We start from the raw sequence: 121,834 nt of genomic DNA, 5'->3' as shown, positions 1-121,834 counted from the left end.
CAACCAAGTAAACACAGAGACTTCTATTGCTTACAAACTGTATGGCTGTGGCAGGCTTCTTGCTAACTGTTCTTATAGCTTAAATTAATCCATTTCCATAAATCTATACCTTGCCACATGGCTCATGACTTACCAGCATCTTCACATGCTGCTTGTCATTGCCATGTGAAGTCACGGCTGGCAGTGACTCCCTCTGCCTTCCTGTTCTCTCAATTCTCCTCTCTGTTAGTCCCGCCCATACTTCTTGCCTCACCACTGGCCAATCAGTGTTTTATTTATTGACCAATCAGAGCAATTTGACATACAGACCATCCCACAGCACTTCCCTTTTTCTTTCTTTTTTTTTTTTTTAAAGAAGAAGGTTTTAACTTTTACACATCTTCAAAGCCAGCTTGGTATATTTGGGAATTTGGGCGTAGCTTCTCTTACTACTTCCTGCTAAAGGGAGGTACTGTATCTTATGGGGCACAAAGAAAATTTTAGGATTATGGAGTAGTCCATGAGGGTGTATCTTCTGAGCCAGTTGCCTTGAAATGGTTCTGGATGTTGGATCATCTGAGGCTTGGTGTCATCGGAGACCTTTCAGGAGGTCTTGGCTGGTCAAACCTGATGTATCTTAATCTGGAACAAATCCATAGCCTCTGGCTTTCTGTGGAAACAAAAGCAGAGCCTCCTTTCCAAAGCAACATATCCTTACCTCCAAATTTTGAAGTCAAGGTACCTTTAAAATATACATTTTGTCATAACTCAACAGCTTTTGCAATCAAATGGTTTTCTTCAGTTATTAATATCAAAGAGAACATAATCCAGATTCTCTGTGTGGTAGCCATCTTTACGTGGCTTATTTTTTATATTACCTTGAGCCTATTGCTTTAAACTGCAGCATTCTAAGACTGAACCAGAGCTGTGGCTGCTGGCTCCGCCCACTTCAGCTTCACAACATGGCAGTGGTACATTTTCCGCCAGCTCTGGGAGCCATCAACTCACAGAAATAGTGGGTCTATGCTTCTATCAAAGCAGCATGTAGCCCAGAAACCTCTTTCTTTGTTTTGTAGTAGCAAAGGCTAAATCCACAACGCAGCTTAATGTGCCACTTGCAGAGGCCTCATTCCCGCCATACTGCAGGTCGAGTGCACACGCCAGGAACCCGCCATAGTAGCTCAAACACGCAGGCCACCACTAACTTAAGAGAAACAACTAGAAACTGTTTTTAGCTCCGTTTTAGAATTTTTTTTCTCAGGTTTTAGGTGGAAACTCTTGCCAACACGTTGGGTGCCATTTGTAGCTAGAGTTTTCCTGCCTTGCCCACAGTCAGGACAAATCTCTTTCATCTGTCAGTCCCACAGCCACTCAGACCCAACCAAGTAAACACAGAGACTTCTATTGCTTACAAACTGTATGGCTGTGGCAGGCTTCTTGCTAACTGTTCTTATATTTTAAATTAATCCATTTCCATAAATCTATACCTTGCCACATGGCTCATGACTTAACGGCATCTTCACATGCTGCTTGTCGTGGCAGCAGCTGGCAGTGTCTCCCTCTGCCTTCCTGTTCTCTCAATTCTCCTCTCTGTCAGTCCCACCTATACTTCTTGCCTGGCCACTGGCCAATCAGTGTTTTATTTATTGACCAATCAGAGCAATTTGACATACAGACCATCCCACAGCACCATGCAATGTTTACTTCTGCATGTACAAAATGTAAATTTCAGTGTTATATGCTGAAACACTTATTTAGGAAAAATTAAAGGTATGTATGAACTTGGAGTAGCATGAAGAGGATTCAGCACTTACTTTTGACCACAAAATATTCGACAATACCACTTGATACATCTTCAAAACACGCCCATCCTTAAGACTCAGAAAACATTGCACAAGAGGGGGTAAAAGATTGTAAGAGCCAGAATATAAGGGAGTTTGCTGTGAGATTGTGTCTCCTACTAATATCAGAAGCTACACCCACAGGGTCTCACCAACATGATCACCTAGACATGGTTTGAATTAGGATGACACCAGTGAACATGCCAAGCCGGACTGGGAAAAGTCCACAAGTTCACCCTGCACAGACAACTACAGGCCACCAAGGAGAGCTGGCAGTGGGAGAGGTGGTCTTCCTCAGGGAAGAGCACACTGACTGGTTATCATGGTCAGCCATGATAACATGCAAACAAGTAACATTATATGCATTAAACAGTGTATACTTCGGAATATATACATGTATATAGTAGGGCTTGAGGGAGTAATGGACAGAGAGAAATGTTACTCAACTATAACCTCAAATAGAAAAAAAGTCAAACCTCAGAAAAGAGACCATGCAGGATTTGGATGCTGAGCAGAGCATGTAGTCGACCCTTTGCTCAGGGTGCTTCTTGCATGGAGCAAGTTACGAGTAGAGCTTACTAACTCCCCGAGTCCTAGCAACAGAGCCAGAGGTAGTGAGCCTGAGGCTTCCATGACAAACACACAGTAGATCTGGAGAAGACAAATGGATGAAAAAAGGTTGACACTTCTGTAAACTGTCTTCCCATGTCTTTGAAGAATGTCAAAATCTCTGTGTGGAGAATACAATCCTATTATTTAATAATAGGGCAGTCAGGATATGTGGGATACTTTTCACAGAATGGTGAGAAACATTACAATTCTTATCCATCATCAAAATAGTACAGTTTATTTTTTCAATCAATTCAGTATACATCAACACTATATTGAAGATGAGAAGACAACACAATTTTGCAGAAGATTTAAAGATATACTGCAGGGAACTCACTCAGTTGTCCTAGTTGGGTTTTTTATTTGTTTGTTTGTTCATTGTTGGTGGTGGTTTTTGTTTGTTTTTTTTTATTTGTCAATTTGACACAATCTAGAGTTATCTGGGAAGATGAACCTCAATTGAGAAAATGACCCTGTCAGATTGGCCTATGGGTAAAATTGTGGAACATTTTATTTGAGGACTGATACTGAAGATTCCACTGTGGAGGGAGCCACCTGTGTGCAGTTCGATCTGGAATGTAATGGAAAGCATTCTGAGAAATCTAGTAAGCAGTACTCTTCCATGGCCTCTTTATAAGTTACTACCTCCAGATTCATGTCCTGATTTCGCTCAGTGAGGGACTGTGCCCTGAGAGTTGTATGAAGAAATAAACCCTCTCCTTACCAAGTTGCTTTTGGTCATGGTGTCTTCTCACAGCAATAGAAACCTAACTAGGATATCAGTGATGAAGCTAATTAAAACAGGTCACAAGGCACTTGAGTGATTGGCAAGCACAGACAGTTAGCACAGTTATAGGAGGAAATGAAAATCCTCAGTAGCCTCTTTCACAAATGAATGGATGTCAGGGTGTTAGATGGGAACACGGCATACCCCCTTTTAAATGCTGCTTGAGGATAGATCTTGTGCTTAGAGCTGTGGCTTTAACACTGTCAACTCTAATGACAAGCCAAAATCTGAATTGGCAACTTGTGAATAAATCCTAGACATAAGGACTGGTTGATACAGAGTTCACATCATGGACATATATGACAATTAAAATAGTGATTGAGTGGTTTGAAGAGAAATACAAAAGTAGAGAAAGATGATTTCAAATGAAATAATAGATGGAAAACTCCAAGGTAGTTTTAAAAAAACACACTACTATTTCCTCTTAATATCTTAATTCCAGAAATATAGCATAGAAAGAAAAATCAAAGATTTGAGAAAGATAGAAAATACTAGTTCAGCATTGTCACACTAGACTACTTCCTATACATAACAACAGTAGCACAGACACTGAAATAGACAATTAATAAATGGGAATTCCTGAAACTAAAAGGCTTATGTAAGGCAAAGGACACTGTCAATAAGACAAAATGGCAGCCTACAGAATTGGAAGAGATCTTCAACAATCCCACATCTGACAGAGGGCTGATCTCCAAAACATATAAAGAACTCAAGAAAGTAGACACCAAAATACCAAATAATCCAATTAAAAATAGGGTACAGTTCTAAATAGAGAATTCTCAACAGAAGAATCTCAAATGGCAGAAAGACTTTTAAGTAATTGCTCAGCATCCTTAGTCATCAGGGAAATGCAAATCAAAACAACTCTGAGATACCATCTTACACCTGTCAGAATGGCTAAGATAAAAAACACTGGTGACAAACTGGATTAGGCCCTCTGAGTGGGTGAGACAGTTGATTGGCCTGATCTGTTTGGGAGGCATCCAGGCAGTGGCACCAGGTCCTGTGCTCATTGCATGAGTCGGCTGTTTGAAACCTGGGGCCTATGCAGGGTCCCTTGGCTCGGCCTGGGAGGAGGGGACTGGACCTACCTGGACTGAGTACACCAGGTTGATCTCAGTCTGTGGGGAAGGCTTTGCCCTGGAGGAGATTGGAATGGGGGGCAGGCTGGGGGGAAGGTGAGGGGGGCGGGAGGGGGAAGAACAAGGGAATCTGTGCCTGTATGTAGAACTTAATTGTATTGCAAAATAAAAATTAAAAAAAAAATAAGAAAAAAAAACACTGGTGACAGCTTATATTTGATAGGATGTGGAGTAAGGAGAATACACCTCCTCTGCTAGTGGAAGTGCACTAGCACTTGTACAGCCACTGTGAAAATCAGTATGGGAATCAATCTACCTCAAGACCCAGCTATACCAATCTTGGGCTTATGTCGCGTCCGCCTCGACCAGCAAGGATGACGCGACGCCAGACTCTTCTCTAAGCAGTTTATTCAGGAACCTTGAACAATCTTCTGACCCCGGGGAAAGTCTTTTTCTTCTTCTCTCTCTCTCTCACTCTCACTCTCTCTCTCACTCTCTCCCACACACAGTCACACTCTCACAGTCACTCTCCCAGTCACTCTCACAATCACTCTCCTGGGAAAGTCAGCCCATGCCCTTTATAGCCACTGGGCAATCAACCCCGTGGTGCCACGTGGACAATGCCGCTAGGGTCAGACATATGCAAGCAAGCCAGATTAGGTCCAGGTGTGCAGAAGCAAGCCAGATCCTAGCCTTAGCCAAATAAGGAGCACCTGCCATCGGGAAGGCAGAAGCCAGACGCTGCGCCATCTTTGAGGCACGGCCGTGCACGGCTCTCTACAGGCATATATGCAGAGGATGCTCAATCATACCACAAGGACGTCATGGGGATAGGGAGAAACCTGGTGCTAAGGAAGTTGCCAAGAATATACAAGGATGACCCCATCTTAGACTACTAGCAATAGTAGAGAGTGCCTGAACTGCCTTACCCTGGTAATCAGACTAGTGAATATCCTGTCATCATAGAGCCTTCATCCAGTAACTGATGGAAGCAGATGCAGAGATCCACAGCCAAGCACCATGCCAAGCAACAGGAGTCAAGTTGAAGAGAGAGAAGAGGTATTCTATGAGCAAGGGGCATCAAGATCATGATGGGGAAACCTACAGAGACAACCAAACCAAACTAGTGGGAACTCATGACCTTTAGACCAACAGCTGTGGTACCTGCATGGGACTGGACTAGGCCCTCTGCATAAGCAAGACATTTGTGTAGCTTGCTCTGCTTAAAGGGCCCATGGCAGTAGGATCAGGATCTATCTCTGGTGTATGAGCTGGCATTTTGGAGCCCATTACCTATGGTGGGACACCTTGTATATAGTCTTGTTGCAGGGGGAAGTACTTGGACCTGCCTCAACTGAATGGACCAGGCTTTGCTGACTCCCGATGTGAAGCCTTACCTTTCTGGAGGAGGGGATGGAGGGTGGGCTTGGGGGGAAGCCTGGGGTGGGTCTGGATGAGGGAAGAGAGGGGGGTCTGTGGGTTGAATTTAAAAATTATATATTCTTTATATAGACAATTTTTTTTAGGGATTGAAAGGGTTTATTTGGTTTACAATTCCAAGTTCATCATTTTGTCAAAGTCAAGACATAAACTCAAGCAGCTAGTCATGCTATGTCTGCAGTTGAGAGCAAAAAGAGAATAAACATGCCCTTGCTTGCTCTTGCTAGCTTTCTCCTCTTTTAAATTTTTATTTAATTTTTAAATTTTTAAATTTTCTCCTCTTTTAAAATTTTATTTTATTTTATTTTACAATATAATTTAGTTCTACATATCAGCCACGAATTCCCTTGTTCTCCCCCCTTTTACCTCCCATTCCCATCTCCTCCAGGGCAAAGCCTCCCCTGAGGATTGAGATAAACCTGGTAGACTCAGTCCAGGCATGTCCAGTCCCTTCCTCCCAGGCTGAGCCAAGCATCCCTGCATAAGCCCCAGGTTTCAAACAGCCAACTCATGCACTGAGCACAGGACCCGGTCCCACTGCCTGGATGCCTCCCAAACAGGTCAAGCCAATCAACTGTCTCACCTATTCAGAGGGCCTGATCCAGTTGGGGGCCCCTCAGCCATTGGTTCATAGTTCATGTGTTTCCATTCATTTGGCTATTTGTCCCTGTGCTTTATCCAACCTTGGCCTCAACAATTCTAGCTCATATAAACCCTCCTCTATCAATATGGTGCTTTCTTAGAAAATTGGGAATCAATCTCCCCCAAGATCCAGCTATACCACTCTTGGGCATATACCCAAGGAATGCTCAACCACACCACAAGAGCACTTGTTCAGCTATGTTCATATCAGCATTGTTTGTAATAGCCAGAACATGGAAACAACCTAGATGCCCTTCAACTGAAGAATGGATAAATAAAATGTGGTACATATACAAAATGGAATACTACTCAGCAGAGAAAAACAATGACATCATGAGGTTTGCAGGTAAATGGATGGATCTAGAAAAAATCATCCTGAGTGAGGTAACCCAGACTCAGAAAGACAAACATGGTATGTACTCACTCATAGGAGGATACTAGATGTGGAACAAGGATGACTGGACTGCTACTCACATCACCAGGGAGGCTACCTGGAAAACAGGACCCCAAGAAAGACACAGGGATCGCCCAATGATGAAGAAATGGATGAGATCTACATGAACATCCTGGACATGAGTGGGGGTAATGAAGGGCGAGGGTCGAGGGAAAGAGAGCTTGGGGGAGCGGGAGATCCCAGCTGGATCAGAACAGAGAGGGAGAACAAGGAATAGGAGACCATGGTAAATGAAGACAAAAATATTTTTAAAAGGAAAACCAGAAAAAAAAGACGATCTCTAAGGTTTGCATGATTCAGCTACAGTGTCCTGTCTTCTAAGTGTTCTTTGTCTCTTCTGCCACTCACCTCATCTGATTCTCAAATTCCTCAGACTGTGAGCCATCAAGCCTTCTTATCCACCTATTCTATTTGGAGTCCAGTCTCACCTTTACTTTTGACCATGATTAAATCAACAGGGATGGGCACCTCCAGTAAAGGGAATAATCTTGAGACATTCTTTTCCACATTTTGAATTACTCCCAGGTTATTAAAGATAAAATGGTATGAGTGTTCAAAAAACAAAAAAATGCATAGTTCTCAAGACCTAGGAATTTATAATACAAATAACTCTCCAGTGTTCTCCAGGCATGTTAAAGTTTGTTCTTCCTGGTGGTTCCCATCTAGCTTATATCACAGACCTCCTTTCCTTTAGACAGTACTGAGACTTCCCAAGAAAAATGTCAGTGAAAATATCCTCATCTTGCAAATCCCCATCAAGCTAGATCCTACCCATCCTTCTCCAGGATCTCTCTTACCTGGTGGGTCTGTCTGACCCTCCCTTCCATGAACATTCACCAACATGCCAGACCTATAAAAGGTCTCACATGTGGTGTCCCAGACTAGAATAGCGATGCCTGCCAGAACCCCAACAAATGTCTATGTTTCAACAGGACCTGCCATGCCTTCTTCTGACACACAGGCCCTTCCCAACTACATCCAGCCTCTCCAACCAGCCATATGCTGCACATCATTTTCCAGGCTCTGTCTCAGTGAGTCTAACTGACACTGCCCTCCATGCACCTTTCTCAACCTGACAAACCTAGCATGAGTCTTACACACAGTGTCCCAGCCTAGTCTGGAAATGCCTGGTGGAACCTCAACCAATTTTCTAGGTTCCTACCAGAGACACACCTGCCAGCCACCAAAAGCAAAGGCCCCTTCAATATCACATCCAATCTCTCCTCCCAGCTAGAACTACCCTCACACACCAGTCTTTGACCAGGACACACATCCTGCCTACCAGCCCTATTTCCTCTACCTACCTGCTGCCATTCTACTAGAGTTATTTCTAATCTCTAGGCCCAAACTACCCACTCATTCTCTCTTCTCCTCTAATATGCTCTGTCCATAACTAAATCAGAACTATCATCAAAAGTCCACATGCCCAGATCTCATCACAAAAAATGCAAACAATATGAAATGTCCAGCCAGCAGCTCCTGTACAAAACCTACCAGCCCTGTGGAAATGTTTGCCAATGACAATTACCTAGATAACCCCAGGACACAAAATTAAAGAACAGTCATACGGTCATCAAAGAATTCATAGAATTGGAAAAGGAGACAGAGAAACAACTCAACAAAATGAAGGAGGAAGAACTTAAGAAGAATAAATGACAGAGTAATGCCAAAAAAAACCAAATCCATAAGGCTGATGGAAATGATCAAAACAACTCAGGACTTGAAAACAAAATCAGTAAACAGATAGAAATGGGGAAGAGGTCCCAAGCAGAGATGAAGATGGAATTTGAAAACTGATGTTCAAAACCAAATTAGAGAAACCAAAAGAAAGTCTTAGAGTAGAATAAACCAAGCAGAAGATAGACTATCAGGATTTTAAGATAAAGCAGGGAATTTAAATCAAATAAGCAAGGACTATGAAAAAACAAAAATCCACAACATACAAAGAAAAGAAACATGCACAGAATGTGGGAAACTACAGAAAAATTAAAGCTTTGAATAGGCATAGATGAAGGAGAAGAGAAGAATTACAAGTCAATGGCATAGACCCAGATCTTCAACAGGCTCATAGAAGAAAACTCCATAAACTAAGGAAAGACACAACTATATGGTATAAGAAATACACAGAACACCAAACAGAGAAAGCCGGAGGAGAGAATCCCAGAGCATATGACAACTAAAACACTAAGTTTGTAGAAAAAAGATTTGTTGAAAGCTACAAGAGATAAAACACAAGGTGTATATCTAGGAAAACCCATCAGAATAACAGCTGGTTTCTTAGTGGAAACTTGGAAAGACCTGATAGTGTGAAGCAGCATGTTCAATGTTCTAAAAGACAATGAGGGCCAACCTAGACTAAAATGGTAACAACTATCTGCTATAGTTAGAGAAGAAGAAAAAATACTATCCACTATATGAACAACCAAAAATGTTCAGAATCAACAGAGCAAACCTAAAGAAAATACAGGAAGCAGTATTTTGGGCTGAGGAGAGGAATGAGCATACCTGTGAGACTTTGGAAAGAAATAGAAAGCCATAATTACTATGGCACAAAGTACCACTGGGAACACAAACACATCCAAAGCAACAACACAGTGACCTCTGGTATGGGCAAAGAATTGAATTACTGGGTAAAATAGACCAAGTTGTGGAGAAGGGAAGAGTAACAGCTTTATTCATTCAGGATTGGAGAAGACCAGGAGTCTGTTAAACAGATGCTGGCTTGGGTACTTTACAGGGTCTCTGAGTGTCCCTTCTCTCCTATTGGTTCTGTCTTGATACCTGCCCCTACACCTTCTAGCTCTTTCCTCTTGAAGAGTTTTCGAGGAAAAAAAGTGACAGTCTCAGGAAAAAAATGATTTTACTTTTCTTGCCTAACCGGGTCCCTTTAACCTTGCTTCAATTCCTTCCCTGAGAGAAATAGAACCATCCCCAAATACTTGTCATGGACATTCTCATGCCCAGTAGGGGGCAGTGATGGGCTGATCTTGAGAGGACAGTGCTGTTGGCAAGACCAAGTCATTCAGAAATTGCTACTTCCTTCCACACACTTGCATGGGTAGTGATGACATTGAGGAGTATTACCCAAGAGCTACCCTGTGATTTGCTTCCTGCTCCTTAATCCCATGGGCCACATGAGTAGTGAACTCTGATTTATACTTTCTCATTTATCCTGAAAAGAGTCATTGTTTAGGAGAAATACTTCTACCAACAACAGAATTTCATAGACATTAACTACTTAGTATAGAAAGAATCTCAGAAATTAAACATTTTCAATTTTGACAAGCTAGTCTTAGCATACACAATTTGATACCTTCTTCTCTGTGGCTAGGTATTCCCTGTGCTCTAAATCCTTAACTGTTAAACATGAATTCCCTTAGAATGCAAATCAGAATCATGAAATTTGCAGGCAAATAGATGGAACTAGAAAATATCATCCTGAGTGAGGTAACCCAGACTCAAAAGGACAAACATGGTATGTACCCACTCATAAGTGGATACTAGATGTAAAGCAAAGGATAACTAGACAACAACCCACAACTCCAGAGAAGCTAGCTAACAAGGAGGACCCAAAGAGGGATGCATGGATCACCCTGAGAAGGGGAAATAGATGAGATCTCCATGAGTGAACTGGGGGTGAGGGGTGGGCAATGGAGGGTAGGGGATGGGAGATGAGAACATAAGGGAATGGGATGGTCAAGCTGGAACAGGGATGGAGTAGGAAAGCAATGAGAGAGATATCATGATAGAGGGAGATATCATAGGGATAGAGAGAAACTTGGTGCTAGGGAAGTTGCCAGGAATCCCCAAGGATGACCCCAGCTTGGACTACTAGAAATAGTGGAGAGGGTACCTGAACTGAACTGGCTTGCCACAGAGATCAGACCAGTGAATACCCTAAGTGTCATCATAGAACTTTTCTCCAATGACTGGTGGAGGCAGATGCAGATATCCACAGCCAAACACTGGGCAGAGCTCTAGGAGTCCAGTTGGAGAGAGAGAAGAGGGATTCTATGAGCAAGTGCATCAGGATCATGATGGGAAAAATCTACAGCATTCCCTCTGTTTGTGTTTTCTTCATTTTTTCTATTTCCCTTTTCAGGTCTTGGACTGTTTCCTTCATTTGTTTCATTGATTTTTCTTGATTTTCTTTCAGTATTTTATTGTTCTCTTCCAGGACTTTTTTGATTTCTTCTAATTTGTTTGCCCTTTCCTCTAGTTGTTTACAGCGTTCTTTACATTTTTTTGTCTTTTCCTCTACACGAGCCTCTAGCTTCTTCATGATGACATTCATAAGGCTATTTTCTTCTGCTTCTTCCAATTTCTGATGTTCAGGTCTAGGTGTTGGAGGAGGGCTAGGGCCTGGTGATGGTGTATTGCTATTCATTTTGTTGTATGTGTTTCTGCCTTGACGTCTGCCCATCTCCTTGTGGTTCGTTCTTGGCCTTATCCGCACACTTGGTTCAGACAGAGCTGACAGATTCAGGAAGTCTCTCTCTCTTGTCTAGATGGGAGCTCTCTTGTCCAAATTGGAAGTCCAGGGCAGGATGGGAGCTCTTGTTCAGAAGGGAAGTCCGGGGGAGGATGGGTGCTCTCCTCTCTCTCTCTCACTCTCTCTCTCTCTCCTCCAGATGGGAAATCCGGGGCAAGATGGGAGCTGGGGGCCAGCCTCTAAGTCTCAAGAAGAGGCTTGGGGCTCGGGCGGATGGGCATGGGGTCAGGGCGTGGAGACTGCAGGGTCTGCCAGGGGTCTTTGGAGAAGGGGATCCTTCCCGGTGGGGCTAGAAGGGAACCTGCCCGGGGTGACCAGAACCTGGGGCCAAGTTGGGCAGGTCTTCCCCGGAGTGGCTGGTGCCCAGGGATGGGGTCGGGGGCAAGCTAGGGCACTCACCTGTGCTTCAGAAGGGAAGTCCAGGGCAAGATGGGAGCTGGGGGCCGGCCTCTAAGTCTCAGGAAGAGGCTTGGGGCTCAGGCGGATGGGCGTGGGGGCAGGGCGTGGAGACTGCAGGGTCTGCCAGGGGTCTTGGAGAAGGGGATCCTTCCCGTTGGGGCTGTGCTTCAGAAGGGAAGTCCGGGGCAAGATGGGGGGGGGGAATCTACAGAGATGACCAAACCAAACTAGAGGGAACTTATGAAAGTTGGATCAATGGCTGTGGAGCCTGCATGGGACTGGACTAGGCCCTTTGCATGGCAAGACAATTGTGTAGCTTGATTTTGGGGGGGAGCGGCTCCCTGGCAGTAGGATCAGAATCCATCTCTGGTGCATAAGTGGGCTTTTTGGAACCTACTACCTATGATGGGACACCTCAGCCAGCCTTGAGGCAGGGGGAAGGGCTTGGACTTGCTTCTACTGGATGTGCCTCTACTGGATGGTGCTTTTGATGTGTCATAAATAGCCTGGGCGCTCCGGCCACCGGCCCCTCGGATCAGCCTGGGCGGTTCTCGCGCGCCCTCCTCCCGGAGCCGGGCCCTCCATTGCAGCGGCCGCGGTCCGGGTCGAGGACGCCGTTGATGTGTGGGCCGGGCCTGGAGGCCCCAAGCTGGGCGCCCTCGGGGAAGAAAGCCGGAGCCCCGGCTGGGAGTCGGCGCCGCAGAGCCGCCCGGTCCTGGGCCGCGGTCGCCGGACTCTGAGCCTCTGAGCCCCGTTCCGCCAGCCCACAGCTCCGGGACCGGGAGGCTGCGAGGCCCGAGACGGGAAAGGAAGGAGGAGGGCAGGCGGCCAAAGTTAGGTCAGTTAGTTGGTGGTCTTTTGAAATTGTGTTGGGTCCTCGCAAACTGTCGCCTGTGACTGCAGAGTCACACAGCGGACAAGTTCCAGCTCTAGGAAGGCGTGGGGTCGTCCCCCGTCGCAGCTAGGTTCTCCTTCCTATCCACCTCTTAGTCATCTGATCTCCTTCCCCTGATGAAGCAAAGTGACATTTTTGAGGTGGGGGTGGAGGTTGGCTTCTGTCGTTCGAATCAAAACCGGCCAAAGTTTACAAAAATAACTTGGTGTACGCACTTTGTATCTTGAATGTAGCGGAGTGTCATCTCACTAATTGGCTCCTTTGGTGAGACATCCAGGTGCTCAGTTGATTTCGGTTTTTCACTGTAGATTTGCCGACATCCTCTAAAGATAACCCCGCCAGTGTTTGAGTGCTACCTGGTAATGCGGTGGAGGTACCGCCTGACCGGAAATAGGAAAGGCCCCGGGAGCTGGCTCCTGAGAACAGATAGCTGGGCCTCATCCTGGCCCGAGTTGTATTTGGTTGATGGAGTCACTGGAAACAAAAAACCGTTTATTCACTGAAACCTAGAGAGAACATTTAACTAAAACTAGAGTGGAAATGGGCACAAAACAATTGCCATCAAGCTCCTTATCTGCTCTGCACTCCATCATTTTCCTAAATGAAAGGAATGCTAATCACTTCCGTGTTCAAATCCCCCAAAGTCGTCCTGCCTCTAGACTTGTAGATTTCAATTTTGGAAGATATGTGAATGCATGCTGTTTCTCCAGATTTTATTGAAATTACTTGAATTCATCCCCCTCTCTCAGGTACCCTTCTAAATACTTTTCCTTGACTACCCTTCATGAACTCGAGTTCTTTTCTCTAAAGCAAGTATTTAATCTTTTCCTTATGGCTAAAATCCTCTATGGTCTTTTCTGAAACAATTAATTCTAACTTTTAAAAATAATTTATTCATTTTTAACTTTATATGCATTGGTCTTTTACGTGCATGTACGTGTGTGTATGTCTGATCTGTGTGAGGGTATTGGATCCAACACCGTGAGTCAATGAGTGCTTAGAACTAGAGATCATCATGTTAGGTGAAACAAGCTAGATTTGTTTGTTTGCTTTTGTTTTTTCTATACAGGGTTTCTCTGTGTAGTTCTAGTTGTCCTGGAACTTGCTCTGTAGACCAGGGTGACCTCGAACGCAGAAATCTGCCTGCCTCTGCCTCCTGAGCACTGGGATTAAAGGCATGCACCACCACTGTCTTATGGAACAAACTACATTTAATAAGACCAATAACCCATATTTTCTTTCATATGTGCATATGCAGAAACTAGATTTTTAAAAACTATACAAAAGCAGAAGAACTATTTAGGAAATAAATGAGGACAGAGAAATGTGGAAGGGATATGACAATGTTTGGAGGTGAATGTGATCAAAGTTATGCCCTGAATAAAAGCATCTTTAAACCTTTTGCTTTTAAGACAGTCTCCTGTATCTCAGTCTGTCCTACAACTTGGTGTCTGGCTGAGGATAATTTTGAACATGTGATCATTCTGCTTCCACTTCCCAGGTGATTAAATTAAAATGTCCCACCATGCTAGGTGGTGGTGGTACATGCCCTGAATTCCAACATTCAGGAGACAGAGGCAGGTGGATCTCTGAGTTCGAGGCCAGCCTAGTCTACAAGAGTTCCAGGATAGCCAGAGCTGTTACACAAAGAAACCCTTTCTGGAAAAAACAAAACAGTAATAATAATAAATGTACATGCATATATATGTATATATACATACATTTTTTTTAATTTGAGACAGAGTTTTCTCTGTGTAGTCCTGGTAATCCTGGAACTTGTGCTATAGGCCATGCTAGCCTTATACTCAGAGATCTGCCTGCCTCTGCCTCCTGAGTGCTGGGATTAAAAGTATGTGCCACCACACCCAGCAGAGTAAGTAAATCTTTTAAAAATTGTCATTAATGCCAGGCAGTGGTGGTGCATGCTTTTAATTCTAGGAGGCAGAGGCAGGCAGATCTCTGTGAGTTTGAGGCCAGCCTGCTCTACAAAGTGAGTTCCAGGACAGCCAGAGCTGCTTCACAGAGGAACCCTGTCATGAAAAACCAAGCAAACAAAAAATTGTCCTTTATTGTGATGTTTTATATTGATTTTCACCTTGACAGGGTCTAGCACCACCTGAGAGACAAGTGATGCCTATAAAGGAACTATCTAGATCAGGTTAGTTATAATGGGAAACCATCTTAATAGTTTGCTGGGTTGAAGGAGAAAGCAAGTTAACACTAGGTAGCACTCATTACTCTCTGCCTCCTGACTGTGGATGTAATGTGAGCAGCTATGCCATGTTTCCGCCACCGTGACATCCCTCCTGTGGTGCCCAAATAAAGCCTTTTTCCCTAAAGTTGTTTGTGTCACAATATTTCATCACAGCGACATGTAAGATGAATTGCTAAATGGTCTTATTAATAAAAAACCTAGAGCCAGATATTGGGGTGAAAGCCAGGAGATCAGAGGAATAGGACAAGCCACAGCCAACCTCACCTCACCAAATCCTCAGCTTCCAGAGAGACCTACTTCCTGTATAGCCACACCTATATGCCTTTCTGTCTCTGCCCTCTTATTCCTCTCTCTGCCCAGCTACATCACTTCCTGTCTGTCTGTACAGACCTCTATGGTTAGTGCTGGGATTAAAGGTGTGTGCCACCACGCCTGGCTCTGTTCCTAGTGTGGCCTTAAACTCACAGAGCTCTGGATGGATTTCTGCCTCCCAAATGCTAGGACTAAAGGCATGTGCTGCCATTGCCTGACTTCTATGTTTACTATAGTGACTGGCTTTTTCCTCTGATCCTTAGATAAGCTTTATTGGGGTACACAGATAAAATATCACCACAGCAACAGGAAAAGTAACACATTCATATTAATTTAAAAAATTTGCTAGGCAGTATTGGCACATACCTTTAATCCCAGCACTTAGGAGACAGAGGTAAGTATATCTCTGTGAGTTGGAGGCCAGTCTGGTCTACATAGTTGGTTCCAGGACAACTAGAGTTATATAGTGAGACCTTATCTCAAATAAACAAAAGAAATTGTGAAGCTTCACATTAAATCTTACACTTTAGTTATCAAATATATTTTATGAATTTATCTACCGCCAGAACCAAAAAAAATCCATGACAGGATTAGAACTAGAAAAATATTAGCTTTATATCCTTTTGTAACTAGTGACCATCATGCTCGGCATTTGTTTTTCAAGACAGGGTTTCTCTGTGTAGTCCTAGCTGTACTGAAACTTGCTCTGTAGACCAGGCTGGCCTCAAAATTACTTAGATCTGCCTGCCTCTGGCGCCTGAGCTCTAGAACTAAAGGCATACACCACTGCACTGGGCAAAAAATTTTATTTTTCTTTAAAGCTGAACAAATTTCCATCATCTGTTAGGGCCTGCTGACAGTCAGCTGGGTAGCTGGGTAGAGGCGTGCAGATTGAGAGACAATGAAGAAGACAGAAAAGAGTCAAGAGGTCTGCCAGTCAATGCCGGACAGACCCGAGTTTATTTTACAGCTAGCTTATATACAGTTTTGAAGGACAGAGGTAGAACAATGCACAGCACAGGCATTCAACCACTATCTATCCTGCCTTGCATCAAGGAGCAGACAGTTTCATTTTTCATCTCGATGTACCTCTGCTGGCATCAGCATCCTGCGTCTAGCTAGTGTGTTCCTTCCTGTGAGCTAATCAGAGCTTTCTCACAACCCTTTAAAGAGGCTCTGTGGGCTAACCAGGATTTTCTCATAGCCCTTCAAGAAGACGCTGCAGGCTAATCAGGACTTTCTCACAGCCTTGGAGCAAACAAGCCTGAACTCCATTGACTCAGACTAGACTTCAGATTCAAAATGGGAAACTGTGTCAGTTATGGGCTCCCACAATTCCTCTCTTTATTTATTTTAAGACTCCATTGAGTCTCTCAGATGACCATGCCTGTCTTAGGTGGGGGTTTGTTTGTTTGTTTGTTTGTTTTGTTTTGTTTTGTTTTTACCATATTCCAATCTTAACTGTCATGGGAGCATGAATTCCATCATTTATGTACTGTCTTAGGTTGAAAGGAGGCAAAGAAAACTTACCTGTCTTTGGCTACCAGCCTCTGGTGTCAAGTCAGAGGAATGTGTGGAGTTTTACTTCGTGGAGTTCTGAGCCCAATCTCTGTAACAGGTTTAAAATCAGCTTGAAAATCATAGGCAAACAGATTGTGCCTATTAAGACATATGCTCCAATAACTACAACATTACTTAAGAGCGAAGTAAATGATGACCATGAAGGGATAGCCCTTTTGAGTTGTTTTAGAATATCTTTAGCTGTTTTATTGCATCAAAATTTAATTTAGCCTTTTTAGTTTTGTAATCTTTTGATGTAATTTAGACCAATCTGAGGATTCATTAGAATCATGCCAAATTCCTTTAAGATGTGCCTTAAGTCTTTCCCATCTAATAGCACTTTCATTATACACAGAAGATGTAGCACAAATCCATTTATCATTAGCATGACATTTTAAATGTACTCTAGTTTTCAGGCTTTGGAGTTCATCTCTCAAAAATTGTACCACATCACATAAAGCATTCAATTTATGTTCCATTTTTACATCAATATCTTCTTGAGTCTCTAATGTCATAGAGACATTCATTAATTGACAATTGATTAACAAACCCTGCTGTGTGAATGGATTAAGACAAAGCCACTGAAGCCACCGTAGTAGTAGCAAGCGTAGTAACAAGAGCTGCAGTTCCTGTTATAACTAATCCAGCGACACGTTTCTGTCTGTTTAAAGCTTTTTTAATTTCTCCAATCACTTGTAGCCCTTTAATCATCAAACTATGGATCATTCATATACTGGCAGTATAACAAAAGAAGGTTATTTTTACATTATTACACAAATGTGATTATCCATTTGGGAAATACAATTGGTCAAAATGCAATTAAGACATGATATATTAAACATAGAACCATTTATAGAAATATTTGCTTCATCAACTAAAAGAACATAGGGCATTTTAACACAAGCCAAAACAGTACCTTTCAAAGGACAGACAGGTTTCAAGTGACTGGAATGTCCTGTGACTGTTTCCATGGCAGCAGCAAGTTTCCAAACATAAATTTGTGGAGATCCAGTCCTGGAATACCAAATTTCAGCTGACATTCCTTGGTCTCAAGATTCTGTTGTAGACACAGGATAAGAGTCACTATAATCTTCCTGATTTTTGCACCAGTCAAGAATATACTGCTGTATCCTTGTGATGTTGTACCTTAAAGGGACAATGCCAGTACAACGTCTTCAAAACAAAGTTAAGTTAGACTCTCGTAGTTCTTTTGTGCATGGAGAAAATCATTGAAGGAGTGAAGTATTAGTTGTCCAATTACCTTGAGAAAGCAATAACTTTGTATAACTGGTACATTGTTTATCATTTCCCAATACTCATTTTGGAAACATTCCAAGACATCTCTCCAAAGTAATATTTTTTGCAAAACATACAGGGATCCCTTTACCATATCCAATATAAGAAAAATTGCAAGCAATCTGGAACTCTTGGGTGGCAGGTGGATCCAAAAGCCTGGTATCATTAACCGCAACCACAATTTTTTTTACTTCCCAAGTTGCAGGATGTAAAACTGGTGGATCAGGAACATAGGCCCAATAGGTTTCACTCTGGCATCTCTGGATGGTCATCAGCAACATCAGGATCAGCATCTCTCTGCTCCATATACTGCACCAATCTTTCAGGCAACCAATGAGTTTCATTTTCATCCTGTGAGAAAACATAAATATGCCTTCATCCCCATATTAAACAGGGTCGGGGGCCTTCCATAAACCAGTGTAGGGATCTTTTCATTAATTTGAGCAAATTTTATGGTGGTGTCTTCATGCCAAAATCGATCAGCTGCAGATTTTCCAGCAGCATCCACATTTAAAAAATTTAAAACAAATAAGGCATGATTTAAAGCATTATGTGATGACTGGGGGGTATAACTCCCCCTTCTTTAATTTTTGAAGATGTATTTTGAGGCTGCTGTGAGCTCTCTCTCAACAATACCTTGCCCTTGAGGATTATAAGGAATGTGTTTTATATTCAATTTGCCATTGAAAACAAAATTCATAAAAAGCTTTACTAACATATCCAGATCCATTATTCGTTTTAATAACTTTTGGTATCCCCATATAGGAGAAACATTTCAGGCAATGAGCAATTACATGCTTAGTAACCTCACCAGTTTAAGCAGTAGCCATTAAAAATCCTGAATAAGTATCAATTTTTACATGCACATATTTCAATTTTCCAAATTCTATAATATGAGTGACATCCATTTGCCATCAATGATTAGGAAGAAGACCTCGAGAATTTACTCCAAAGTGAGGTACAGTCAAATATTGAGGACATGCAGCACATATCTTAACAATTTGGTGAGCAGTTCTCTTGTTAAACCACATTGTTTTCTTAAGCTTTTACTATTCTGATGGTGCAAAGCATGTGATCACTGAGCAAGCTCAACTTCAGATAAAGTGATCAACTGAATAAATTTATCAGCTAAAGCGTTATCTTCAGCCAGCGGACCAGGAAGATTTGAATGTGCTCTAATATGTCTCACAAAATATGGCAATTTTCTTAAATGAATTGTATCTTGAATTTGTTGAAATAACATTCTTATTTGCTCATTAGTAGTTTTAACATAAACAGTTTCTATAACTTAAAGAACTCTATAAATATCTTGACTATCTGTATATAAATTAAATAAATTTTCTTTAAGAACTTGAAAAACCAACAGCTCAACTCAAAAACTTGAGCTGAATCAGGAGTAGTTTGAACTACATGTCCTTGACCATTAATCACATAAGCTGCTTTCCCATTAGAAGAACCATCAGTAAAAACCAAAGCAGCATCTTTCACTGGAGTATGTAGTAATACTTTAGGAAAAATAAAGGAATATCTGAGCAAACTGTAATAATTGATCAGCAGGATAATGATTATCAATTTGACCAAGAAATTGAGCAAAAGTAATTGCCCAACAATCATTTTGAAATAGCCAATCAATTTGTTGTTGAGTGAATGGCACACCAATAATTTTTAGCTCTTTGCCAAAATACCTTCTGGATTTAACTCGACTCTTTTGTACTAGACATGTTACAGTTTCATAATATGGATATAATACCTTAACAGGTGAAGCAGAAAGATGTAACCATAAAAGAGGACCATCTTGCCATAATACTGCTGTAGGAGTAAGTCTAGTGGGCAGGATATATGCTTGCCAAGGTTGATCATAATTAATATAATGTATCTGTTAGTATTAAATAGCATTCTCAACTGTGCAAGAACCTGTCTTCCTTCTTTAGTTAACTGTTAGGTGAATTAGGATCATTTTTTTTAAATATCATATTAAGGTTTTAAATCACCAGTAGGTAATTTTAAGTAAGATCATAACCATTGAATGTCTTTTAATAACTTTCGAAAATTTAATGTTTTTAACTAATCTTTTTTTATTTTTAATTTTTGAGGCTTTAATTTTTATATACTATATATTATATATAATATATATCCTAAATACTGAAAAGGTGGCTCTCTTTGAACCTTTTCAGGGGCTATAATTAATCCTGCTTGAGCCAAATCTTGTTGTATTTGGCCATAGGTATCTAATAAAATTCCCTCATCCTTATAAGCAAGTAAAATATCATCCATATAATGGATAATATAAACTTGTGGAAACTGAGTCCTAACTTGTATAACTTGAGCTACAGACTTTTGACATAGTGTTGGGCTATTAGCCATTCCTTGAGGTAAAACTTTCCAATGAAATCTTTTCATTGGTTCCTCAAGATTTACAGAGGGAATACTAAAAGTGAAACTTTGACAATCCTGAGGAGCCAAAGGAATAGTATGAAAACAATCTTTAAAATCTAATATAATTTTATATGTATTACTAGGTATTGTTATAATGGAGGGCAATCCAGGTTGCAAAGCATCCATCAATTGTAATAGTTTCATTTTTTTTTTTAAGATTTTGTACTGTAGTCTGGTGATCAGGTGGCCGAACACCCTAACTGTTGTGATAGAACTCTCATCCAGTGACTGATGGAAGCAGATGCAGAGATCCATGGCCAAGCCCAGGTGGAGCTCCAGGAGTCCAATCGGCAAGAGAGAGGAGGGATTATATGAGCAAGAGATATTGAAACCATGATTGGAAAAAGCACAGGGACAAATAGCCAAACTAGTGGAAACACATGAACTCTGAACCAATAGCTGAGGAGCCCCCATGGAACTGGATCAGGCCCTCTGGATAAGTGAGACAGTCGATTAGCTTGAACTATTTAGGAGGCCCCCAGGAAGTAGGACCAGGACCTGTCCTTAGTGCATGAGCTGGCTTTTTGGAACCTAGGGCCTATGCTGGGATACTTTGCTCAGCCTAGGTGAAGGGAGGAGAGGACTGGACCTGCCTCAACTGAATCTACCAGGCTGAGCTGAATCCCCAGGGGAGTCCTTGCCTTGGAGGAGGTGGAAGGGGGGGTGGAGTGGGGGGTGGGTGGGAAGAGGAAGGACAGGGGAATCCAAAATAAACCATAATTTAAAAAAAAAGATTTTGTAATCTTTATTTGATTTCTTTTATAACAAAAATAGAATTCCAGTGAGAATTAGAAGGCTCTATATGGCCATTGTCCAGCTGTTTTTATACTAATTGTTGGGCTGTTATTATCTTTTTTTTAGGAGCCATTATCCACCCATACAGGCTCATCAGATTTTTAAATCACAGGGTCTGCATCGGGTACAGACTGTCCAATGACCCCTGTAGCTAGAGTTTTCCTGCCTGGCCCACAGTAAGGACAAATCTCTGTCTACCGCCAGTCCCACAGCCGCTCAGACCCAACCAAGTAAACACAGAGACTTATATTGCTTACAAACTGTATGGCTGTACCAGGCTTCTTGCTAACTGTTCTTATATCTTAAATTAATCCATTTCTATAAATCTATACCTTGCCATGTGGCTCATGGCTTACCGGCATCTTCACATGCTGCTTGTCATGGCGGCGGCTGGCAGTGTCTCTCTCCTCAGCCTTCCACTTCCCAGAATTCTTCTCCTCCTTGTCCCACCTATACTTCCTCCTGCCTGACTACTGGCCAATCAGTGTTTTATTTACTAACCAATCAGAGCAAAACATTTGCCATACAGAACATCCCACAGCACTGACCCCTTCTAAAAATACCCTAATCCAGCTCTACCAGGCCTTCGCTGTAGAAGCAAAGGAGATACATGTCCATCATTCCTTTATTCTAAGCCTTGATCTGACAACAACCCTTGTTGAAACATTTGATCAGTGACTACTTTATTAGGACTATGCAAATAAACTCCCATCCAACTCATAACATCTCTTTTTCATAAATTTACAGGCAGTTGAGGAACAATGTAAGGTCAGAAGTTTCCTTCATGTCCCTCCTCATCTTTTCACATTAATTCATCATTACTTTGTTTAGGACTCTGAGACTGACCAATTCTTTGTAATTGTGTCATGGTCTATTGTTTAGACCAGGCAGATGGCCATTGATGAGCAGTAATTACAGACATACCTGCACCTGTGTCTAGAAGACCAGAAAACCTTTTTCTATTTATAAATAAAATTAGTTCTGGAGATTGTGGGCCTGTAGCTTGTAACCAATAAGCATCAGAAGAATCAAATCCTGGGTTTTTTTCTTTTGTTTTGTATAGCTTGAATTTTTTGTTTGTACTTGTGGGAGTAAAATCAATTGAGCAAGCCTCTATCCTGTCTTTATAACAGAAATTCTGTTGAGTGAATGAGTCATAACCTTAATCTCTCTTTTATAATTAGCATCTATGACACCTGGAGCAACAAAGATTCTCTGTATAGTTGTGCTACTTCTCCCAAGCAAAAGACCAATTGTGCCTTCTGGTGGAGGTCCATAAACACCGTAAACACCATAGGCAGGGCCTGAACTCCCATTTCAGGAGTTAATACTGTGTAGGAGGAGGAACTGAGGTCCAATCCTCTGCTGCCTGGGGTTGCTCTGTAGCCGTCTTGAATGGATTTGTTTGCTGAGGAACGAATGGTTGGAGTGCCGCACAACATTGTTTCAGGGCCTGAAGCTGGCCCCTTTGCTTGTTTCCAGACAGAGGGTTTCCACGTACATCTTTTATTGACTTACATTCATTTACCCAATGTCTCCCATTTTTACATCTAGGGCATAATCCAGGTTCCTTCGGCTTTTTCTTATTGGGGCATTGTCTAATTTGATGTCCCATTTGACCACACCCCAAATAACTTCCAGGTGGTCCGACAGTCCTCCTTTTATCTGGAACCTGTCATCTTTGCTGAAAAAGTACATCTTTAATTGTCTTTCCCTACATTGCAGTAGCCATAGTCAGCCCTTGAGTATAAGAAGGGCCAATATCAGAGCATAACCGAATATAATCAGAAATATCTCCTTTCTTTCTGAATGGTCTAATGGCAGCTTGACAAGCTGTATTAGCATTCTCATAAGCCAACTGTTTTACAAACAAAAGTCCAGCTTCATTATCCCCCAATATCCTTCCTGTTGCTGTCATTAGTCTGGAAACAAAATCTTGAAACAATTCGTTAGGTCCCTGTCTTATTTTTGATAAACCCTCTGTTTGTTTTTTAGTGCCAGGCAATTTATTTTAAGCATTTTTTTGTTGTGGAGCTAACTTGAGCATACATTGCCATATTAAAATTTAACTTATTATCCATATCTCTATAATCATCTTTATCTGTTAACATCTCAAAACTAATAGGAGTCTGTTGAGCTCTGTTAACATTAGCTGTACTTTTACATTGTTTATGGAATTTTTTTATAGTAAGTAATCTCCAGATAAGCAAGCTTTAGCTAATTGTTTTCAATCTTTAGGAGGCAAAGCTTTAATCACCATAGCTTTTAAGATAGCTTGAGTGAAGGGTGCTATTGGGCTATACTGAGAACAAGCAGACTTTAACTCCTTAAGTTGTTTAAAAGGAATAGGTATAGATACTCTGACTACATTTTTTGAACATCCTGTTGTTTTATAACTGGAAACTTCTTAAATTTATTAATATCCTCTCCTTTGTTAGCCATTTCCCTTAAGCTAGCTTGTAACAGACTAATAGTTAAAGTTTGCCAAGAGCCTGGAGGCTTCTGAACGGTTGTAATCATAGGAGGTTTTTTTACCTTAATAGTTGAGACTTTGGGAGGGTCTAAACCCACTATCATTGTAGGAAAAGGAGTGCTTCTTTTTAAGGTAGAAACTTGAAGTATTTTTAACTTCTTATTCAAAGGAGATTTCAATTTTTTCAGTTTTCCCTCCTGAAATTTTTTATTTGGTTGTTGTTTAACATTTATAGTCAGAACCAGAGAGGAAAATTTTGCAGCCTTTACTTTTAATTTTGTTTTATCATCAGAATCTGATTGATTATCCTCATCAGATGACTTCTTATAGGCATCTATTAAATGATTTTTCTGGTGGAGCAGAAGTTTTTTTTTTATTTAGGTAACATCTTCTCTCTGTCAGGATGGAGAGCTAGACTGTCCTGCTAGACTGTCCTGAATGAGTATCCAGAGACTAAAAATATCTATTGGAAATTTTTGGACCATGTTTATCATAATACTATTGTATTTTAACTCTAATACATCTCCAAATATCTGGGTCCAAAGTGCCTTGTTTAGGAAACCAAGGACAAAATTTTTTTTACAAATTTTAAAAATTTACATAATTGCTTACATTTTACTCTAGTGCCTCTAGCCTTTAAAGTATCTTTAAGTAAATATACAAAACTTTTTCCTATTTTCTTGACCCATATTTATTCTTTACTCTTATTCACAAAATTTTTTACCCCAGGTTTACTTTTTTATTTACACTTATCACTTTTACTCTCGAGTTAACTCACTACAGCTTCCTTTTTTTTTTCGAGTGCACTCCTTTTTCTTCTGTGATGTCTGTCACAGACCCCTCCATACACACCCCCTCGCTGGGCGCCACTTGTTGGGCCTGCCAACAGTCAACTGGGTAGCTGGGTAGAGGCGTGCAGATTGAAGAGACAATGAGGAAGACAGAAAAGAGTCAAGAGGTCTGCCAGTCAATGCCGGACAGACCCGAGTTTATTTCACAGCCAGCTTATATACAGTTTTGAAGGACAGAGGTAGAACAATGCACAGCACAAGCATTCAACCACTATCCTGTCCTTGTGTCAAGGAGCAGGCAGTTTCATTTTCTATGTCAATATACCTCTGGCTGGCATCAGCATCCTGCATCTAGCTAGATAGTGTGTTCCTTCCTGTGGGCTAATCAGGACTTTCTCATAGCCTTGGAGCAAACAAGCCTGAACTCCGTTGACTCAAAATAAAGATTCAAACTGGGAAACTGAGTCAGTTATGGGCTCCCACAATCATCCATGTATCTGTTGATGGACAGCAAGGTTGGTCCTAATACTTTTTCATAATGAAAAAAGGACTGATAAGCAGGGGTGCATGCATATATCTCTGTGGTAGGTCATGGAGTTCTCTATATATCCTGGAGTAAAATAGATGGTCATATGGTAGGTCTATTTTTATTTTTTTCTGAGAAATCCCCCAACTGATTTCCACCATGTCTATTAATTTTCATCCCCACCAGCAGTGAATAAGGATTCCTCTCTCCATATCCTTGCCAACATTCCTTGTCAGTGCTCTTGATGATAACCATTCTCACCAGGGCCAGACATCATCTCCAAGTAGTTTTAATTTGCATTTGCCTGATAGCTAGGGATATTGGACACAGAATAAAATAATAATTGGCCATTTGTCTTTCTTTTTTTCTTTCCTTTATTTCTTTCCTTCTTTAACTGTATTTTGAGTTCACTTGCCTATTTGTTGGTTGACAGTTTGCCTGGAGTCCAGAGGCTGACTGGTAGGAATTTTGTCTGATACTTGGAGGACACCAGCTGGTTCCCCAAGGGTAACTGAGTTCTCCTGCTGGGAAAGACAAACGGGAGGTTGTATGTCTCTGGAAGGCAGTGACAATGCATGTTCTTCAGACTTTGGCTTGAACTTGGACCTCCTGCTACCCCTGGCTTGGGACTCCGAAGCTTGGGTGGTCTCCAGTGTCTCCGGGGGGTGGCCAGGCTGACACTGCAAACCCTGCATCTCTTTCCCGGAAGCCTGGAGGTCACTCGGGGCTTTATTTTGGTAGTGCTGCAGCTGCCACCACCTGTCTTGCACATATCCCGCTTGTTGCAACAGCTGCTCAGCCAGCAGGCCATTGGCTTCGAGTTCCTGTCTCAGCCTCGCGTGGCTTTGCTGCCGGGGAACATTGCTGTTCTCATTTGCCATCTTCTTCACCCAGTTGGCCAGAGCCTGCAGCCTCATGTTCTCCTCTGACAGCCTGGCGCCCTTGTGCAGCGCAGCCTGCAGTTGTGCCTCTGTTTCCTCGTAGCGCCGCTCTGCGGCGGCTGCCTGAGCGCTCAGCTTCTCGCATTCCCGCCGCTGTGCACTCAGCTGCTGCTCCAGAGCCTGCACCTGGTGTCATGCTGTCTCAGAGGGTGAGCTGAGGCTGCCTGCGTCCGCCCGGGCGCCGCTGGCTTTACTCTGATGTAGATTCAACTGTCTTTGCAGATGCAGCACTTTCCGCTGAGTCTCACACTGCAGCCAGTCCAAGTCATTGACGGTGCACCATTGTGCGCAGGGGGCGCCCTCCCAGGAAGCGAGGAGCTGCCGAGGTCCGCAGAGATGTGCTTCTACAGCAGGTGGCATTCCCGCCTCAGTGCTTCGATCTACAGGTCCTTGGCTTGCAGCACGTCAGCCTGTTCTGACAGGTCCTGAGCACGATGACGGGCAAACACTTGGCCCAGGTCCAGGCCCTCGAGGCTCTCACCAGGTACAGGAGCGCTCATGGCCTGAAGGTTGGTCTCCTGCAGCTTGCAGGCTCTGTCTTCAAGGCGCTGAGCGAGGTCGGTCAGCTCTGCGTGCTTCACCTTGACCCACTTCACTTTCTCAACAGAGAAGCCTGTGTGCCCAGCTGCAAGTTCTCTTTGCACAGGCCACAGTGGTGGCGAGCCAGCACCTGCAATGCCTCAGCCCACTCCGAGTTCTGCCTCACCAGTTCGTGGTAGTCCTGACCGGGCTTGTTCTCAAAGCCTTCTTGTAGATCACTAGGTTTTCTATGTATTGATGGTAGCTGGGGCGGCGGATGGGGACTGGAGGTGTCTGAGATGGGGGCGCTGGTCGAAGAGGCTCCTATCTCGGACTCGGAAGCCCAGGGACAACTCAATGTGTTGTCGAGTGAGCAGGAATGTGCTTTCGCCAAGGATTGGTATGAGCTGGCACGCATGGGCAGCAGGTCGTTTGGAGAGCTAACCAGGATGCCAGTGCTCAGGTTTTCAAGGGATCCAAGTCGACAAGCATACTTTTGGGGGTGGCTCTTCCAAGGAATGGGGGCCTTGGGGTCCGCGGGTTCAGGCAAAGTGGGTTGCCAGCGGAAGTGCTCTAGGATAAATTTAATAGTTTTTGCTCCACTTTCAGCGCCGCCTGCAGGTGGCGGATGCGCAGGGCTTGCTCACCTTCAGTCTCCCAGTGCTGCAGTGTCAGCACTTCTGGCATGCTACAGTGGCATTTAACCTCGAAGACTTCGGATGCCCCCAAGCAGCCGCAGTAACCATGGTTTACTAGCTCCTGGGCCAGCTGACTGAAGCTCCCAAGTATGGCACACTACAATGTCGCCCTACTGGTGTAGCTGTTGCTTCAGCTGCCAAATCTCTGCCTTTTTCCAGGGAAGCAGCTTCCAAATTTCAGCCCCATGCTTGCACTGCACCTCCTTCTGCAGCTGTTGCAGCTCCTGGAGGCAACATGCCTCCCTCTTTGATCGCAGATGGTCAGCCAGCTTCTGCCGCCCCTACTAGGCCGACCCACAGCTGGCGTACCTGGTTCGCTAAACCCGACCTTCTGCCCAGCTGTGTACTTGCCCGGTCTCCAGCTCTGCCCGCAGTTTCTCTAGCTCTCGCCTCTGCTTCTCCAGCACTGCTGCCGCTGGGCCGGGGCTGCCTGGCTTCTTGGGTGATGGCCACCACCCAAGAGGGTGGGTGAATCTTTGGTCATTGTGGCCGAGGCCGGGCAAGATGCCAGAGCTAGCCTGGTAGTCCAGTTAGCCAAAGGCCCAGCACCCCATCCAGCACCCCTAGGGACCCTCCCCACACTCCTTCCGCCTTGGAGGTGGTGGTCTCTCTTACAACCTGCCGCCTCTCCCTAGGCAGGGCGTGACTCCTGAGACCCCTTTCAAACTGGCCTCTGAACTTCCCGGGAAACCTTGGGCATATTTCTGAGCTCACACTTCATCTGCTCCATGGCTTTTGTGACCCATTCCACTCTCTCCCAGACACTGTGCAATCCCTTTCAGACCTAGATCCCCTCTGGGGACCCTGGATGGTCGCTGTTCCTGGGCCTAGAGAAAGAAACGAAAGGTGTAGGTAGAAATGGGTTGTGCTCAGACTTCACCTAGCTCTAATAGGGTTCCTGGGAGCGTGTTTGAATTAGGTTACTGGGAACTTAACTACAAGGTATGCTTAAATTTGTGGTTAATTAGGTGAGGTTATCCAGTGTGACTGTAACATCTCTGTGCCTACTCTTCCAAGGACCCCGGCTTTCTAAGTGTTTTCCTACATCAACTGAAACTTTTATGTCATTTTACAAATGAGAAGTCACTGTGCTTGGGCTTAGTGTCATCTGAGGCACCTATCTTTCAAGGCCAGTTACTTGGGAACTGTACCTGCATACCAGTGAAGTATTCTATTACTGAGTTACAGCCTCAGCCCTTTGATGGCCTCGAACTTCTCATTCTCTTGCTCCTATTGCTCAAGAGTCAGAATTACAGGTGCATGGTGCTATCACCACTGGCTTCCTGTTTTTGTTTTTCTGAGACAAGGTTTCTTTGTGTAGTCCTGACTGTCCTAGAACTAGCTCTGTAGACCAGGCTGGCCTCAAACTCAAGAGATATGCCTGCCTCCACGTCCCTAGTACTGTAAAGGCCTGCGCCAGCACCGCCTGGCACCACTGGCTTCTTGATTCACCTTTACCTTCATCCAGTAAGGATGCTCAGAGATGAACTTTCCATGCCACACAGCTGGGAAGTAGCTAAGTGGGGATTCAACTTGCAAAATTCTACCTCCAAAGTCTATGAGTATCCTCTCTCTAATTGCTCCATCTCAGGGTCACTTGTGAGGACTCCCTCCCCAGTATTTTAGCCAGGCCATTTACAATTCTGTCTAATTGCTCCATCTCAGGGTCACTTGTGAGGACTCCCTCCCCAGTGTTCTAGCCAGGCCATTTACAATTCTGTCTCAGCCTCACTTGCTATTTGCACTGAATTTTTGAAGGCATTTTTTATGATTTAGTTTTATTTTATGTGCAGTGGTGTTTTGCCTACATGTCTGTGTGAGGGTGTTGAATCCCCTGGAACTGGATTTAGAGATAGTTGTGGGTAGATATGTGGGTGTTGGGAATTGAACCCTGGTCCTCTGGAAGAGCAGCTGCTGTGGGATGTCTTTCTGTACACTGTGAATATGTGTTGCCCTGATAAATAAAGCTGTATCGGCCTATGACAAGGCAGCTTAGAGGCAGGCAGGAAATGCAAGCCGATAGACAAGAAGAAGAGAGGAGAAGAGAGATGCCAGCTTGCCTCCCAAGGAGCAAAATGCCAGCAGACGGGTAAAGCCACAGAACATGTGGCAAAATATAGATTAATAGGTACGGGTTAACTTAAGTTATAAGAGGTAGCAAGAAGTTTGAGCCATAGGCCATCCAGTTCCTAATTAATATAATCCTCAGTGTGTAGCTTGAGTTTTCCTGCCTGGCCCACAGTCAGGACAAATCTCTCTCACCTGCCAGTCCCACAGCCACTCAGACCCGACCAAGTAAACACAGAGACTTATATTGGTTGCAAACTGTATGGCCATGGCAGGCTTCTTGCTAACTGTTCTTACAGCTTCAATTAATCCATTTCCATAAATCTATACCTTGCCACATGGCTCGTGGCTTACCGGCATCTTCACATGTTGTTTGTCATCGTGGCGGCTAGCAGTGTCTCTCTGACTCAGCCTTCCACTTCCCAGCTTTATTCTCCTCCTTGCCCCGCCTATACTTCCTGCCTAGCCAACGGCCAATCAGTGTTTTATTGATTAATCAGCAACACATTTGCCATACATCCCACAGCATCAGTGTGTTTCCTTGGGTCTGAGCAGTTGCAGGACTGGGCAGGACACAGGAAAACTTATAACTAATTTTGCGGCCAACGTGGGGCATTGATCCACATAGACCTAAGAAAGCTTAAAGATTCTGAATGCACAGAAATGGAACCACACTAGGTTTCCTAGTCTCATAGTCTCATGCCATTAGCAGCATAGAGACTCATCTCCTGCAGCCACTCAGACGAGTGCTGTGAATATGTGTTGCTCTGATTGGTTGATAAATAAAGCTGCATTGGCCTATAGCAGGGCAGGATGCAGCCAGGCAGGAAGATCCAAGAGATACTGGGAAAGGAGAAAGGAGAGGCAGAGAAGAGATGCCAGCTGCAGCCAGGAAAAGCAAGATGTGAAAGTACTAGTAAGCCAAAGCCACGTGGCAACTTATAGATTAGTGGAAATGGATGAAGTTATTGGAGATAGCTAGTGAGAACCCTGAGCCATCAGGCCATACAGTCTGTAAGTAATATAAGACTCTGTGTGTTTACTTGTCCAAGCCGCTGTGGGATGAGCAAGACACAGGAAAACTTCCAGCTACAAGCAGCCAGTGATCTTAACCACTAAGCCATCTGTGGAGCCAGCCTGGCACCACTGGCTTCTTGATTCACCTTTACCTTCATCCAGTAAGGATGCTCAGAGATGAACTTTCCATGCCACACAGCTGGGAAGTAGCTAAGTGGGGATTCAACTTGCAAAATTCTACCTCCAAAGTCCATGAGTATCCTCTCTCTAATTGCTCCATCTCAGGGTCACTTGTGAGGACTCCCTCCCCAGTATTTTAGCCAGGTCATTTACTGTTCTGTCTCAGCCTCACTTGCTATTTGCACTGAATTTTTAAAGTTTTTTTAATGATTTATTTTTATTTTATGTGCAGTGATGTTTTGCCTACATGTCTGTGTGAGGGTGTTGAATCCTCTAAACTGGAGTTAGAGATAGTTATGGGTGGACATGTGGATGTTGGGAATTGAACTGTGGTCCTCTGGAAGAGCAGCCAGTGCTTTTAACCACTAAGACATCTCTGCAGCCCCTGCACTGAATTTTTAGATTAACCAGTGCATTGGTGGAAGCTCAAAGCTTCTTAAGTCTCTTTTCAGCCTGTGTCCTGTCTTGGGCGTATATCTGAGGACTTTTGTTTGTTCCTATGTTATTATTTTGTTTATTATTTGTCTGTTGGTTTTGAAACACAGACTCTCTACATAGCCCTGGCTGTCCTGGAACTCACTAGTTAGACCAGACTGGCCTCCAGCTCACAGAGATCTGCCTGCCTCCACCTCTTGAGTGCTGGGATTGCAGGAGTTGACCACCACGTCTTATATCTGAGCCTTTTTGAATCAGAAAGGTGGCAATGACTGAGGCTTGATTGCACCCAGAACCTCAAGCATGCTAGACAAATGTTATACCACTGAGATACATATACTCAGCCTGTGTGTGTGTGTGTGTGTGTGTGTGTGTGTGTGTGTGTGTGTGTGTGTAGTACCAAAAATTGAGCCCAGGGCCTCATGCATGCTAATCAAGCACTTTACTATTGAGATACAGCTTCATTCCCCAGAACTTTTAAAAATTTAAGATGTTAAGGTGGGCAGTGGTAGTACACACCTTTAATCTCAGGACTCAGGAAGCAGAGGCAGGTGAGTCTCTGTGAGTTCAAGGCCAACCTGGTCTACAGAGTGAGTTCTAGGACAGTCAAGGCTATTAAACAGAGAAACCTTGTCTCAGAAAAAAAAATAAGATGTTCTACTGTTTTGTTCATTGATGTGTATGTGCCTGAGTTTATGTGCACCACATGCATGCATGCCTGATGCTCTTTGAGGTCAGAAGAGAGCATCAGATGCCCTGGAATTTAAGCTACAGGTGGCTTTTAGTCACCATGTGGTGCTGGTAGCTGGTATGCAAGAGTAGTAAGCACTCATAATCCCTGAGCCATGGCTCCAGCTTCCTACCATTTTTTTTAAAATATGGTCTTAATCTGTGTCTCTGGCTGGCCAGAACTTGCATTGTCTACCAGTCTGGCCTAGAACTCAGAGATCTTCTTCCCTCTGCCTTCTAAGTGCTGTAATAAAGGTGGGTGCCACCATGCTTGTATGTCTTTTTAAGATTTTATTGTTGGTGGTGGCATTTTGTGTGTCTGTGTCTGTGTGTTTCTTTTTATTTTGGAGACAGGATCATGCTATGTCCTGGCTGACCTGGAAACTGTTATGTAGACCAGACTATTTGACCAGGCTGGCCTCAAACTCACAGAGATCATACTGCCTGTGCCTCTCAAATGTTGAGATTAAGGGTGTGTGCCTGCCATCATACCCAGCTCATTATTATTTTTTTATTTATTATTATTTTTGAGACAGGGTTTCTCTGTGTATTCCTGGCTTTCCTGGAACTATGTAGACCAGACTGGGCCTCCACTCACAGAACTTTGCCTGCCTCTGCCTCCTGAGTGCTAGGAGTAAAGACGTGTGTCCCCACCTCCTGGCTCCCTTTAAAATCTTATTTAGAGCCAGGATCTTGTTAAATTGCCCAGGCTGGCTTTGCACTTATCTTCCTGCCTCAGCCCAGCTACCAAGTAGTTAACACTATAGGAGTGTGCCACCACACCTGGCTCAAACCCTGTTCTTGTCCTCTCATCTGGAAAACTGTGTCCTCATAAAATTAATTGAGCTATGTTCCTTTTGTTTCTATTTTGTGGAATAATTTACAGAGTATTAGCATTAACTCTTCTTTGAATATCTGGTGAATTTTGCACTCAAAACACCTGGCCCTAGGCTATTTTTAGTTGGAAGACTTGTAATAACTGTTTCTATTTCATTAGGAGTTATGCATCAGTTTAAATTGCTTGCCTGATCTTAATTTAACTTAATTTAAGTGATACCTATTCAGAAAATTATTCCTTTCTTTTAGATTTTTCAATTTAGTAGAGTACAAGTTTTTAAACTACACGCTCACGATTCTATGGATTTCCTCTGTCTGTTGTTATGTCCTCCCTTTCATTTCTGATTTTGTTACTTTGGACATTCTCTTTCTGACTTTTAGTTAATTTCATTGAGGGTTTATCTATCATACTGGATTTCTCAAAGAACCGATCTTTAATTGATTCTTTGTATTGTTCTCTTGTTTCTATTTTAATTGATTTCAACCTTGGCTTTGATTATTCCTTGCCATCTACTCCTTTGTGTGTGATTTCTTCTTTTTGTTTCAGGTGTTCTGTTATATTGCTATCATGAGAACTCTTCTGTGGAGTCCTGCCCCACTGGGAACCTAGGTCCCCTGAGAAGGGAGCCCTGGAACTGAGGAAAGGTAAATGCACTGCTCACCAGCCTCTTTTTTACCCGGGAGACAATCAGACGCAACAAGAAGCCAAGTCAGGTAGGGACTCATTTATTTAAAAACAACAAGCTCCTTTTAAAGCATAAAGAAAATGAGACCAGGGCAGGGGAGGGGCAAATGCCCCATTGTGCGGATCAGCTTAAAGGTTACCCAATAACGCACCTGCCTAGTCTACAGAATTTACAGTGTTGTCTATGAGGGAATTATGTACTAACATCATCTTTCTTGACCTGAAGCACCAATCATATTTTTTTGTAAATAACTTGGGTTCCACCCTCTACACTCTCCCTCAGGACCAGCTTTACTAGCACCTGGCTCCATAGGCCCTTCCCCCACATGCTTCAATTTTTTTTTAATTAATTTTTTTTATGTAGGTACTTGGTGCTATGTACTTGCCTCTTAAAACCTCTAGGTCTGCTCTTTTCTGAAGGGAAACAGAGGAGCAGTGGATCTAGGGGAAAGAGGAGGTGAGGGGATTATGAGGAGGGGATGGAGTGGAAGATAAAGACAGGATTATTATATGAGAGAATAACTTTCGTTGTATTCCATAATTTTGGGTATGTTGTGTATTTATTTTCATTTAATTCTGGAAATTTTTTGTGGTGGTTTGAATGAAAATGGCCTATGTAGGCTCGTAGTGAGTGACATTATATATTGATTTGGCCTGGTATGGCCCTTTTGGAAGAAGTATTCCACTGGGCTTTGAGGTTTCAGAAGTACAAGCCAAGCCCAGTGTCTGTCTCTCTTTCTGCTGCCTGCCAAACCACGTGTAGAACTGTTACCTCTCTAATACCATGTCTGCCTGTGTGCCACCATGCTTACTGCCATGATGATAATCAACTAAACCTCTGAACTGTAAACCATCCCCAATTAAATGTTTTTATTTAAAAAGAGTTGTCATGGTCATGGTGTCTCTTTACAGCAATAGAAACTCTAATATAGTCTTTAATTTCTTTATTTCTGTCTTGACCCATTTTTCATTTGGTAGAGTTGTTCGGTTTCCATGAGTTTGTAAGCTTTCTGTTGATATCAACCTCTATTCTGTGGTGGCTTAATAGGATGCAGTGAGTTATTTCAATTTTTGTGTATCTGTTGAGACTTGCTTTGTGTCCAAGCATGTGGTCAGTTTTGGAGAAAGTTCAATGAGGTGCAGAGAAAGTATATTCTTTTTAGTTTGGGTGAAGTATTCTATAAGCATGTTTGGTCTATTTAGTTTATAGCATTTGTTAGCTCAAGTATTTCCCTGTTTAGTTTTTGTTTGAATGACCTGCATATTGGTGAGAGTGGGGTATTGAAGTTACACACTGTCACCACATGAGGGTCAATATGTAATATAAAAGCTGTAGTAGTGTTGCTTTTTACAAACTTTGGTGCCCTTGTGTTTGGGGCATAGTTGTTAAGAACTGAAATGTTATCTTGGTGGAGTCTTCCTTTGATGGGTATGTAGTGTCCTTTCCCATCTCTTCTGATTAGTTTTGGTTTGAAGTCTGTTTTGTTAGATAGTAAAATGGCTGCACCACCTTGCTTCTTAGGTTCATTTGTTGGAATATCTTTTTTCAAATCTTTACTCAGAAGGAATGTCTGTTCTTGGTTTTGAGGTGTGTTTCTTGAATGCAACAGGATAGATCCTGTTTTCATATCCATTCTATTGATGTCTGTGTCCTTTATTGGGCAGTTGAGATCACAGCTATTGAGATATCATTGACCAATGATTGTTGATTCCTGTTGTGTTGTTGTTGTTATTGTGTTGTTGTTGGTGGTGGTGGTGGTGGTGTGTTTGTGTGTGTATGTGTGTTTTACCTTCTTTTCGTCTTGCTGGTATGAGATTATTCCCTATGTTTTCATGGTTGTAGTTAACCTCCTTAGGTTGCCATTTTCCTTCTAGCATCTTCTGTAGAGCTAAATTTGTAGATAAATACTGATTAAATTTGGCTTTTGTCTTATTTAGGGTTTCTATTGCTATGAAAAGACACCATGACCCAGAAACTCTTATAAAGGAAAACGTTTAATTGAGATGACTTGCTTACATTTTCAGAGGTTTAGTCCATTATCATCATGGCAGAATGCAGGCAGACATGGTACTGGAGAAGTAGCTGAGAATTTACATCTTGCAAGCAACAGAAAGTGATCTGAAACACTGGGTGATATCTTGAGCATATATGAGGCCTCAAACCCTGCCTCTACAGTGACATACTTCCTCCAACATGACCACACCTACTCCACCAAGGTCACATCTCCTTATAGTGCCAATCCCTTTGGGGCCATTCTCTTTCAAACCACCACAGCTTTATTATGGAATATCTTATTTTCTCCATCTATGGTGATTGAAAGTTTTGCTGGGTATAGTAGTCTGGGCTGGTATCTGTGGTCTCTCAGAGCCTGTAGAACATCTGTTCAGGCTCTTCTGGCTTTTATTAGAGTGTCCATGAAAAAGTCAGGTATAATTCTAATTGGTCTGCCTTTATGTTACTTCGTCTTTTTCCCTTGTAGCTTTTAACATTTTTTTTATTGTTCTATATATTTAGTATTCTGATTATTATGTGCTGAGAGGGACTTTCTTTTCTGGTTCCACCTGTTTAGTGCTCTGTATGCTTCTTGTACCTTTTATTCACATCTCCTTTTTTAGGTTAGGAAAATTTTATTCTATGGTTTGGTTGAAAATATTTTCTGGGCATTTGAGCTAGGTTTCTTCTCCTTCCTCTATTCCTATTATTCTTAGATTTAGTCTTTTCATAGTGTCCCATCTTTCCTGGATATTTTGTCAGCAGTTTTTTAGAATTACCATTTTCTTTGACTGATGTATCAATTTCTTCTATCATACCTTCAACACCTGATATTTTCTCATCCTCTCTTGTATTCTGTCAGTGAAGCCTGCCTCTGTGGTTTCTTTTCAAATTTCTAAGTTTTTCATTTACAAAATTCCCTGTTTGGTTTGTTGTTGTTGTTGTCGATTCTATTTTCATTTTCAGGTCTTGAATTGCCTTATTCATTTTCTTCCTCCACTTGTCTTTTCCTGTATTTAAGGAACTTATTCATTTCCTCCCACTGTTTGTTTTCCTGGACTTCAAGGGATTCATTAATTTCCTCTTTAAGGACCTCTATCATCTTCATACAGACTGTTTTAAGATCTTTTTTCTAGTGCTTTCAGCTAAATTGGAATATTCAGGGCCTGTTTTGGTATGCCATGGAATAATCTTTCTACACTGTAAATATGTATTGCTCTCGTGGTAAGTAAAAAGCTGATTGATCCATAGCGAGGCAGAATTTTCAGTGCAGAGAAAATGTTGGGAAGGAGAGCAGGGTCTGAGAGGTCTCCGGGAAATACAGAGGGAAGAAGACATACTGGAGGACAGGTAAAGTCATGAGCCATGTGGCAATACATAGATTAATAAAAATGGGTATATTTAAGTTTGTAAGAATTAGTTGGTAATAAGCCTGAGCTATCAACCAATCATGCATAATTTATATTAAGTCTCCATGTCAGGTATTTGGGATCTGGTGGGCAGGAAAGAAAAGTCTGTCTACAGTGGTATGGTTGCAGGGCTGTTTCCCTGGACTGTTCACCTGGACTGTTTTTCAAATGAATGCCTGCTGGTGGTACTGGAGCTTGAAATGATGGGATGAGTTGGGGGAAGGAAGGTTGTAGGAAAAGATCTTTGTGGCCCACTGGAGATGGGGTCAGAGAAGAAGGGGAGACTGTAGCAGGTGTTCTGCAACAGAGTTGGGGGTGAGACTGGGTGGACTGAATCTGGTGGAGCAGAAGTGAAGATTTGCCAATTCATATTTTTCAAACCACCTGACCAATATACTCCCATCCTTTTAGACAGACCTTTTAGACAATGGATTGGGGAAGAGGGATTGAGTCTGCTCCTTATCAGGCTCTGAAGATGATAAATATGATGTCCATGCCAAACACTCTTGGCTCTCTTCTGTGTAATCCAGATTGCTGACCTAGTAAAAAGCTTTACCTCCAAGGCCACCTTCCCAGAGGTTGATGATCAATGGCAAAGGCACCATGGTGTAGAAGATGCATGAGGAAAGTCTTACCTATGTCTCAAGTCTCTCACTCAGTGACATAGATGATGAGCTCAAAGTCATTCTGAGCCTTGCCAGTCATGAGATCTATGCACAAATCATCCCAGCCTCCCTAGTGTCAGTTCATGGGTCTTTGGGCCTGCTCTCTTCTTCTGGCTCTGAGAACAGAGTACATCCTGATTTACCTTCTTACCTGAACAGGTGTGGACAACTGTGTGAGCTTCCAGATCAGTCAGTATGTTGAGAGTTTTGTGATCTCTTGGGGCCAGGCTGCAATCTTAAGTTGAGCTTCTATAAGAAAAGACTTCTGTGAAGAAGACAACTTGCCCTAACAGCAGCATTTGACTATGCTGGAACTTGTAGTTTTCTAGGTATTGTAAAACTGGGCTAAACCTCTTCCTGGGTGGATTCTGGATGTCCAAATTCCAGGCCATGAACCTAAGCAGTCAGCTATGTACTCAGAATCTGCTTCCTTTAGCACACTGTGTGATGATGTTTTGTGTATGCTCTAACAAAGCTTGCCTAAAGATCAGAGGGCAAAGCCAGCCACTAGTTAGCCACAGAGGCCAGTCAGTGGTGACATACACCTTTGATGTCAGCTTTTGGGATCTCACGCCTTTAATCCTAGCACTAGGGAGGTGAAGACAGGAAGTGATATGGCTGGGTAGAGAGAAGAATGTAAGGTGGGAGGAGACAGGAACCCAGTCCCCTTTCAGTCTGATGATTTTGTAGAGGTAAGAACTCTAGTGGCTTGCTGCTCTGCTTCTCTTATCTTTCAGCTTTCACCATGACATCTGACTCTGGGTTATTATTATTATTATTATTATTATTATTATTATTATTATTATTAAGATCAATTAGAATTTGTGCTACAACACTGGGTTTCTTTGCTAATCCCTGGGCTTCTTTCAGAGGCATCATACAGGTAGCCCATGTGATCTTTGGCCCTAGACATGAGTTTCTCGAAGGCAACTGGATTAGCTCTCACCACACTTGCTTGGCTCAGCCAGTGAGGACGACCTCTCAGTGGGCACCCAACCCCACAGTGTCTAGGACCTGTTGAGGGTACACAGGACCCTTCAAGGAAGGGCTTTGGTCTGGTGGGCCATATTCAAAGCCTGAAGCCACTGAAGCAGGTCCCCTCAGTCATGTGGCAGGGGGAGGGCCTTTGTCACTTTTACCTAAGGACTGGAGATCTGGAGGGCACCCCAGGGAACAAGCCCAGCCTCTGAAGGAGCACCATTGAAATTTGCTATCTTAGGTTCCCCAGCTACCCAGTGAGGTTCTGAGGTGTCTCCAGAGGAACTTTGCCTATGTTGACCTCCAGGACCCGGGTGTACTACAAGGGGATGTTTAGGGATGATATACTTCTCTTGGAGACATCCACACCTCCTGTCTTAGGTGTTAGAGGTATTCTGAGGGAGTGCTTTTAAACCTATCTGTATCTGTGGATGGATACTATCAAAATATCAAATGTGCCTTCAAGATAGAGATTTGAGTACTAGAAAGATGGCTCAGTAGCTAAGTGTGCTTGCTACTCTTACAGAGAACTGGAGCTCAGTTCTAAGTAGCTACATAGGATGGATGGGTCACAACTGTCTATCACAACAGCTCCAGGGAATTTCACACCCTGGAGGGGTGACTCCAGTGGGCATACTCAGAGACATAGAAATAAAAACAAAAAAAAATTTATACATGATTATAGGCATTATATTTTTATAGGTAGTAGGTTTCCATCCCCTCCTCCTCCTCCTCCTCCTCCTCTTCTTCCTCTTTCTCTGCCTCTTCCCCTGCTGCCTTCAACTCTACCACCTCCTCCAACTCTTCTTCCTCTGCCTCTGCCTCCTCCTCCGCCGCTGCCGCCTCCTCCACCGTCTCCTCCTCCTCCTCCTCTTCTTCCTCCTTCTCTGCCTCTTCCCCTGGTGCCTCAAACTCTACCACCTCCTCCAATTCTTCTTCCTCTGCCTCCACCTCCTCCGCCATCGCCGCCTCCTCCACCGTCTCCTCCTCCTCCTCCTCCTCCTCCTCCTCTTCAAGCATATCTTCATCTGAAGATTGAGGTGGGCCTTGGTACAGTACATTTATGTCTAGGGATAGAGTAGGAATAGGTTCAAAATAGGGAAGGAGTCATGGCACAAAGTGTAGCAGGAATCTTAAAGAGTCTTATTAATAAAATCAAACCTGTGAGCCAGGTATTGGGGTGAAGCTGGAAGATCAGAGATACAGAACAGGCCACAGCTAACCTCACCTGGCCAACTTCTCAGCTGCCCTTGTGTCCTCATATCTGAATGGCTCTCAGCTGAATTGTGCTGCTCAAAACCTAAAAGCTTAACCAGCCAAATGCTTCTAGTTTCTGGTCCTCACGCCTTATATACCTTTCTGCTATCTTCCATCACTCCCTGGGATTAAAGGCTTGCTTTCTGGGATTAAAGGTGTGAGTCACCATGCTTGGCTGTATCCTTGAACAGATGGATTTCTGCCTCTGGAATGCTAGGATTAAAGGCGTGTGCTACCACTACCTATCCTAAGTGTCTAGTGGCTTTTTTGTTCTCCGACCCCAGATAAGTTTATTAGGGTACACGATATTTTGGGGAACACAATACCACCACAACAAAGCTCTGGGACATTGCTGGGTATTTCTTGCAGGGACCAAGTTGACCATCCTAGGTGAGTGACTGCTCCCACAGGTGCCACCATCCATGCTAACAACATTGTTTGGGACAATTTTCTATTGGCTGTTGTTCTGTTGTTTGTAACTTTTGGATGTTTCCCTTGGGTCTCCTTTCACATCAGAAACAAAGCTTTGCTTGCTAACTGTGCTGTGCTTAGCATCCCTGTTCCCACCCTGTTCAGCTCCCCTGCTTTCCTCAGCTAGGCAAGAACAGCACTTCACCTCTTTTCCACAAGTAATGGTGTGACCAGATGACCTGTTAAGACTCAATTGTATCTATCTGGGCATGTCCCTAAGCAATGTCCCATTGTATACACTTCCTATTGGGATTTTGGTTGTCCCATAAACTCTGTAAAGGACTCAGTTGAGGCCACATTTCAAGGGAAGGGGAAGACAACTGGGTACACATGCATAAAACAGGAATGAATCCAGGGATCCATGATGGATGGTTAGGTCCGATCAGGTGGGCCAATCAACTCAGTATGCAGAATCAGGAATAAGGCAGCAGGGACACAATTTCATGGATTACTAGGCATAAAGAGAAGAGTCCCCATTCCACTCAGGAAATAGGGAGGAGGGTGCAGAAGGCTCTGGGTAAAGGACAGAAGAGTGGTCAAATGATGTGGCCAGTGAAGTGGGCTCCTTTTTTGCTGTGGACACATTGATTAGAAAGAGGAGTCCCTGAGTTTACACAATGCAGAATCAATGCATCAGAAGTAGAAGAATACAGGGCAGGCAGACATACTTTGCAATGAAGAAAAACCCTCACCCTACTGCAGGGGTTCCATAAAAGACATTGGGGGAATATACTCTCCTTTGATTCATACTCTAGACCAGTGGAGACAGGTGAGAACTATACTAAGCATGAAGCTGTATCAGTTCCAGACTGCTTAGAGTACAGAACACACATGAAGACATGGCAAGGTGATCTGATGAGACAGGGCAGGAAACTGAGGTTCAGACATACAGAGGATAAGTCAGAGAGGACTCAAGAGATAAAATACAAGTGGCCATGCACTTTAATTCCTGGGATTTTGTGTATCCATGATGAACTAGTAATATCTGCTTAGCTTACACAACAGGCTTATATGTATGGCTATGCTCTCAAGGCTAGACCAAGTGGCTGCTGGAGCATCCTCATTGAAGACACTGAGTCAACGAGAAGCAGGGAAGAAATGGAAAATGGAACACTTGCAGTGTGCTGATGGGAATAGAAGACAGTAAGATCATCCTCCAATGGTACAAGCTTCCCATTACTCCTATCAATCACTTGAAGACCAGACGGATGGTCTTCTAAAACCAAGAAACAATGTGAGTTTTAATTTATGCTAAGTTGCCATCTAGTACACGCTCTCCAGGGTACCAAAAGGAATATGGTTTATGAAGTGGTATTGGTGAACAAGAGAAAATAAAGACCATGATAACGTGTCCCCTCTGCTGCACATCTGGGTACCTCAGAATGCTGGAAACAAAACAAGGCTCACAGCAATCCAGGAGATAATTCAATGAACCATGTAGCATTTTAACCTCTAGTGGCACCATGCTCCACTCCCTAGTTCAGTGCATGAACCACAAAGGGGCAGTCACATCCCAGGGACAGGAAAACCTTAAATGCTGTTGTGTTGGAGCAGCACAGCTTTTCTCTGGAATAGATACTATTTTTAGAGTAGACTAATAGAGCTATGTAATTTTTCTCTTTGGAGTAGAAAGCACTTTCCCAAATCATCTGCTAAAAGCATTGGCAGACCATGTTTTTCCAGTGGTTTCCTGTGGTAATAGGTATATTCTGGGGCAAACATTCCATAAAATGAAATCGCAATAAAATGAGTATCATGGAGATAATTTACACACTTCCTACATTCTTTTGGTTAATCCAAGATTCACACAAATGGAGGACAATGTACACACACACACACACACACACACACACACACACACACACACACACGTGGTTCTGAACAATCAAGACATGAGGCTTTATTTTCCCATTGACACTGAAGTTCTGTTCACATAGGAAGGTTAAACTAAGAATTCTGTACCCTCCAGTGTATTGAAGCTGTCTCCCACAGACCAGTAGAATCCCATGACAAAGACAGGATACTTGCTGGTTGTATGCAGTTAAAACTCACTCCAATCACTAATTCACTATTACAGAAAAACCCCAGAAACACATGAGGAAGAGAATAATCACTGTAAACAATTCATTCACAAAGTCACTAAAGAAACTGAAGATTTAAAACACACAGGAGCAATAATCAATTTCAAGGTAGTCAAAACCATTTTATAGCAATGTCTGATTAACAAAAAAAAACCATAAGGTATGTTTGAAAACATGAAATATATGGAAATGTGCTACTAAAACTCAAAGTTTCTAATTGGTAGCTTTAAAAGGACGTTATCATAATATTCATCTGATCGTAGTGTGAAACTTAAGATTTAGATACTAACTTGGAGAATCTATAGAGTTCAGGAGACTAGAAAGGGAACATTAATTGGTAAGGAGGAAGGAAGATATTAAGGGGGTCATGGGAGAACACAGGTGACATGAAGGGAAAGGGAGGAGTAAAGGGAGGGAGATCTGAGTGGGGAAAGGGATGGCAGAGTAGAACCAAGGAGGGACACACTGAGGATGTTTGAAAAGGCTAAATGGAAAATTATAAGATTAAATATATACACAAATAGTCAAACAAAAATGTATAATTGGAATTGCTTCAAACAGAGAATTATGCCAGATGCCATGGCTTGCCATGTAAACATTTGATAGCCTGAAAAGAAGGCTGAGGTAAAGATCATCTGTCTTTTTCAGAGGACATGTTGTGATTCTTTGATAGTTTGTATATATTTTATGGAATTATAAAATGGATCATTTGCTTCCGAAAGAGGAAAAGCACAGGAACCTCCCATTTTCCTTGTACTTACAGATCTCTTTCCTGCTCTCTCACACTCCCAAGCACAGGGTGTGACATGGCCACTACTGGGACCCTTTCCCATTGAACCTGGCCAAGAAGACTGTTACATATTTCAAATTTCACTTGTACTTTGGGGATTCTTTAGATCTAAAACATCTGTGTCACCCACATGTGGATTAAGTAGCAGATAGAGTGACTCACCTGTTCCTGCCCACATCAGGTGAAGCTTTATCAACTTATACATGTGCTCCAGCTTTCCTCTAGTTCATGTTATTCAGCGAGAGCCAAAGTGACTTTTATTTTTATTTAATTGTTTTAAATACATCTTAAAATTCTATGGTTGTATTTCTAGGGATGAGATGGATACACTGCTATATTTCAGATAGTGAAAGTTCCAGTAAATTTGTTCAGTTTTACATATGGCACAGAGGATAACTGACTACTACATATAATGGAAGCAAAGCCTCAATATGTACAGTACCTTTCCTTTGGGTTTGTAGTATTTCTTCAGATGTATGCACAACATCAGCTGGAGCAGCTGGAGCAGCTGGAGCAGCTGGAGCAGCTGGAGCAGCTGGAGGTTCTTCAATAACTTCAGGGATGACAGACTTCTTAAAAAATCTTTTAAAGATTGAAGTAACTGGGAATGTAGTCACAACGGAGAGTTATGTTAGTTTACGGCAGAAAACCAGAAAACTAATCGTGGCTGTGTGTTTATAAATATGGTCTAATTTCCCGTTCCAGCTAGTCATCAGTGTCAGAGTGTTGTTTGTGGAAAATCACCACATTTTGTGATTAAGCAGTATAAAGACACTATAAGTACTGTCTGCATTTACGTGGCTGGTGCAATAGAGAAGGAGCAGCAGGACTGAATGTGTTATATGGGTTTGGTGCCAGATGGGAGCTCTTCCTTCTGACAATCGCATGAATACACTGTTGTTCATACGATTCCCCTTTCTTCCATGCTTTTCTCCAAACACTGGAAGTTTCAGAAGGACTTCTCATGATACTTTCTAGTCTAAAAGGGAACTACAAACGGTAAATCATAAGGAAAGGCACATGTACAGCAGAAGTACTCTGATGAGGTTTGTTAAATACCAGAGGAATTCAGCTAGAAGCTAGTGACTGAATTTAGAGTGATCCATTGCATCCAACATGGAAAGGTGGCTGTTGCTGACTTTCACTCTTTATTTACCTATGGTACTTGTAGCTCACAGAGAACATATGGCATTGCCTTTGATGACTGAGAAGTAAAAACTGTGTGCACTCCCATCTTTTCACCTTCAGGTACCACATTAGTTACACTTCTGTCACTGTGACCACACCCGACAGAAGCAGCCTGAGAGAGATATTCTTTACCTTCCAATCCCTGACTCAAAACTGGAGTAGAGGGCACTGGCTTAGTACCAATATGTGACCCTTCTCCTGCATCTTCAACCTGTCATATCCCTCCCACTGACTAATTTTGATTGCCAGGGAACCACACTGAGAGATTATAGATTCGAGCATATTCCTTAGAAATACTCAGAGTCCAAATCATTCTATATCATGTTATTGCACGATGGTTTGACAAAAATGAAACTTCCCTTCAATTGGCCAAGCCTTCCTTGATGTCTTCAACATGACCAGGTAAGAAAAGCAGTCTGGTATTTGGGTGGTAAGTATGCACATGGCTTTCTAGATGACAAATATTCTCAGCCACTCTACGGACAACCCAGAAAAATGTAGCTAGAAGGGCAGAGTCTATATTAGCACCAAGTGTGCACCATACCTGCTCTGCTCGACTCATCAAAGTCTAATTTCTACACACTCTTCTATCCACAGACTCTAAGGGGGGAAATGAGTCAAGCTCACTCCCTAACCATTATTTTAAACCTATAGAAATACCTCTAATGAAAGATCAGGCTGAAAATCCCTATGTATAAAAGGATGAGTTTCAACTTATGGTTCTCCTCACTCTATCTCTGAAGAATTGGGTTTATAGAAGTGTGCCACAATGGGCACATATTATACAGTCATTGGGATCAAATCCAGGGCTTTGCACATGGTAGACGCACACTAAAGCGAACTGGTCTTTACATTCCTGCCCATTGACCTTCTTTGACAAATCTGGCTGTGAGGGTACTCTAACACAGCCAGCATCTTCAAAATGATGATACCCAGCCATACTCTGACTGTGTAACTCACTGCTGCTTATATCATTCCACTGAGTGCTCCGACATAGCAGGCAGCAGGGAGACTGACCACCAGTGATAGAAGCAATACTGGAACACAAACTGGAGCTCACCTTTAAAGACGGATATGTAGCCAAGAATGACCCAGTGCAGCTCAAAAATGAAGGGATGACTGGAGGTCTTAGTGGACATTGCCCATAAATTGTGTGGCTCTTTGGGCTCATGTTAATGTTGTCTAATCTGTTAAGCTTTTACAATAGTTCTTATTGGAATGAGCCATCTCTACCATAAATCCAGTTATCACACATATCCGACCTATTTTTCAGTGCAGTGTCTCCTATAGTCAAATGCTCTGATCTGACCAAACATATGGACTTTCCATCTATCATACTTATGAGTGTCTGCAGGCAGCTAAAGAGCACTGCCCGGCTTTCTGCCCACTTGGTGCTCATCATTGTCTGGTGTTTACCTAGGGCTGGGTTATTGCAGGCAGATGCTGGGAATCTGGGTCTCTCACATAGGTATTCCTGAGCCCTTGACAAAATAAAAAGTACTTCCTGAGCTCTATCACTGGAAAGACTGATGACCTATCCCTATCATTCTCCAGAGAGATGCACAAAAAAACCCAAAACAAAACCAAGTCTCACACATCTGTATGGTGAACTTTGAACACTTTTTTTTTAAGGTAAAATGTGTATCTTGTTTTTTGAATTGACAAATTTGTCACTGGAAAGTGGACTCTGTCATAGGGATAACTGTATTGGGAAAAAAATCTATTTAAACCCTGCCTGGTACACAAAATGCCAAAATAACTAGAGGCATCAGAACTGAAAGCAGTGACTGTAGACACATGGGTAGGACTCATTACTTAGGGCATTGCCTTTCCCCCCACTTAAACTCCCAATAGGAGTCTTATATCACATTGTTGTGTCAGAGAAAAGATGGCCAGCATTTAAACAATTCTAAAATGTGTTTTGAGAGATTCCATAATACATACAACAATTAAAACTTCTACTCTCCACCTGTAATTGAAAGGAAAGAAAACACTTTGAGATTCATGTCATACAGAGTCTGTTTGCATAGCTCTTTGGTTCACCCTATGACACAGCATAGTGTAAAGCAGGATAGGAAAAAGACATTAAAAAAAAAAGACTGTATTCATACATTATGTGATGATGTCACAGAAAACCAGGGCTACGTACTTTGTGACAAAAACTAATACATCACACACTAATGCTGACTCAAAGTGAGAGCAGAGCACCTCTTCTGTTTGGCCTTCATTGAGGGCTCCCTAAGCTACATCCCAGCATGGCAGACCAACTTAACAACCTGCCCTGGGAGATTAATTCCTTCTATGAGGGGGCCTCCAATTATTTGCATGAATGCACATATTTTAAATGTATTATACCCTAAATATTCAATTATTGGATGCATGAAGCTTCCCACCACATAGATTTTTGGGGAACAATCCAAACTCTATCTAGATGACAGGCTGGGAGAGGTCCCTTAAGGAAAAACACACATCTTAATAGACAATATGCCTGTTAATTTCTGAGTCAATATTACACACATTTATCTAAAGAGGAGCTTTTTTTCTCCAGAAGAAAAGGCCCCCTCATACAGACTGTGACACTTGACACTGGAAGATTTGATTCAGTCTGGACCAAGATGGTGCAATTCCACTTTGTCCTCTTCCTAAATTAACTCATGATGCCCTGCTCAGTTTCGTTGTTCAATGGGATATCCACTGAAACGTAAGATCACTAGAATAACCTTTCTATCTTAGAGAAAAGAAAGGTCCCCTTACCTTCTCCACCTTCACTTGTGTCTCTTCAGGTGACACTAAAGGGGACAGAAAGTGACTGTCAGCTCATGGTCCTGCTTACTACTTATGCAGCATTCTTGCTTGATGTGGCTAAAAGTGCATGGACTTAGTAAATGTGACTAGACCTACTGAACAGGATGGTTGGGCAGCTGCTGAACTGTCTTCCCTTGAAGGAAATTAAAACAGAAAAAGGCCTGGAGAGATATGAGTAACAGAATTGTTGTATTTCCAGACAGTGGGGGATCTAAAGCAACATAAAATAATCTATCCAATTGAAGATTAAGTACAAATCTTCACAAGTATTCTCTTTGGAGTGACCACTGGTGTGCTTTAGTTTGCATGTAGAGGTCAGAAGACAAATTGTGGGATCCCAAATTGTAGATGCATAAGATAACCCCTATACCTAAGGCTCAGGGAACATTTTGGTAGAGGATTGGAAAGACTATAAGAACCGGAGGGACAGGGACAGGACACATGCTGCTAGATAGTGTCTTCGAGACATGGCAGGGATGATATAGCCCATGAAATCTCAACAAAGTTCCCCAAATAGGACCTGCATCATGACAGCTCCTACTGATATGGTACCCTAGACCAGGAGCTACAGAGAGGTTGCAGAGAGATGAATTTTCTCCAGAGGTAAGCCTCCTCATAAGTTATCTAATCCTGAACTAACTGCACTAAACATACAAGAGCACACATAGGTATATATAAGAGCATCATTAAATGAACTCATCTGTTTACGTAAGTATAATAGTTATCAGAGAAGAACTCATATATTTGAAGGGGGGACTTGGGATGAGTTGGATTGAGGAGAAGGTGGAATAGAATGATGTAAACACAGTAGTCACATTAAATTCTCAAAGAATTAAAAATGTAAATTATAACAATCCTGGTCTTTCACTTTTGTCTTCCTTCCTTCAATCAAGGTTTTTCATTGAAGCTAAACCCAGACTAATAGTCAGCAAGACCCAGAATCCTCCTTCTCTGCCCCTGAATACGCTGGGGTTAGGGGTGTGCATAGAATTGTCTGACCTTTTTTATATGTGCACTGGAGATTAAATCATCCTGAGTGAGGTAACCCAGACTCAGAAAGACAAACATGGTATGTACTCACTCATAGGAAGATACTAGATGTAAAACAAAGATGACTAGACTGCTGCTCACAACTCCAGGGAGGCTACCTAGAAAACAGGACCCCAAGAAAGACACAGGGATCGCCCAATGACAGAGAAATGGATGAGATCTACATGAACAACCTGGACGTGAGTGGGGGTAATGAAGGGCAAGGGTCGAGGGAAAGAGAGCTTAGGGGAGTGGGAGACCTCAGCTAGATCAAGAACAGAGAGGGAGAACAAGGAATAAGAGACCATGATAAATGAAGACCACATGAGAATAGGAAGAAGCAAAGTGCTAGAGAGGCCCACAGAAATCCACAAAGATACCTCCACGATAGACTACTGGCAATGGTCGAGAGACAGCCTGAACTGACCTACTCTGGTGATCTGATGGCCAAACACCCTAATTGTTGTGCTAGAAACCTCATCCAATGACTGAGGGAAATGGATGCAGAGATCCACAGCCAGGCCCCAGGTGGAGCTCTAGGAGTCCAATTGGCGAGAAAGAGGAGGGTTTGTATGAGCGAGAATTGTTCAGACCAAGGTTGGAAAAAGCACAGGGACAAATAGCCAAATGAATGGAAACACAAGAACTATGAACCAATAGCTGAGGAGCCCCCAACTGGATCAGGCCCTCTGGATAAGTGAGACAGTTGATTAGCTTGATCTGTTTGGGAGGCATCCAGGCAGTGGGACCAGGACCTGTCCTCAGTGCATGAGCTGGCTGTCTGGAACCTGGGGCTTATGCAGGGACACTTAGCTCAGCCTGGGAGGAGATGGGAATGGAGGGGGGGGCTGGAGGGAAGGCGGGGGGGGGGCTGGCGGGGGGAGGACAAGGGAATCCGTGGCTGATATGCAAAATTAAATTAAATCATAAAATAAGATTTAAAAAAATTAAAAAACAAAACAGGGTACCGATGTGTGTGCACAGTCTAATCACCTTCTGAGCATCTGTACACCACGTATTTAACTTTAAACAACTATTTAAAAGTGAATGTTCATGTCCCATGACATTATCTCTCAAAGGTAAAAATGATGCAATCTTGGTAAGTATGAATAATGAGATAAATTGCAATAATTCATCATATGTGGTGCATATTTTATGGAAGAATAATGCACAATGGATAATCTACATGTGTTTATGAACATGGTTTTCTGGTCTTTATAACACTTCTGCTTTGTGAAATATATATATAAACATATATACATATATATCTGCAAGCCCTTTAAACTTACCAAAACTCCTAAATAATGATTAGAAGTTGTGCATTTTTGGCAAGGTGAAGACCAAAGACATGAGACTTCTCTTAGATAAGGCACAAAGGCTAGGAATTCTCAGAGGTGATCCTTTCCATGCAAAATGAGGGCCTGTGAACATGAGGCTGCCACCAGTATATAGATGCAGGTAAATTCGAGCAGATATTCCACTAATTGGAGTCACAGCTTCAGGTGTTTGGTCCAAATGACCATCACATGTCAGTGACTTTACTGTTGTCACTCTTCCTAAGATTTCAGACAATGCTCTTCCGTGTGTGTGTGTGTGTGTGTGTGTGTGTGTGTGTGTGTGTGTGTGTCCCTGGGTGTGTCTTGGTGTGTCTATGTGTGTGGTTTCACTTAGTTGGTTTTATTTTTGTTTTGTTGGGGGTTTTTTGTTTTTTTTTTTTTGAGACAGGGTTTCTCTGTGTAGCTTGGCGCCTTTCCTGGAACACACTCTGTAGACCAGGCTGGCCTCAAACTCACAAGATCTGCCTGCCTCTGCCTCCTGAGCGCTGGGATTAAAGGCATGTACCACCACTGCCTGGCTCACGTAGTTGCATGGATCGCTTAGTTGTTTTTTTTTTTGTTGTTGTTTTTTATTGTGTCTTGTGTCACTCTGCTTATGTGACTGCTCCAAGCTGACTCTGGTTAACTCCTCTGTCTTTACACGTTCAAGTGCCTCAGTTGCTCACCACCAGCCTTCCACCTATGCCCATCAGGTAAAGGGATGAGCCAGATGACTTAGTAAGATTCAAATGTCCTTCTGCAAATGTAGTCCACTAGAAGTTTTGTGTTCCAGACTCTTCTCTTGTGACTGATAAGTTTAGAGAAGGAGGGAGAGAAAATTATGGAATATAAAAGACACGACACATAGAGACTCATTCTGGGGATTCTTCTGAGAAATGTTTTATAATATGAAACATCACGAAAAAGATTCCTGGTATAAGGGAATTGTCACACATTGATGTATTACCAGGTACAGAGTACAGAGTCCACATGGCACTCCAGAAGCAGGAGAAAGTGGCTGGAGAAGACAGAAATGGAAGATTATGGGGGTGGAAACTGGTCCTGGATCTCTGTGGGACAACTTGCTATTCCCAGAAGAAATCCACAAATACACAGAACACTAAGGACAATCACAGAATGTGGCAAGATGTGTGTCGTTTAGCACAAAATGGACTAGCAAGTTATTTTTAAGGATAAAATTTGGGAAAATGTAAAAAGGGAGAGGATCTATGAACAGTAAGAGTCATGAGGTATGAATAAGATAAAATACAGTGCATAAACATATCAAAATTAATAAAATTATATTAATAATTAAAAAAATAAAATTTAAATGTATTGCTGGAATAATGATGCAGCACAGATCATTAAACGAATGATGACTGGAAATCCTAGTGCATACTGTCCTTAAATTTTGTGACTCTTTGTGCCCATGCCAATGTTGTATAATCTGTTAATGCTTTTCTCCAGAACTTACAGGAATACATCAGATCTAAGAGAAATCCATTTTGAACTATCCATCCCACTCTCCCATGTCCTTTATTTAATTTTGGGATTCTGTCATCTTAAAAGAAGCACTGTGCTTCTCTAACTTTCAAAGCAGTGACTGTCTGCTGCATGCTGAATGACACTTCCTAGGACTTCTAACCACTACAGCAGTCATTGCAGTGTTTGGGATCCCTATCGATTTGCCTTACTGCAGGCAGATGTAAGAAGGCAGAGCTCTCCAAGGGGATTATTGTGCCCTTGATGAGGTAAGAAGTGGCTCTTAAGATGCACAGCTAAGGACCCTCATCACTACCTCTTGAGTTCTGGTTTATTCGTCTATGAAGGAACGCAAGCATGTAACCCAACCATGCATGGCTGTGGTCAAGTTTGAATACATATTTGTAGATAAACTGTATTCTGATTTTTCAATTTACAAACTCATAACTAGAAATTGGGTTGGGTAGTTGGGATATTTTTCTTTGGAAAAAAATTTAGACACAACTTGGTGAACAAATCCTTCAAATAACTAAAGGAATCACAGTCGAACATGACAACCATAGACACCTGGTCATGATTTGTTACTTGGGATGTCATTTCCTTAAAAAAAAATAAAAACATATAATTTTCATTATCAGTTAGCAGCTTATATCACAGTGGTGTATCATATAAAAGACAACTAGTATTTACACAATTCTCATCTAAATTGTGTCTTAGAGAGTGTTCTACAGTACATACCACGTCTGCATTTATTAAATAGTACCTGTAATTGAAAGGAAAGAAAATATTTAACATTTAGATCATGTTGAATAATATTTGTAAAGATCTTTGATCCTTCCGTAGTTGACATAATGAGGATATAAAAGTGTAGTCAAGTGGAGACTATATTAATTGACTCCTTATTTGATGATGTAACAAAAGATCTGGGACTCTATACTTTGTGCTAAAGACTAGTACCTTTTACAATTTTTTCTGATTCAAGGGCTGATCAGGATAACCTGTCTGGCCTCTACTGAATGTTCCCTAATCTACATCACAAAACATCTATGAAAACTTGTATTTTCATTTATTTTTTTCATCTTTCAATGTTGTTGGGTTTTTTTGTTCACAGTTTTTTTCAGTTTACATACCAACCACAGTTCTCCCTCCCATCCCTCCTTCCACTCCCCTTTTCCTTTCTTTCCCCGACTCCCTCCACCCCCACCCTACCTCTCATCCACTCCTCCAAAAGGGTAAGGCCTTCCATGGGGAGTCAACAAAGCCTGGTACATTCAGTTGAGGCAGGACCAACACCCCCCCACACACCCTGCATCAAGGCTGAGCAAGGCATCCCACCATACAGACTGGGCTCCAAAAAGCCATCTCATGAAAACTTATATTTTTCACTAAGATATTTTTTGTTTCTAGGGACTATGGTAGAAATAATTTGAGCATATGACCCAAAGTTTGATGTGTCTGGAGCTTAGTGTGCCCAACAACATGAGGATCTTTAAAAACATGATGTACTGGGCTGGAAAGATGACTCAGATGTTAAGAGCACTGGCTGCTCTTCCAGAGGACCTGGGTTCAATTCCCAGTACCCACGTGGCAGCTCACACCTGTCTGCAACTCCAGTTCCAGGGCTTGTGATACCCTCACACAGACATACATGCTCATATTGGGATTTGATTTCCAGCACCTACATGGTGCTTCTGCCCTTCTTGGCACCAAGTACGCACGTGATACAAATATACACATGCAGGCAAAATACACTTTAAAAACAAACAACAACCCATGATGTACCTGATCAGTTTCTTAATTCAAATGTGATACCCATTGAAACATAAGGGGACCACCGAGGTAACCTTTCTACCTCAGAGAAAGAAAAGGCCCTTTTACCTCGACCATGCTCACTGTAGACTTTCGCTGGTTAACTGGTGAAACTGTATTATCAGGAGGTTCATGGGACACTAGGGGGACAGAAAGTGACTGTCAGTTCACGGGACTGCTTACTATTTACACTGGACTTTACTTGATGTGGGTGAAAGTGCACGGACTTAGCACATGTGACTAAACCTACTGAACAAGATGGTTCTGCTGCTGCTAGACTATCTTCCCATAAAGCAAACTAAGGCAGAGGGAAGACTTGGAGAAAAACGAAGATGTATTTTTATGTTGTATAATATTTTGTTTATTAGGCACTGAGATCCTATCTCCACCCACCTTATATTCCTGTCTCCACCTCCCTAGTGCTGGGATTAAAGGCATGTACCACCACCACCTGGCTCTGTTTCTCTTTTAGACTGGTAAATCTCCTGTAGCCCAGAGTGGCCTTGAACTCCTGATTTTCCTGCTTCCTCCTCCCAAGTGCTAGGATTAAAGGTGTGAACTATTACTGCCTGGCCTCTATGGTTAACTCATGGCTAGCTCCACCCTCTGATCTCCAGGCAAGCTTTATTTGTCAGAACACAAACAAAATATCATACAACACCTTTGTACATGTAGTGAAGATCTGAGCCCGATGACCTACTGAGATTCAACTGCCTTTCTAGGCATATTGTCCCCAAGAAGGGTTCTGTTCAGTTCTCTCCCAGTGACTTTGTTAGTCTCATGAGTTTTGTGAGGGAGGGACATATAATGAATACAAAAAGGCCCAGGACACCAAAAGCTGAGGCTGGGGACATGCTTGGGGGTTAGGCCACATTGCATGGGCAATGTGTTCTGGTATGTAGCATCAATAATAAAGTAACAGGTAGAAGGGATCACATAGGCCTCCATGGCTTGCCAGACCTATAGTCCTGAGTCAACATGACAATTATGAAAGAGGAGAAGTGGTTGGAGAAGGATAGGGGCAAGAGGAATAAGGGAGATTGAAAGGTGGGGACTAGAAGTGGAATCCCATGTCTCTGGCACACATGGCTCAGAAGCAGGAGTCTGAATTTACAATCAATAAACATGGTGCATTAACCCTACAGGGCTAGCCTATGATTGATACCAGACAACTTGTACAGTGAGAAAATCCAGGAGAAGCAGACATGTTTCTGATGAGCCTTGACTGTGAACCTACTCAAGTAGCTAAAATAAAGGCACTTTGAGGAAAATGATTCCTTAGATTATAAGTTCATGTTGCAGAAAAGATGTGACAGGACAGATCATGCAAAGAGTGAGAGACTCAAGTACTGAAAACACAGAGAACAGACATAGCCTATGGCCAGATGGGTACCAAGAGATAGCCAATCTCCATGAATCCATTCTATTATCCTGAGGAACACGGGCAGTCTTTTAGGAGAACTCTCAAACCCAGCCTCTGCCTTGGAGGATGAATCAAGAATGCTTTGGCACTAAGGACAAACCAGAGTGCAGACACTTTCTCATCCATTAAGTCAAAGGATCCAAAATAAACATCAGGCTTTAACCTTCCTTGACTCAAACATCTAACATGCATGCCAATATGAGGAACACAGATTAAAAAAATATAAAGCCATACATTATATCCTTAATTGTCAGGACATTGCTAGTGCTGCAAGGAAGCCAGACTAGAGAACCCTACCAGCTATCTAGAAGTTTGCCCTGCGGATGTCCTTTAAAGAGAGACAAAATGGTCAAGAAATGAACAAAGAGGTACTACTACAAATGTCCCAAGGAAACCAGGGACAGGAACTGCATCACCAGAACCACTTTGTAGGCCCTTTATTTATATGTACATTTGAATGCAAAGGAGAAGGTTGTCCACACCAGAGAGATTGGCTTTACCATAGGTTAAAACCCTAAAATGAATGTACCAGTCATTTTAACATCAGTAGTCAACTTCATAGAGTCCAGATCCCAGAGGATGCCTGTATGGCATTATCTTGACAAGGTTAACTGAGGTAGCAAATGGTTCAGCTGTTAGTGCATTATTCCTGGGACTGAGATCCATGACTGTAGAAGGAGACGGTGAGCTGAGCATAAAGAAACACTCCTTTTCTCTATTTCTGTTGCCCTCAGGCTCCTGTATCTATGGTTGCTCAGCAAATATGCACACCATACTCATGGTATCATGGGAAGACAAGCACTCCTCCTTGGGCATGTTTGGGTCATAGTATTTCATCACACAAACAGGGAAAGTACCTTATGCACAAATTCCATGGAGAGCTACTAAGCACAGTGACAGGCTTGGACACTTGGTAGTGATAAATGCTGATGAGCACTAAGTGTTGAAAGATTGCCTTCAAATGACAGAGATGAACGCAAGAATATTATACTGACAAGACTACCATGATGCCTTTGAAAAGGAAGAACACAGAAACCTCCTTCCATGACCTTGTCTCTGTTCTTTCCCATAAGCACAGGGTGTGACACACTACTCCAGGGACCGAATCCCCTTTGGTCACACCAGAAATGCTGTTAACTGTATGAAATTTTGTGCTAACTCTTGACAGTTTTGACAATAACCATGTCAATCTTGAGCTTGTTTACATTCAGTTCATCACACTGCAGGTGTCTGGGAGAAAGTAACAGAGACGTTGCCTCACCTATTCCTGCCTACACCAGGTGAAGGGACGGTGACAGAGACAAGATTGAGCTCACCTTTCCTCTGTTTCTTGTTACTCAATGTTTGCAAAAGGTGAATTTACATTTCACTCTTAAATCGTGTGGTTGAATTTCAACTGAGGAACTATACAAGTTAACATTATATACATAGGAAAGTAATGCTAAGGTCATCATCTTTCCCTCCTATCATACAATAATGATTTACAACTACCATATGTCACCCAATGAGATTAATGCATTTCAACAGTACCTTCTGCTTCAGTTGGTGGTAAAGTCCCACGCTGGACTTGAGGCACTTCAACATCCTTTGGAAAAGCATTGCCTCTCCTAAAGAGTTTCCTTTTAAATTTGGAAACTAGAATGCATTAACAGCAGAGACAGTTATGTCAGTTTCATGGCAGAATATAGAGGAAACCAGTCTGTTTTAGTACACTCCATGTCATGCCCTTTCTCCAGGCACCGTCATCAGAGTCACGGTGGTGTTTCAGGAGGATCACTGAGTGCACTGCACACTCCTGCATGCACTGCATTGGAGGTGTAGGCAAGTCCTAAGTTCATGGCAGTGTGACAGTGTTGTGTTTCCCTGCTGAATACATGTACCTAATGAGTGCTCACCTTCAAATCATGGGGACTGACCAACCCTGAGAGGAAAAACACATGGAGCAGAGTGTACCCAACCAATACATTTAAAGATGTATTCCCACTGGATATGGAGTGCACTACTTTCATAACGGTTCTCTGTAGGCAGAGAAGGTGAAGCTCTGTAGTTCTAGGCCAGTATGGTACATAAGTAGGTAGTTCCAGTATAGATAAGGACAAACTGTGAGTCCCTGCACTCCACCCCCAAAAGCAATGTATTCTCAGAGAATGAGGTAGTACACATCAACCTCCAGTTGGTGATTGCAGTTCTCAGTGCACATTGTCCTTAAATTGTGTTCCTCTTTGGGCCCATGCTTCTATTGTCTAATTTGTTCATGCATCTCTCCAGATCCAAAACCCATTTTAGAAATATCCATCCCACTGTCCCATGTCCTTTATTTAATTTTGGGAATCTGTCATCTTAAATGAAGCACAGTGCTTCTCTACCTTTCAAAGCAGTGACTGTCTGCTGCATGCTGAATGACACTTCCTAGGACTTCTAACCACTACAGCAGTCATTGCAGTGTTTGGGATCCCTATCGATTTGCCTTACTGCAGGCAGATGTAAGAAGGCAGACCTCTCCAAGGGGATTATTGTGCCCTTGATGAGGTAGGAAGTGGCTCTTAAGATGCACAGCTAAGGAGCCTCATCACTACCTCTTGAGTTCTGCTTAACTCGTTTATGAAGGAACACAAGCATGTAACTGACCCTGCATATCTGAGATGAGGTTTGAACACATTTTTGTAGTTTACCTGTATTCTGATTTTCAATTTACATATCTGTAACTGGAAATTGGGTTGTGAAAAAGCCATCCTACTTTTGGGGGAAAAACAGATTTAAACAAGAATTGAAGTACAATACCCTCAAATAACAAAGGATTACTGTTGAACACAAGGACCATAGATATATCCATGATTACTTACTTGGTGTGGCCCTTGCCTTTAAAAGAAACTAAGAAAAAAATCTAACACAGCAATTCTCATATCGTTCAGTATCTCACATCACAGTGGTGTATCACACAAAATACAACCAATGTTTTCACAATTCCCACCTAAGGTGTGTCTTAGGAAAGTGATCTTATAATACATACCACGTCTGTTTTTCTTAGTCATCATCTGCAATCAATAGGAAAGAAAATATTTAATGCCATGATCATGCTGAGTAATGTCTACAAAGCCTTTTTCACCTTAACATCGAGTGATTGAAATCAGGACAGAGAAGAGCAGTAACAAAGAGACTATATTAATGGGTACATTATTCGATGATGTCACAGAGATCTGGGACTCTGTCCTTTGTGATACAAACTAGTAGTGGGCATACTTTTTCTTATTCAGTGGCAGATCAGGTAAACCTATCTGGCCTATAGAGGGTTGCAAAACCTGTATCACATACCATCTATAAAAACTTTTATGTTTCACTAAGGTATTTTCTGTTTCTAGACTATGGTTTACAAAGAACTTGAGTATATAGTTGGAAGCTTAGTGTGTCCAGCTTGAGGATGTTCAGAGGATCTTTCAACCATGAGGACTGGTGTAAACTAGAGGCACCCACCTTGATGGGATCACTCATAAAGCAGGACACAAAGTTGTGCCACATTGTGATGTGTGCTGTCTTGATCAAGACCAAGTTGGTACAGTTCCATTCCCTCCTCTTCCTAAATAAACTCTCTAATGTCCGTGATGACTCAGATCAGTTTAATGAATGAAATGTGATACCCACTGAAACACAAGGGGACCACTGAGGTAACCTTTCTACCTCAGGCAAGGGAAGACCTCTTACCTTCACCAGCCGCTTTGGTAGTTTTTGTTTCATGCGTGGTGATTTGGCACTGGTAGAAGTTTCAGGATATACTAGGGGAAAGAAAGCGACTCTCAGCTCACAGGTCTTAGTATTATTTACAAGGGATCTTTGCTTGATGTGAGTAAAAGCAAATGGACTTGGTACATCTTACTAAAACTAATGAACAATATGGTTGGGTTGTTGCAGGACTGTCTTCCAGGAAGACAAATAAAGACAGAGAGTAGCTCTGGAGAGAAATGAGGAGCAGATTTTTTTTGTTTGCAGGGAATGGTAATCTAAAGCAGTGTAAAAGAATCTATTATATGGTGTAAAGATGAAATGAATCATTCAAAATTTTCTTTTTATACTTATTCTGTTTGGGAGGCTCAACAGCTGGCAGTGCTCTAGCAGATGTGAACCTCTGTACCTAGTTCTCTCAGTCAACCATGTAGGTTCCAGGCTCAAAGTATTGATCTCAGTCTTTACAGCAAGTGCCTTTACTGCTAAGTTCTCACTGGCCCCCTAAAACAAATCTTACGATAAAAACCACAGAGTACAATCAGCCCTGAGATGATTTTCAGTGTAGGGCAATGGCTACTCTCTTCAGCTTCAGGTGGCCACCTGCAGACTTTTACCTATGTACATGTAGTACAGATCTGATCCACACCTTTACTAGAGACTCAACTGCCTTTCCAGGCATTTTTTTCTTAAAAGGGTTCTTTTCTAATCTCTGCCAAGGAACTTTTCAGTCTCATGAGCTTTGTGAGAAACTGAAATTTAGTGATTACAGAAAGACCTAGAACACCCGGGACTGAGAATAAGGACATGTCTGGGACTTAGGACCCATTGCATGGACGATGTGTTGCCGTACAGAGAACCCACAATAAGGTAACACAAAGAAGGAACCACGTAAGCTTCTGTGGCAATTATGAAAGAGAAGTGGCTGGGGAAGGATAGGGGCAGGAGATCATAAGAAGAGAGACAGAAAGGTAGGGACTAGAAGAGGAATCCTGTTTCTCTGTCACACACAGCTCAGAAGCAGGCACTATACACTGAATCTACAGTTATAGTCTATGAGAGAGAGCAAAAATAATCTGCAGAATGAGAGAATCCTAGAGGAGCAGACATAGTTCTGATAAGCCTGGGCGGTGAGCCTACTGAAGAAGTGACAGGGAAGCCACTTAGAGAAGAGAGACTCCTTAGAGCATAAGCTCATGTCTGCAGGAAAGAAGAGACAAGTCAGCCCATGCCAAAGTGAGAGACTCGAGTACTGACAGCGTAAGGAACAGACACACATTATGGTGCATAGAAAGCTGATCCTCTCCTCTCCATACACTTTATTCTGAGGAACATGGGCAGTATTTTAGGGAAACTCACAAACTCAGTCTCTGCATATTGGAGGCTGAGGCAAGGGTGCCTCTAAAAGCATCAAAGATCACCCAGAGGGCAGATCCTTTCTCCCTATGTCATCCATTAATTTAAAGGATCAAAGAAGGACATCACCCTATAACCCTCCTTGACTCAAATTACACAGAATGCCAGATAAGTTAAGGAGCATAGACTGCTTAGAGCTAACAGCACACATGAGGCTTCTACTTTCAGGACATTGCTAAGGTAAGAAGGAGGCTAGTGTTGCTAGAGAAACCTGCTAACTACTTAGCAGTCTGCGATGTCCTACACGGAGTGACTAAATAGTCCACAGAGGACCTAGCAGGCACAACTACCAATGTCCCAAGGGAGCCAGGAACAGGATCTGCTCATTCTTTATCACCAGGACCATTTTGTAAGTGCTTCAAATGTATATTTGAATGCCCAGGCGCAGGTTGTCCCTCACCAGAGACTGCCTTTATCATAGATTGAAACCCCAAACTGATCACCACTGTTTGTGGGCGTTGTGATGGCAAATATCAGTAGTCAACTGATAAGGTCAGGGCTCTGGTGATGCCTGCATGGCATTATCTTGACAAGGTTAACTGAGGTAGCAAATGGTTCAGCTGTTAGTGCATTATTCCTGGGACTGAGATCCATGACTGTAGAAGGAGACGGTGAGCTGAGCATAAAGAAACACTCCTTTTCTCTATTTCTGTTGCCCTCAGGCTCCTGTATCTACGGTTGCTCAGCAAATATGCACACCATACTCATGGTATCATGGGAAGACAAGCACTCCTCCTTGGGCATGTTTGGGTCATAGTATTTCATCACACAAACAGGGAAAGTACCTTATGCACAAATTCCATGGAGAGCTACTAAGCACAGTGACAGGCTTGGACACTTGGTAGTGATAAATGCTGATGAGCACTAAGTGTTGAAAGACTGCCTTCAAATGACAGAGATGAACGCAAGAATATTATACCTGACAAGACTACCATGATGCCTTTGAAAAGGAAGAACACAGAAACATCCTTCCATGACCTTGTCTCTGTTCTTTCCCATAAGCACAGGGTGTGACACACTACTCCAGGGACCGAATCCCCTTTGGTCACACCAGAAATGCTGTTAACTGTATGAAATTTTGTGCTAACTCTTGACAGTTTTGACAATAACCGTGTCAATCTTGAGCTTGTTTACATTCAGTTCATCACACTGCAGGTGTCTGGGAGAAAGTAACAGAGATGTTGCCTCACCTATTCCTGCCTACACCAGGTGAAGGGACGGTGACAGAGACAAGATTGAGCTCACCTTTCCTCTGTTTCTTGTTACTCAATGTTTGCAAAAGGTGAATTTACATTTCATTCTTAAATCGTGTGGTTGCATTTCAACTGAGGAACTATACAAGTCAACATTATCTACATAGGAAACTAATGCTAAGGTCATCATCTTTCCCTCCTATCATACAATAATGACTTACAACTACCGTATGTCACCCAATGAGATTAATGCATTTCAACAGTACCTTCTGTTTCACTCAGTTCTATAGCTACAGCTGTGCCACGCTGGACTTGAGGTACTTCAACATCCATTGGAGAAATAGTGGTTCTCCTAAATAATCTCCTTTGAATTTTGGAAACTAGAATGCATTAACAGCAGAGACAGTTATGTCAGTTTCATGGCAGAATATAGAGGAAACCAGTCTGTTTTAGTACACTCCATGTCATGCCCTTTCTCCAGGCACCGTCATCAGAGTCACGGTGGTGTTTCAGGAGGATCACTGAGTGCACTGCACACTCCTGCATGCACTGCATTGGAGGTGTAGGCAAGTCCTAAGTTCATGGCAGTGTGACAGTGTTGTGTTTCCCTGCTGAATACATGTACCTAATGAGTGCTCACCTTCAAATCATGGGGACTGACCAACCCTGAGAGGAAAAACACATGGAGCAGAGTGTACCCAACCAATACATTTAAAGATGTATTCCCACTGGATATGGAGTGCACTACTTTCATAACAGTTCTCTGTAGGCAGAGGAGGTGAAGCTCTGTGAGTTCTAGGCCAGTATGATACATAAGTAGGTAGTTCCAGTATAGATAAAGACAAACTGTGAGTCCCTGCACTCCGCCCCCAAAAGCAATGTATTCTCAGAGAATGAGGAATTACACATTAGCCTCCAGTTGGTGATTGGAGTTCACAGTGCACATTGTCCTTAAATTGTGCTCCTCTTTGGGCCCATGCTTCTGTTGTCCAATTTGTTCATGCTTCTCTCCAGATCCAAAACCCATTTTAGAATATCCATCCCACTGTCCCATGTCCTTTATTTAATTTTGGGAATCTGTCATCTTAAAAGAAGCACTGTGCTTCTCTACCTTTCAAAGCAGTGACTGTCTGCTGCATGCTGAATGACACTTCCTAGGACTTCTAACCACTACAGCAGTCATTGCAGTGTTTGGGATCCCTATTTATTGGCCTTACTGCAGGCAGATGTAAGAAGGCAGACCTCTCCAAGGGGATTATTGTGCCCTTGATGAGGTAGGAAGTGGCTCTTAAGATGCACAGCTAAGGAGCCTCATCACTACCTCTTGAGTTCTGCTTAACTCGTTTATGAAGGAACACAAGCATGTAACTGACCCTGCATATCTCAGATAAGGTTTGAATACATTTTTGTAGTTTACCTGTATTCTGATTTTCAATTTACATATCTGTAACTGGAAATTGGGTTGTGAAAAAGCCATCCTACTTTTGGGGGAAAAACAGATTTAAACAAGAATTGAAGTACAATACCCTCAAATAACAAAGGATTACTGTTGAACACAAGGACCATAGACATATCCATGATTACTTACTTGGTGTGGCCCTTGCCTTTAAAAGAAACTAAGAAAAAAAATCTAACACAGCAATTCTCATATCGTTCGGTATCTCACATCACAGTGGTGTATCACACAAAATACAACCAATGTTTTCACAATTCCCACCTAAGGTGTGTCTTAGGAAAGTGATCCCATAATACATACCACATCTGGGCTTTTTAGATGACGCCTGCAATCAATAGGAAAGAAAATATTTAATGCCATGATCATGCTGAGTAATGTCTACAAAGCCTTTTTTCCCTTAACATCAGGTGATTGAAATCAGGACAGAGAAGAGCAGTAACAAAGAGACTATATTAATGGGTACATTATTTGATGATGTCACAGAGATCTGGGACTCTGTCCTTTGTGATACAAACTAGTAGTGGGCATACTTTTTCTTATTCAATGGCAGATCAGGTAAACCTATCTGGCCTATAGAGGGTTGCAAAACCTATATCACATACCATCTATAAAAACTTTTATGTTTCACTAAGGTATTTTCTGTTTCTAGACTATGGTTTACAAAGAACTTGAGTAAATGGTTGGAAGCTTAGTGTGTCCAGCTTGAGGATGTTCAGAGGATCTTTCAACCATGAGGACTGGTGTAAACTAGAGGCACCCACCTTGATGGGATCACTCATAAAGCAGGACACAAAGTTGTGCCACATTGTGATGTGTGCTGTCTTGATCAAGACCAAGTTGGTACAGTTCCATTCCCTCCTCTTCCTAAATAAACTCTCTAATGTCCGTGATGACTCAGATCAGTTTAATGAATGAAATGTGATACCCACTGAAACACAAGGGGACCACTGAGGTAACCTTTCTACCTCAGGCAAGGGAAGGCCTCTTACCTTCACCGTCTTCGTTGGTAGGTTTTGATTGCTGTGTGGTGAATTGGCACTGGTAGAAGTTTCAGGGTACACTAGGGGAAAGAAAGCGACTCTCAGCTCACAGGACTTAGTATTATTTACAGGGGATCTTTGCTTGATGTGAGTAAAAGCAAATGGACTTGGTACATCTTACTAAAACTAATGAACAATATGGTTGGGTTGTTGCAGGACTGTCTTCCAGGAAGACAAATAAAGACAGAGAGTAGCTCTGGAGAGAAATGAGGAGCAGATTTTTTTTGTTTGCAGGGAATGGTAATCTAAAGCAGTGTAAAAGAATCTATTATATGGTGTAAAGATGAAATGAATCATTCAAAATTTTCTTTTTATACTTATTCTGTTTGGGAGGCTCAACAGCTGGCAGTGCTCTAGCAGATGTGAACCTCTGTACCTAGTTCTCTCAGTCAACCATGTAGGTTCCAGGCTCAAAGTATTGATCTCAGTCTTTACAGCAAGTGCCTTTACTGCTAAGTTCTCACTGGCCCCCTAAAACAAATCTTACGATAAAAACCACAGAGTACAATCAGCCCTGAGATGATTTTCAGTGTAGGGCAATGGCTACTCTCTTCAGCTTCAGGTGGCCACCTGCAGACTTTTACCTATGTACATGTAGTACAGATCTGATCCACACCTTTACTAGAATCAACTGCCTTTCCAGGCATTTTTTTCTTAAAAGGGTTCTTTTCTAATCTCTGCCAAGGAACTTTTCAGTCTCATGAGCTTTGTGAGAAACTGAAATTTAGTGATTACAGAAAGACCTAGAAAACCCGGGACTGAGAACAAGGACATGTCTGGGACTTAGGACCCATTGCATGGACGATGTGTTGCTGTACAGAGAACCCACAATAAGGTAACACAAAGAAGGAACCACGTAAGCTTCTGTGGCAATTATGAAAGAGAAGTGGCTGGGGAAGGATAGGGGCAGAAGGTCATAAGAAGAGAGACAGAAAGTTAGGGACTAGAAGAGGAATCCTGTTTCTCTGTCACACACAGCTCAGAAGCAGGCACTATACACTGAATCTACAGTTATAGTCTATGAGAGAGAGCAAAAATAATCTGCAGAATGAGAGAATCCTAGGGGAGCAGACATAGTTCTGATAAGCCTGGGCGGTGAGCCTACTGAAGAAGTGACAGGGAAGCCACTTAGAGAAGAGAGACTCCTTAGAGCATAAGCTCATGTCTGCAGGAAAGAAGAGACAAGTCAGCCCATGCCAAAGTGAGAGACTCGAGTACTGACAGCGTAAGGAACAGACACACATTATGGTGCATAGAGAGCTGATACTCTCCTCTCCATACACTTTATTCTGAGGAACATGGGCAGTATTTTAGGGAAACTCACAAACTCAGTCTCTGCATATTGGAGGCTGAGGCAAGCGTGCCTCTAAAAGCATCAAAGATCACCCAGAGGGCAGATCCTTTCTCCCTATGTCATCCATTAATTTAAAGGATCAAAGAAGGACATCACCCTATAACCCTCCTTGACTCAAATTACACAGAATGCCAGATAAGTTAAGGAGCATAGACTGCTTAGAGCTAACAGCACACATGAGGCTTCTACTTTCAGGACATTGCTAAGGTAAGAAGGAGGCTAGTGTTGCTAGAGAAACCTGCTAACTACTTAGCAGTCTGCGATGTCCTACACGGAGTGACTAAATAGTCCACAGAGGACCTAGCAGGCACTACTACCAATGTCCCAAGGGAGCCGGGAACAGGATCTGCTCATTCTTTATCACCAGGACCATTTTGTAAGTGCTTCAAATGTATATTTGAATGCCCAGGCACAGGTTGTCCCTCACCAGAGACTGGCTTTATCATAGATTGAAACCCCAAACTGATCACCACTGTTTGTGGGCATTGTGATGGCAAATATCAGTAGTCAACTGATAAGGTCAAGGCTCTGGTGATGCCTGCATGGCATTATCTTGACAAGGTTAACTGAGGTAGCAAATGGATCAGCTGATAGTGCATTATTCCTGGGACTGATCCATGACTATAGAAGGAGAAGGTGAGCTGAACATAAAGAAACACTCCTTTTCTCTATTTCTGTTGCCCTCAGGCTCCTGTATCTATGGTTGCTCAGCAAATATGCACACCATACTCATGGTATCATGGGAAGACAAGCACTTCTCCTTTGGCATGTTTGGGTCATAGTATTTCATCACACAAACAGGGAAAGTACCTTATGCACAAATTCCATGGAGAACTACTAAGCACAGTGACAGGCTTGGACACTTGGTAGTGATAAATGCTGATGAGCACTAAGTGTTGAAAGATTGCCTTCAAATGACAGAGATGAACGCAAGAATATTATACCTGACAAGACTACCATGATGCCTTTGAAAAGGAAGAACACAGAAACATCCTTCCATGACCTTGTCTCTGTTCTTTCCCATAAGCACAGGGTGTGACACACTACTCCAGGGACCGAATCCCCTTTGGTCACACCAGAAATGCTGTTAACTGTATGAAATTTTGTGCTAACTCTTGACAGTTTTGACAATAACCATGTCAATCTTGAGCTTGTTTACATTCAGTTCATCACACTGCAGGTGTCTGGGAGAAAGTAACAGAGACGTTGCCTCACCTATTCCTGCCTACACCAGGTGAAGGGACGGTGACAGAGACAAGATTGAGCTCACCTTTCCTCTGTTTCTTGTTACTCAATGTTTGCAAAAGGTGAATTTACATTTCATTCTTAAATCGTGTGGTTGAATTTCAACTGAGGAACTATACAAGTCAACATTATCTACATAGGAAACTAATGCTAAGGTCATCATCTTTCCCTCCTATCATGCAATAATGATTTACAACTACCGTATATCACCCAATGAGATTAATGCATTTCAACAGTACCTTCTGCTTCACTCTGTGTCATATGTGCACAAGTGCCATGCTGGACTTGAGGTACTTCAACATCCGTTGAAGAAACATTCCCTCTGCAAAGCAGTCTCCTTTGAATTTTGGAAACTAGAATGCATTAACAGCAGAGATAGTTATGTCATTTTCATGGCAGAATATAGAGGAAACCAGTCTGTTTTAGTACACTCCATGTCATGCCCTTTCTCCAGGCACCATCATCAGAGTCACGGTGGTGTTTCAGGAGGATCACTGAGTGCACTGCACACTCCTGCATGCACTGCATTGGTGGTGTAGGCAAGTCCTAAGTTCATGGCAGTGTGACAGTGTTGTGTTTCCATGCTGAATACATGTACCTAATGAGTACACCATCAAATCACGGGGACTGACCAACCCTGAGAGGAAAAACACATGGAGCAGAGTGTACCCAATCAATACATTTAAAGATGTATTCCCACTGGATATGGAGTGCACTACTTTCATAACAGTTCTCTGTAGGCAGAGAAGGTGAAACTCTGTGAGTTCTAGGCCAGTATGGTAGGTACATAAGTAGGTAGTTCCAGTATAGATAAGGACAAACTGTGAGTCCCTGCACCCCGCCCCTAAAAGCACTGTGTTCTCAGAGAATGAGGTAGTACACATAAAACTCCAGTTGGTGATTGCAGTTCTCAGTGCACATTGTCCTTAAATTGTGCTCCTCCTGGGCCCATGCTTCTGTTGTCTAATTTGTTCATGCATCTCTCCAGATCCAAAACCCATTTTAGAAATATCCATCCCACTGTCCCATGTCCTTTATTTAATTTTGGGAATCTGTCATCTTAAAAGAAGCACTGTGCTTCTCTACCTTTCAAAGCAGTGACTGTCTGCTGCATGCTGAATGACACTTCCTAGGACTTCTAACCACTACAGCAGTCATTGCAGTGTTTGGGATCCCTATCGATTTGCCTTACTGCAGGCAGATGTAAGAAGGCAGACCTCTCCAAGGGGATTATTGTGCCCTTGATGAGGTAGGAAGTGGCTCTTAGGATGCACAGCTAAGGAGCCTCATCACTACCTCTTGAGTTCTGCTTAACTCATTTATGAAGGAACACAAGCATGTAACTGACCCTGCATATCTGAGATGAGGTTTGAACACATTTTTGTAGTTTACCTGCATTCTGATTTTCAATTTACATATCTGTAACTGGAAATTGGGTTGTGAAAAAGCCATCCTACTTTTGGGGGAAAAACAGATTTAAACAAGAATTGAAGTACAATACCCTCAAATAACAAAGGATTACTGTTGAACACAAGGACCATAGACATATCCATGATTACTTACTTGGTGTGGCCCTTGCCTTTAAAAGAAACTAAGAAAAAAAAAATCTAACACAGCAATTCTCATATCGTTCGGTATCTCACATCACAGTGGTGTATCACACAAAATACAACCAATGTTTTCACAATTCCCACCTAAGGTGTGTCTTAGGAAAGTGATCCCATAATACATACCACGTCTGCGTTTCTTAGACTTCACCTGCAATCAATAGGAAAGAAAATATTTAATGCCATGATCATGCTGAGTAATGTCTACAAAGCCTTTTTTCCCTTAACATCGAGTGATTGAAATCAGGACAGAGAAGAGCAGTAACAAAGAGACTATATTAATGGGTACATTATTTGATGATGTCACAGAGATCTGGGACTCTGTCCTTTGTGATACAAACTAGTAGTGGGCATACTTTTTCTTATTCAGTGGCAGATCAGGTAAACCTATCTGGCCTATAGAGGGTTGCAAAACCTGTATCACATACCATCTATAAAAACTTTTATGTTTCACTAAGGTATTTTCTGTTTCTAGACTATGGTTTACAAAGAACTTGAGTATATGGTTGGAAGCTTAGTGTGTCCAGCTTGAGGATGTTCAGAGGATCTTTCAACCATGAGGACTGGTGTAAACTAGAGGCACCCACCTTGATGGGATCACTCATAAAGCAGGACACAAAGTTGTGCCACATTGTGATGTGTGCTGTCTTGATCAAGACCAAGTTGGTACAGTTCCATTCCCTCCTCTTCCTAAATAAACTCTCTAATGTCCGTGATGACTCAGATCAGTTTAATGAATGAAATGTGATACCCACTGAAACACAAGGGGACCACTGAGGTAACCTTTCTACCTCAGGCAAGGGAAGGCCTCTTACCTTCACCGTCTTCGTTGGTAGGTTTTGATTGCTGTGTGGTGAATTGGCACTGGTAGATGTTTCAGGGTACACTAGGGGAAAGAAAGCGACTCTCAGCTCACAGGACTTAGTATTATTTACAGGGAATTTTTGATTGATGTGGATAAAACTGCATGGACTTAGTACATGGGATTAATTGTAATCAGACTTTTCTATTCCATCGGCAACACCGAAATATTCAGCAGTTGTTTTTGAAATAATTGACTCAGAGGCTTAATATTATTTACAAATGCTTGGCTGGTAGCTTAGGCTTATTAATAACTTGCTCTTTCACTTTTATTAACCCATAATTCTTATCTATAGGCAGCCACGTGGCTTGGTACCTTTCTCCATACAGCATTCTCATCTTGCTTCCTCTGGGTCTCGCTTGGGACTCCTGACTTTGCCCTTGCTCTTTGCAGCAATCTTAGTTTGGTCACCCTGCCTGGCTACTGGCCAATTATCCTTTTATTAAATCAATTCAAGTGACAAATCTTTACAGTGTACAAGAGGATTCTTCCATGGCAACTAAATCTAATGGAAAATATGGTTGGGTTGTTGCTGGACTGTCTTCCAGGAAGACAAATTAAGGCCCTGTGCATGTCTGGAGAGAAATGAGGAACAGATATATTTTTCTTTCTAGGGAATCTGAATCTAAAGCAGTGTAAAAGAATAGTTATATCATGTAAAGATTAAATAAATGTTTCAAAAATTTATTTTTACATTTATTATATTTGGGAGGCTCAACAGCTGGCAGTGCTCTAGCAGAAGTGAACCTTCTGTACCTGGTTCTCTCAGTCAAACATGTAGGTTCCAGGTTCAAAGTATTGATCTCAGTCTTTACAACAAGTGCTTTTACTGCTATGCACCAACCACAGAAAGCTAACCTTATGATAATAATCACAGAGTTCAATCAGTCTCTGAGATGATTTAAGCACAGGATAACTGCTACTCTCATCAACCTCAGCTGGCCACCAGACTTTTACCTATGTACATGTAATAAAGGTCTGATCCATACCCTTTCTAGAGAGTCAACTGACTTTCCAGACATATATTTCTGAAAAGGGTTCTTTTCTGTTTTCTCCACTGATCTTTTCACTCTCATGAGCTTTGTGAGACAATAAATGATTACAGAAAGACCTAGAACACCCAGGACAAGATGAGAACAGTGTGGGAATTAGTCCACATTGCCTGAAAAATGTGTTCCAGTATACAAAATAACCAATAAAGTAACTGGAAAAATGGACCATATAGGCCTCCAAGGTTTTCCAGACCAAGAAACATGCCAATAATGAAAGAGAAGTGGCTGGAGAGAGAGGGAGAGGTCAGCAAGGCGTAACACGAATGGAAATTGAAAGTTGGGGGGCTAGAAGTAGAATCCTGTCTCTCTGCCACACACAGGTCAGAAGAGGACAGTATGCATTGAACCTACAGATATAGTGCACAGTAGGAAGTTTAAAAAAAAAAGCTGCAGAATGAGAGAATCCAAGAGAAGCAGATGTAGTTCGGATGGGCCTGGGCTGTGAGTCTACTGAAGTAGAAAAAGTAAGGCCACTTAGAGAAGAGAGACTCCTTAGAGCATAGGCTCATGTCCCCAGGAAAGAAGAGACAAGTCAGACCAAGCCAAGAGTGAGAGATTCGAGTACTGACAGCATAGGGGACAGACACCTCCTATAGGTGTCTGGAGAGCTGATCCCCTTGGGTCTATATCCTATATTATGAGGAACATGGGCAGTATTTTAGGGAAACTCACAAACTCAGTCTCTGCATATTAGAGGCTGAAGCAAGGATGCCTCTAAAAGCAAGAAAGATCACCCAAAGGGCAGACCCTTTCTAATCCATTAAGTCAAAGGTTCCATGATAGATATCAACCTGAAACCTCCCTTGACTGAAATCACCTAGCATGACACTTAAAGTCAAGGAACATAGACTGGTAAAAGCTAAAGACACATATGAGGTCTTTACTTGTCAGGACATAGCCAGTGTTGCAATGAGGCCGTACTGGAGAAGCCTGCTAGCTATTTGGCTGTCTAACCTTTGGTTGTCCTTTAAAGATGGCCTAAATGATCAACAGAAGACCAAGAAGGCACTACTACAAATGTCCCAGGGGAACCAGGGACAGGATCTGCTTATTCTGTATCACCAGGACCACTTGGTAAGAAATTTATACATACATTTGAATGCACAGGAGCAAGTTGTCCCTCACCAGAGAGACTGGCTTTATCATAGACTGAAACTCCAAACTGTTTGTGGGCATTGTGATGGCAAATATCAGTAGTCATCTGATAAGGTCAGGGCTCTGGTGATGCCTGCATGGCATTATCTTGACAAGGTTAACTGAGGTAGCAAATGGTTCAGCTGTTAGTGCATTATTCCTGGGACTGAGATCCATGACTGTAGAAGGAGAAGGTGAGCTGAGCATAAAGAAACACTCCTTTTCTCTATTTCTGTTGCCCTCAGGCTCCTGTATCTACGGTTGCTCAGCAAATATGCACACCATACTCATGGTATCATGGGAAGACAAGCACTCCTCCTTGGGCATGTTTGGGTCATAGTATTTCATCACACAAACAGGGAAAGTACCTTATGCACAAATTCCATGGAGAGCTACTAAGCACAGTGACAGGCTTGGACACTTGGTAGTGATAAATGCTGATGAGCACTAAGTGTTGAAAGATTGCCTTCAAATGACAGAGATGAACGCAAGAATATTATACCTGACAAGACTACCATGATGCCTTTGAAAAGGAAGAACACAGAAACATCCTTCCATGACCTTGTCTCTGTTCTTTCCCATAAGCACAGGGTGTGACACACTACTCCAGGGACCGAATCCCCTTTGGTCACACCAGAAATGCTGTTAACTGTATGAAATTTTGTGCTAACTCTTGACAGTTTTGACAATAACCATGTCAATCTTGAGCTTGTTTACATTCAGTTCATCACACTGCAGGTGTCTGGGAGAAAGTAACAGAGACGTTGCCTCACCTATTCCTGTCTACACCAGGTGAAGGGACGGTGACAGAGAAAAGATTGAGCTCACCTTTCCTCTGTTTCTTGTTACTCAATGTTTGCAAAAGGTGAATTTACATTTCATTCTTTTTTTTTTTTTTTTTTTTTTGGTTTTTCGAGACAGGGTTTCTCTGTGTAGCTTTGCGCCTTTCCTGGAACTCACTTGGTAGTCCAGGCTGGCCTCAAACTCACAGAGATCCGCCTGGCTCTGCCTCCCGAGTGCTGGGATTAAAGGCATGCGCCACCACCGCCCGGCACATTTCATTCTTAAATCGTGTGGTTGAATTTCAACTGAGGAACTATACAAGTCAACATTATCTACATAGGAAACTAATGTTAAGGTCATCATCTTTCCCTCCTATCATACAATAATGATTCACAACTACCGTATGTCACCCAATGAGATTAATGCATTTCAACAGTACCTTCTGCTTCACTTTCTGATACATCTACAGAAGTGTCTGCCTGGACTTGCAGTATTTCAGCATTCTCAGGAGCAACCATGTGCTGTTGATGGTTCTCTTCTAAGACATTGGAATCTGGAAAGTCTTTAACAGCAGAGACAGTTATGTCAGTTTCATGGTAGAAAATAGAGGAAACCAGTCTGTTTTAGTACACCCCATGTCATGCCCATTCTCCAGGCACAGTCATCAGAGTCACGGTGGTGTTTCAGGGGGATCACTGAGTGCACTGCACACTCCTGCATGAATTGCATTGGTGGTGTAGGCAAGTCCTAAACTCATGTCAATGTGATGTTGTTAAAAGAAGAGCAACATGACTGTGTTAAGTTTGCTTTTACCTGATAAACAGTGTCCATGTCTCTCTTGGAGTCCCATAAATATGGTAAACTTTATAAACTCCCTCCTTTCTCAGTAGTGTTTACTAGGATGCTATATACTGTGAAACTTCTCAGTGCAAAACATATGAATATACATATATATATACATACATATACATGTATATCCATCCAAATACACATACATGCATGCATACATGCATGTACACACACACACACACGCGCACACACACACACACACACACACACACACACAAACTTGCCCTCAAATAAATGTACATATAATAACAAATTACTCTGTGGTATCTGTTATTGGCAGAACAGTTAGCTACATTTAAATGAATCCAGGTAGCATGAGATTGTGTTGGTTACTCTTGCAACCAACAGTAGAGAATGTATTTATTTTCACTGTTTACCTTCACTGTTTACATGAGAAACTATAGAAGGGCCCTAGCTTAGCAGAAATATATGATCTTCCTCCAATATTTTCAATCTGCCTAGTGCCTCTCAGTTAGTGATTCTCTCGTTAGTGGACCACACTGAGAGGTGAAAAGGCTTCCATATTTTCTAGAGATGCTCAGATTCAAAGTCACTCAGAGCCAAGTTGTCAGATGATGGTTGGGATGAATAGGAACTTCCCTTCCACTAGACAGGCCTGGATATGTCCTCATCATGAATTGACAAGAACATTGGTAATATAATAAACAGTGCCTGTACACATCATTTTCTAGGTGACATCCTCATTGACCATCTGTACAGCCTTTATTAATTCTGGCTAAGATAGAGGTAATGACTACAGGAGCATCGAGAACGTACTATACCTGTTCATGCCTTTCTCACCAAAGTCCTATCTTCTCTATATTGCAGTTTTCTTTTTCCAGAACAGATCTGTATTCTAGTCTAGCCTGAAATTTCTACAGCAAATAATGAACTTATGTCTCTCCTTCTTTCACTTTTCAAGGACAAGGACTAATAAGATTGAGACATCCTGGACACATTTTGAGCAGAATTAGGAGTCAAACTCTGCGTTTAATTAGCAAACTCCGTGGTTATGCTAATCATACACTGAGGCAACTGGGCCACAAGCTCCAGCCCATATTAGCATACTAGCTTTTCTTAATACAAACTACCATATAACAAAGTACTGAAAGTATAAACACATTGTGCATAAAATACTTTTGAAATGATGTTACTTAGCCATATGCCGTTCACTGCTGAATATGTAGATATAGATATCTGAGTGGTCACACTGAAAACATAAGGACCAATCACCACTGAGAAGAAAACTCCTGGAGCATAATGGAGTGCACCCCATTTTTAAATATATAGTCTCACTGAGTGTGGTAGTGAACTCCTTTTATAACAGTTCTCTGTAGGCACAGGCAGGCAGAACTGTGTGATATCCAAGTCAGAAGGGTATATATGTAGCTAGTTCCAGGAGAGCCATGGATACATAATGAGATCCTGTCTCAAAAAAAAAAAAAAAAGCAAAAAACAAAACAAAACAAAACAAAAAACCACTATATTGTCCAAAAAGCCAGACATCACAGATCAACATCCAGGTGGAGACTGGAGTTCTTAGTGGACACTGTGCCTAGATTGTGTTGCTTTTTGTGTCCATACTAATATTGTTAAACACCTTAAAGCTTTTCAGGTTTTACTAGAAGGAGCCAACCAAGTCTAGCACACACCCAGTTCACACACATCCATCCTGTCTCAATGTAGTGGTAAGCACAGAATCTGTGATCTACACCACAACATGGGCTGTTTTCTTCCATACTTGCTAATGTGTGCAGGCAGGGTATTAAATGCACTTGTTGCACTGCATATGTAAAGATCCTCATCACTTATTCTGGGCATTGGTTTATTCATCTGTTTAGGAAAACACAAATCAACCCACTACATATGGCTGTGGTGAGCTTTAAACACATTGTTATAGATAAATTATGAATACTATTTTTTCTCAAGAAATTTACAATTTTAATAGAAACCAGCTGACATTCATCCCCAAAGGCTCATTTCCAGTTACAACTTTTTTTAAATTTTATTTTTCTTTATTAAGAAATTTTCTACTCACTCCTCATGCTATCCACAGACCCCCACTCCTCCCTCCTCCCATCCCCAGCCCTCTTTCCCAAGCCACTCCACATTCCCACATTCCCCAAATCAAGGTCTCCCATGGGGAGTCAGCAGAGCCCAGCTCACTGAGCCTAGGCAGGTCCAAGCCCCTTCCCACTGCACCAAGGCTGTGCAAGGTGTCACACCACAGGCCCTGGATTCCCAGAAGCCTGCCCATAGACCAGGGACAGATCCCGATCCCTCTGCCTGGGTGCCCCCCAAACAGTTCAAGCCAAACAACCGTCTTCCATGTCCAGAGGGCCTAGACCAGTCCCATGGAGGCTCCACAGCCACCAGTCCACAGTTCATGAGCTTCCACTAGTGTGGCCGGTCATCTCTGAACGTCCTCCCATCATGATCTCGACGTCCCTCACCTGCAGTATCTCTGCTTTCTCTCATCAATTGGATTCCCAGAACTTAGCCTGGTACCTGGCCATGGATCTCTGTATCTGCCTCCATCTCTCACTGGACAAAGGCTCTATGATGACAGCTAGGTTATTTGCTAGGCTGGTCACCAGAGTAGACCGGTCCAGGCACCCTCTGGACCACTGCCAGCAGACCAAGGTGGGGTCAACCTTGTGGATTCCTGAGAGCCTCCCCAGCCCTCTGCCTCTTCCTATTCCCATGATGTCCTCATCTATCATGGTATCTTCCTCCCTGCCCTCCCACTCTGTCCCTGTTCCAGCTTGACCCTCCCATTTCCCTATGTTCTCCTCCCCCACTCCTAAAAAAAAAATATTTTGTTTACTCAATCAACATAGATGGAGTAAACAAAATACAATTTAAAAAAAGTTTTTAAAAAAAAGTCTTCCAGAACAAGAATGGAGCCTGTGCTAGATCCTCCATGGTTGACTCATGGCCAGCTGACACAGTGGCTCAAGTCCTTAATTTTTTTTTCACAACAGTTTCCCTAAAAATTGGGTTCAGTGACATGGACATCTGTCTAGATAAAAGAAGTTTAAACATAGCCTGGTGCACAAAATCCCAAACTAAAGAGGTCACAGCTAGATGTAGCCACTGTAGACACATGAGTATGGTTTCTTACTTGAGGTATCACTTTTTTTTTGAAATCGAACTCCCAACTGTCAATTGATGAATGTGTTTTTGCTTACTGTGGTACACTAGACAAAAGACAACCAGTATTCACACAATTCACATCTAAAACATGTCTTCAGTGACTCCAGAATACATACCATCTCTGTGTATTCCAGGTTCCACCTGCAACATACAGTAAAGAAAACACTTTGAGACTCAGATTATGGTGAGTTCTGTTTGCACAACACTTTGGTTCACCTGTTTGCTGGGCATTATTACGCCAAGGATTGCCAAGCCCTTGGGTGGAAGATTCTGGATTAGTATGTTATATGATACTGACAGAATATCTCAGTACGTCTCCTTTGTGACAAACACTAGTCTGTTTTTCACTTTTGCTGACTAGAGGCCACATCAGAGAAATATTGTTGACCCCCAAATGGCCCCGTGGCTGGTGTGTTAGGCTGGGGGGGGGGGGCGGGGTGTTGGAGGAGGACGTAAATTCTGACTGGAAAATGTCCCCCTCTCTTCAAGGAGGGCCCCAAACAGGCCCTGTCCGGCCTCCTCTTGAGGCCAAGATCTGAGGGAGGGTGTGTCCGTGAGTTGGGTAGGACCCCCTTACCCACGTGCACACACACACACACACACACACACACACACACACACACGCACGCACGCACACGCACCCCAGTCCAGGCCGAGGGTTTAGTGGTCCCCGAGGATAACGTGCACTTCCACGTGTTTGTTTGAGTCAGGCATACTGGTCTATACCTGTAGCTCCTGCACTAGGGTGGTAGACACTCAGGAGACCAGTAGTTTGAGGCAAGTCTGGGTTGTAGGAGACCCAGTCCTACATGCCATAGTTTTAGGATATTTAAGGTATTCCGAATTGTAATAGCCCTTATAAGACCTCATAGGCTTAGGATGAGTTGGTGTTTCTGTGTTGAGAAAAAAAAATGGCCCCATCTCTCTTGTGATTTCTAGAGTGGTACAAAAATATCTAAGTTTCCTGTATTCTACTGATTATTATGATTACTATATTACTACTATGCCCTTTTATGAGGCACTCTAATAATGTACGTGCATCCCATGACTTAGAGTTCTGAGCACCTGGACACCCTATACTGGGGCATATGAAGCTTCCACAACATTGATCTTTGGAAACAATCAAATTCAACCTAAACCAGAGGCTCTAGAAGTCATAAAAAAAAAAGGAGGGGACCCTTACGTGAATATTCAAGTCTACATGGATGATATGCCTATCAACTTCCAAGTGAAATTTACATACTTTTGTCAAAAGCAAAACACCATTCTCCCAAAGACATCCTGTCCCCTTGACTCAGAATCAATACCTGACATAAGCATGTGTGAATGTTCTATCCAATCACTAATCTGGTCTAATTCTGTTTCCCCCTCTTCCTAAATATACTATTTAACACTCATGATAACCTAACCAACTTTATTTTTCAAATGTGATAGCCACTAAAACATAAGGGAATAATCATTAAAGCAGCTTTTCACTCTTTCATAAAGGAAAGAAACTGTTTACCTTCGCCAAGGAATTCGGGAACTTTTGTACATCGGTTGGGGAAGGTGTGACAGTTGGATATTCCGGTTCAACTAGAGGGACAGAAAAATAACTGTCAGTTCATGGTACCATTTACCCACCCAAGCATCTTTACTTGACATGGATAAAAGTGTATGGCGTCAGTACATGTGATTAGACTTAGTTAAGCGACTACTAGACTTTTTCCTAATGGCAAATATAGGCAAAGATTAAAAAAATAATAATAAACAGAGGGTTTTTTTCTGCTTTCTAGAGAATAGGAATCTAAAGCAACGTGAGAGTCTATGTTTCAATATGTAACTATGGAATACATGTTTTGAAAAACTTTTATACATTTATTCAGTTTGGGAGGGAGCACATCAGAGGACAACCTTTGGTGTCCAAGTCTCTCCTTCCATTAGGTGGATTCTGGGGATAGAATCAAAACATCAGGTCTGGTGACAAGCACTGATACTTACTGAGTCATCTCACTCTCTCCATTAAAATAAATCTCACAATTAAACAACACATCACCATCGATTCCTAAGATCGTTTTGAAACCCAGAGAACTAACAATCCCTTCAGCATATCTCACAAACATATTTCAACCTCCATCAATTGATACATTCTGATTCTGCATTCACCACAAAGAACATAGAATTTTAGCCTTGATAACATATACATTTTACTGGGGAAGTGAATTTAGTATGAGGCATATGGTGTAACTGTATTGATCCTTCATCCTTTGACATAAACAATAATTTATTGAAGAGTGGAAAGCAATAATAAGCATATTGTGTCTTGTTTCTCCTTCTAGTCTTTTCTTACTATTCTTTGAACCTTTATATTCATGCGTTTTGTGGCATCCAATTTAAAACCAGCAGTGATGGGGAAGAATGACTGTCTGGATCCTGTTGACCATTCAAGTCCTTTAACACAGTTCTACATGAGAGTTGCTTCAAGGTTGATGCGTACTCTTAAAACTGGGTAGATATTCTTGGTACTTATGTGTCACTATTTCAGGGTGTATAGCTCACAAGGTCTCTGTACTTGTAAGAGCCACATTTGTATTGCCATTAGACATCAATCAAAGATCTCCCCATTTGTAATTGTCTTTAGGCCAGGTGTGAAGGTGAGTGTCCCAACCCTAAGTATCTGTGAACTGATGAGAAGTACTGGTACTTCCTTATAATGACTAGGATGAAATGTGACACTGATGTAACAATACCTATCCTGGGCTATGTCATAAAGTAGATAGTACCTAGGACTTCTACAGACTTGCAGATATCCTGACATGTACTTAGATGATAGAACATCTTGTTTGGTGAATAAAGTAACATTTTAGAGACTCAGGATAGTGGGCAATATGTCTGGGTTCACATCTTGGCTCTTCTACCTAAGAGCATATTCTCTCTCTCTCTCTCTCTCTCTCTCTCTCTCTCTCTCTCTCTCTCTCTCTCTCTCTCTGTGTGTGTGTGTGTGTGTGTGTGTGTGTGTGTGTGTGTGTGTGTGTTTTTATTCCACCCTGGGAATTCACATAGTCAATAAAGAAGAACATGTGTCTATGCTGTTGCTGAGTCATTTAATGAATATAATCCAAGCAGTGTCAACACTTGGGAAGGTTAGTTATTGTAAAATATCCTGCTATCCAAAGTCCTGAATTTTAAATTGGTCACTGTTCTTCAATGGCATATGACTGCTAGTCTTAAAGACCTACATTTCAAATTTACCAATCTCTATTGAAAAGAGGTGTAGATTTTTAAATGATTCCTATGTTGTCCTAAGTATACAATCAATCAAATGTTCATGCCTAAAAATAGCCAGCATTGTTCACTAGAGTATTCTAGCTGCTTTACCATGGTCAGTGTATACCTGTTTAATGAAATGAGCCCCAGAATTCTTGATGGATTAACATTACATATTAAAATGTCTAGTATTATAAGATCATTGAAAACATACAACCTTAATTAACAGTTCTTCACAAATATGAACATCTCTATATTTAGGTTTTGAACAATTCATGAAGACAGCTATAGCTCTGAAAGAGGTCTTCTATTCACAACCCTGGAGCAGTTCTGGGGAGCTAGCCTCCTCTGGACTGCATTACAAAGTATTTCATAGAGAATAGAACATACATTATACATGATAAAAATAATTCTAACAACACAGAAGTTATAAATATTTAAAGATATTTTGAGAAACATTAACCAGTCTAATTGAAGAAGTATTCAATGGTTAGTAATGTCATACCTGGACTGTAACAGCAGTTCCCCATTTTACCAACTCCAAACAATTATCGCTGTATTTAGAAACGTTTACAATGAGCCAATCCTCAGAGTATACTGGCACTCTGCACTGAGGCATGAACACATCTAAGTACATGTCAGCAGCGTGTCATAGAACGTTCATTGTGAACTCATCATACTGTGACATCCAACAGCTGCTGTCTAGGCAAGTCAACTCATCTAAGTCCAAGACTAGAGTCTGAGTTATTTTAAATGCCACTGTACTGTACTTCATGATGGCCAACTACAAAGTAAATGTTTTCCCTACACACACACACACACACACACATACACACACACACACACACACACACACACACACACACACAACTTGCATTACAGAATTTCTCTGTGGTGTCTGTTAAATGGCAGAAGAGTGAGCAACATGAGTGAACTCAGGTAGCATGAGATTGTGTTGGTTACTCGTGTAACTAACAGTAGAGAATGTATTTATTTTCACTGTTTACCTTCACTGTTTACATAAGAAGCTATAGAAGGGCCCTAGCTTAGCAGAAATATATGGTCTCCCTCCAATAGTTTCAACCTGCCTAGTGCCTCTCAGTTAGTGATTCTCTGGTTAGAGGACCACACTGAGAGGTGAACAAGGCTTCCATATTTTCTAGAGATGCTCAGATTCAAAGTCATTCAAAGCCAAGTTGTCACATGATGGTTGGGATGAATAGGAACTTCCCTTCCACTAGCCAGGCCTGGATATGTCCTCATCACAAACAGACAAGAACAGTAGCCAGGTGCATTGGTAATATAATAAACAGTGCCTGTACACATCATTTTCTAGGTGACATCCTCATTGACCATCTGTACAACCTTTATTAATTCTGGCTAAGATAGGGGTAATGACTACAGGAGCTATGGTGATATTTGTACTGAAATGTGATTTTATTTGTATGTTAATAAACAAAATTACCTGGGGGTCAGAGCTCATAGCAAGCCATAGCAGAAGCTGGGTGGTGGTGGCACACACCTTTAATCCTGATCACATGACAGGCAGACCTCTGTGTGTTCAAGGATACAACCAGCATGGAGACACATGCCTTTAATCTCAATTCCAACCATAGAGACCTAGAGGTCTGTATAGACAGGCAGTGACGAGGAGGTCATGTGGTTGGGTTTACAACCAATAAGAAGGCAGAACAGAAAGTCAATAAAAAGACAGACACACAGGAAGTAGACCTCTTTCTGAGGGGAAGGACGGCAGCGGCAGGAAGATTAAGAAGGCGGTTTTAAGTCTCAGCTCTTAGCCACTGCTCTGACCTCTTGGGCTTTTAACTCTGCATTTGGCTCTGTGTTTCTTATTTAATAAGACTGTTACATCTACAACAGTGTCTGTACACATCATTTTCTAGGTGACATCCTCATTGACCATCTGTACAGCCTTTATTAATTCTGGCTAAGATAGGGGTAATGACTACAGGAGCATTGAGAACGCACTATACCTGTTCATGCCTTTCTCGCCAAAGTCCTATATTGCTATGCTTTCTTTTTTTTCCAGAAAAGATCTCTGTAGTTTCTTTTGTTTTTTTACTCTTGCTTTTTGGGGGCCCACCATCCAGCTCCTAAATAAATCACATAGAGGCATATTCTTTCTCATGAATGCCTGGCCTTAGCTTTGCTTGCTTCTAATCAGCTTTTTTAACTTAAATTATACCATCTACCTTTGCCTCTGAGCTTTTATCTTTCTCTATTTCTATATACCTTTCTTTACTTCTTACTCCACAGCTTACTGTGTAGCTGAGTGCCTGGCCCCTGGAGTTCTCCTCTCCTTTTCTTGCTCCTTGATATTTCTTCTCAGATTTCTCCTCCAATGCATTCTCTCTGCCTTCCAGCCCTGCCTATCCTTTCTCCTGCCTAGCTGTTGGACATTCAGCTCTTTATTAGACCAATAAGGTGTTTTAGGGAGACAAAGTAACACAGCTTCACAGAGTTAAACAAATACAATATAAAGGAATGCAACACATCTTTGCATCATTAAATAAATATTACACAGCATAAACAAATGTAACACATCCACAACACATCAGGTCTTTGGTATTTCCTTCAGTCTGCAAAGATAGTCCTGCTGTAGAGTAACCATTCTGTACACTATGAAGATTTGTCACTGTGACTGGTTTAATAAAGAAGATGACTGGCCAATAGCTGAACAGGATAAGCTTAGGTAGGAGAGCCAAACTGAGAATGCTGGGAAGAGAAAGGGTGGAGTCAGAGGAGTTGCCAGCCAGATGCAGAGGGAGCAGGAGATGTATGTGACATGCTAATAAAAGTACCACCACATGCAGAGCATGAATAAGGTATATGGGTTAACTTAAAATGTAAGAGCTAGTTAGTAATAAGCCTGAGCTATTGGCTGACATTTATAAGCAATCTTAAGTCTCCATGTTGATTATCTGGGATCGGGGGGTCAGGAGAGGAAAACTCTGCCTTATAAATGGCACCCAACTTCCAGGGCCGTGTTCATCCACACAAAGCCTGAGCAAGCTTTAAAAAAAGGTTCTAAACATATAGAAATGGAGCCAGACATGATTTCCTAGTCTTGTATCTCTCATACCTGCTGCAGTACAGTGACAAATCTCCTGGCAACTGCCAGCACACTATGAGCTAAGCCACGTGGTACGTTCCCATCACATGGGGCATGGTACAGAGAGATATCTCCCAGAGCCATACTGCATGGCAGGTTTAGGGTTTTTGCAGACAGAAAAGGTTACAGATACACAGTAAAGACAGATTCAGATGAAGAAGACTTCTAAATGGATAATAGCATGTTTTAAAATATGCATAAGCTTGGGATAGGAAAGATAAAGTGTAGAGAAAGTCCTGTAAAAAGGAATAGAGTAATTTAAAAAATATAAAAAGTCAATAAAGATAGGAAATACACAGAGAGTATGGATCCTATATGCTATTGTGTTGTGTTTTAATTTTTTGGCTGCTAAGAGACATTGGATTATGGAAACTGCTAGATTCAACCAACTTATATATTTTAAAAATATCTTGACTTCAAATTTTAAGTCACAAGATATGTTACTTTGGGGGGGAAGTTATGCTTTTATTTCCACAGGAAATGAGAGGCTGTGGATTCATTCCAGGTTAAAGACAATCAGGTTTGATTGAGGAAGACCCCCTGAAATCCTGACTGCAGACATGAAGAAATAAACCTAAAAGAACAAGACACATGATGTATATTTTACCTGCTCAAATGCATAACAAAAAATCATCTTTGGCCGACTTGTGTACAATGCACAATCTATATTTATATTGATACAGATATGAATGTTACCCTTAAAAGTCTATATATTTTCAGAACAAGGGGAACAGACACCAATAAAAATGGATGGACCAAGGTGATCTAGCATGCAAAACAGCTTCAAGGCTGCTGACTAAGATGATCCAGCCTCACAGACTACTCCAGCCAAGACTTAACAATTATCCTGATTTTCTCAAGGTTCTCCCAAAGATTAACAGTGCCCCCAGAAAACAGGAAGCAGTCTAGAGAAAACAACATCCACATTCCAAAAGTATTGGCTATGGATGTTTGTTATAATTTTAGGGGGGTTGATTACAAGTTGTTATTGATAATGGTCAGGAAAAATAAGCTGAACAAAGGAGATTACATTCAAGATTCCATTCTGAAAAGAAAAAGGGAGGATATAAAAATAATAGAATAAAAGGATAGATTATTGAATCTATTTTTAAACCAAATACAACTACCAGTCTTAAATATTTTACATTAGTATGAATTTTTATACATTGATACAAATTTAAAGTTAATTTTGTAATACTGCATGTATGTTTCTACTCTTGTTTTGGTTATTATGCTTATGCATCTCATTTTAAAATGTAATGTATAATTAAAAATACAGATTAAGCCAGGTGGTGGTGGTACACACCTTTAATCCCAGCTAGAATTACATAGTGACCCTCACACAACAATAGTGGGTGACTTCAATACACTTTCTTCAATATACAGGTCATCTAGATAAAAACTAAACAGAGACATGCTGGTGTTAAATAATGCCATACACCATATGTATCTAGTAGATATCTAGGAAATATTTCATCCAAACACAAAAGAATATACTTTCTTCTCAGCAGCTCATGGAACTTTCTCCAAAATTGACCGTACAACTGGACATGAAGTAAGTCTCAATAGATATAAGAAAATGGAAATAACATTCTGTATCTTATCTGAACACCATGGATTAAACCTAGATATGAACAACAGCAGAAACATCAGAAAGTGAACCAAGACATGGAAACTAAATAACTAACTACTGATGAAAACTGAGTCAAAACAGAAATCAAGAAAGAAATTTTTCAAATTGAATGAAAATGAAAACACAGCAAGCCCAAAGCTGTGAGACATAAAAAAGGCATTCTAAGATGCAAGTTCATAACACTAAGTGCCCACACATAAATCAAACGTACAAAACAAAAACAAAGAGATCTAATGTTGGCAACTCAATAGTAAACCTGGAAGCTCTAAAACAGAAGGAGAAGGAGAATATTGTGAGATACTTGATTACACTGTATGAAAATATGTCACTGTGATTAGTTTAATAAAAAGCTAAATGGCCAATAGCTAGGCAGGATTTGGGGGGGCACAGAGAATGCTGAAAAGAAGGGCAAAGATGCTGAGAGATGAGAATAAACAAGACATGCAGTAGGAGAAGTAACAGACATGACTCATAGCAGGACATAGATTAATACAAATAGGTTCATTTAAGTTATAAGAACTAGTTAGAAACAAGCCTAAGCTATAGGCCAATTATTCTTATTAATAATTAATAAGAAATCCCTGTGTCATTATTGGGGAGCTGATGGTCCCAACAAAAAAATCTGTCTATAAATGGCGTCTAATGTGGGGGTATGAATATCCAAACATAGGGCCTGAGAAAACAAAAAATAAAATTATGGGCAAAGAACTAGCCCTGTAGTCTCTCAGGCAGGCTGGTTCTTGGCAGTGTACAAAGACATGGCTACAGGCTGCTGCCTGTGGGATGGAGCCAGTTGCCATCCACTAGTACCATGTGCCAGTGCCATAGGCTAAGCTGAGCTGTATGTTATGTGATCAGAGAATGTTGCAGATGCTTAGTAAAGCCAGGTCCAAATACAAGAAACCTCTAAACAGGTTATAGTGTGTTTAACAATGTGCGAAGGCTTAAGGGAAAGAAAGGATATAGACAGTTGTAAAAAAGCAATGGTTTAAAAATAATAAAATAAAGTCTTTAAAGAGAGAAGTAAAGTTAAAAAACAAAAAAAGAATAAGCCACATAGAGATGGGAAATATACAGAAAGTCTGGATCCTGTATAGTGTTGTATTGACTTTAAATTTTGTGATTGCTGATGAGCAAACAATAGCTGCTGAGAGACACTGGATTATAAAAACTACTACATTAAACTAGTCTGTATATTTTTTAAATGTCTTAAATTGAAGTAAAAAAAAATATGTTACCTTGGGGAAGAGGTTATGCTTTTGTTTCCAAAGGAAATAAAAGGCTGTGGATTCATTCAAGATAACTGGGATCAGATTTGATCAGGGGAAACCCCATAAAAATCCTGGCTACAGACATAAAGAAATAAGCCTATAAAAACTACAAGACAGCCAGGCGGTGGTGGCACACGCGTTTAATCCCAGCACTCGGGAGGCAGAGGCAGGCAGATCTCTGTGAATTCGAGGCCAGCCTGGACTACCAAGTGAGTCCCAGGAAAGGTGCAAAGCTACAAAGAGAAACCCTGCCTCGAAAAACCAAAAAAAAAAAAAAAAACAAGACAAGTGATGTATATTTTACCTGCTCAATCAGAAAACTGTTGTTGTTGGTTGTTTTTGTTCTTTTGGGGGTCCCGCTACCCAGCTCTCAAATAAATACACACAGAGAGTTAGTCTTAATTATAAATTCCTGGCCTTAGCTTGGCTTGTTTCTAGTCAGCTTTCCTTAACAGAAATTATCCTGTCTACCTTTTGCCTCTGGGCTTTTACATTTCTCTTACTTTTGTATAGCTTACTTTTACTCTTACTCCATGGCTGGCTGTGTGGCTGGGTGGCTGGCCCCTGAAGTCCTCTTAGCCTTCTCTGGTTCCATCTTTCTTTTCCTCCCAGATTTCTCCTTCTATTTATTCTGCCAGCCCTTTCTTTCCTTTCTCCTGGCCTGCCACCAGCCATCAGCCCTTCATCAGAATATTAAGTACTCTAGACAGGCAAAGCAACACAACTTCACAAAGCCAAACAAACACAATATAAAAGAATGCAACACATCTTTGCATCATTAAACCAATGTTCCACAGAACAAACCAATGTAACACATTTTAAAATAATATTCTACAACATAAAACAAAAAAATCATCTTTAACTGACTTTTGCACACCACAGAGGCCATACTTGTGTTAATTTAGATATGTATGTTACCTTTGAAAGCATATGTGTTTTCAGAGCAAGGGGACCAGACACCAAGGAAAATGGATGGTCCAGGTGATCCAGCTTCTCAAAATGCCTCTGTTGCAGTTTCCTCAGAATTCTGCATCCAGAACAGCTTCAAGGCTACTGGCTGAGATGGTCTTACCTTACAGACTATTCTAGCCAGCACTTGACCATTATTCTAATTTTCTTAAGGTCCCTCAAAGATGTCAGTGCCCCCAGACAACAGGAAGAAGTTAAGAGAGCATAACACTCACATTCCCAAGAGGTGGAGTGAGTAGTTTATGGTAATCCAGTGGGTTATGGATGTTTGTCATAATTTAGTGGGGATATAGGAATATAGGTGAAAAAAGACAACTATTAACCTCAAATATTTTACATTGGTATGGATTTTGGTACGTAGATACAAACTTAAAGTTATTTTTGTTATACTGAAGGTATGTTTCTACTCTTATTTAAGATATTGTACCTATGGAGCTCATTTAAAAATGTAATGTAAAGTTCTTGTCCTTGAAAGCTATTTAGGATAATAAAGAAATACAGGTTAGTAGTTAGTCTTCTATTACAATCAAAATTACAGTCAAGTTAGGTATATTTTCAGGGTCAATCAGAGACATATTTTAAATAGATAGTGGTCTTCCAACATTTCAGAGACCTACAGAATATGGTATTTTAATGTTTTAATAACATAGGGCTTCTCATGACAGTGAGACACATCTGTTCCTGGCAGTACCAATCTACTTCAGAGAAGATGATGGTCATCGAAGAAACTCCATATGGAATTTTCTTTCTATGTGACAAAAAAAAGAAATTGCCTTTGCCTCTACTGTTGTCACTACACTATCTAAACTAGACAAGCAGGACATACAAAAAAGCAACTACTGAACTTTGCCAAGACAGGATAGGACAGTCCTTCAAAAATTCCTGATTCATAGAAAAGTCTGACAGATAGACTGTAGGCAGAAGATGGATGACCCAATATTGTAGAGGCATGTTGGGTGACAGTCCAGGCAGCCAGATGTCTGTTATTTCTACAGGTTTGGAAGTGGCTTGCACTGCACTTCCTGTTTACTTGGGTAATAGTATATCCTTCTGGGGTCTTTGATGAAGTTGAAGACTACATAGTTTTAGTTATATTTTTCATTAGTTATGAAAGAAAATAAATTAGGTACAAAACTTTGGAGTCACCAAGACAGGATAAATAATGGAGTATTTTCTTTGAATCTGCCAAATACAAATGGACTGGGTATTGTAAATGTAATCCTTACTTGATAATTGTTCTTATTGTATATAGTTTTACTATGTTAGAGTTAAAAACTCTTTTTTATTTCCCAAGAAGAGGGAAATGTTGCAAGATATTTGATTACACTGTGTGAAGATATGTCACTGTGAATGGTTTAATAATAAGCTAAAATGGCCAATAGCTAGGCAGAATTTGGGGAGCACAGAGGACAATGGGAGGAAGGGCAGAGGTGCTGAGAGACAGGAAACAAACAAGACATGCAGAAGGACAGGTAAGAGATACGAGCCACATGGCAGGATGTAGACTAATAGAAACTGGTTAATTTAAATTATAAGAACTAGTTTGAAACAAGCCTAAGCTATAGGCTGAGCTTTCATAATTAAATAAGTTTCTGTGTCATTATTGGGGAGCTAACAGTCCTGATGAAAAAGACCAACAGAAGAAGGAGAAGGAAAAAGAGAAAGAGAAAGAGAAGAAGGAGGGAGGAGGAAGAGGAGAAGGAGGAGGAAGAGAAGAAGAGATAACACCCAAAAGGAATAGACAGCAAAAAATAATCAACTCATGGCTGAAATGAAGAGATAGAAGCACACACACACACACACACACACACACACACACACACACACACACACAAAATCAATGAAATGAAGTTGTTCTTTGAGACAATAAAATTAACAAACCCTTAGCCGAATGAACTAAAATATAGAGAAGGGGATCAAAATTTATAAAATTAGAGACAAAAGAGGGAACATTACAACAGACACCAAGGAAACATAGAGAATCATAAGGACATACCTTAAAAATTCTGTACTCTACCAAACTGGAAAACCTAAGAAACAGATGAATTTCTTGATATATATAACCTACTAAAGTAAAATCAAGATCAAATAAGCAATTTAAATAGCCCTCCTAGTGAAATAACACCTAGTGAAATAAAGCATTAAAAGTCTCCTACTCCAAAAAAAGTTCATGGACAGATGAATTCAGCACAGAATTCTATCAGGCCTTAAAGAAGAATTAACTCCATTATTTCTCAAATTATTACAAAAAAATAGAAACTGAAGGAATAATTCTGCATAATTCTTTTTATAAAGCCAATATTATCCTGAAAACTAAACCACACAAAGACTCAACAATAAAGGAAATTATAGACCAGCAAGCCTTATGAAGATAGCTGGAACAATTCTCAACAAATACTTAAAAAACCAAATTCAAGAGCACATAAAAAAGATTATCCATCATGACCAAGTTAGCATTATTCTAGAGACATGGGGATGGTTCAACATGGGTAAATCAATCAATGTAATGAACCATATATACAAACTGAAAGACCAGAACCATATGGTCACCTCATTAGATGCAGAAAAGACCCTTTGCAAAATCCAACACTCCTTCCTGAAGAGTTGGGACACCAAGGACATACATTGACATAATAAAGGTGACTTACAGAAAGCCCACAGCCAACAGCAACCTAAATGCAGAGAAACCCAAAGCATTTCCACCAAAATCAAGAACAGGACAAAAATGTCCACTCTCTGCATACCTATTCAATATACTACTTGAAGTCCTAGCAAGAACAATAAGACAACTGAAGGAGACCAAGGGGATATGAACAGGAAAAGAGTCAAAGTATCTCTACTTGCAGATGATATGATTAAATACATAAATTACCCTAAAAACTCCTCCAGGAAACTTCTACAGTCGATAAACATGTTCAGAAAAGTGGCAGGATTAAAAATTAACACACAAAAATTGGTAGCCTTCCTATATACAAATCACAAACAGGCTGAGAAAGAAATCAGGAAAATAACACCTCTCAGAGACCTTGCCTTGGAGGAGGTGAGAATGGGGGGTTGGTTGGGGGAAGGCTGGGGGGAGGGAGAAGAGAGGACAGAAGAATCTGCGGTTGGTATGTAAAATGAATAGAAAAATCTCTTTAATAATAATAATAATAATAATAAATGAAAAAAACCTTGGGATAACCCTAACCAAGTGGAAGACATATAATAAAAACTTTAAGACACTGAATAGACAAATTGAAGAAGACATTGGACAATGGAAAGATCTCCCATGCTCATGGATAGGTAGAATTAATATTGTAAAAAATGGCCATTCTACCAAAAGCAATCTACAGATTCAATGCAAGTCTTATAAAAATTTCAACACGATTCTTCACAGAAATTGAAGATAATTTTCAGCTTCATGTGGAAACAGAGAGAGAGAGAGAGAGAGAGAGAGAGAGAGAGAGAGAGAGAGAGAGAGAGAAATCTCAGGATAGCTAACACCATCCTGAATAATAAAAGAACTGCTGGAGATATCACCATCCCCAACCTCAAATTGTACTACAGAGTATGTACAGTATTGGCATAAAAACTGACACATTGATCAATGGAATTATATTGAAGATTCAGAAATAAGTACACATACCTATGGGCACCTGATTTTGATTAAAAAAAAAAAGCCAGAAATACACAATTGAAAAAAAGAAAGCATCTCCAACAAATACTGCTGTTCAAACTGGATAGCTACATGTAAAAGAATTCAAATAGATCCATACTTATTGTAGGGAAAGGGGGCCAGCCAAAGAAACCCACTCCGGCCCTGAACCCAGAGCCAGTGAAAGAAACACACCCTCAATCTGAGACCTGACCCAGTGAAAGAAACACTTTATCTCTGAACCCAGAACCTAAGAAACATGCCCTGACTCTGAAACCAGTGCCAAAGAAACATACTTTGTCCCTCGAATCAGAGCCAGTGAAATAAATATGCCCTAGTCTTAGAATTAGAGCCAAAAAGCTGAAAAGGGCCAGTAAAAGAAACAGAGTTTGACCCTGAAACCAAAGCCATCTCTGCCTCTGATCAAGGAAACCAACCAATCCCTGAGCAGGAAAACTAACCAATCTCTAAGCAGAAAATCTTCTCCATCAAGAAACTCCACCCCTAAGAAGCCCTATATAAACATCTCTGCATGTTCAGTTGTGGGCTGTTCCTTCCCACCCTGGCAGAAGCAGCCACTCACCTGGACTCCTCCTTCCTAATATATCTCTTTCTTTTTTTTCTTTTTTTTTTAATTAAGAGATTTTCTATTCATTTTACATACCAACCACAGATTCCCCTGTCCTCCCTCCTCCCACCCCCCATTCCCACCTCCTCCAAGGCAAGGTCTCCCATAGGGAGTCAGCAGAGTTAAGGCAAGTCCAGGCCCCTCCTCCCTGCACCAAGGCTGCACATAGTGTCTCACCATAGGCACTAGGCTCCAAAAAGCCAGCTCATGCACTAGGGACAGGTCCCAATCCTGGGGGCCCCCTAAACATTTCAAGCTAAACAATTGTCTTGCTTATCCAGAGGGCCTAGTCCAGTACCATGGGGGCTCCTCAGCTATTGGTCCACAGTTCATATGTTTCCACTAGTTTGGCTAGTTGTCTCTGTACTTTTTCCAATCACGGTCTTGATATCTCTTGCTCATAGAATCCCCCCCCCTCTCTCTCCTCTCTCTCTCTCTCTCTCTCTCTCTCTCTCTCTCTCTCTCTCTCTCTCTCTCATTGATTGGACTCCTGGAGCTCCACCTAGGACCTGGCTGTGGATCTCTGCATCTGCTTCCATCAGTCACTGGATGAGAGCTCTGTGATGACAGTTAGGGTATTCAGCCATCTGATCACCAGAGTAGGTCAGCTCATTACCAGTAGTCTATGGTGGAGTCATCCTTGTGGATTCCTGGGGACGTCCCTAGCACTCTGCTTCTCCCTATTCTCACAGTGCCTTCATTTATCATGGGATCTCTTTCTTTGTTCTCCCAAGATTCAATACTCTTGTCTCTTCTAACTCCAGTCCTGTCAGCTGTCTGCTAGTGCAGCTGGTAGAGTTGTATACTGGACTTAAAGGAATAGCATTTTCTTTTTTCTCAATTTGTACTTCAATAAAGGAACCAATTGCCTACCTCAAAACATTAAAAACAAAAACTTATAATTGACAAAAAATGTTAGAAACCAAACTTACCTGTGTGCCTCTGAGCAGTGGCGTTACAGAGATGAAATCAGAAAGGGCCACCAGCAGGGTTTCAGTGTGAACTTTGGTGCTGGGCTGTTTGCAACTTCCAGAGTGATAAAGCTCTTTCTTAAAAGAGTGTTAGGTGAAGATCTTCATTTGCAGGTGCAGAACAGAAGAACCTTGCTGAGACATCCCTTAGGGGACTGAGCAGGGTGGAGCAGAAAAAATGTAACAGATTTCCACCAGAGCCTGAGGAGATTGCTACATTTCTGCAGGGGTTTCCCATTTAGCAGAGTGAAGCAGAAGCAACATCTTGGGCCAGAGAGGAGAAGCAGCAGCAGCAGCAGCAGCAGCAGCAGCAGCAGCGCTCTTCTGGGAAGTCCCCCTAAACGTGGGGGTGGGGAGGCAGAACAAAGCTCAACTGTGATGGCTTTCTCCAAGAGAGGAGCAGGATTGCTATATACTGCAGGGAGACCATCCCCTACTGCATCCCAGCTTCAGGTATAGCCTGACTTTGCAAACAGGATACCTTTCTCTCCGGAGCTGAGCTGTCCTATTGCAGCTCCAGGTATAGCTTGACTTCCTGAACAGTCAGAATACCTTTCCCTCCAGAGCTGTAAAACAGAAAGCATCTCCAACAAATGCGGCTGGTCAAACTGGACAGCTACATGTAGAAGAATTCAAATAGATGCATACATATGATCCTGCACAAAACTTAATTCCAAATGGACTGAAGACCTCAATATAAGGCCAGATACACCAAATCTGATAGAAGTGAAAGTGGGGAATAGTCTTGAACCCATTGGCAAATGAAAATGCTCCCTGAGCAGAATACCAGTAGCACAGGCACTAGGACCCACAGTTACTAATTGGGACCTCATGAAGTTGAAAAGCTTCTGTATGGCGAAGGATGCCATCATTCAGACAAAGTATCAGGCTATAGAATGGGAAAAGATCTTTTCCAATTATGTATTGAATAGTGGCTTAGTATCTAAAATACATAAAAAACTAAAACAACTGAACATCAAGAAAATAACCCAATTCAAAATGGGGTATAGAACTAAGCATAGAATTCTCAAGAGATGAAACACAAATAGCTCAGAAGCATTTAAAGAAATCTTGAACATCATTAGCCATCAGGGAAATGCAAATTAAAACTACTTTCATTTTATACCAGTCAACCAAAATCTATCAATAAAACATTGGCCGGGCGGTGGTGGCGCACGCCTTTAATCCCAGCACTTGGGAGGCAGAGCCAGGCGGATCTCTGTAAGTTCGAGGCCGGCCTGGGCTACCAAGTGAGTTCCAGGAAAGGCGCAAAGCTACACAGAGAAACCCTGTCTCGAAAAAAAAAAAATGGCAGCTCATGCTGGCAAGGATGTTCTAGTCTAATTATACAATGGAATTTCATTCAGCTTAAAAAAAACACAAAATTCCTTTGTGTAAATGTACCACATTTTCAATATCTTCTCAATCAGTCAATGGACATCATCTAGACTAGAACGGCAATGAATGTGGATGAAAAAGTCTCTCTGTAGGAGGAGGTAGAATCCTTTGGGTACATGCCCAAGAGTGGCATATTTAGATCTTCAGGTAGATCTATTCCCAGATTCCTGAGGAACCACCACACTGACTGCCATAGTGGCTGTACAAATTTGCACTCCCACCACCAAAGAAAATGTTTTCTCCTTTCCCCACATCCTTGCCACAAAAAGACCAGTCCAAGTTTTACCCAATTTTTCTCCCCTTTTGTGTTCTAAGAAAAAAATACATGAAAAACTTCACCCTGGCTCTGCCTCTTCTCCCTGGTCCTTGTTATCTCTATGGAGAGAATTCTGATGAGACATTTTAGAGTATAGTACAGGAGGTAGACAGTCCTTACTACAGAGTAAAGTCTGGCACTCTCAACAGGGGTAAGTTAACAGTGACCAAAGATACTATTATGTCAATTTATGTTTTAAGCAAGCTTTATTCCAAAGCCCCCTGATGGGTGTTATCCTGTGTGGGTGATTGACAAGACCATTCGGATTGACTCTTATGGGAAGTGAATATGGTATCCCTTGCTCACTATCAGAAGCCTCTTGCTAGATAGTAATTTTATAAGATTTTTGTAGCAGGCTGAGTGTTCAGCCACTACAGTAGTAGGGAAGGCATAAGTGTAGAGTTAACAAATTCACTCTTTAGCCCAGAACAGGAATAATAGTTTATAGAGTAGACTACAAGAGGGAAGCAGGCTGGGAAGTAACTACAGTATCACCTAGAGCACAGGGCAGTGGGCGGGAGACAGGTGTGGGGGATGTCTCCATTTGAGCAAACTACTTTTATAGTAAGGGGGACTTTCCTTGTGTACTTTCCTGGCATGTAGTTCATCCTATGCAAAGAAATGCAGTTCAGATTACCTAGTCTGGGAGGTCAGCATAAACTGTAGTGCACACAATCCTCAATTATGCATTCCTGGCCATGTGAATAGGGCCTGTGCAAATCAGAGTCATACAAATAAGAGCAGTTCTGGTTGACTAAAGTTTGGTTCAGGTTAAAGTGTGGGTCACAGGGCAATAGGCTGCAGCTCTGTGATGCCAAGTTGCAGCAATCTGTGGCTAGCAGTTTGAGATTTCAAGACCATGCTTTTCAAGATTCCCTAACGGAGATCAGATCTTTTTTTTTTTTTAACTAAGGTCATTTTCTCAATAATCAGGTATTGGCAGTTACCAGGTTTCTCCAGAACCAGGTTTTGACAGTTATCAATTAAAGTTTTCTTAGCCATTCAAGATGTCATGTTCCCTTCCAGGGTCAGAGATATGACTCAGGTCCCATTCTTCTTGACCATTGATTAGTTGACTGTAGTTGTAGTCCTGGGTTTTAAACTATTAATTATGATGTCCTTCAAGCCTACTAATATTGTAGTAGCTATGTAACACTTAGGCCCGAGTAACTCAGCTTTCTCTACCACTTCACAAAGGCCTTGGAAGTTAGAGTGTGGGGAAGGTGCCAATACACACTGTACTCATTCATCATCATCTAATTGGAAGTTTATTTACTTCACCGCTGCTAGGTGATGGCCGTGGAGCTGAGTGATACAGAAAGGCAAGTCTGTACACCAGGAGGTCACACCAGAATGAGCAACAAGCTCTGTGCAGAAGCTTTTATAATGCACAGAACAGTAAGCAGTGTGGTCAGTGAAGTCTATCATCAACATGAGGGCTTAGGCCAAGAACTCTGCAAATGCCATCTATTTGACATTGTAGAAAACTTATTTTTCCTTTGCCCATAGGTATTGGTTGCAAATAGCTTCTGGGTTAGGAATCCTGTTCACTTCACCCTCTCAGAGTTGGGACCCTGTGTGGCTCGCCCCTGTGAAGGTGCCATGTGTGCTGCCATGGGCTCTACGAGTTCACATGTGCATCAATCCTGCTACATCTGGAGGACAGTGTTTCCTTGGAGTGGTTCGTCACCTCTGGCTCTTGAAATCTTTCCACCTCCTCTTCTGCATAGGTCCCTGAGCCACGAGGGGCAGACTTGATGAAGACATATCATTTAGGACTGAGTGTTCCAAAATTCCCCTCTCTGTACATTGTCCAGTTGTGGGTCTTTTTGTCCTCCCCAACATCATAGGTTCGTTTGACTGCATGATGGCTTTAAATGCAACCATCCTGGAAAGAGTACAGATATTCTAAAATGTGGTCATATGGTTACAAGGGCTAGCCTCTTGATTAGATTGTCTATGTGTCTATTGGAGCTCAGCCCCTCTTGTTCTTAGGAGAACAAGCCTGGGATTGCCTCAAGAGGCTTTTCATAAGCTTGGGGTGATCAGCATAGCTCTTTAGAATTGCTAACCCACCCAGCTTGTAACAGAGGGGTAGAATAGGTTAGAGGAAGATCTCTTTAGGCATCCTCAGCTGTACAGTTCCTATACTTGGTGTGTAAGTGGTACCCATGTTAGGGTCCAAACCGTGACTCTGAATCCCACTATGGTGGTTCAAATAAGAATGGCTTCCATAGGCTCATATATTTGAACACTTGGTCTACAGTTGTTGGAACTGTTTGGGAAGGATTAAGAGGTGTGGCCTTAAAAGACCTTTTGCCATTCCGTGTGTGTGTGTGTGTGTGTGTGTGTGTGTGTGTGTGTGTGTGTGTGTGTTTTCCTCCTACTTGTGGATCAAAATGCAAGTTCTCAACTACTGTTCCAGTGCCATTTCTGCCTCCCAGATGCCATGCTTCCTGCCATGATGGTCATAGACTCTAACCTTCTGAAACTTTAAGCCCCAAATTAAATATTTTCTTTTATAAGTTGCCTTGGCCATGATGTTTTATTGCAGAAATATAAAAGTAACTAAGACACTCCCTAATCAATTAAAGACACAATTAGTACTGGAAAGCAGAAATGAAAGACTGATAAATTAACTCTTTTCTTTGCTTCAGCCCCACCGGACCACTTCCCATGAATGCTGCCCTGACTGCTCTACCATAGTCCCACTGAACAACACAAGATGGCACCCTAAGAAGGCCTGTTGATGTTGGCTATGATAGTACATTGTGAAGAGGAACGAAGAGGTTTATTGACTCCTCCATCAAGACCATCCTCAGGATCCTATCAGAGGTTTAGTTTTAAACAAAGTCAAGAGGTATCCATAGCTCAGCAGTGCTGGTCAAGGTATTCCCTCCCTCCTGACCCCCTTTACCATTGTCTGAGCTTCAGTCTCCTGAAAAGTGATATGATACATTTTAAGTTTCTTTTCAGAAAATAAGTCCTCCTGGCTTCCTCAAGGGTCCTAGCTTGTTCCTTCTCTCAGTATGAGATTCTTGGCATCAATGGTATCAGTGTCCTAATACCAAAGGGAGGACCAAAAGTATATCTCTACATTATTTCATGCCTGCCAGGATGGTTATAGAAGCAGATGCTTTGTGACTTGGAATCACTGCTTTGAGCCCTTACACTCCCTTCTTCCTCTACAGTTTCCAGGTATGGCAGAGTAGAATATACAGAATGAAATGACAGAATTTACCACTCATCATTAATTCTTCTGCATCTAAACTAAGATCTACAAGGGGGACTGAGCTCTAAGGATGGGACTTTGCCCTCAGTGGGAAACTTGGCCAAGTGCTTTATGTCTAACCTCCCTGCTTAAAAAATATATGAGAGCTAAAGTGGCTTGAGAAATAGGAAATGGGAAGAAAAGATTCTGGAAACCCCCCAAGACTTTCTAATGGTGGAGACATATGGCTGTTAAAGCTATCTGCAGCTAGGGTTGGTGCCTGAGATGTCAAGAATGACAAAGGAAGGAAGTTTCCTTTGGAGCTTACATTTCACTAGATAGATAGAAGTCCCCCAAGTGTATTAGAAAGCAAAGGCTTTATAGGTAACCCTACTTGCAAGAGTAAAAATATTCTAAATAGAACAACTGTTTTCTTCCCTTTGGCTATCAGAACATCAAAACAATGGTCCCCTATAAACTGGATTTCCTCTGGAGTATCATGGCAGGAAGAAATGGCTGAGTCCCTCATTCCTGTGGGAATGTTTTCCTGTGACACATACTTCTCTCTACTATTTTCCCAAGGCCAAGCTTTGGGCATGTGGTTAACAGGGAAGAAAGGCAAATGTTCTAAATATCTTGGATGCAATGGAGGATGATGCTTTTCATAAGATAAGGAACACTGTGGGAACAGACAGGAGGGAAGTCAAATTTCCTTTGGAGATTTTAAAGCCTGAGATGCCTGTTACACTTTTAAGTAGAAAAGCCAGGTAGCCAACTGGATATATGAATCTAGAGTCTGTGGGAAAGAAATACTAGAGAAACGGTGAGGATAGGAAGCCCTAGAATTGAGCACATTTTGGACCAACCTCACCATTCTACACCTGTTACATCTGCATTGCTAGAATCCAAGAATTTCCTTTGGTGCATCTCACTTCACGGTTGGCCAGCCACACCATCCTGAGTACAGTTTTGATGAGCAAGTGGATATAAAGTGCTTCAAAGTATGAATTCAAAGAAGCAGTGACTGTGAGGAAATGGGGGCATATGGATTAAATGATACAGAAAATTATTGTGACAAATTGAAAATGTAGTAAAGCTGTAGGAGGTTACAAATTAAGGAAGATTTATTTCTTTTTAACATGAGATGAATTATAAAATGTTTATCTTGCTAATGAAGATGTCTCAGTAGTGAGGGTTCAATTCAGTAAATTATGGAAATTACCCAAGTCATGGGCAAAAAAGAAAGGATCCAATGTCTTTACTTTGTGAGCAAGGGAAGTCCCACCTAGGCCATATGGAATTGAAGCTCTAGGTACAGCTCAGTCCTGTCACCAATAGAAGAGAGCAGGGTGATTAGGATGGAGAAGACAGTGGCAACTTGCTTACTGAAAACCTAACACATGACATCTGCTTGTCATGATGCTCCATAGTGAGCAGTGTCTGGTTTTTTCTTCATCTTTCAAGACTTTTCTCAGTAGAGCCAATGCCTATTCCACCAATAGCACTGAGTTTGGACCTGTTCTATTTGATTTGAACTGCTTAGTCACAAGTGGCAAATAATTTATTGGAAGGACTCTGAGATGTTCCGCTTCCTAAATATGGGATGGAACAATTTCAACCTAGGACCCGTAGACCTCTAGGGCTCTCCCCAGCAATCTCTTCTCCTTTCTACATATGGGCTTCATTCAATTTTTGTTTTGTTTTTTTTTTTTTTGGTTTTTCGAGACAGGGTTTCTCTGTGTAGCTTTGCGCCTTTCCTGGGACTCACTTGGTAGCCCAGGCTGGCCTCGAACTCAAAGAGATCCGCCTGGCTCTGCCTCCCGAGTGCTGGGATTAAAGGCGTGCGCCACCACCGCCCAGCCATTCAATTTTTAAAGACTCTTCATTTATTTGTTTTTTGTATGAATGGTTTGCCTGCAAATATATATGCACTGTGTGTGTGTGTTGTACCTTGTACCTGTGGAGGCCAGAAGAGGGTGCCATGTCACTCAGAATGAAGTTAAGGATGGCTGTAAGCCACCATGTGGGTACTGGGAACAAAAACAGGGTTCTCTTCAAGAATAGAAAGTGACTTTTAACCACTGAGCCATCTCCCCAGCTCTGGACTTCCTTCACTTTTACCAGCTTCACAAATTGAGAAACACAGGCACTAACAGGTCTTGATTACCACTTTAGTACTTATATGATGAAAAAGACTGAATTATCTCTGTTATATCTCTTAGTATACTCTCTGTCAGGACAACAAAACTGATGTTGGACAATATAGGAAAAAAATGTTATTTGACTCATGATTCTAGTAGCTAGAAAGTCTACATAGTATAGTGCTGTCTGATATCCTAGGAAGAGTCCTCTGACTGTGTTGCACAGTCACAGAAAATCAGAAAGGGTACCAGACATGTGTAAAAGGTGTATGAGTTAAGGGCAGGCATGTCTATTTCTAACTACATGATCCACCAGGAATTAACTCCTGACAGATCCAGCCCACTCTCTGTATACAGCATTAATCCATTCCTGAGGTGGGGCCTGCCATGTTCTAATTTGTTGGGGGATATTTGATCACACTGTGAGCCCTGAGTTTGCATTGTGTTGATTAAATAAAATTAACCTTGGATCAGGAGGCTGAGTTAGCAATTAGTTGACAGAAAGTGATCACACAGCATCAGAGGGCATCCAGGAGAGATAGAGAGACACAGGAAGTAGGAGGGAGGGATTTGGAGTGGAACAGGTTTTTCTGGTTTGGCAAGCAGAAGCAAGGAGAGAAGGTTAGCTTTTTGGCTACTCAGCCTCTCTAAGCTCACAGGTTTTCATCCCAGCCTTTGAATTTCAAGTCTTATTTATAAATAGAACGATAGAGATTTAGTTAAAGCTACCTCCAATGGCAGTGACAGAGCTGGTGCCTGCGGGAACAGAATTCCCACCAGGCTGTGGCCTGAGCAGCCAAGGCCACTGCTGGAGAAGCAGGCCCATAACTGCAGAGTTGCAATTGCCGGCTGAAATAGCAGTACATGAGGGCTCAGCCACTGTGCCTAAATTAAAACATCACTAATTACTTTCCATTAGGCTCTCGACACTGCCATACTGGAGACCAAGCTCCCAGCCCATAAATCCTGAGAAACAACTTACATAAAAATCTTGAAGGGAGATTCTCATTGGGTAATATCCTACATATATGGTCTGGTCAAATAACAACAGGAGTGCCGGGTGGTGGTGGCTCACGCCTTTAATCCCAGCACCCGGGAGGCAGAGACAAGTGGATCTCTGTGAGTTAGAGGCCAGCCTGGTCTACAGAGCAAGATCCAGGACAGGTACAAAAACTACACAGAGAAACCCTGTGTTGAAAAAAAAAACAAAAAATAATAATAACAACAGGAAATTGTGGGGTTGTTATAGCAAAGCTAGTATTTTCAGGACAGAGGTGGCAGGAGGTTGGTGTAAATGGAGGCTTTTTTCTGTCCCACCCCATCCCATGGCTGCTTCTAAAGTAATCACTCAGAGGCTTAATATTAATTACAAACTGCTTGGCTGAACATCTCAGGCTTATTACTAACTAGCTCTTACTATTTAAATTAACCCATTTCTATTAATCTATGTATTGCCAGCCACACCATCCTGAGTACAGTTTTGATGAGCAGGTGGATATAAAGTGCTTCAAAGTGTGAATTCAAAGAAGCAGTGACTGTGAGGAAATGGGGGCATATGGATTAAATGATACAGAAAATTATTGTGACAAATTTGAAAATGTAGTAAAGCTGTAGGAGGTTACAAATTAAGGAAGATTTATTTCTTTTTAACATGAGATGAATTATAAAATGTTTATCTTGCTAATGAAGATGTCTCAGTAGTGAGGGTTCAATTCAGTAAATTATGGAAATTACCCAAGTCATGGGCAAAAAAGAAAGGATCCAACATCTTTACTTTGTGAGCAAGGGAAAGCCTTAGAGTCACAGTCATATCATTTTGGAAAAGCTGTCCAAAATATAGATTGGAGACCAAATAGCCTCCTTTACAAATAGTTCTGAGGAAATGATTAACATGTAAAAGGACACAATTAGATCTCTATTTCTCACCCTCCACAGAATCAATTCAAAATGGATCAAAGATATTAAAGTGAGACAAGAAACTTTACCACTATTCCAAGAAAATCTAAGAAAAACACCTGAAGATACAGGAATAGGCAAGCAGTTTTGGAAAAGGACTCTAATACATCGGAAATAATTCTAAGAATTGACAAATGAGCCAGGCGGTGGTGGCGCACGCCTTTAATCCCAGCACTCAGGAGGCAGAGCCAGGCGGATCTCTGTGAGTTCGAGGCCAGCCTGGGCTACCAAGTGAGTTCCAGGAAAGGCGCAAAGCTACACAGAGAAACCCTGTCTCAAAAAAAAAAATTGACAAATGAGAGATTACATGAAATTAAAACATCTTTGGCACAGCAAAAGAAACAACACTAGAATGAAGAGTCAACCTACTGAATGGGGAAAAAAAATCTGCCTATTACTCATAAAACAAGTCATTGTGCCGGCGGTGGTGGCACACGCCTTTAATCCCAGCATTCGGGAGGCAGAGCCAGGCGGATCTCTGTGAGTTCGAGGCCAGCCTGGGCTACCAAGTGAGCTCAAGGAAAGGCGCAAAGCTACACAGAGAAACCCTGTCTCGAAAAACCAAAAAAAAAAACAAAAAACAAAAAACAAAAAACAAGTCATTGCTTTCTAGGATATATATAAGGAACTGCAAAAATGGAACAGATGAAAACAAAGCACCTAAAACGGTAAATGGACCAATGAACTGAACAGACCATTCTTAAATGAAATACAAATGGGCAATAAATACTTGGAAAAGTGTTCCAAGTCATGAAGGAGACACAAGAGTATTTTGAAATTCCATTTCAACCCAGTCAGATGGCCATGATCATGAAAACAAATAACATCAAATTCAAGAGAGAAGGGCGTGTGAGGAGAACCCTTATCATTGCTGGTGGGAAACCAAACCTGTGCAGCCACTACGGAAATAAGTATGGAGGCGCCTCAACAAATTAAACATTGAATGACCATTTCAGGCTCCTATGTCACTCTTATGTATATATTTGAAGGGTGCTAAGTTAACATAGACAGAAATACCTTACCTACATACCTACATTTATTGCTGTACTATTTATAATTGCCTGAAATAGAACCAGCCTAGATGCCCATCAACAAGAAATGGATAAAGGAAGCATGATACATATTCGCAGTAGAATTTTGTGATCCTGTAAATAAAAATAAAATCATGACATTTGTTAGGAAAAGAGGTACAACTGAAATCTTTTTTAAGTGAAATAAGTTAAACTCAGCCTCATACCACACTTTCTCTCATGTGCAGGACTTATATAAATTCATTTCTCATGACACCAATTTCCCAAGACCCAGTTGCTGTGGGAAGATCCTTCTGTATGCTGAATGTGTGCTGCTCTCACTGGTTGATGATAAAAGCTGATTTGGCCTATAGGCAGGCAGAATAAGGCTGCACGGGAAAGCAAAATGGAGATACAGGGAGAAGGAAGGGAGGAGTTGGCAGACTTGATCCAGTCATCCAAAGAACAAGGTGTCAGAGAACAGGTAAGCCACAGGCTACATGACAATGCATAGATTAATAGAAATGGGTTAATCTAAATATAAGAGCTAGTCAGTAGTTAGCCTGAGCTAATGGCCAAGCAGTTTTAATTAATATAAGCCTCTGTGTGTTTACTTAGGTCTTAGCTGCTACAGACTGGGCAGGACACAGGAAATCTTCAGCTACAAATGGTGCCCACTGTGGAGCAAGTGTTTCCACCTAAAACCTGAGAAAGCTTGAAAAAAAAAAAAAAGATTCTAAAACAGAGCTAAAAACAGCTTCCTAGTTGTGTCTCTCAGGCAAGCTGTGAGCTACAGTATGGCGGGTTTGCAGCAGTGTGTGGGCTTGACCTGCAGCATGATGCATTCCCGTGGTACACAGAGGCCTCTCCAAGCCAAACATTATGCTACGTGGTGGATTTAACCTTTGCTAGTACAGACAAAAAAAGAGAGAAAGAGAGAGAGAGGTTTCTGGGCTACATGCTGCTCGATGGAAGCATAGACCCACTGCTTATCAGAGTTGGTGGTAAGCATAGTTCCCAGAGCTGGCTGTAAACATAGTTCTGCCATATTGGAAAGCTGAGGTGGGTGGAGCCAGCAGCCAAAGCTGCCATTTCAGTCCTAGTAATACTGCAATTTAAAGCAATAGGTTCACAATAAGACAGGTTCAGATGGAATAGTTTACAATGTGTGTAAAAATGTACATAGGCTTGGAAAAGAGAGAAAAAGGAATATATGCAGTTATATAAAGGAATAGATAGTTTTAAAAAAGAAAATCTTTAAAGAGACAGTAAAGGTAGTATAAAAAATAACCCATGTAAAGATGGATAACACACAGAGAGTCTGGATTATGTTGTCTTTGGGATTTTTAACTGCAGAGAGACATTTGATTGTAAAAATTGCTGAGTTAAATCAATATGTATATATTAAAGGTATCTCGATTTCAAATTGTATGTCTAAGGATATGTTGCTTTGGGAAAGAGGTTCTGCTTTTGTTTCCAAAGAAGATGAAAACCTGTGGACTGCTTCCAGGCTAATATGGTTTGATCAGTCAAGACCCCCTGAAAGGTCTCTGATGACACCATGGCCCAGATGATCCAACATCCAGAACTGTTTCAAGGCAACTGGCTCAGACAATGCAGTCTCACAGACTACTCCAGTCAGGACTTGACCATTATCTCAAATTTTTTCAGGATCCCCGTAAGACTACCAGTGCCCCCTATCAGCAGGAAGTAGCCTAGAACACTATGCCCACATTCCCAAATAATGGATTATGGATGTTTGTCTTTGTTTAGGTTGTTGGTTACAAATTGTTATTGGTCATAGTCAGTATCTTTCTAAAAGAAGAAAGGAGGATATGATATGAAAATATAGGATATAGATATGATAGGATAAAAGGGTGAATTGTTGAACCTACTTTTAAAGAGCAACTTGTTTAAAATGTTTTACATTGCTATGGATTTTAGTTTATTGATACAAATTTAAAGTTAATTTTGTTATACTGTATGTATATTTCTACTCTTATTTAAAGTATTTTGTTTGTGCAACTCATTTGAAATTGTAGTGTATAGTTGAGAAATACAGATTAATAATTAATAATCCATGATAATCAAACTTATAGTCATGTTAGTTAAGTTTTCTAGATATATATAGATACATTTCAATTAGGTAGGTAATCTTCAAACACTTCAAAGACCCACAGAATATGCATTTAAATGTTTTAAAAACTTAGACTTTCCTGGACAATGAGACATGTCTGCTCCTGGCAGCACTGATTTACTTCAAAGAAAGATGAGCGTCAAAGACACTCCATATGTAATTTATCTTCTTCTTGGCAAAAATAGCCATTTGGGCAAGAAACTGTTCTTGCCTGGACCGCTTGACAAAATGTTGTATTGACTGAACATACAAGACCCATAGGAAGGTGACCACTGAACTTTGCAAGGTGAGATGGTCCTTCAGGTTCCTGCTTCACAGAGGAAACTGCCAGACATTCTACAGGACACAGAGAAAAGTGACTGAAAGACTCTAGACCCATAGGCTAAAGATGGATGCCCCAACATTGCAGAACTTTGGGTGACTGTCCAGGCAACTATCTTTGATATTCTAGATTTTTGGAAGTTGCTTACAATGTTCTTCCTGTTTACTTAGGTAATATTATATCCTTCTGAAGTCTTTGATGTAGTTGAAGACTAAATAGTTATAATTATGGTTTTCCTTGGTTATGATAAGAGATAAGGTAGATATGAAACTTTAGACTCACAAATATAAGATAGATATTTTCTTTAATTTTACAAAATACAAATAGACTAGATATTGTAACTGTAATTCTTTTTTAAATTTATTTATTATTATTTCACATGCATTCATGTTTTGCCTGCATGTATGTGTGTGTGAAGGTGTCAGATCCCCTGGAACTAGAGTTACAGGCAGTTATGAGTTGCCATGTAGTTGCTGGGAATTGAACCTGGTTCCTCTGGAAGAGTAGCCAGCGCTCTTAACCACTGAGCCATCTCTCCAACCCGTAACTGTAATTCTTGTTTGTTATATGTAATTTTACTATGTTAAAGTTAAAACCTTCAGAGCCTGCAACTAATTGACAGGAGTTAGCCATAGTGAGTATGAGGGAGCCAGGAAGACAGATAGACAGACAGACAGGAAGTAGTAGGGAGATTTGGAGTACTGGCAGTCTTTTGGGTTTGGAACAGCTGGAGAGATAATCTTGCTGGGTCACTAGCCAAAGAGGAAGGTCAGTCAGTTGGTTGCTTTTAGGCATCTCTGAGCTAGCAGGTTTTCACCCCATCATTTGACTCCCAAGTCTTTATTGGTAAATAGAACGATAGAGACTTAGTTAAAACCTACATTTGGTGGCAGTGGCAGAACCGATGTCAGAAGGACGGGAAGTCCCACCAGCCGCAGCCTGAGTAGAGGAGCACTGACTGCAGAGCTGTAGACAGCAGCTAAAGTAGCCTTAGATTCAGATGCATCTGCCAAGCTGACAGTAAAACAACAGGGGTTTCCTGACTGTATCCTTAAAGATAACCTCTCCCCTGGCTTCCCATTCCCAGCTTCACTTCCCCCATCCTTTCCCCTTTCATTTCCTTGTGCCTCTGTATCCTTAGATAACATTCCACCCCAGGTTGTACGATGCTTTTCTGTTTTCTCAGGTATCAATCCACTCATTGAGTTCACAACTAGTTGGGTCTCTCCAGAACCCTCTTGAACCTTCCTCTGGAACACAAGAAGAAAATTAGGGGAACTCTTGCTTACATTTGTGCTCATAGGATAGCCTGGAGCTCAGTCTCCATAGTGAGAAATGCAGCTTCTACCCTCAACCTTGTCACTCTGAGCCTCTTTTTCTTTTTCTTTTTTTAGACCAAAGCAAACCAAACAAGCAAACAAACAAAAAAACAAGAACAAAAACAAAATAACCCAAGGAACTGGGGGGATGGGTTTGTCTCCAATGGATTTTTCTGACCATGAAGGCCTGACCCCACAGGACTGAAGGAGGTCATGAAAGACACACAGGTGGATTCTTGTGCTTATTTCTCTCATTCTTTTGTGCTTCAACTGTGTTATTAGTGTGTCAGGTCCAAAAGAAACTGGGGACAAATGGCTGACTGGTACCTATTAACACACCAAAGAACATGCTGGCCTCTAGACTCTCTCAGCATTGCGAATACCTGTTATAGAGTCCATGACTCCTCTCAGCTCTTCTTACCCCAACCCCTACCCTAAACTTCTTCAGCTCATGGGTTTCCCTTTCCCCAGCTTCTCATCCCTGTAGGGCCTTGCCGTTTTGGACATGTGCCCTCTTTTTGTTGTCTTGATTCTCTCTCCCTTTTTTCAGATTTATTTATTTATTATTATGTATACAGTGTTCTACCTGCATGTATACCTGCGTGCTAGAAGAGGGCACCAGATCTCATTACAGATGGTTTGTGAGTGGCTATATGTTTGCTGGGAATTGAACTCAGGACTTCTGGGAGAACAGCCAGTGCTCTTAACCACTGAGCCATCTCTCCAGCCCCTGTCTTGGTTCTCTTCTCTCTTGGTTCTTGGACCCCTCTCTTGGTGCTCCCCCCATGGCCCAGTTCAGTATACTGGTCATGTTTAGTCTACTATTTTCTCTCCCTTCTCTGGACTCTTCCAGACACTTCTGGCTGTACTCTCCCTCATATATTCAATAAAAAACTTTTCCTTGCCAGGAGGTGGTGGCACATGCCTTTAATCCCAGCACTCGGGAGGCAGAGCCAGGCAAACCTCTGTGAGTTCAAGGCCAGCCTGGTCTACAGAGTGAGATCCAGGAAACCCTGTCAAAAAAACAAAAATAAAAACAAAAACAAAAACTTTTCCTCAATCATACCTTGAAAAGATCATCTCTTTATTCTGTATATGTGAAGACCACCTTTCTTGACAGAGAATTTGCCTTGGTCTGGGCTTCAGAATAGGGAAGTAGTTATGCTAAATTCAGAGACATGAAAGAGCCAAGCAGAGTCAGAACTCCCCCATGTCACTTCCAAGGAAGCAGCAAAAAGCCCAGCAAATTCTCAGGTTCCTCCTTTGGGGGAAGAAATTGACCTCAGTACTTTCTTTTGAAACTTACTTACCTTGTCTTGCAGCTTGCATCATCCTGGCTCTTCATCAGCTGGGATGGTCTGGGGTTCTGTCCTCTTGTTTCCTATCACAACTGTTGCATCTTCTTGGTCAGAATAGAAAAGAGTCCCAACTGTTTTAAGTCATTTCAGCCAAATCCTAGACATTAAGGAATGAATACCAGTTAGCCCTATTGGGTCCTGACAAATGTCAGGGTCTTGAGAAACACACACACACACACACACACACACACACACACACACACACACACACACACATGATTACTACTTTAAACCGTGAGTAGTGAGAGGCTGGCTTATTACAAGCACAGATAGTTGGACATAGGAGTACTTTTACAAGTTCAATGAAAATACACAAGGATGTACACACTAATAATCACAACACTGATGACAAAAAAAATTATACAAAAGGATGAAGTTCTTAATTCATTATTAAGATGACACATACTCTTCTTGTTCTCAAGGTAGTCACTAGTAGTTCATTCAGTCCTGGCTGGGCTATCAAGCTTCTTCAATAGAAACTTCTGGATAAAATAAGCACAAAGAAAGGCCTAGTCAGGCCATAGATGTTTTTCTTTCACATTTGTGTTGCTGGGGATTGAACCTGGGCAAGCTGCTAACCAGCTGCCCTACAGATATTTTAAATACCAGACCCTGAGCCTAAGGACTTTTTAAATACGGAAATATTGGCAAATCTCTTTCCATAATCTCTCTCTTTCCAATCAGTCTGCCCCACTTAATTCACAATAGATAAAGTTCAGAGCTTCAGAACTACTGCATGGCCTCACACTACAACTGCCTTAGTTTGTAATTTGGGAAATATCTCTATATTTGGACCTACTAGAGTTCTAATCATTCCATTCAATAGATCCTTGTACTATGCACTGTAGCTAGAGTTTTCCTGCCTGGCCTACAGTCAGGACAAATCTTTCTCACCTGCCAGTCCCACAGCCTCTTAGACCTGACCAAGTAAACACAGAGACTTATATTGGTTACAAACTGTATGGCCATGGCAGGCTTCTTGCTAACTGTTCTTACAGCTTAAATTAATCCATTTCTATTAATCTATACCTTGCCACGTGGCTCGTGGCTTACCGGCATCTTCACATGCTGTTTGTCATCGTGGCGGCTGGCAGTGTCTCTCAGACTCAGCCTTCCACTTCCCAGCTTTATTCTCCTCCTTGTCCTGCCTATACTTCCTGCCTAGCCAATGACCAATCAGTGTTTTATGTATTGACCAATCAGCAACACATTTGCCATACAGAACATCCCACAGCAATACACCTCATGCTATAGTTTTTCCTGGACTGAAATCTCTTTGTAGGCTGGAAAGGTTTTTTTTTTTCTTTTAAGCCTAGTACACAACAGTCCGAATACATTGTTCCTTAGTCTACATTTATGGAGTAATATAATGAATGTATGGTTTTCAGTTTCCACCTAGTATGGTTGACCTGCTCAGAGTGTATTGGGGTAGGCTCTATTCTACAAAATTCTACACATACATGCAGTGGTAGTGGCTGATACTTTCCATGTCCTTGTATGTGCTTCTTGGTCAGCTACATGCCTCTTACCTTCACTTCCCTCTGTGTACTACTCGGCCCCTAGACCTTTTATGCTTTATTTGATATATAAAATTCCGTTTTTATTTTCTTCTTTTTTTTCAGTGGTGATGGTGAAAATTTTTCTTTTTCTCTTTCATCTAGCCTTAAAATGTAATTAATTGGGAACTCTCCAAAGTAAGTTAAATAAAACAACAAAATTCTTTTTTAAAAAACTTAAAAACATCTCATTTTTGGACTAATATTTCAGAAATATAAAATCTAAATATAGTTGGACCCCTATTTTGAAGTAAGTATTTCACTTACAACTAAGATCAACTACTTGCTTTTCCTGGGTACAGACTTAGGAAATAGGTAGAGAAGTAAGCAATAAGAGATGCAGAAGGTATCCTTAACCACAAAAGACATCAATATTATTATACACAGTTATAATTCCTACAAACCTACATTTAAAAGCAATATTCTCAATATAACCATTAACACTTTAAAAACTTTAGCAAAACATCCAAAAGCAATTCCTTAATAAAACTCTTTACACTTTAAAGTAATCTCTTAGTATAACCATTTGAATTTCTTACTAACAAAACATAACATTAATCCACTCAACAAGAAAATACTTTTATAAATTAAATAGACTAAGGAATATTAATTCCCCGGTTTCTTTATAATTTTTTAAGCTAAATCTCAAGCCTAGTTAGAAAAAAAACCCAACTTCTCCATTTAAACACTTCCATTTGTAACACAAAACCAATTCTATAAACAGTTCCATTTTTATATAAACAGTTCTATAAAACAGTTCCATTTTTAACACAAAACAGTTCATGAATCACCACAGTTAATAAAGCATATATGCATACACAAAACTATATCGTGAGCCTAGGTAGAAAAAAATAAATTTTTGCATTTCAACAGTTCCATTTTTAACACAAATAATTCCATAAAACAGTTCCTAAGTCATCACCATTGATAGAGTCTATATACATAAGTAAACTCAAAGTTGTCCCATTGCAATGAAATCACCCCTGTGCAATTCATTTCTTAAATCCAAAAATTCAAATAAATTCTTGAACCATAACCAAAACCTTTTTGTAGTTGTATCTCTTTTTTTTTTAAGTTCAAAAAGTTCAAAAAAATAAATTCTGGTTCTAGACTTCTACTTCCAAAAAGGAAGAAGCATTTCTCACAACCAAAAACTTTTTGCAGTTAACAATTTTAGTTCAAACAAGTGTCTCTGCAACTTTCATTCTCACAGACAGAGGTACTTTCAATTACAACAGCATTTTATAGTAGTTTTCCCTCATAGCAAAAGCTAATAGCTCCACAAGAGCTAGTTGGTGAAAAGTCCTCTTAAAAGAGATTTTCTTCTAGCCGTCAAACAGAAACTGCAAAGCTTTTGCTGCTAGCTCAGTTTTACAGCTTTTACAGTTCCAGTATGTCTGTGCCTCCCAAAACCAGGCCATTCCCAGGACCTCTGTGTCCCGAGGCTAGAAAGCTTTCAATCACCTCACAGCCACACAGGCTCAAAATTGTCTCCTTCAGCTGCTATGAGCCATTGCTTTCCTACAGCAACCCTGGTTCTGGGAGGAAATCCAGCCACTACTACAGCTTCCTTGGGTCCCATTACCTGCTTCCAGCACTCTGGGTCCTGGAAACCTCTATATGCTTTCTTGTTGCATGACGAATGTAACCCCAGGTGACTCCATAGCTCCAACCACACCCTACTGCTGGGAGCTCAAGCTGTGTCTCAGCAGTTCCTGCAGAGCCCTGATCTGGCTGTTCAGCCTGGAGCATGGCTCTAGCTCCCTGGGCTCCAGCACTCCAGCTGCCCACTTGGCACTTAGCCTCTCCCGTGTCACTTCTGCTGTGTCACCTGCTCAGCTCTCCACCTTTCCCATGCTGTCTCGGGGCTCCAACCACCAGGGACTGTGGTTTCAAGAGACAGGCCTGCACCAGCCACTAGGGTCTAATGAAGCCTTGGCTGCACTTCAAGCTGCTACCTGCCCTAGAGTCTCCACTCCTCTCCTCACTGCTGCTTTCTTTCTGCAGAAAGCTTGCAGGCCCTGGGGCATCTGCCACCTGCGCTGTACTGATGTTCCTCGGGTCTCAGCTGCAGATGCCTGGCTGTGACTGTTTTGCTGCCTCTGGTGTCCACCGTTCTCAGTGACTTCTGGAGTTCCTGAAGCCAGCCCCTCAGACTGCCAAACTCGCAGTCTGCCAGGGACACTACTCTCTGCGTCCCAGGCTGGGAAAACCTGCTCCACTCTAAATTCACCTAAGCCTTCACAATGTATATACCTAAAGCTTATTCTACCCTAATATCTCAAACTAAACTTATGACTTACTTCACTAAAGAGAGAGAAAAACATAGACAGAGAAACATAGACAAAGACAAACATTTGTTGCAGCACTTGGGCATCCTTTCATCCCGTTTTTTCTTTTTCTCCTGAGGATAAAACCCCTGCCTCATTTAACTTTTTTCACTACAAAACTGGACTGAACCAACTGCTTATTGTGAAGACCTAACTCTCCCTTTTGCCAAGTACTCTGGATTTTCTTTTTGTCTTTGTCTCTGCTCACTGGTGCCATCTGTTGGGGGCTATCCCACCCCTACTTTTTCCCAGAGTGTAGACCCTTCCAAACACCTGATATGCAGGCCCGTGGTCCAATCATCCTCTATATGCAGACCTGCAGGATAAAGCCACCAGGAAACCTAGGTGGGCTCCAACACAGGTCAAACAACCGCGCGCGCGCGCGCGTGCGCGCGTGCACGCACGCGCACGCACACACACACACACACACACACTCACACATACACACACACACACACACAAATTAATTTAAAAATAAAGCTAGCTGGATGGTAGTGATGCATGCCTTTAATCACAGCACTCATAAGGAAGAGGCAGGTGGATTTCTTTGAGTTCAAGGCCAGCCTGGTCTACAGATTGAGTTTTAGGACAACTAGGGCTACACAGTGAAGCCATGTCTGGGGAGTGATGAAGAAGAAGCTACCTCTGTGCAAGGAAATTTGGCAGTACCTAGCAAAATCACAAATGTTCCTGGGTATTTGACCTAGCAACCTCATTTCATGTAACCTACCCCCAAGACAGGTACCTGTATTACTGTACTGTTCATGATAGAAAGACTGGTACCCTCAACATCTGTTTAGGAAGGTACAGCAATAAGCTACAGTGCCTCAAATTACTCAGTAATATGAAGGAACATGAGGAATTGGGTCTAGAACAGCTGAGGTTAAATCAAGGGGTGTGCATGGTTTATTATGCCTTCTTTAGGAAAGCAATAGAAAAACATGTAAGTCTTGGCTATATTCAGAAGTCTGGAGGTAAACATGTGAGTGCTGCAGGGAGAACTGGGTAGAAGTGGCAGACCTACTATGAAAATGCCTTGCCATGGAACTTTGCCCCAATCATTTGCTCAATGTAAGCAAAAAACAGAGACAAAAGTCCCCAAACACAAATACAACTGCATACTGAATTGATAGCACAACCACTCATAGTGTGAACGGAGGGGTTTTTGGTGGCACTGGGGATCAAACTCAGGGCCTCAGGGCTGCAGCACCAGTTCTTTGGTTTTCAGATGAGTACTCTCATCATGACTCTAGAGCACATCTCACACTGGGCTTAGTGGTCCTATGAGTAGAACACGGGCATTGAGACTGTGGCATCATTATACATATATGTTAGGACCAAGCAAATGATTGTTGATGCAGAAGGCCACCCTGATGTGCAGTATTATAATATAAGAAGAGAAACCTCAGAGTCTCAAATTTGAAAGTGAAATAAGTGAAAATTCTTCTCTTCAAAGAAAGGCATTTCCTCTTCTATTGCAAAGGTCTGGAAGTACCAATAACCCAGGGATGAGAGCAACTGTGCCCAAATATGGCTTTCTAAATGACCTATGAAAAGAAATCGGGACACCAATAGGAAATTCCAAGTTTAAGTCAGGGACTGTGTGGTAACAAAACAATGACAATGAACTTAAGCACCATGCCATCCTCCACTGTGTAAAATACGCACACAGCCAAATAGTTGGGAGCTTTTCCTTCCTAGAACAATTCAAGCTCATGAGCACAGGAGTAGTGACAGAAATATAAAATCAGCATTTTATATTTGTGAATGAAATAGCACATGTGCACACACGTGCACACACACACTTTAAGAAGGATTTATCAAAACTTAAAACAGAGTTCAGACCTACATAGCCTGCGCTGCTGATCACAACCAGCACCACTAACTGGCACAAGTTGACATTCTGAGCTCTTGTTGCAGTAAAGTCAGCTAAAGGGGGTCCTTGCCTAATAAACCAAACCAACTACCTGAGAAAATCAACTTCAAAACCTACATCTTAGCTCCTGGTTGGGTAGCAAGACACACAGTGTGGTACACATGATAAATGGAGCAAACCCCCAAATAGTTTAGATTCTAACATATTCTTAACATAATCAGGGAGCTATGAAAATGACCTGGATATTGGAATTTTTTTAATCAATTATTTTGTTAAATGTGAAATGACTCTCTTTGTTGTGAGGGAGACATTCTGATGCATTTAAGTAGAAGAACATGATGGTTCATCAGGGTTTTGCTTGCCAGGTTTGACTATCCCCCATTAAAAGAAATAGGTGAACTAAATCAGTATTTTTTTCTTTTGTTTTTTAGATAGGGGTTCACTATGTAGCCCTGGCTGGCCTGGAACCCATTGTGCAGACCAGGCTGGCCCAGAACTCTGTTTCACAAGTGCTGGGATTAAAGGTGTGTACTGCCACACCTATCAGAATTATCTGTACTTTAATAACTGCAGAACATATTTGCATAAAGGCTCATTATCCTATTTTCTCTTTTTGTCTCTTCAAATTTTTACAAAAAGTTTCTTGTAAAAATTTCTGTGAAGCTCAAGTCATCCACTGAGATGATTCATGCTATCCTTCATTGTGCACTGAATAAAGGCCCACCTGTGAAAAATGTAGACATTAAATCCCTGGAGACACAGACCCTTAGTTCATGCTAGAAAGGACAATCACTATAGCTCTGGAGAGTGTGTGGCTACAGGCGTGTGCTCCCATGCAGTTAACACACACCTAAGTGTTAGCCTAGACACCCAGCCTATACCCAGCAACCTAGATCTTAATGATTCCATTTTGTTCTAAGAGGAAAAGCCATATATTGTATAAAATGTTATATGTAATGATATTACAGTTACAATTGTACCTTAGATTGTGAAGCAATTATGACATTGACATGAAGATATGGTCAGAATCAATTGTCAAAATGTTGTGTAAAAATAAAAATGATAAAAGGGTATCATATAAGCACAACTTGGTATATTTGTTAATTTAAAAATACACACACATAAGCATGAATATGGTGGAAGGCGGCCAGGATATATGCCAAACAAAGTCACAAGCTAACTCTGGGTGGTTAAGTTGAGAATTTTTATTCTTTTCTGTTTTCCTTTAAAAGTTTTTTAAGATTATAATTTAATTACAACATTTCTCCCTTTTGTTTCCTCCCTCTAAACCCTCCCATATACCCTTCCCTGCTCTCCTTCAAATTCATGTCCGGTTTTTTTTTTTTACTAATTGTTATTTGCGTGCATATATGGATATGGATATACATATGCATTCCTAAGTAGAGTCTGTTCGGTCCATATAATGCTACCTGTGTGTATAGTTTCAGGGCTGATCATTGGGCGCTGAATCAGTTGGTATGCACTTCTCTGGGAAGGCCGCCTCCCATTTCTAGCCATCCTCAGTTATCTGTATAGTTCTCTGTAGGGTTGCGGCCTCGTGGGTTCTCTATCTAGATTGTCATGTCCGTTGGTGTCATCCTTGTTCAGCTCACGTTCGGACAGTCATGCTGGCCAGACATGACTAGGAGACACAGTCCCACAGCAAACTCCCTGATCCTCTGGCTCTTACAACTTTCCACTTCCTCTTCCACAATGTTCCCGGAGCCTTAGGTGCAGGAATGTTTTGTAGACGCATCCACTGGGACTGAGCTCTATAATTCTGCATTTTTATTGCTTGTGAATTTCTCTAATAGTTTCCTTGTGTTGTGAAGAGAGGTTTTCTTGATGAAGGTGAAAAATACACTGATCTGTGGGTATAAGGACAAATGATTATAGGCTTTTGATAGAGATCATGCTAGTTTAGTAAATTAGTGTTTGTAGACTCTCTTCCAATAACCATGACTTCACTAGCACTGATTAGCTAGCTAGGTTTCCAGTGCCAGGCATGGTTTCCCTCTTGTTGAACTTGTCAAGTCCAATCAGAGAGCTACTGGTTACCACCAAGGTATGTGTGCCATTACTGTATCTTTAGGGTTATCCTGCCATGATGGTCATTGATGTGGCTCACAGGTGTCATAGCTGGGTAGGACTGTTGGTTGTCTCCCTCCCTTGGAAGCTTGCATAGTGACTTCAGATACCATGAAAGCTAGTCATCAGGGAGGGGACTTTGCGAATCTGTCCCAGCTCTTGGGCCTCTGGGCCCTGTTTCTGCAGTACCTGGTGTCTTCAACAATAGGGACTTATCTTCCACCTCTGAGGAGTAGCCAAGGGAAATTGCAATTGGCTATGTTTTGGGAGTCTCTTAGACAGCCCTAGACAACAACTCAGAAGAGAACTTTTCCTGTATGCTATTGGGGTTTTTGTTAGGTGATCTTTGGCTCTTTGAGGGAGCACAAAATGTCCAGATGAGAAAGGTTCATTAAAATATATATATGTATATTTATACACGCAATTTCTTGTATTACGGATTTTTTTGTAAATAATAGTATGATTCCTTGTAGCTTTTTCATATGTCCTTGTTGGTTTTTTGTTGTTGTTTTTGAAGACAGGGTTTCTCTGTGTAGCTCTGGCTGTCCTGGAACTAGCTCTGTAGACCAGACTGGTCCTAAACTCACAGACATCTACCTGCCTCTGCCTCCTGAATGCTGAGATTAAATGTGTGCACCACCACCATGTGGCTAGATGTCCTTATTGTTATTTGACCCACCTCTCTCCTCCTTCTGTATATACCTCCCTCTTCAGTCCCTGAAGAACCTGTCTTTTCCATTTCCCCATCAAATCACTTGCGTCCTGCTATTCCCCTTTACCCTCCTTTCACCCTCCTCTGTATTTACTCTCCTCTCCCACCCTAGGGATTCCCTGCTCCCATTTCCCTTTCCATTGTTCTCCTACCTCCCTATCTTGACAATGGTTCTGTTTTACTTTCCTTGTTTCTGTAGTTCCTATAGGCTACGTATTCACATCTGAAGATTTGGAGCCAGGAACCTTCAATAAGAGACCATATGGTGCATGTCGTTCTGGGTCTGGGTAACCTCTCTCAATTTGACCTTTTCTACTTCCATCTGTTTACCCACAAAGTTACTTCATCTTTCTTTGCAGCTGATTTGTATTCCCAGTGTGTATGTGCCACATTTTCATTATCCATTCATCTATTGTAGGACTTGTTTCCAAACAATAAAAACCAGAAGCTTTTGTGGTTTCATGGAGTCCCACTTGTCAATTGCTGGCCTTCATCCTTGGACAAATAGAGTCCTGTTCAGAAAGTCCTTTCCTACACCTGTATCATTAGGGTACTACTGTTTTCTTCTAGCAGTTTCAGGTTTCAGGTTAAGGTCTTTGATCCATTGGGAGGTTGTTTTTGTGCAAGGTGATAGACACAGATCTAATGTATACTACATGTGGACATCATTTTCCCAGCACCATTTGTTGAAGATGCTTTCTTGTTTCCAAGGTTATTTGTTTGTTTTGTTGTTGTTTTTGAGTCTTCATCAAATATTAAATGGCTGAAGTTATGTGTGCTCATGTTTGGATCTTTAATTTTGTTCCTTTGGTCTACATGTCTGTTTTTTGCCAATACACATTGTTTTTATTACTATGTCTCTGTAATATATCTTATGATCTGGAATTGTAATTCCTCTAGCATTAATTATTCTTTTTGCCAAGAATTGTTTTGTCTATTCATAGTCTTTCGTGGTTTCATATGAACTTTAGGATACCCTTTTCTATTTCTGTGAAGAATGAGGTACAGATTTTGATTGAGATTGAACCTATAAATGGCTTTTGGTAGAATGGTCATTTTCACAATGTTAATTCTACTAACCCACAGTCATGGGGTGTCTTTCCATTTTCTTGTGTCTCTATCTCTTTTTTCATGTGGAGGTCCCTCCCTTCCTTGGTTAGGTGTACCCCTAGATACTGTATTTTCTTTGAGGCTATTGTGGATGAGTGTGTGTCTATAACCACCTTCTCTGTATATGTGTTGTTGGTATAGAATACCAATAGAAAAGCTATTGATTTGTGCAAATTGATTCTGTATCCTGCCACATTGCTGTGTTCATTGTCTCCAGAAGTTTTCTGGTAGGATTTTGGGGATCTCTCGTGTATAGTGTGTCATCTGCAAACAGCGATATTTTGACTTCTTCTTTCCCTATTTGTGTCCCTTTAATTTCCTTCTCGTGCCTTATTGCTGCAGCTAGTGCTTCAAGCACAGCGTTGAGAAGGAGTCGGGATAGGAGACCTGTCTTGTTCCTGACTTCAGTGGGATTGCTTCAAGCTTTTCTCCATCAGGAAAGATGTTGTCTGCGGATTACTTTTATATAGCTTTTACTTCCTCTAGCCTTCTATTCTCTAGTACTTTTATCATGAATGTTGGATCCTGTCAAACATTTTTTCTGCATCTATTGAGATGATCATGAGATTTTTGCTTTTAAGTCCATTTATGTCATTTATTTATCAACTTGCATGTGTTGAACCATCCCTGCTTTTCAGGGATAATTCCAACTTGGTGGATAATCTTTTTGATGTTATGTCTATATTCTGTTTGCAAGTATTTATTATTTTTGAGTCTATGTTCATCAGGAATATTGGCCTGTAGTTTTCTTTTTGTGTTTTGCCTTTACCTGGTTTAGGTATCAGAGTTATCTGGCTTCATAGGAGGAGTTTGGAGCACTCTTTTGAATGGTTTAAGATCTTCTTTGAATGTCTAGAATTCTGCTGTGAATCTATCTGGTCCTGGACTTTTTGTTTTTTTCTTGTTTTGTTTTTTGAGACAGGATATGTATGTAACATCCCTGACTGTCCTAGAACTCACTTTGTAGACCAAGCTGGCTTCAAACTTGTCTCTGCCTCCCAAATGCTGGCATTAGAGGCATGGACCACCACTGCCCAGTATCAATTTTAAGTTTTATTGCATTGTGGTCAGATAGGATACAAGAAGTTATTTCAATCTTTTTGAATTTGTAATCATTTGTGTCCCAGGATGTGGCCTATTTTTAGAAAAGCTTCCATGTGCTGTTTAGTAGAATGCATATTCTTTGGTGTTTGGATAGACTAGTCTGTAGATATGTGAAGTACATTTAATGTATGATGTCAATTAATTCAGATGTTTATTTTTTTGTCCAGGTGATCTACTGGAGAAAGTGGGCCAGTGAAATTGCCTACTATGAATGGATTGATGTATGATGTGGGGTGGTGCAGGCAGGGCAAAGGGTCTTATGGATGGATGTAGGTAGGGCAGGTCTTAGTGGACATCTAGAGGTTGACTTCAGAAGAGGAGATGGTGGTGGGACTGGCTGTGGGACCCTGGAAGATGTGGGAAGTCTGGATATGGAGTGGGGTGGTAGGTGGCCAGAATTTTTATTCTTTACCTGCTATCAGTATTTTTCTACCATAAGTACTTTTTATTGACATTATTAAATGAGATTATAAAAGGTGTCAGATACTTAGGAATCACACTTTATGACTGCCATATGTGTAACATGTTTGACATATGACATGTAGTGGGGGGGGTGTTTACAGCAGGGGTGTAGAACTTTTCTTTATATATTTGAATCACATGCCCTCAAGAACTCTGTAGTTCTAACAGTTTCATGTAAACAGTTCCATAGGAGTCTTGGAGACAAGGACTCAATATCTACATTTGAAAGATGCTAGGCTAAGACATTTAGCTAGGCGTAGTTGTGCATGCCTGTAATCCCAGCACTCAGGAGGCAGTAGGTTTGAGAACAGTCTGGGCTTTAAAGTGAGTTCCAGGCCAGCCTGAGTTACAGAGACCTTTCTCAAAACAAAATAAAAACAAAGACATAATTTGTTAATGTAAAACCTTCATGTTGGCTATGCATGTTCAGAAAGAAGACACACTTCTCACATCGACTCAGCCAGACTCCTTTTTGTTTCTAAATCTGAATTTGTTTGTGGTGTGTGTGTGTGTGTGTGTGTGTGTGTGTGTGTGTGTGTGTGTGTGTGTGTGTTGGTGTTGCATACGGAGGTCAGAGGACAGCTTTCCCCCACAGGTTCTAAGGAGTGAACTCAGCTGCTTGTTGGGCCATCCTGTCAATCCCAGATTCCCTGTCTTATCACCTATGTAGAGAAGTAACAGGACTTCTACTGGAAATGCCAATGTACAAACCAGTGATTACCCTACAGATTTCCATTAAGGATCTGGAAGCTTCTAGCCTGTTTGCCTAGGTTTAGATGGATCATTTTGAATCAGCTTGTGCCTCTCTTTCACCCTCCTTCCCTTCCTCCCTCTTTGCCCATTTCCTGTCTTTAAAAACCTTTCATTTTGCTTTCAAGTCATTAAGAGCAGTGTTTTCAACTATGGCTGGGGAGTCTATTCTGTGATAGCAAACTTGCCCAGCACACCAAAGCCCCTGGATTTGCCTGCAGCACTTTGAAATGAAAAAGAAAATTTAGAGCTAGACATACTGGTGCATACTTTTAATCCCAGCACTGGTGAGGAAGAGGTGGGCAGACCTCTGTGGATTCCAGGCCAGCCTGATTTATATATTTAGGACAGGTGGGGCCCTTTCTCAAAATTTTTATTTTTAATTATCTGTGTGGGGTTTGTGCATGTGAGTACGGGTGCCAAAAGAGGCCAGAAGAGAGCACTGGATCCCCTGAGGCTTGAAGCAAGTGCTCTTTAACAACTGAGCCATCTCTCGAGCTGGTTGGACTGTGGGTTTGTCTATGTGAGTGTATACCATGTATGAGTGTGCAGGGCCCAGAAAGGGTGGTGGATTCCCTGGAGTCAGAATTATAGGCCATTCTTAGCTGTTCAGTGTGGATGCTGGGATTTAAATTTATGGTCCTCTACAAAAACAGCAAGGGCTCTTAACTGCTGAGCCCTCTCTCCAGCCCAAAAAAGCAAACATTTATTTTACAAAATAATTGTGTACATGCGTTATATATTGATTATAAGATAAAATATGAGTTTCAATACAAAATCTAAAAAGCCACTTAATAATTTCCTCGTAAATAGATAAAATTATTATCTATTCCAACACACCCAAAATCACACGCGTGTATGGGGTTTTGGTTTTTTTGGGGGGCTTTTGTTGTTGTTGTTGTTGTTGTTGTTTTTGTTTTTGTAGACAAGGTTTCTCTGTGTAATTTTGGTGTCTGTCCTGGATCTTGCTGTGTAGACCAGGCTGGCCTCAAACTCAGAGATCCTCCTGGCTCTGCCTCCCGAGTGTTGGGATGAAAGGCGTGTGCCACCGCCACCTGGCTATCCCTGTGTATATTAAATAATTAAAACAGTAAGTTAGCAAGCCAGCTGTATCTCTACCTTACAAATAAATTCTAAAAACTTATTTGATATGGAGGTCTTCTCAAAATTAGCTCACAAAGCCATTTAAATGTGGTTGACTGTGGTTGATATATTGTGCAACCCAATAAACTTATCTGGGGGTCAGAGAACAGAACAGCCATAATATTAAACATAGAGGTTAGGCAGTGGTGGCACATGCCTTTAATCCCAGCATTCTAGAGACAAAGATTCATCTGGATCTCTGTGAGTTCAAAGCCACACTGGAAACGGCCAGGCATGGTGACTCACGCCTTTAATCTTAGGAAGTGATGGCAGGAAGCAGAAAGGTATATAAGGTGTGAGGACCAGGAACTAGCCTGGTTAAGCTTTTAGGCTTTTGAGCAGCAGTTCAGCTGAGATTCATTTTGGATGAAGACTTGGAGGCTTCCAGCCTGAGGAAACAGGATCTGCTGAGGAATTGGCAAGGTGAGGTAGCTGTGGCTTGTTCTGTTTCTCTGATCATTCAGCATTCCTACCTGGCTCTGGATTTGTTTATTAATAAGAACTTTTAAGATTTGTGCTACAGGGTGACTACAGTATTTTATGTTGTTTATGTATTTGGGGTTTACTGTATCTTCAGGAAGACTCCCCACACCCACACAAGGCCCCAGCATCATGTGCATCTTCTCGGTGTAGGTGAACACCCAGCATCCCCTCAGCAGTCCCCAAGTTGTGTCCAAGACTCGGGAGAGAAGGAGTAGGGGTTCTAAGAGCCTTAATCAACTTGGGTAGGATACAAAATCTGCAGGGGTGGTTGGACAGCTTTCCTCCACCCCAACTCCAGGTAAAGCACAAGCGTAAAGCAGTCGACTGCAGAAAGAGAAGTCACCAACACTATGAATTTCTTAAAATTTACTCATTTTCAGAGACTGTGGGCTAAACAGAACAATGCAACACTTTTTCAGGTCCCAAAATTGAAATTTCACACACACACAAATCACTGGCTTTAATTTTGCTGTCTCACTAGTTACACCAATAGCTGTTTTTATCACCTATTTTTATTTCATAATCTGTTTGACTGTAACAATTCTATTACCCACACATGTCCTCACACCAAGGGAGACGTATCAGTGCCTCAAGAACCATGGGCTGTGGTGCCTTAGCCTGGATCCCAGAATTCAGGCAGAGTAGTGCACCTGTAGCTTCACATCTGTACCCCTACTTTGCTGTTCTGTAAAGACTTACTGTGTGTCTGCATGAGTGTGGTGTGTGCACTGCCTACAGATGTGCACAGGAGGCGGCCGGAAGAGGGGTCAGTGTCCTCCATCACTCCTCCTGTTCCTCAGGGTCTGGTCCTCCTGCCTCTATTCCCTCAGAACTGGGATTGCAGATGTGAGTAGCTGCCCAGCTTATGACATGGGTGCTGGGCTGAGACTGAGAGTGAATTCTCTCTAGCTTCGTGTTCTGAATTAAGAATAGCTCTCAAGAGCAAACATTGGTGGTAAGCTCAGAGGATGTCCCTCAAATACCACATCAACCACAGCACCACTCACCTGAATGGAGAACAAATCACCATCCAAGAGAACAAAGCCAACAGAAACAAACCTTATCCAAGGCCCTTAATTCCTTTTAAAATCTACTTGTTACTACTATGGTGCACCTGTTGGTGTGTGCCAGTGTGCAGGTTAGAGGACTATTTGGGGAGTCAGTTTTTCCTTCCATGGTGGGTGCAGGGGATTAAATTCAGGTCAGGCAGCCATCTTTGTAGGTCTGAGCCATAAACTCTCAGGTAGAATTCTAGCATCCAATTTTCAGCAGTGTAGACACAGTCAACTTCTGAGCTCCTTTGGTTGTACCAGCTGCCAGATCCCAGCATCACTGGCACAGTTCCTAGGGAGGCCAGGAAAAGGGTCTAGGCTAAAGGAAGGGATCTCTGTACACAGTCTGTCCTTGTGGAGGAAGAAGCACAAACAGTTCACCCCTGAATCACTGGACCATATGCTCTCAGGTCTGGCCAGGCCCCCAGGTCACGCTGGGTAGGCTCAGTCATTTGGGCCCACATCACAGGCCCAGTTTCCATACCAAGGCCACTTCAAGTCTCAGAAAAAACAGGTTTCAACAGCTATAACCTCTGAGCAGCTTGCCCAGGATTCTCAAGAGCAGATATGTGCATCTGTATCTAACATGAGTGCAGCTTTTCTAAGTTTATCTCTTCTTTTTGTTTGTTTCCAGAACAAGTTTGGAAAGTTGAAGCCGACAAAAGAGGAAAAATTATCAGCATATTCTAAGTTCTGCCAGACAGTCTTTTATTACATGATAAAAGCAACACTAGGCACTAGATCTTGTAAAATAAGCTCTGACCAACTTTCTGAAATTAAAAATGCATAACCACATCTGTAAGATTTTTAATGAACAAAAAAGTTAAATACAAACTTTCATATGCAAAATAGATGACTGTAAAAGATGACCTCAGAGCCACGTACTAAATCTCTCTCCGGAGGCTCAGTGGGACTGGAGTAGGGCATGCTAATGAGCCAAGAACTTAATTTCAGCTTTATATATATTTATATATTAAAATAAAAAAAAAACCTCTGAGGAAAAATAGGCTTAAATTGAGGAACATCTTCTGAAACAGACAACTCAGGCCAGCCCTCTACCATTGTGAGGGTCATACTCAACCACACCTAGGATGAAACATTTATGGTCACAGTCACTTTGAATCCAGTTTCGAGAGGAAGCCAAGCTACTTCAGTTCTAAAAAAGAAAGTCTCTAAGATGAGCACGCACTGCTCTGAGGACGCAGAGACTGAGGTCCTTGGCCACATTTCCATGAACTGTGCCCGTGTCATAGCGGCAGACTCTCTAAGAGGCAGCTAGATCCCTACAACACAGCATCATCATTTATTCTGGCATTTTCAAGCCTCTAAAGGGAGAACGTTAACTTCATGTGGGCAGTTCCTACTCCAGCACTAGAGAAGCTAGTCAACACTCCCTTCCTCCCCCTGCTGAGGTCCCTCTGCAGCAGGGAGTGGCAGTTAGATTACATTCTTTTCAGAAATAAATAGTTCAAACAAATTATTTATAGTTAATTATAAAAGAGCAGTGAGAAAAGAGCACTGCCCAATGTTTGCAAATGAGTGAGTGAATGAATACATGTGAACAAATATACAGAAAACAACAATTCATAGAACAAATCCTGCATTTCCCACATTCATATGGAAATAACTCTTTAACACAAAAAATATTAATGAGCATTTGTTCTTGTATGGGGTGAACAGTCCAGGGCTCTGGGCAGGCACAGCCTTACACACAGGGCTGCAAGCAGCCCCTCCACACCTCAAGTCAGGGCTACTGTGGAGAGGCCTTCATGCACTCTTGATAGCTCAGTACCTGTGAGAGAACAGAAATGATACGGGGA

At 41.7% G+C, this 121,834-nt stretch overlaps 1 protein-coding gene, 2 long non-coding RNA genes and 1 pseudogene across 4 annotated transcripts; 1 reads left to right on the top strand and 3 right to left on the bottom strand.

The window, feature by feature from the left end:
* Positions 1-24,822: 24,822 nt before the first annotated feature.
* Positions 24,823-27,666, bottom strand: LOC131922458 (RIMS-binding protein 3-like; annotated as a pseudogene).
* Positions 27,667-38,867: 11,201 nt separating this feature from the next.
* On the bottom strand, positions 38,868-67,841 carry LOC131922387 (histone H3.v1-like). Its single transcript, XM_059277173.1, has 12 exons — positions 67,672-67,841; positions 66,983-67,007; positions 60,421-60,534; positions 57,528-57,598; positions 56,839-56,863; positions 55,359-55,463; positions 52,475-52,545; positions 51,335-51,359; positions 46,719-46,753; positions 45,909-45,933; positions 43,219-43,377; positions 38,868-39,244 (listed from the first exon to the last, which is right to left on the bottom strand). The coding sequence occupies exons 3-12, from the start codon at positions 60,485-60,487 to the stop codon at positions 38,874-38,876; spliced, it is 954 nt and encodes a 317-aa protein (XP_059133156.1). The 5' UTR covers positions 60,488-60,534; positions 66,983-67,007; positions 67,672-67,841; the 3' UTR covers positions 38,868-38,873.
* Positions 67,842-73,659: 5,818 nt separating this feature from the next.
* Positions 73,660-105,441, bottom strand: LOC131922318 (uncharacterized). 2 transcript variants are annotated; one of them, XR_009382246.1, is made up of 3 exons: positions 105,301-105,441; positions 76,197-76,267; positions 73,660-74,833 (listed from the first exon to the last, which is right to left on the bottom strand). It is a non-coding gene; the product is annotated as an uncharacterized LOC131922318 (long non-coding RNA). The 2 variants fall into 2 exon arrangements; XR_009382247.1 differs by lacking the exon at positions 105,301-105,441 and adding an exon at positions 86,941-86,996.
* LOC131922319 (uncharacterized) lies at positions 102,832-121,309 on the top strand. The gene is made up of 3 exons (XR_009382248.1): positions 102,832-102,929; positions 104,066-104,218; positions 120,649-121,309. It is a non-coding gene; the product is annotated as an uncharacterized LOC131922319 (long non-coding RNA).
* Positions 121,310-121,834: the final 525 nt, after the last annotated feature.

The sequence above is a fragment of the Peromyscus eremicus genome, chromosome 12, assembly GCF_949786415.1.
Source record: "Peromyscus eremicus chromosome 12, PerEre_H2_v1, whole genome shotgun sequence".
In the NCBI taxonomy this organism is placed as follows: Eukaryota; Metazoa; Chordata; class Mammalia; order Rodentia; family Cricetidae; genus Peromyscus; species Peromyscus eremicus.
The sequence above is the reverse complement of the archived record's forward strand: the minus strand, read 5'-3'. Positions and strand labels throughout refer to the sequence as shown.

Bases quoted from the DNA above. Each gene is read 5' to 3' on its own strand.
- LOC131922387 (XM_059277173.1), bottom strand. From the start codon at position 60,487: ATGGATGTTGAAGTACCTCAAGTCCAGCGTGGCACAGCTGTAGCTATA. The intron at 46,754-51,334 runs GTATGTACTGTA...TGTCCCCTTTAG, and splicing joins ATTTAATAAATGCAGACGTG to TGTCACCTGAAGAGACACAA. The intron at 45,934-46,718 runs GTAAGGGGACCT...TTTCAATTACAG, and splicing joins CACAAGTGAAGGTGGAGAAG to GTGGAGAGTAGAAGTTTTAA.